Source organism: Eumetopias jubatus, unplaced genomic scaffold (genome assembly GCF_037043125.1).
Source record: "Eumetopias jubatus isolate StellerSeaLion01/CBP00866 unplaced genomic scaffold, mEumJub1_p1.0 scaffold_12, whole genome shotgun sequence".
NCBI classification, from domain to species: Eukaryota; Metazoa; Chordata; class Mammalia; order Carnivora; family Otariidae; genus Eumetopias; species Eumetopias jubatus.
Genome location: NW_028274818.1, coordinates 101520749 through 101657674, shown reverse-complemented (window position 1 = coordinate 101657674; position 136926 = coordinate 101520749). Strand labels below are relative to the sequence as shown.

Sequence of the window (136926 nt, the reverse complement as noted above, 5' to 3'; positions counted from 1 at the left end):
GAAAACCTAAATGCATCAATCACCGTTAAAGCTACCATGATGACAGTTAACACCCCTCCACCAAAGGCCCAGAAAGTACTAAAGGTGACTTCTACCAAACTTTCTCATTTTATACCAGTTGTTCTAGAAATCAAAAGAGGGGAAAGTGCCTAATTTGTTTTAGGAGGCGAATGCAATCTTAATACCATAACAAGGTAAAGACAGCATAATAAAAGAAAATTGTAGACCAATTTCACTTATGAATCAGATGCAAATATCTTAAATGAAATATCTGTGAATTAAACACCACATTCTATGGGGGGGAAAGAAAGCATATCCAAGTAGGATTTCTCTTAGGCCTACAAGAATGTAAAAGTTTCAACATCAGACGCTTTATTAATATAATTCACCATACTAATACATTACAGATTAGAGGAGGAAATCTGCATGCTGGATAAAGCCCAACATCTATTCATAATTTTTTTTTAAGATTTTATTTATTTATTTGACAGAGAGAGACACAGTGAGAAAGGGAACACAAGCAGGGGGAGTGGGAGAGGGAGAAGCAGGCTTCCCATGCAGCAGGGAGCCCGATGCGGGGCTCCATGAGGGCCTTGATGCAGGGCTCAATCCCAGGACCCTGGGATCATGACCTGAGCCGAACGCAAACACTTAACAACTGAGCCACCCAGGCGCCCATCTATTCATAATTTTTAATGAATCTTAGAAAACTAAAAAGAGGGGGCGCCTGGGTGGCTCAGTTGGTTAAGCGACTGCCTTCAGCTCAGGTCATGATCCTGGAGTCCCGGGATCGAATCCCACAGCGGGCTCCCTGCTCAGCAGGGGGTCTGCTTCTCCCTCTGACCCTCTTCCGTCTCGTGCTCTCTGTCTCTCATTCTCTCTCTCTCAAATAAATAAAATCTTTAAAAAAAAAAAAGAAAACTAAAAAGAGAAGGGAATTTTTATTTTGATAAAGGCTAATCTTCCCAAAAACCTACAGCAAGACAGAAAATTCATCCTACTTAATATTAATAAATTTATAATTTAGTATAAATTATATATAAATTAATATAATTTAGTATAATTTAATATAATATTATAAATAAAAGTCACACTAGCCCAGGAGGAAATAAACAACAACAAAATAGAATGCAGAACTCAAAAACATCTAGATATGACTATGGCACACAACAGAGCTGACATCACAAATCAAGAGAGAAAGGATAGGTTATTTAGTAATAGTATTAGGGCAAATAGCTCTCTGTATGATGGAAAATTAAAATTAGATTCATATCTCCATCATTAAACAATATATCCAAAACATAACAGATGGAGACGTTCTTTATGACCATGCAGTGGAGAATAATTTTGAAACAAGACTCAAAAAGCAAAAACCTTAAGAAGAAGTTGATTAGGGCGCCTGGGTGGCTCAGTTGGTTAAGCGACTGCCTTCAGCTCGGGTCATGATCCTGGAGTTCCTGGATCGAGTCCCGCATCGGGCTCCCTGCTCAGCGGGGAGTCTGCTTCTCCCTCTGACCCTCCCCCCTCTCATGCTCTCTCTCTCTCTCTTTCTCAAATAAATAAATAAACAAAATCTTAAAAAAAAAAAGAAACCATATTTAAAAAAAAGAAAAGAAGAAGTTGATTAATTCGACACAAAAAAATTAAAGGCCTGTTACTGACAAAGTTATCAGACAGGCAACATGTCAGAGATATCTGCAAGGTACAAATCTGACAGGAGTTTTCTGTGTCTAGGATATCAACGAATCCATGCAAATCAGAAAGGTAAAGACAGGAAACCCAAAACAAAAATACGCAAAAAAAGAAAAAACAGAGAAGAGGATATTCAAATGAATTCAAAAAGGAAATCTGAACGGAAACCTGAAGAGATGAAATCATCCATCTCATGAGTAATCAGGGAAATGTAAAATAAACAAAAAGATCTAGCAGCCTGGCAGGACTGACAGTATCAAATGCTGGTGAAGTTGTAGAAATGGGAAGCCCCTGGCATTCCTGGGGAAGTGTACTAACTACACTGGTGCAGCCCTTCTGGGGAAAGATTGGGCAGTTGTTTTTTGTTTGTTTGTTTTAAGATTTTATTTATTTCACAGAGCGAGCGCACAAATAGGGGAGCAGCAGAGGGAGAGGGAGAAGCAGGCTCCCCACTGAGCAGGGAGCCCGACATGGGGCTTGATCCCAGGACTCCAGGATCATGACCCACATGGAAGGCAGACGCTTAATGACTAAGCCACCCAGGCGTCTCTCAGGCAGCAGTTATTAAAAACAATTGGTGGGGCGCCTGGGTGGCTCAGTCGTTAAGCGTCTGCCTTCGGCTCAGGTCGTGATCCCGGGGTCCTGGGATCGAGCGCCGCATCGGGCTCCCTGCTCCGCGGGAAGCCTGCTTCTCCCTCTCCCACTACCCCTGCTTGTGTTCCCTCTCTCGCTGTGTCTCTCTCTGTCAAATAAATAAATAAAATCTTAAAAAAAAAGATATTTAAAAGTACTAACTATAAAGCAAAAGATTATTTTGTCTACATTAAAATTAACAACTGTGGGGCGCCTGGGTGGCTCAGATGGTTGAGCATCTGCCTTTGGCTCGGGTCGTGATCCCAGAGTCCTGGGATCGAGCCCCACGTCCCACTCCTGGCTCAGCAGGGAGCCTGCTTCTCCCTCTGCCTCTACCCCTGCTCATGCTCTCTCGCTCTCTCTGTATCTCTGTGTCTCGAATGAATAAATACAATCTTTAAAATAATAATAATAATAATAAAATTAACAACTGTGACTGAAGGCAGCCTACAGAAAGTGCAAAGGCAAGCCGTGGAATGGAAAAAGATTTGGATAGTATATAATCAATAAAGGATTTGTATCTAGAACACAGAGAATTCCTACTAAGTCATAAGGAAAAAACAATCAAATGGATTAAAGAGGCATTTTCTGAAACAGGAAATCCCAAAGGTTCAATCCTAAACATTGAAAAGGTACTCAAACTTGTTGGTAATTACATACTTAGCAAATTAAAATCACAAGATATTTTTACATATAAGTAACAATACCAACATTGATGATGATTCGGAGCTATGAGAACTCTCCTATTTCTCTGGTGGGAATACAGATTGGTACAATCACTCTGAGAAACAATTTAGCATTAGCTACCATAGGTCAACATATGCATACTCTAAGACCCAGCAATTCCACTCCTAAGAATATATCCTAGGAAAACCCACGCATTTGCTGACCCATATACCAAATAAGAACGTTCACAGGAACACTGTTCCTACTACCCTAAATTGGGAATAATCCAAATATCCATCTACAGGAGGATTAGAGAGGTAAATCATGGTACAGGCCTATAATAAAATTCCATACAGCAATGAAAAGGGACAAATGGCTCCAAAGAAAACATGGATGAATTTTACAAACATAATACTGAGCAAAAAAAAGCAAGACACACAAAAATAGATGATGCTGTTTACATACAGTTAAAAGTTTTTACAAATGAGTAGAGAAGTGATAAGAGAAGCAAAAGTAGGAGAGAGATTTCCTCTGGCGAGGGAGGGGAAGCTGGGAAGAGTCAAACAGAGGTCTTAGGAAGTTGGCAATGCTCCGTTTTTTGACTTGGGTGGTTTTTACAAGGGTGCCAGTTTTATGTTTCTTCATTATACCATACATTTATGTTTTTTATACTTTTCTGTATGTGTTTTATATTTGAGCTTTTTGAAAACAATTAGGGAAAAAAAGTTGGAGACAATCTGGGCATTTATCGCTCAGGGAAGGTGTAGATAAATGTGGCCACTGCATATAAGAGAATGAAATGCAAGATTCAAAGGTAGTAACTCACAGAAGCGTGGACAGTTCTCAAAAACAAGGTTGAACAAAAGGAAAGAAACAGAAGTTTTTAGCACAATGCTCTATAAATTTTAAAATACAAACATGATACAATGCTATGTATTTTTCTTCTCTTCTCTTTTTTAAAGATTTCTTTATTTATTTTAGAGAGCGAGCGAGAGCGTGCAAGCACGAGCACGAGCAGCAGAGGGAAAGGGAGGAAGAATCTGAAGCAGGCCGCACACGAGTGCAAAGCCCGATGTGGGGCTCGATCTCACAACCCTGAGACCACAACCCAAGCCGAAACCAAGAGGTGGACGCTCAACTGACTGCACCCTCCGTGTGCCCCAATGCTATGTATTTTTCAAGAATACACAGCTATCCACATAAACCCATGGAAGAAGAATTGGGAAAGTATATATACATATAAAACACATAGAATACACTATAGTGGATAGCTAATCAGGGAAGAGCAGGAGTTAGCAAGCTTCTTCTTACAGGGCCAGATAAGAAATATTTTAGGCTTTGCATGCGAGTAGGTCTTAGGGCAACTACTCAACTCTGCCATTACAACTCAAAAGCAGACACAGACAATAAGGAAACCAATGGGCATAGCTGTGTTCCAATAAAACCATATTGACAATCACAAGGCTGTGGTTCACCAAGCCTTAGAAAAAAAGAATGGGTTAAGAAAAGGGAATAAAGGGGAGAAATAATAAAGTAAGAGAGGCTTTGCATGGATCAACCACACAGGGTGCCTTGAAGTACTTTCGACTCAATTTTGGGAAATAAATTCCTTTATTACTAAGAGAAAATCAAGGAAAGAACAAAAGGAAGTAAACAGTACCTTTTTGTTGTTTTGATTTTCTTCCACACTTACCTCCTTGCTATCTGTCACAGGAACCCATTTAAATATCCTAAGGGACGTGTCACCAACGGTCACCCACTTTTTCTCCCTGAAAGAAAGACATTTCTTAAAACCGATAATAATGAAACAGATTTTTTGTTCATAATGTGATTTTCTACTTCTCAGCAGATCATTCCTTCAATCTTTTAAAAAATTTTTAAATTTAAGTTTATTTAATTTCAGTCATCTCTACACCCAACGTGGGGCTCAAACATACAACCCCGACTTCAAGAGTCACATGCTCTTCCAACTGAGCCAGCCACGTGTCCCAAGCTCCTTCAATTTTAAATGCCTTCTAAACTTACTTCCCATCCAATTATACCTTTACCTTACTTTGCAAAATCATCCCTTCCAGAAAGACTTCTCTATCAAATTCCCTTGGCTCTGAGACTTGCCTTTTCTCAGTGTACCAAAGCTCTTTTTACCTCCCAGACTACACCCATATTGAGTATCCGCACATTTTCACACTCAGGTATCTACCTGGCATTACTTCTCTTTGAAAAATTAATTCAATTCCACTGATATTTATAAAGCCCTGTTATACAAGGCCCTACAGGAGATAAAGAATGTATAAGATACGGTCCCACATAGCACATAGGAATAAAAAACTAAGTAAGGACATCATTGTGATACACGAAGGTGATAAGGAAGTTGAGAAGGCTGAAAGACGGTAAAACTGGGCTATGGCATAGAAGGAGAATTCTTAGGACTCCTGTGTAACTCTATGTTGAAACATGATTCCATTTAGAAATAATCGCAGGTGCAGCATAAGATGCTTCTAAGTCTTACATTGGTTTCTGAAGGAGGTGAAGACGGGGCCACGAAAAGAGTGCTTTAAGGTTTTATCTTACAGAGAAAATTACTTTTGAGATAAGCCTTAAAAAAAATAAGCCTAAAAAAAATTTCCCCCATTTGGGGAACTGCAAGTGACATTTTTGAATAAGGACCAGATTATGGACAAGCAGAGTTGGGGAGTCTGAAGTATGACTTCTGAACTTGTCAATTCCAAATGTGAGGTTACAAAAAAGCAAAAAAAAATAACTGTTGTGACTGCTGATATTGATGATGCTGTTTAGCAAACAGAAAGAAGAATGAACACAGACTTAGGAAATTGAAATTAATTCCTGGACAGACCACTCCACTTCCTCACTGATTCAACAAATACTATACATGACCCTGTGATAGACCCTGGGCACGCAGGCAGCAAGATGTACAGCTCCTAGCTTCACAGAGCCTCATTCCAGTTGGAAACTGACATCAAACAACTCATTTCACAGTCACTTAATCATTAGGTTTAACCACATCAAACTGCCACTTCTGTTAAGTTAAAAAGTCAAATATAGGAAATGTCTTATGATTCAGTCTAATACAACTGTGGAAAGTTCTATGAAGGGGACCTGGTTTAGATTAGGGATCTTGAAAGGTGTCCCTCGAGAAAGCATTTTTATCCAGAGCTAGGAGTTAACTAGGCAAGGAGGAGGAGAGGGTAGAGGATGTCAGGCAGCATGTCAGCCAGCAACCCCCCGGAAAGAGGGCAATTTGAGCCAGTCTGGTGAGGCAGCAAGCACCATCTTTAGTCTTTAACCTAAGAGCAAGAAGAGGTCACTGAAGCATTGCTTCTATAGCAGGGGAGTACTACGATAGTATTTACACTTGAGAAAAGTGAAATCACTGACTGCAATGTGACAAATGGACTGGGTAATGAAGCAAGAGTTGAAGCAAGCTAAGAGTTCCAGGTGAGAGAGGATGGTCATCTGGCCTAGGCTGCTGGAGTTGGGCCGGGGGGGCGGTGGGCAGAGGGCCAGAAGAGAAAGGTGTGGTGATTCTTAGGTTTCACCTAAAAACTCTAAGAGGATTAGATTTGGAGGGGGTAAAAATCATTAATTATGTAACTAACATGTAGGAGTCCCAACTACATATAAAACCCTTATGTACAAAGAGATAAAGAACTTGTGGGGAATTGAACACATAAACACGCAAAAAAAAAAAAAAAAAAATCCAAGGTAATGATGCCCCTATAGGGGGTGGAGGTCTTGGGAAGGAAGGCTTCCTGGAGGGAGCTAATCCCTTCCTGGGCTTTAAAACTATTACTAGTTGCCAGAGAAAAGGACTCAAGAAGTTGGAGCAAACAGTTGGCTGTTAATAATGCATCGGAATTCCTGATACAAAATAGGCGGTCAACCGGCCCGCCGTTTCCAAATGAGGGTAGGTCTCGACTCCTTCACCAACAACTCGTAGCACCAAGAAAAAGAAAGCCACACGGTTCCGTGTGGGCCAGTATTGGGGGAAAGAGAGGGGTTTTGATTCCGATGACCACACCTGCTCTCGTCACAAGAGCTCTCACCAAACTTAAAACGAGTTAATACATAGAGCGCTCGGCCTGGCCGGCGGGAACCCCCCCAGAGATTGTTAGCTGTATACTGGGCAGCTCAGAACGCGAAAGGCTTCTCAGACCCGCGGCCGAAGGGAGGAAGCCGCGAGATCCTGCGTGCGACCGAAGCCCCAAAGCCCCAGCGATGCCGGAAGCCGACAGCCCCTCCGGGAGATTCGCGGCCCTCCGGCAGGTGGGCGGACCCGCGAGCCGGGCGACCCCCTGATTGGTGGCAGTCGGCGCGCCCTCTGACCTCACGCCGACGCGAGCTGCACCCTCCTCCCGTCTTCCCCCGCTTCCCCCCTCCCCCCAAGCGTCTGCGGGTCGGCTCCCACCCCGCCAGCCAGTCCCGCGCGCCTCTGGGCCTGGGCCGGCGACTGCGCCGGCACCCTCGGGCCCGGCCCCTCACCATTTCCGCACTTTCTCGATGGCCGCCATCACCTTCTTGATGTCGTCCTTGGCCCGACTGCGGGTCTCGGCCCGGACCGACCGGCCCGACATGGCGGCAGCGGGAGCGGCGGGGGCCGGGACACTGCTCCCAAGACACGGGGAATCGCGCGCCTCACGCGCCGCCGCCCGCCCGCCGCAGCAGCGTCACCGCGGCCGTCGCCACTTCTGTGCGCGCGTGCGCGAGGAAGTGCGCGCACACGCCCGCCTCTTGGGGCTCGAAGCCTCAGCGCGCCTGCGCGCCCCGCCCCGGGCGGCCCTCCCTGGGCGCCCCGGGAGTCCCCTCGGCCACCAAGGAAGCCGGGGTACGCGGCGGGCGGGCGGCACGTGCTGCGGGAAAGGCGAGGTGTGAGGCGCTTCCAGTGGGGTCCCTGGCTCTCAGGGGGTTTGGAGGTTGGCACCTTTGTCCTCTGGCCATGGTTGCTGCCTTTACCTATGTTTTAGGCACTTGACCCTAACAGGTGCGTGGTTCTGTTGCCTCTCATCTCCAGCGCCCTTGCTTTCCAGATAATACTGCTGCGCTCTAACCACAGAATTTGACACCTTTCTTCCGAACTTTGCGGACACCTGTTCCCTAGCTGGAATTCTCTCATCGCTTTACCTGGTGAACTGACCACTTACTCTTCTAACATCCAGATCCAGCTCAGAGAAGCCTTCCCCTGATATTCTCGGGTTACACTTAGCACTCTACAGCACTGTCTGACTTAATTCAGCAGTCGTTAACCGAGTGGTGCCTGCATTGTACAAGGCTATGTGGTCAATGCTGAGGACAAAATCTGGGTTTTTGCCTTCAAAGAGCTTCCAGTTTAGAAGAACATGCAGACCAGAAAACAGGTGTTTAAAGTGCCATTTTATGGGGCACTTGGGTAGCTCTGTCGTTAAGTGTCTGCCTTCGGCTCAGGTCATGATCCCAGAGTCCCCAGAGTCCTGGAATCGAGCCCCATATCGGGCTCCCTGTTCAGCAGGAAGCCTGCTTCTCCCTCTCCCGCTCCCCCTGCTTGTGTTCCCTCTCTCGCTTCTCTCTCTCTCTCAAATAAATAAATAAAATGTTTAAAATAAAATAAAATGCCATTTTATAAATGATAGGCTGAAGTAAGTTCAAGGTGCTATGACAGCCTTAATCCAAATGAGGGGTGTCCAGAGGCTTCTGGGAAAATATAGCCTTGAAGCTGACCTCTGAAAATAGGGTACATGCAGGGCCTGTGTCCACACATTGTAGAACATGCTCAATAAATGTTTGGGTGAATGTTTAATTTTGAGTGCAGCTCCCTTGCTTCCCCCCCGCCCCGCCCCACCACCACAGGCATTTACTGATACCTTGCAGTATTTAGGGAGGGCTATATAGTAACTGCCTCAGGAGACATAAAGGAGGCAGGTGACAGTTTGAATTGATTAGGTAGTGGCTACTTCTCTCGCCTCTAGAGAAACTTCCTTCTGTGTGTCCCAGAGAAATGCCTAGCTAACTCTGAACTTGACACAGCCTCTGACTATGTTCAGGCTTTCATGACTGACTAACATCATGATTTGATAAGCATATGCTGTCTTGCTAATGAGAGGCCTGGGAATAGCATCTGCCTGAGGACTGGAAGAGCTGAACCAGCATGTGGAGGGAAGGGATGATTCTAGAACTAATGTGATAAAGGTGGCACATCTGTTTCTCAAGCCCAACTGATCCAAAATAACTCGATGTAAGTACTGCCTGAGCACCCTACAGCCTATGGACACTGTGTGATGCCAAGATGAGTAAGACACACTCCCTGCCCTTGAGGTGAGGGTAAGGAAAGCAGGAGGAAAAGAAAACACAAGGCAGAACATGGTAAGTGTCGTGAAAGAGGCCAGCTCTCTAGGATTCTAATGCTGTTCACAGCTCCCCTCCTGTAAGCACACAGCTCAACAACCTCTGGCAGTTCGATCTAACTTCTGTCTCTCCCTTGTCCAAGCCCTGGCCAGCCTCCTCGCTGAGGTTCCTTGCCTACGGTTTCTCCCTACCCCAAGGCCCACTGCTCCTTCCAGCAGTACCTATGTTTTAGGTCCTACACCCGTTTCTCCTCCAGCCCACCCTGCTAGTCAGCCACTGTCCTCGGGCCATCCCCTGCCCTGAACACCCAATGAGCTCCCTGTTTTCTGCCCACCTTTGTCCACCTAGCCGTATTCCCCACCTCATCTCTATCTCTACATAAGAGAATGATCAAAGTGGGTACCTACCAACTACTCCCTACGGGCCACAGAAATGCCCTCGGTTGACATCCTTTTCCTTAAAAAACATTGCACCTTGGAGTGCCTGGGTGGCTCATTTGGTTAGGTGTCTGACTCTTGATTTCGGCTCAGGTCATGGTCTTGGGGTCCTAGGATCAAGCCCCGTGTCGGGCTCCGTGCTCAGCAGGGAGTCTGCTTGAGGATTCTCTCCCTCTCCCTCTGCCCCCCCCCCCCCACCGCTCATGCTCTCTCATTCTAAAATAAATAAAATCTTTTTAAAATTTTTAAAAATTGCATCTTGATATTTTTTTAGGTGAAAGCCCTGTGCTAGATGCTGAGGAGGATACAGAGATGAGCCAGCCCAGACCTTACCTTGGGCAACTTGCCCTCATGGCAGTGACTTCCCCTCTCAGAGTAAAAGCTACAGTGGTCTACAATGCCCCACCTGTCCCCACACCTCCTTGCCTCCTATAACTCTACCTTTTGTTGTCTCTGCTCCAACCATACTGGCCTTCTTTGCTCATCTGAAAACATCCAGTAAAGTTTCTGCCTCAGGGCCTTTGCACTGCAGGCCCCTTTATCTGAAACACCCATCCCCTATATATTTCATGGCTCACTCTCTCACATCTTTCAGATCTTTAGCCAAATGTGATCTTTTCAATGCAGCCTTTCCTAGCCACCTATCAAAGAATGTGGTATCCATCCCTCCACTCACTATCCCCCTTCCACAATTTGTTTTTCTCCAGAGCATTCATCACCCCCTGAAATACTATTTTTCTTGTCTCCCTTGCTTATTACCTATCCTCTTTTCAGTAGTTCTGAGACGGTACAACATGGTCTGTTTCATTTTGTTCAATGATTATCCCTAGTAGCATCTAAAACAGAGCCTGGGGGGTGCCTGGCTGGCTCAGTTGGTACAGCATGCGACTCTTGATCTCAGGGTTGTGAGTTCAAGCCCTATGTTGGGTATAGAGATTACTTAAAAATAAAATCTTAAAAATAATAATAACAAAATAAAACAGAGCCTGGTATTCAGTAGGTGCTCATTACATATTTGTTGAGTGAATGCCCAACCTCAATGCATCCTCTTCCATGAAGCCTTCCCCAGGTCACTCTGAGCAGGAGGAAGGATGCCTCCCTTCCCTGAACCCCCACAGAACCCTGAACACAGTCTGCATTACACTCAGGGGCAGGGATTTCCAGGGCGAGCAAGAGAAGCCACCCTGAAGACCACAGGACACTGGGTGACACGTGCTCATGGTCAGGAAGATCCTATGTTTAGCCACAATTGGAAGTTCTTGTACTTGTTCATTTGCTCCTTATGATCCACTGTCCCCTGAAGTGTTAATCCTGTGAGGGTCGGAGCCCTGTGGTCAAGTTCACCATTACATCCCCAATGTCTAGCATGACACTCAGCACAAGGAAGGCACTTACTAAAGAGAGATTGGAAGAATGAATGAATGAATGAATGAACACCATTCTTCCCCACAGGGCCCACATCAGCTATGCTCTCCCTCCCTGCCCTGTCCATGTGACCTGTAGAGCACCCCACTTTCTCTGTCAGAGCGACGTAGCCCCACTGCAGCGCTCAGTCTCCCTTAACCAGCACACGTGCCCAAGGCCCAGCACGCCTATGATAATCACAGCTCTTTTTTTTTTAAGGATTTATTTATTTTAGAGAGAGAGCGTCAGGGGGGAGGGCAGAGGGAGAGAGAGAATCCTAAGTAGACTCTCCACTGAGCATGGAGCCCAACTCAGGGCTCAATCCCACAACCCTGAGACCATGACCCAAGTGAAACCAAGAGTCAGACGTTCAACCACCACCAGGCACCCCAACTACAGCTCTTCTAAAATTCTTTCTGTGGCTCCCCATTGTTTCAGTTCAAACTCACACTGTAGCAATACTCAGGTCCCCCAGTATGACCCTGGTCACAGGGAAAAGAATGCCAAGAGACAGAAGGCGGGGTCGGAGTCCCAGCTTGGCCACATACTTGTGCCATGGCTTTGCATAGGTCACCTGACCACTCTGAATCCCAGTCTTGTTTTGCTTTTTGTTTTTTTTGGGTTGTTTTTTTTAAGATTTCATTTATTTATTTGAGAGAGAGAATGAGAGAGAGCTCATGAGAAAGGGGAGGGTCAGAGGGAGAAGCAGACTCCCCGTTGAGCAGGGAGCCCTGCGGAACTCGATCCTGGAACTCCAGAATCATGACCTGAGCTGAAGGCAGTTGCTTAACCAACTGAACCACCCAGGCACCCCTCATTTTGCTTTTTGTTTTTTTTTTTTCTGGGAAACGAGTTCACCAACAATGGCCTCACACCTCACAGGGCTGCACTTAGGACCTGGTGAGGTGGGGAGTGGGTGAATTTTGTAAACTACAAAGTGCCTTGCAGGCAGAAATACTTTTTGGTTTCCAGTGCCCACTGCTCCTGCCTGTATTCAGTTCCAGCTAAACAAGACCTGCTCCCTGTTCCCCGCTCACCATCCTCCTTTTGAAATACCCATCTTTCTTTCTTTTTTTTAAATTTTATTTATTTATTTGACAGAGAGAGAGAGAACACAAGCATGGGGAGAGGGAGAAGCAGACTCCCTGCTGAGCAGGGAGCCAGATGTAGGACTCGATCCCAGGACCCTGGGATCATGACCTGAGCCGACAGCAGATGCTTCACCGACTGAGCCACCCAGATGCCCCAAAATACCCATCTTTAAAGACTCAGCCTCCTCCACGGTTGTTCCCAATGCATGTAATCAGACCCTTAATCAGACCCCCAGAGCACTGAGTTCACCCCTGTCAACGCTCTCCTTTTATTTTACCTCCTGAAAAGCTGAGATCCTCACTGGGCTGCTTCAGTGGAGGACCGGGCCCAAGGAACCTGATTATGCTCGCTGGTTCCAGCCTAGAACCCTGGGTGTTCATCTCCCACACTGGTATCTGCGAAAACCTGTTTGAAGACAAGCCTCGAGGCGGAAGTGCCTGAACTATGCTGGAGTTCCTCTCTTTTCCCTCCTTCTTGGGTTGTGTCAAAAGCCCTGTTGAGAGAGAAGACAGAGGACCAGGATCAGGGTCATCTTTCCATCAAAGGCACTTTGGAGCTGTGCTCCTTTGTAAAGCCATAGAGGCCCAAGAACCAGTCCTAAGGAGTAAGGGAAACCTATAGGGGGTTGTGAAGGACTCCCTGTGCCTTTGCAAGCAGGGACAGTGAACCTTCTGGAATTCTTTGAGAGCTCCAAAAATGGAAGGTGCAATGAGGGCTTCAAAACATCTCCCCTGGTCATCTCTCCACTGCTCTTGGCGGTGGCCCTCCCCGGCCTAAGGCACGAAGGTCGCAACCGAAAAGAAGATGAAAAAGTCGCTGCAGTCGATCAACTCCAGGCTCCAACTCACTATGGAAAGTGGAACGTACACGCTGGGGTGCGAGCCGACTCTGAAAATGATCTTACATGGCAAAACAGAACTAGTCACCCTCGCCAACAACTGCCCAGTCTTGAGGAAATCTGAAATTGACTAGTACGCCACGTTGGCCAAAACTGGTGTCCATCACAACAGTGGCAATAACATTGAATTGGGCACAGCTCGTGGGAAATACTACAGAGTATGCACACTGGCCACCACTGACCCAGGCGATTCTGATATCATTAGAATCCTGCCAGAACAGACTGGTGAAAAGCAAGTCACAAAATATTTCTCTTTAGGGCGCCTGGGTGGCTCAGTTGGTTAAGCGACTGCCTTCAGCTCAGGTCATGATCCTGGAGTCCCGGGATCATTTCCGGCATGGGGCTCCCTGCTCAGCGGGGAGTCTGCTTCTCCGTCTGACCCTTCCCCCTCTCATGTGCTCTCTCTCTCTCTCATTCTCGCTCTCTCAAATAAATAAATAAAATCTAAAAAAAAATATTTCTTTAATAAAACTGGCCAGAGCTTATTTTAAAAAAAGAAGAAGAAGAATACGGTCTGGGAGGGCTAGTCAGAGGCAGAGAGAGCCCAGTGTGGCCCCCAACTACGAGGAACCACCCCCCACACCAAGAAGCTTGTTAAAATGCAGATTCCTGGGCCATGTCCCTAAGGGTTTTTTTTCTTGTTTTGTTTTGTTTTTATGTCCCTAAGGTTTTATCTCCATAGTTTGGCAGTCCAGCTTGGGCACACGTATTTTATTTTCATTATATTTATCTTTTTTTTAATAATTTTTAAGATTTTATTTATTTATTTGAGAGAGAGAGAGAGAGAGAAACAGTATGAGAGGGGAAAGGGTAAGAGGGAGAAGCAGGCTCCCTGCTGAGCCGGCAGCCCGATGTGGGACTCGATCCCCGGACTCTGGGATCATGACCCGAGCCGAAGGCAGATGCTCAACGAGCCTCACCTTCCAGAGTTAAGTGTAACGTTAGGTTGTTTATTTGAGATTTTTCTTGCTTCTGATAAGAAGCAATCTGAAAAGATTCATGGAATGACTTTGTTGATATTTTAGAATTCGTTGAGACTTGTTTTTATTTATTTATTTGCGAGAGCGAGAATGAGAGAGAGAGAGAGCACATGAGAGGGGGGAGGGTCGGAGGGAGAAGCAGACTCCCCGCTGAGCGGGGATCCTGATGCAGGACTCGATCCCGGGACTCCAGGATCATGACCTGAGCCGGAGGCAGTCGCTTAACCAACTGAGCCACCCAGACGCCCTCATTATATTTATCTTAATATACAATACTTCCACGTGCTGGAAAATTAAAAGGATGCGATGATGTTAGTACTTCTGAAGCTGGGCAATGGGTACACAGAGGCTCATGATACTGTTCTCCCTACTTTCATTATACTCTGAAACTTTCTATAATAGAATATTTTTTCAAAGGTATGCAGTGGGGGCGCCTGGGTGGCTCAGTCGTTTAGCGTCTGCCTTCGGCTCAGGTCATGATTCCAGGGTCCTGGGATCGAGCCCCGTGTCAGGCTCCCCGTGTCAGGCTCCCCGTGTCAGGCTCCCCGTGTCAGGCTCCCTGCTCGGTGGAGAGCCGGCTTCTCCCTCCCCCACTCCCCTTGCTTGTGTTCCCTCTCTCGCTGTCTCTCTCTGTCAAATAAATAAAATCTTTAAAAAAAAAAATAAAGGTATGCAGTGAAGTTCAAAGGTTAAAACAATAAAACAAGCCCTTCCCTTTTTCCCTCCCTAGTCCTTCAGTCACCCTGTGCCTCACTGCCTCACCTTCCAGAGTTAAGTGTAACGTTAGGTTGTTTATTTGAGATTTTTCTTGCTTCTGATAGTAGGCCTGTATTGCTATAAACTTCCCTCTTAGGGCGTCTGGGTGGCTCAGTTGGTTAGGCGACTGCCTTCGGCTCAGGTCATGATCCTGGAGTCCTGGGATCGAGTCCCGCATCGGGCTCCCCGCTCGGCGGGGAGTCTGCTTCTCCCTCTGACCCTCTTCCCTCTCATGCTCTCTATCTCTCATTCTCTCTCTCAAATAAATAAATAAAATCTTTAAAAAAAAAATAAAAAACTTCCCTCTTAGAACCACTTTTGTTGCATCCCAAAGATTTTGGACCGTTGTGTTTTCATTTTCATTTGTCTCCATGTATTTTTTTTTTTCAGATTTTATTTATTTGACAGAGAGAGACACAGCGAGAGAGGGAACACAAGCAGGGGAGTGGGAGAGGGAGAAGCAGGCTTCCCACGGAGCAGGGAGCCCGATGTGGGGCTCGATCCCAGGACCCTGGGACCATGACCTGAGCCGAAGGCAGACAGCTAATGACTGAGCCACCCAGGCGCCCCTCCATGTATTTTTTTTTATTTCCTCTTCGATTTCTTGGTTGACCCATTCACTGTTTTGTAGCATATTATTTAAACTCCATGTATTTATGCTCTTCCCATAAGATTCTTATGATTGATGTCTGGTTTCCTAGCATTGTGGTCAGAAAAGATTCATGGAATGACTTTGTTGATATTTTAGAATTCGTTGAGACTTGTTTTGTGGCCTCATATGTGATCTCTTCTGGAGAATGTTTCATGTGCACTAGAAAAGAAGATATATTCTGCTGTTTTAAGGTGGAATGTTCTGAATATATGTGTTAAATCCAACTGGTCCAGTGTGTCATTCAAAGCCACTGTTTCCTTGTTGATTTTCTGTTTGAATGATCTGTCCATTGAGGTAAGTGGGGTGTTAATGTCCCACAAGAGTACTGTCTTATAGATCAGGAGTCTGACAACTGGGCTAAGATCAAAGTACATTCCTTCCTAGAGGCTCTAAAGGAGAATCTGTTTCCTTTCTTTTTCCAGCTTCTGGAGGCTGCCCCCTTTCCTTGGCTCATGGCTCCTTCCTCCATCTGCAAACCCAGCAACATCAGGTTGAGTCCTCTTCACGCCGGCACCTCTGATTCCTTCTTCTGCCTCATTCTTCCACTTTTAAGGAGGTTATATCCCTGTGATTACATTGAGCCCACCCAGATAATCCAGGATAATCTCCCTATTTTAAAGCCAGTTTAATGCCATCTACTACTTTAAATCCCCTTTGGCATGTGTCCCTGCAAAATTCTTATGTTGAAATCCTCCACCTCTTCACCACCTACACCATGGGGTTGGAAGGCGGGGTCTTTGGGAGGTGCTTAGGTCATGAGGGTGGAGCCCTCCTGAATGGTATTTGTGCTTTTTTTTTTTTTAAGATTTTATTTATTTATTTGAGAGAGAGAGAGCTGACAGAGAACACAAGCAGGGGGAGTGGCAGAGGGTGAGGGAGAAGCATGCCCTCCCACTGAGCCAGGAGCCCAATGAGGGGCTCTATCTCAGGACCCTGAGATCAAGCCGCTTAACCGACTGAGCCACCCAGGTGCCCCTTTGTTTTTTGCTGAGGGGGTGGGGGATGTATTTTTTAAAAGATGATCTTATGTGTAGCCCAGTTTGGCAGTCAGATTGGGTCCCGGCTCAGAAAGAATATCCAAGTTTGAGTAGGGGGCTCTGACCTGGTTTCATTATTTATTTAAATATTCTCCTTACATAAAAAAAACAGCAAACAAAAATATCTTTTGAGATTTGTAACCTAAGCATGTTCAGCCGGGCCTGCCTTCTCCCCACAGCCACAGGAAGGAAACATCTCCTATACTCCACACACAGTCCATAGAGGGCTCAGCAACTATGTATGGAAGAAATGAGAGAAGAAGAAGAAGGAAGGGAGGGAGCTCTCCTTACCATCTTCTTGACACTGGGTCTGCCCAGTTTTCCATCTGCCTCCCCGAGTGAGCCTGTTCTCTCTTCTTCTCCAGCTTCTGTGGCTACTTCCACTCACCTGTAGAAATAGGACACTTCCTCAGGCAGGGCAGTGGCATAAGGAATAATGGAGCTATTTCTGGAGCCCGCAAACAAACCCCAAATAGTATAGCAAAAGTTGTCCCTTGTGCTCTAAACACTTAGAAAATGACAATGCCAGGGGCACCTGGGTGGCTCAGTCATTAGGCGTCTGCCTTCGGCTCAGGTCATGATCCCAGGGTCCTGGGATGGAGCCCCACATCGGGCTCCCTGTTCAGTGGGAAGCCTGTTTTTTCCCTCTCCCACTCCCCCTGCTTGTGTTCCCTCTCTTGCTGTGTCTCACTCTGTCAAATAAATAAATAAAATCTTTAAAAAATAAAAAGAAGGGGCGCCTGGGTGGCTCAGTTGGTTAAGCGACTGCCTTCGGCTCAGGTCATGATCCTGGAGTCCCGGGATCGAGTCCCGCATCGGGCTCCCTGCTCAGCAGGGAGTCTGCTTCTCCCTCTGACCCTCTTCCTTCTCGTGCTTTCTATCTCTCATTCTCTCTCTCTCTCAAATAAATAAATAAAATCTTTAAAAAAGTAAAATAAAATAAAATAAAATAAAAAAATAAAAAATAAAAAGAAAATGACGAGGGTTATGGGAGCTGTGAGCCAGGGCCATGATTGAAGACCAAACTATGTTATGTCTTATTATAAATCACAACACAGGGGTAACTGAAGAGAGATGCTGGCAGCTGTCTTTATAATAAAGCAGTGTGAAAATAAATAAAGGCAACATCATTAAAAATGGAGTTGGAAAGCCCTCAGTGCACAGCCACTCAGCCCCCAAACAGCAGGAAGCTTACTTCACAGAGCCACCAGGAAGTCTCCTTGCCCAGCCCAGCAGCGAATGTACTCAGCCACTGAAAACCTGTCACCACTCTAAACTCTTGTCAACAGCCCCTCCCAACTTCTTTCTTTCCTCCATAAAAGGAAGACCCTTTTCATTCTGTCCTAAGTGTATTAATCAGGATAGGCTAGCTGCTGTAACAAACAACCCCACTCATTCCATGCCTTTTAAAACAACATGAATTTATTTCTTGTTCATGGTCACAATACAATGCTGGGGTCAGGGAGGACCCACTCCACAGAGTCGTTCAGGGGCCCAGGTTCCCTTCATCTGCTGACTCATCCATCTACAGCCTCAGCGGTCTCCAGTGAATCCTCTGCTCACATTTAGCAGGAAAGAGAAGAGAGAACACGGAGAACCACAGGACGGTTTCTAGAGGTAGTCCCAGACTCAACAGATGGCTTCTGCACACATTCCAGGACTCATCACATGACGTCACCTAGTTGCAAGAGAGCCTGGTAATTGTCTAACCTTGTAGGAGAAAGAGGAGAAGCATGGATGTTGGTGAGCAACAGTGACCTCTGCCACAGTGGACAAATTTGGGGTGTGGCACACCAAGAAATTCAAGTTTGCCCTGGGCTCCAGATCACAAAAGGCTTAGAGGTAGGGAGGGCAGAGGCCACCTTGTTAGGGTGACATACCCACCCGGGGACCAGAGACCAGTCATCATCACCAACAACATCATCAATTTCTCTTTCACTTTGGGTTTGTTGTGATGGTTGCTATTTCTCCTGCCTCTGGGCTCCCCAAACCACTGAAACTTGTCCAGGCCATCAAACCCACTGGCTGTATGGGGATGGTCTGTGTATACGACCCTGTCCCACCCTGACCATCATTTTACAACCTGTAAATACCAAGGCACCAGAGGACTTAGCACTCATTTAAGATCTGATCAATCACTGGATCTGAAAGACGCGATAGCAAACGGGAAGAGGGACCTTTTAGTGGACAAGGGAAAAGTGATGCTGCTGTCCAGCAAGCACCGGGGGGTGGGTTGCTGAATCTTGCCACATCACCCTGGCCCCTGGATGTTTTGTCGCCAATGAGGAATGGGCCCCCCACCCTTGCTCCCATCAGCTGATTCAGAATCAATACAGGAGGAGACAATGGTTGTGGGTTCCAGGGATCCTAAAAGTCTTTTTTTTTTTTTAAAGATTTTATTTATTTATTTGAGAGAGAGAGAATGAGAGATAGAGAGTACGAGAGGGAAGAGGGTCAGAGGGAGAAGCAGACTCCCTGCTGAGCAGGGAGCCCGATGTGGGACTCGATCCCAGGACTCCAGGAGCATGACCTGAACCGAAGGCAGCCGCCCAACCAACTGAACCACCCAGGCGCCCTAGGGATCCTAAAAGTCTTAGAGAGACCAGCAAAGCAAGCATGTCTGAGGGGTCTGGTGGATTGCAGCTACCCCCACCCCACCCTTACTTCATGGACATGAAGTCTTTTTGGTAGCTAGTGCTTTGAATTCAAATTGTCTGGATGTGATGGAGGTGAACTGAAATCCTGGAAAGTGCTCAGGGTGGCTACAGCCTCTGAACCCCAGGGTTTGGCCTTCTGGTGCTGGAGCTTTAATGATCTCCTCAGCCCGGGAGCAATTAGCCTCTGGGAGAATCACCCTCGGGTGTGAACTTACAAGGTGTTGTCATCCCAGAAAGTAATGGAATGATTTCTATTGGCAGCATGGTTGCACGGTGGAGGGGGTAAGTGGAGGCCATAGTGGGCTCATTAACTGTTGAGCACTAAGTATATGTGTTCAACATCATGTTAGCCAACAAATATGAAATGCCAACTGTGTGCTCACTTGCATGGGTATGCTAAGAATAGGAGGCGCAAATTAGGCTCCTGAGACTACAAAGTCCCTGCCCTCAAGGAACTTGCCTCTGGATGGCAAGGTCGGAGGCAGTCGGGGGTGACACCAAGAACAAGCTTGAACTCTGGACTCTGTCCCAGGGCTGAATTCTTACTTGCTTAACCTCAACAGACCTGTTTATCCATCTGCAATATGGAGAATCATTGTTACCTCACAAGAGCTGCTGTGAAATGAATGAGAAAATTATGTGATAAGAGGTTATTGTGAATACTTGCAACGTATCATGTGATAGTCTTAATGGTTTCATAAAAGTGCACATTCATTGTGGAAAATAGACAACAGAGGACTAAAACTTTATGCACCTTTTCCCAAGATATTAGCCTCTGAAACATGCCTTTACTGGAGTAGCTATAATTGGGAAAACATATCCATGCACAAGACACTACCCTGGGCTTCAAGTATCACAGAAAGATGGCAGACGAAGGAGCTGGTTTCCTGGATGCTCCTGAGAGGCTGGGTGCAGGCAGTGGGAAGAGCCCACTGCCCCTGGGAAAGTGGTCAGAATGAGTGTGGGGCTGAGGTGAAGAGAAGGAAGGGAGAAGTCCCTGGGATGTACCAGCAAGCCATTAGGATGAGAACTCCGTCTGAATCTCTCCATGTATTGTGTGGTTTAAAAACCTACAAGCCAAGCTCTATTCCTGACCCTCCTCTTAAAGCAGCCTCAGGTTCTGGGAGTTTGACGGATGTGGTGCCCCAAACCACAGGCTGGTTAAAGACTCCCCGATCCCTGGGTCAGGTGTGGGAAAGGCCCCTTCTGAAGGGAGGTGTCCAGAACTTGCTCAGGGATCCTGAGGCCCTGGGGGCAATGGGGGAAGGTTCCAGGGAGGTGGAAGTTCTTTTATTCAGCTGACTGGCTCTCTGTTAGGCTGTTAAAATGTCGAAATCAAGCAGAAATGACCTCCTGTCCTCCAGATAATCCGAGCACACGGCAACACACTGTGGGGCAGAGACAGAGGAACATCAAGGCTTGTGAAAACAATGAGGGGCCATTAAGTTAATCTGAGGTAATGCGAGGAAAGCAGTCTCCAAAGAGGAACTCCTGAGGGAGTTGAGGTCACGCCCTTGTGGCCAAGGACACGAGCTGGAGGATTTCTGGGGCCAAGCAGGGAATGGGATAGCCTGAGAGGGCCCCCGGCTGGTGAACTGCAGCTTTTCCTCCGCTGAGCACAAGGAAACACTCCCCTGTAGGAACAGGACACGCCCTCAGGCAAGGCAGTAGCGTATGAATATTCCAAATCAAGGCAGAAGAGCACAGTGCAGTGCCTCCCATGCTTTGGTATCTGAATCCCGAGAGCTAATAAAGAACACAGAGGCCCGGGCCTGCCGAAGCAGGAGGACCTGGGACTTGGTATTTGTACCCAGGTCCTGGGTGATTCTGACACCTGCCACAGGCTGGGAACCAAGAACACAAGCTCTGGACACAGACTCCCTGGATTTGAATCCCAGCTCAGCCACATGCCTCCTCGGCGACTTTGGCAATGCTTGTGATAGTTCTAAGAGTATGTATCTCAGAGCTGCCGGGAGGGTGGGCTGAGCTGTTACCTGCACAGCACGGAGAACGGTGTCTGGACTAGAAGTTGTACTCTGGGAGTGGTACCCATTATTCTCAGACCTGTTTCAGCTGTGGCAGAAAGGTGCCACCAGAGGAAGACAAAAAATTTAAAGGGAAGGGACTTGAGGTTAAAACAGGATATTTGATATTTAACTGAGATTTTTACAAAAGCAAACAGAAAATCCTACTCGATTAGCTAGCCTACACTGCCAGTCGGTGAGCAGTGTGAGACGTTTGAGCCAGAAGCTGAGTGCCCGTGTTGCAAAGAGAGCATCCACAACAAGAGGGAAAGCTCTATCAGTTTATTAGAGAAAGCTGGGGTGCTCAGCCCCCCACCCCCACCCCATGGCTTCCTTCCTAACCTGTCAACTTGATCCTGGGGCGTGATGGAGGAATGATCAAGGTGTGAATGGCTTCCATACGGGTGCCCTGGCTGCAGCTATTCTGTGGGATACTTGGAAGAACTTAAAGGTGAGACTAGAGAGGCAGTAATCAGGCTCCAGAAATCGGTTAATATGCAGGGCTGTTTCCACATATCCAGAACTTCTAGAAGAACTCTGACATACCTGGCTGAACCCTGCGAACTCACAATACTCACTGTATTTCATTTCTGATTAAGGACAGCTTGGCTTAGGTTAGTGAACTTGAAGCTGCAGGCAAAAAATCAAGTGTGGTTAACAAGGTAAATGTTAGATGTGGGCCAAGAGGACTCCTTCTGGGGGAACTGTCCTGGCCTCCTCTGGCTACGTCCCTCTCCATGAGGCACTGGATTTGCAGGACCAGGGAAATGGGGACACCCAGCGCTTGTGTCCCCCCTCTCACCCACAAGTTCAGGTACCCATCTTAGACCTTAGAATCCCAGTCCAAAATGACCCAAGCCTGCCTCTGAGGCCTACAGGAGGAGCCTTTCCCCTGAGGCCATTTTTACAAAGACGGTGCTGCCCCATGGTGCACACCCTAAGGCCCAAGTGCTGGGTGGCCAAGAAGTGGTGGTTTGCAGTATGATGACACTTGGGAGGTGTGTGCTGGTGTTTCCCTTGTAATATGGGAAAGAAGCAGGTGGGAAGAGAAGAGGCCTAGACCACAGGATGGCCAGCTATGACACCACATTGTGGCACAGACCTGACTCTGAGAATTCTCAATTCAAACTTGGTCTTCCAGAATGTTATGTCGCGGTTAGGAGGATGGAACGTATGTGGGCTCGGCTTGATTTTTTTAAATTTTGAAATATTAAGACATGGCGCATGGGTCTCCATTTGCATTCCTGCCTCTGGCTTTTACAAATGTTGGGGATGTGCCTGATGGCTAAAGGTATGTACCAGATAGGCCTCAACTGAAATATTGGAGTGTGCTGTTTATTATGTGCCTTGGGCAATTTACTTGAACTCTCTAATAATACTGATGTTAAGGCCTTTCAGTTGCAAGTTCAGAATATCCCAACTCAAACAGACTTCATCATAAATAGGAATTTATTGGCTCTTATAACTGACAAGTCCAGTGGCAAACACCTCAGGTGTGTCTGGATCCGGCAGCCTCACCAGCATCCTCAGCACGTGGTCTCTGCTTCCCTGTGTTAGCTTCCTTCTTGAGCAGGACTACCCGTTGTAATAAGCCTACATCCTACTTACTAAGCAATCCCCACAGAAAATTAGAGCTATCACTTTTCTAAAGATCTGGCAAAGTCCAGGGACCTGATGATTGGTTATATGCCCACCATGAAGGGTCTCAGTCTCTCTCCTTGAAGTCATGTGGATTGTGGATTAAGAGTCAGGCAAGTGTAGTTCACCAAATAAAAATTAAGATGCAGTTGCTAGAACAGCTGAGGCAAAAACAATAGTGGGTTGGTGGGGATTAAATGCTTAGCACTCAAGTTAGCTGCTACTAATGTGATCGAGAAAACACAGATGGACTCAAATCGGGTGTGCATGTGGAAAATGGAAACCACGCTCATTTTCCAAGCGCCCTGAAATGGAGACTTGGAAATGCCCTGACAAGCTCAGAAGACACACTGGAATTGCGTGTAGGAATCATGCCTTTGGTTGCTATCACCAATCCTGCAGTGCCAACCCGTGCCCCTCAGCACACTTCTGCCTGAAGAGCTGGGTGTGAAACCACGCCATGCTCGCCAAGAAGACGCCTCTGGAATTGTGTAGAGAAGTACATGAACCCCCAAATTATTACGTTTCCAGATCTGTGGCCAATCTGGGGCAATGTTCAGTCCATCTAACACTGAGATAACCTACTATCACTGATGACTCATCACGACAGTATGTGTTTCCTACTCACCACCTGTCATCTCCAATTACAGGACAATCTTGAATAGGAGGTTACTTTGATGGAAATTGACCAAGACTATCAATAGGGCTTTAAATGTGCACTTTTGTGGTTTAATTATTGTGTTCTATTTTTGATGACTGATGAAAATAGGCTATATACCACCATTGAAAATATATTCCCGGCTTTTTATTTTGGAAAACTGCAAACTCACAGAAGTTGAGATAGCAATACTAAAATGTTAATGCTGCCTTCACAACCCACAGAGTTTTAATCAAAAACACGCGGCGGCCTCTGCGCTAGGTTAATATCCAGATACCTTCTCCATGCTGACAAGTGAAGCAGCCTCGACATCAGTGAGAGGAGCGAGCGGTGTCCTCAGGAAGTCTGTGACGACTTTTTTGTAGGGCTTCACTCGTCTCATTAGACACTCACGGCCCTATAAGGCCCCCAGAACAGGATTTATTCCCATTTTACAGAGGAGGAAACAAACTCAGACGCCCAGTGATCTATCTGCTCAAGGTCTCAAGTCAGTTAAGTGACCCAGCCAAACCTGAAGCCAAAGACTTCTGACTTCAGTAACTCAACATACTACGGTCACTTGCCTCCCAGATACACAGTGAGAGGAAAGCCAGAGCCAAACAAATATGCAAAGTGTTTTAGCCTCATTCTTCTGACAACCTGAAAGCAACTGTTCACCGGGACCCACGTGCATAGCGTTATTAACCAGAAGTCTGTTATCAAGAGCATAAAACCACAATGGAAATTGAGTGGGACGATGCACACAGAGGGTACCAAAATGTCTGCTAACTGCCCCCCCGATTTGACTTCAGTATTTATTGAGTGCTTACTCTGTCCCTGGTATTGTGCTTGGGAATACAGAGCAAATAAGACAAAGATTCTGCCCTTGTGGAACTCACATTTCTGTAGCTTAATGAACAATCCAGAAGCTGCCAATGAGAGATTGGTGAGCGGCATCTGGCCCACGTTAGTGTTCTGTTTGGTCCACCCAGTGTTTAATTTCTGTTTTTATAATAAATCACCACCTTCTAGCTTCTCTCAAACAAGCAACTTCTGCTGGATTCCTGAATAACAAGTAGCAGCCACCCCTACCCCTCACCCCGGACACCTGCCCTCTAGAGATCACTTCAGTTTCCCATTTTCCACCGTCTTACACCCAGGCCACTGTGGCCCCATGCACGCATTTGCATTTTCCCCTTGACATCCATAAGCGTTTCAGCCGAAACCCCTGGAGCAAACATGTATCCAAACAAGATGATTTCAGATAGCATTAGGTAACTACAAAATAAATAAAGTAAGCTAATGTAACAAGTGTGGTATGATTGGTGGAAAGGGCTACTTCAGACTGGGTGGTCAGGGAGGGTCTCTTTGAAGTGTAATTGAAAGGGAGACCTGAATAAACGACAAGCACAAGTCGGCCAACAGAAAAGAAAACGGCTTCCAAGCAGAGGGAAAGGCACAGCACAGCTTCTGCCTGAGGCGGGACAGAACTTGGCTTGGTCAAATCTGTAACAGCAAGGCTGGGGTGGTTGGGAGAGTGGTAACGAGATCACAGAGGAAGGAAGAAGCCAGATTACACAGGACCTTGTGGGCCATGATGAGAATTTTGGATTTTATTCCAAGTGCGATGGGAAGCCTCTGGAAGGTTTTTGCTTGGGAACAATGTGATCTGGTTTACATTTTCAAAAATCCCTCTGCTATGTGGAGAGCGACTTAACAAGGCGAGAGAGGAAGCAGGGGGATCAGCGAGGAAGCTACCTTTATCACAGTCCAGTAGGTGACAGTGGCTCGGACCAGGATGGTAACAGAAAAGATGGAGAGAAGCAGATTCAGGATATAATCTGGAGTCTAACCAAATGAATTTTCTGATGGAGTGGATGGCAGGAGTAGGAGCAGGCCGGAGGGATTAATGAAAAAGGGAATCATTAGGGGTAACTTCAAGGTTGTGCCTTGTTCAAACACTTAGGAGTTGGGGATGTTTAGGGGAGGCCCCGATTTTAGGGAGAGAGACAGCAAGAATGTGATTTCAGAGGAATACATTTTGCCAAGATTCAAGTCTCCCTGGATCCTCACTTCCCTTCTCCCACATCAAAGCAGTCTCAAATCCAAAACATTTGAACTTCGAAATGCCATCTCTTACCAACTCCACCCCTTCAACTTCATATCCATTGCCCACGTCCTGATTCAATCCTCTCTCTTGCCTTGACTTTTACAGCAGCCGTCTATGGCTATGAATTACCTAGCAAAAAGCACTTAACAGCCACATGTCCCTCTCGCCCACTACCCATCTTTGATTGGCAGCGATCATGTCTTGTTCATATTTATCTCCAGTGCCTAGTGCTGCGCTGGGCACAGAGCAGGCACTGAAATATCTGACCAACTGAAAAGAGATCGCCTCAAAGAGGATATAACCTTGAGGACAGGAGTCCAATCTTGGAATGCTATGACTCCTCTACCCAACTGAAAGCAGAGCCAGATACAACATGTATGATCAAGTTCCAGAAACTTCGCCTTCCCAAGGGACGTGTTTCTTTCCTTTTCATTTAGTTTCAAACTACACTGAGTCCCACTTTTACCCGGTAGTTAGTTAATAAGTGAGATTGGCTGACAGACAACATATATTACTACTCTTTTCCACTTTTCTTCCAAATCTAGGGACTTTATACGTGCATACCTTCACAATACCTTTGTAATAAATAGATCAAGAGAAAATCATTCTCCATTTTACAAATAAAAAAACTGAGGCACAGAATGGAATCCCTTAATTCCTTTTCGATGGAGTTAGGAGCTTCACCTGGATTAAGACTAGCCCTTCCCTGACACCCCACCACAGTTCTGTCACCGGATGGTATCCCAGGCTCCCAACCCTGCCAAGACTGCTGGTTAGTACTCAGGTGTCCCCTAGGTTTTGCCTCCACAATTACAAACTCCGTTGGGTACAGGGTGTGTTGCCACAAGGTCAAGGCCATGTCCTCTCTCTCTTCAATTTACTCTTTCCCTCCGTGCCTGGTGAAGACAGATTCCATCCCTTGGGCCCAGGAGAAAGAGAAGCACCTTGGTTATTAGACTGGGAGGTCAAGTAAGGCCAGGAGTCACAACCGGCAAGAAGAGAGAGAGAGAGATCAAAGTAGGCAAGAACAGTTTCAATGGGGAAAAGGGAAAGAGGAGTCACCACTGAGAAAATCAGAATACTCCTTTCAAAAGGATTCCAGCTGGGGAGTACCTAGGAAGAAAAGTGGCAGCCGTGGTGGCAGCAGCATGCCAGACCCTTCCTGCCAGACCCTCCCAGAGTCATTTCTTCAAGGCACCCAGGCTTCTCAGCGCCTCCTGGGCCTGGGTCAGCTGCTGCTGCAGCCTCTGCCGGGTGCTCTCGTTGGAGGCCCGCTTCAGGAGGCCCTGCATTTCCTCCACCACTGCCCGGTGGCCAGGGGTGTTGTGGAAAAGCCGCACTGCCCGGTCCCCACAGGAGGCCAGAAGCCGACCGGTGATGTCAAAGGACAAGTCAGCGATACACTCCCCATGGACCTGCTCAAAGCACTCTTCCTTCTCACCCCGCCGGGTGTTGTAGAGATGAATACTGCTGCCACTGGCCAAGGCCAAGGCCTGGGCGTCAGGGGAGAGCGCCAGGCGGCACGGCATGGTGCTCGCCTCTTCAAAGCAGCCTGTCCTCAGCACGTAGGGATCCTGCTGCTTCTTGTATTCCACATCTGTGTCCCACAGTTTCCACGTACCATCCTTGGAGACCGAGGCCATCCTGCAGCATGGAAAATCACGGCTCTAGCCTCAACACACCCTGGGCGGGGAGGGCACTGGGACGGCGTGAGGGGCTCCAGCTAGGAAGCCAACTGCACTGCCGGGCCTACTTCCTGCCGAAGGCCAGGCACTCTACCCACTTCAGAGCTGCTACAGAGATAGGCAAAAGGGCCTTGGTTGCCAAGAGGGGCTGAGAGCCACCATAAGCCATCAGAGAGGATGCACTCACCTGCGGGAGTCATTGGAGAAAGCGAAGAAGTGAACGGCTGCAGAGTGCCCCTTCAGTTCGAAGGCTCGCACAACCTCCTGGAAGTCGCTTTTTTTCCCAAAGCAGACTTCCCAAACTTTTACATCTGGGGTGAAGCCACACGAGGCCACAAACCTGCCACACAACCAGGTTCCTTTTCAGCTTAATTTTAAGGGCATCTCATTTCCGCCAACCCACTAAACCTCATTCCTGAGAAAGTTAATAATCGTACGTGTAAATAACGCTGTGCCTTTTAAAACCACTCTTATACAGAGGACCTCAGTTCATCCTCATGACAATACTATGAGATACATAATACGCCCACCCCAGCCGTTTAAAAACTATAGATGAAGAGAGACTAAGGACTTGGATCTAGGCGTCCTGATTCCACATTGTATGCTCTTTCCACTATTTGAAGCTGGCTCTCTGCTCTGTCCCTGGTCACAACTTCTGCCCATCCCAGATGCCAAGCCCCTCCTTCCTCACCTGCTACAGGGGGAGATAGCAGCATGGGTATTGTTCATCTGGTTGGTGTTGATGGTAGACAGCACACGACCTTTCAGATTCCAGATGAGGATAGTCGTGTCACTGGAAGCAGTCATGATGAACTTCCCTGAGAGGGGAGGGGAGGGTGACATGAACTGAGGTCAATAATCTGACCAAGTGTCATTCTCTAAGGAGACACTTACAATGGCCTCTGCTGCCTCAAATATCCATGCTCCCCTCCTAAGCCGAGGGTCCCCACAGATAAGGATTTTGCTCAAGACTGCGGCTCTTACCTGCCTCCCTTGGGGACCTGCTGTGGCTCTGGGACTCCAGGGGAGCCCAGAGCCAGAGCCCCTTTGTCACACTAGGGCTAGCATAACTCTCAGGCAGCATTAACTCATTCAGCAAATAACTGGTGCTACTTCTTCTAGTCTTAGGGTAAGCTCCACCCTCTGAATGCCTCTTACCTGTGTCCGCAATGCCAATGTTGATGATGGGTGCCTTATGCTTTTTAGGAAAGTCCTCTGGGTTGGCTGTGAAGGTATAGCCCCCATCCTCTCGCTTGGTCATCTTGAAGACACGAAGGGTGTCTCCATTGGCCAGCCAGACGATGAAGGCTCTAGAGACAGGTAGCAGACAAGGCACTCGTTCGTTTGAAAGCCTATGCGTGCCAGTTCCTATGCTAGGCTCTGAGGAAAATCATGGTCTTCCTTCATGCCCCAGTCCAGCCCTGCAACTTAACCCCTTGGTTCAAAACCTCTTAATACACTTCAGAAGATGTGACTCTCATAGCTTTGGCTCCTCCTCTGTCTCTATAGAGTTTAGAAAACCATTATAATAGCTTCCAAGATGAATCTGGAGCCAGACTTTGTTTGGTACTTCCCAAGTAGGAACACATCTTCCCCTCTCTGCTTCCCTGCTGTGCAAAATGCAGAGACCTCCAGGGAGCCCCCAGGCAGTGCTCAAGCTGTCCAGATAGTCTTTCTGCCACCCCCACGGAGATCCAGGGACCCCCCCCCCCTCGCTATTCCAAGTCAGGTATGGGAAGGACATAAGCCTGGGGCTGGGCTTCTGCAGGCAAAGCTGAGTCCCACCTGCAGTCAGGGCTGAAGCGCACCAGGGTGGCATGGTCCAGCTCCACATTGGCTCTCATGCTGCGATGTTCCCGCTGCAGGAAGTCCTTGGTACTCCAGATGCGGACGGTGCGATCATCTGCACAGGTGGCCAGGTACTTGCCATTGCTGCTAAAGTCCATGCAAGATATGTTCCCACTGTGGCTCTAAGGGAAGGGTTGCAGGAAGTGTGAACAGGGACCCCTTGGGCAGATGGGGTCTGTTGCCTGGATTAACGGCAAGCTGCTGATGGGGTGTGATGAGGAGGGTTAGGAAGAGGCATCCCCACTGATTCTGGTCAGAGGCAGAAGAGTCTGTCATGTGCACAGAATACTAAAAAGGAAAGTCTGCGGGGGGCTGGGGGGTGAGTCTCTGTATATGTGTGCTGAGTATGGGTACCCATGTACCTTCAGTGCCCCAGCCAGGAGGCGGTGAGTGAAGTTGTGCTGTTGAGGCTTCTCCTTGCGATTTCGTTGATGCTGTTTCTGCTTCTTGGATCTCAAGGACTTGTCAAGTGGCAATCCATTTGCTTTTTGGCCTATGAGGAGGGGCCGTGTCATCTACCCATTCACTCACTAAGCATTTCTGACCATCTATGATTGGCCAGGCATTGAGCAGAGCAGCAAGAGAGGACCAGATAGGGTCCCAAGCTCGAGAAGAGACAGTGATGTGGGCAAAAACAGGGGCTTTGGAATCAGACTGGGTTTGGATTGTGTCTCTCTACCACTGAGTGATCTTGAGGAGACTGCTTGCTGTTAGTCCATACAGCACCTCAATGCAAACTAGAAAAGGCGTCGGCGCAGCTCAGTGGGTACACAGCACAGCCAGCCAAGTGCAGGGTGTTGGCCAGACATCCCTAGGTAGGGAAGAACGTGCACAACCAATTCTGGTGGCCCTGGCCTTGGGCAAGTTACTTCATTGCTCTGGGCCTTGGTTTCCTTAAAGAGAAGCTATGATTACCCAACACAAGCATTAAAGGCTCAGAAGACTCCCAGAGAGAACTCAGGGATGAGAGGTATGTAGTCAACACCTGTTGAGCACCAACCCTGTGCCGGGAATGGTGCCAGTCACTTTTGCATAAAATAGCTGTTTTCATTGAGAATCAGGCCAGGTGCAAAGCTGGCATGTGTTAGATTACTGCAGATGCCCCTCAATTCCTACAGGAAATAAACTCCTGAGGCCCATGTACAGAGACCACCACAATCTGCCCTCTCCAACCTTGTCCCGACAGCGCTCTCCAACCCCTCACATCAGAGTCCCATCAAATGCCCTTTGAGAACTGCCTGCTTTCATGCACGTTGCCTTTGCCAGCGGAGCTTCTTCCTCCCTCCTTGGCCAAACTGACACATCCATCCTTCAAGACCCCACGCCACGTGTTTCCTGCTCAGTGAAGATTTCCTTGACCCCCCCCAAAATAAAGCAGGGCTGACCACTCCCGGCCTTGGGTTTCCGGTTGCTAGTACCGGCCTCCTCCCTGAAACCCATTACACTCTATTTTTCACTTACGTTTTCGGATGTTCTTCTCCCTTACGCGACAGCGTGCTCCCTAAAGGAAAAATCCACCCCACCCCCCACCTATTGAGAACTAGGGGGAGTGCTTACAAATGCGTGTCCGTCTCCCCTCACCCCTCCCCGCTTTCCTAAAATAACGAGCAAGTAGCGCGCTCGAGAGTTTGCAAGCGCTCTCGCAGCAACCCCGGGGAGACGCGGAGGCTGAGCGGGACAGCTCCTTGGCCTCGGCCACCGAGAAAGCGGCAGCGCGGGACCCAGCTTGTAACTACGGGCGCGACCAGCACGGCGAGCCGGAACCTCGTCTCCGGAAGCGAAGTTCATTTCACAGAAGGAGAAACTGAGGCCCCGGGGGTCCGCGGCACCCCTGCCGGCCCAAACCGCACGTCGGACCACGGGGAGGCCGGGAGCGAGGTCCCCGCGGGTCGTCCCTACCCTCCCCGTGCCCGCTCCACTAACCGGCGGACCGGCTGCACGTCTCCTCCTCCGCGCGCAGCCACCCCCGCGCTACCGCCGCCGTCGCCATCAGGGCCAGCAGCCCGAGCAACAGCGACAGGCCCATCAGCTCCGGCATCTGCGGCAGCTCCATGTCGGCAGGGCGCTGCCACCTCAGCCTCCGACTACGCGGGCGCCGGCACGCCTCCGCGGGGCCGCGCACGCACGCGGGGCGGGGTCTGGCCGTTGGCGCGCCCCAAGGGGCGGGATCTGGCCGTTGGGCACCCTGGGGGCGGGGCCTGACCGTTGGGGCGTCCTGAGGGGCGGGGCTTGGCCGTTGGCGCGTCTCGCGGGGCGGGGCCTGATCGTTGGAGCGTTCCGAGGGGCGGAGCTCGGCTCTTCCTGTGTTTGGCTGCGAAGCTCGAGGACAAGGTCTGCAGCCTCTGCCGAGTTCTCCTCTTGAGTAATTTACTGATGATCGTTTATTAAAGGCGCTGTTCCAGCCAACTCCACAGTGGATCCTTTCGAGGAGGCAAGGCGGGGATGAGACCGTCTGGATGGACCAGTGTGTGCCAAGACCAAAGACAGAAGGAAAATCAGGAGGCGGTTGCTAGGATCCAAGAGGGAGGTGATAAGGGCTTAGACTTAGGGGTGGCCTGGAGAGTGGAGAGGAACTTGAAAAGATTTTTAACGAGATATTTTTATTTTGAAATTATAGATTCACAAGGGGTTTGGGAAAACCAACAGGAAGGTTCCCCGTACCTTCACCCGGTTTCCTCCAGTGGTAACATCTCACGTAGCAATAGTGCGATATCAAAACCGGGAAATTGGCATTGATACGGTCTACGGAGATAATTGATAGGGTTTGAAATAGACCTGCTTGGCTGGAAAGGGAATGTGCTCGGAAGAGGGAGCAGTGCCCCGTGGGCCTCCCAGCCCTGCAACACAGAGTGAATTGAAATACCAGGGTCAAGGGATTCCAGATTCAAAGGTTTCCATGCTCACCAGGAAACCTCTCCTGAGAGTGCAGGCTCTCGGGCCTTTAGAATGACCCTCTAAAGAGAAGGGCCGCTGCAGAGACCAGGTGAGACAGATCACCCATAAGCTCGGTTGAGGACATAGATCCAGTCAGGGAGCAGATAGAGTGTGGCCTCATTTCCTTCCCTTTTGTTCTTGGGGGGAGGGGGGTTGGCATTGACTCAGCTGTGGGCAGTGGGGTAGGGACGGCTGGGAGGGGGTGTCCAGAACATCCTGGGTCTTTTCCTCCTTAATTTGCTATTTAGAACTGTAGGACCAGCCATGAACCACTATATCACCTAGAGACAAAGCTATACTTTTTTTTTTTTTTTTTAGTTTATTTAAGCAATCTCTACACCCAACGTGGGGCTCAAACTCACGACCCTAAGATCAAGAGTCAAATGCTCCTCTGACTGAGCCAGCCAGGTGTCCCGACAAAGCTGTACTTTTAAGAACTTCATTCACTGAGCATTTTGCATGTGACATTTATGGATCCGGGAGCTTTGTATTTAATTTAATCTCCCATTCCCATCCCACAGATTAGGAAACTGATGCTCTAGGAGGTGCTCATTAATTGACTTTCCAGATCACACAGGAGAAGAGTGAACGTGGCAACACATGCAGGTCTGTCTGCGACTCCAATCTTTTGATGTGGGTGACAAGGAGAAGAAAGAGTAGGGCTCTGTGGACAGCTCAGTCAAGGCTACAGAATTCTTCCACATCAGGAGTTTAGTTGATTTTTCTACCGGCCTCTAAGGCCAGTGATGCTATGAAATTAAACAAATGAAAAAAAAATTAGGCTCAGGTCAAGTGACTCACCCAAGGTCAACAAGGAAGCAAGAGATACAACTCGTTGGGGTGGGTGGTAAACTGGGGTCCACTACACTCCAGGACCCATGCTCCTCCCACCTCCTCACTCGGTGGTGATAAGGCCTGGCTCTTACCCTCAAGTGTCACAGTTAGAAGCCAAGGTTAGCTTGTGGAAGGACAACCAATGACACAAAGCAGGATTTGGGAAAGCTGGGCAGACCAGGGAAGGAGCTCTACTGATGGGTTTTCAGGGGCAGTGAGACTTGGCTGTATGGGCCGCGGCCCAGCATCAGTAAATGTAAATTCTTAGACTCCATTCCAGACCTGTTGACTCAAAAACCTGGAGGTTGGGTCCCCCGGCAATCTGTATTTTAAAAAGTCCCGCTAGCTAAGTGATTCTGATGCATAGTACGGTTTAAGATCCACCAATTTAGGGGTGCCTGGGTGGCTCAGTCGTTAAGCGTCTGCCCTCAGTTCAGGTCACAATCCCGGGGTTCTGGGATCGAGCCCCGCATCGATCAGGGAGCCTGCTCCACGGGAAGCCTGTTTCTCCCTCTGTCTGCTGCTCCCCCTGCTTGTGCGCTCTCTCTTTCTCACTGTCAAATAAAATCTTTAAAAAAAAAAATGATGAGTTCTGTTTTGGTTCTTTCGAGGTAAAGGGAGCTGTGAAACATCCAGAAGGGAGGGGTTAGGGTGGCAGTTGGATATGTGCTTTTGTAGCTCCAGGGGCAAAGCAGGGCAGATACAGAAGAGTGGCTCCTCGGCAGAGAGGCCAAAGGGAATGCTGTTACCCGGGGCTTGCCACAAAGTGAGAAGGAAGTGGGCCAGGAAGGGCAGGCGGAAGAAGAGGCTCCCACAGCAGGCCCTGGGAAGGCACTGTCAGGGAGGAGGGAGAGCCTTGAGAGAATTCTGGATTCATGAAGAAAGGGTGGTTCTAGAATGAGGTCCAAGCTGGGGCGCCTGGGTGGCTCAGTCGGTTAGGCATCTGCCTTCGGCTCAGGTCATGATGCCAGGGTCCTGGGACTGAGCCCCTAGCCAGGCTCCCTGCTCAGTGGGGGGTGGGGGGGAGGGGTCTGCTGCTCCCTCTCCTGCTGTCCCTCTGCTCGTGCTCTCTCTCTCAGAAAAAAATCTTAAAAAAAAATGAGATCCGGGGCACCTGGGTGGCTCAGAAGGTTAAGCGTCTGCCTTCGGCTCAGGTCATGATCCCAGGGTCCTGGGATCGAGCCCCACATCGGGCTCCTGGCTCAGCAGGGAGCCTGCTTCTCCCTCTGCCTCTCTCCCTGCTCATGCTCTCTCTCTCTCTCTCTCTCTCTCTCTCTCTCTATCTCTGTGTCTCAAATGAATAAAAAAAAAAAATCTTAAAAAAAAAATGAGATCCAAGGGTCCAGGGGAAGGCAGGAAGAGCACTGCAAACTTGGATTTGGCAATGAGGGAGTCAAGTGACCTTAGTAACAGCGAATCAGTGTAGGGGTGAGGCTGGGGTGGAAGTGGGGAGGAGGAGACCAAAGACGGGGTGAGTGGGAGGGGAGGAGAGAGGGAGAGCAAGTGTAGATAGCCCTCTCAAGGGAAAGTAGCATCTAGTGGGGGGACACAGGGTCAAGGGGGGTCTAGGGGATGTCTTATGGGGACTTTCCTGGGAGGGTGTGTGTGGGGAAAAACAGCACAGCACACCGTTCGGATTTTACCTCTCAGCCACTTCAAACCTTTGTCTGCAGCAACCGATAGCCCTCCAGGCCTGGGTGCACCTGTTCCCTGCACCATAGGGAGAGCTGGGTAAAAGCAGAGACTAGAGTCAGACAGTAACCAAGCAGCCCTGGTCTAGTTAACCTCTCCGTGCCTCAACTTTTCATCTGTGAAATGGGGATTATAAATAATTACGCTAACTTTTTTTTTAATGTTTTATTTATTTGATGGATAGCACAAGCAGGCAGAGAGGCAGGCAGAGGGAGACGGAGAGGCAGGCTCTCCACGGAGCAGGGAGCCCAATGTGGGGCTCGATCCCAGGACCCTGGGATCATGACCTGAGCTGAAGGCAGACACTTAACCGACTGAGCCACTCAGGTGCCCCGTGATGACACTTATATAGTGCTATAAGCCAGTCACTGTTGTAAGTACTTTATATATATTTACCCTGAAATCCTCACAACCGGCCCTTAGAGGTAGATGTTAATATATAATAAGTGAGTTCACATACATACATAAAGTGCTTAAAATAGTGCTTGGCACAGAGTAAACATTAGATGAGTGTGTAGTTAGTATTGTTATCTGCGTTGTGATTCCACACAAATGAGGGGAAGTCAGTGGCCACGGAAGCATCTGCAGAAGTCCTGAGATGTGAGAGGCTTGACTCAGCCCAATGAGGAGAGGGATCCAGCAGCGAACAGAATCCCCAGCACCAAGACCATCGCCTGGTCCCCGGCGGGCCCTCAGAAAAGATTTGTTCAATGGCTCAATAAAAGAATCAATGAAATACTGGGGCCACTCACCCCAATTCCCCATCTGAAGTAATAGTTCCTTCTAAGACATCCCGACCAAGTGGCCACCCCCCTCCCACTTGCACATCTCGCCTAATGGGGAGGTCACCACCCCCAGTGGCAGCCTGTTCTCCTTCTGGATGGTTCCAATGGAGGGCCCTGTCCCTTCTACTCCTTGGCTCGGCTCTGCCCTCTTCCAGCTTGGAAGATGGTAAGCCTTTCTGAACCTTTTCCTGGCCATGGAGAGAGAAATTCCAGGACGAGTGTCTGTCCTCTCTGACCAGGATGATAGCAACAGCTTAAAACTTGCTTCTATCCTTGCCCTCCTGTGGCCTATTCTCGGCTCGGCACCCGGAGGGATCCTGTTAAGAACTTAACATCTGACCTTGTCCCACCACTACTCAAAACCTTCCAGTGGCTTCCAGCTCAGAGGAAAAGCTAAGGTCCTTTCAAGGCCACCTCCCACGGCCAACTGGCTCTCTTTCCATCCCAGAGTGAGACACACTGACAGTCCCCAACAGTTTTTGGTTTTATTGGCAAGAATTCTTTACAAAATCCACACACACGCATCCACACGCACACAAGATGCCTGCCCCTGGTTTGGCCACCCCTCTGCCCTGCTCTCTCCTGGGATCAGACCTTCCTGGCCTCACCCAGGGATGCCATCCTGCAGCACCCCACCCCACACTGGACGACCAGCGAAGGAGCAGAGAGTGGGAACCTCCTTTTCTGCCTGTGTCCTACCCGGGGGAGGCAGGAAGCAGGTGGGGGAGGCAAGAAAACAGGATCATCCCCCTTCCTCCTCCAAGCTCCCTGAGTTGCCAGCTTCAGCTCCAAGTGTCACAGCTGCTAAGTTAGCCTTGGGATCATCATCTGGTTGAAGCTTCTCCAGCCCCATTTTGCAGACTGGAAAATGGAGGTCCCAACAGTGAACACGAGTCCCCCAGGTCACAGTGTTCGTCACTGGTGGGGCAGCGACTAGAACGTAGCTCTTTCTGGCTTTCAGGAGGTGGAAGAGATTTGGGCCCTGCTAGACCCTCAGGCAAGGGGACAGCCAGGGCCTGGGGCAGGAAGGGAGTGCCCAGAAGTTGTCCCTGGAGCCCACGCCCAGGGAAAGCAGTCCCGGGGCCGCTGAGTGAGCTGCAGTGTCTGGCCAGCACTATAAAGGTTTGCCAAGGGTGCCCTCTGTGACCGCCCGTGTGGCCTGCTCAGGTATACAGCCTGGATCTGTCAGGATACTGGTAGATGTGCTCAGCTGGCGGAGAGAGTTCAAGACAGCTGGGGAAAGAGAATGAGAGAATGAGAATGAGAGAGAGAGAGAGAGAGAGAGAGAGGCAGAGATACCTCCTGGGGTCTAGGCCCTTCCTCCGGCTGCTGAAGATGAAGGGATGAGGGAGAGACACTAGCTGGCAGGACCGTCAGCCCTTCTCAGGACTCTGTCTGCAGGTGTCCTGGAGGCCCGAGGACCATCCAAGGTGCGTGGTGGGATGGACAAAACTTTAGGCTATTCTGAAGGCAGGCTGGACCTGCGGTCTGAGCAGAGTGGACCTTCCTGGACGTTCCTGGACATTCTGGCGGGCAGGGGGGTGGCTCACGTACTTGGCCGGAGAGCGGGCAGGGAGCAGTACTGGTCCAGCCAAGCCAGGGAGGTCTGGCGGAGGCTCTGCAAGCTTGCAGTGGACACCATCCCGTTGAAGGACTCGAACAGAGGCCGAATGAGGACGCTGAACTGGGCCCAGGTCAAGGAGCAGGACTGTTGATCAGCCAGTACCCTCACCCAGCTCATGTGTAGCCCCGATATCTGGCCTAAACCCGGGGAAGGTCCTGGCCACGGTGGCACCTTGGACTTGGAGGTCTCCCACTGCAGCCACCCTCCCATCCTGCCACGGCCTGTCCGGCTCCTCTATGCCATCTTCTGGGCTGCGCTATCCCCTGTCCAGCTCAGCCAAGAGCTTGACCAGGTAAGGGAGTGAGAGACTCCACATCTTCTTCAGGAGCCACCCGGCTCACGCCACTCAGACGTGAGGTTCTCCCAAACTCCCCTTGGGACATTCTGTGGGCAGGGCTGTGGTCCCCTCACTCAGGGGCTCCTCCCTCAGTTTCCCTCTGCTCCCAGCGAATCACTGGGCACTCCTGCTGGCCTGGAAGGAGGGGGCAGAACCTATGTCCCTTCCCCTGGGCACAGCTCAGAGCCCCTGCCTGGCCTGTCGGGCACAGCGGGGTCTGGCCGCCGCGCTCCCCCCACCCCCACCCGCCACCGGCCGAGGGAGGATACCACCCAGAACTTCCAGTTGTGCAGCGTCCGGGTACGGACATAGTTGTCAAACATGTCTCGCATCTGGTCGAAACGCTGGTGTGTGATGGGCACCCCAGTAGCGGGCAGCTGTTGCTGGCACAGGCTGGGGGCAGGGGGCCGGTCAGGGCTGGGGAGTCGCGCGGCATGCCCCCTGGCCCCAGCGCCCGCAAGCCCCCCGCCTACTTAATGGCAGCGTTGAGCTCCTCGATCTGGTCCCGTAGCTGCTGGGCCTCCTCCTGCAAGGCCGCACGCTCCTGCTGCAGCATGGCGATGTACTCGGCTGTCTTCTGCAGCGTGGTTGCTTTGCTCACCTGCAGGCACCACCAGGGTGGGCTCAGGTGCTGGAGGTGGCCCCACTCTGGGGCCCACTGAGGCACTGGGTGGGAGGAGGAAACTGGGTGTCCAGAGGGTCCTGGGATTTGGTCTTGGGCGGAGTGGGGGGGGGTGCAGGTGGGTCGACGAAGGAGCCCTGCGGTTCTGGGGGTGCCGGCCTGGGCTGGGGGCTCACCTTGAGGCTGGGCTGGGCACTGAGTGTGCTCACCAGCCCGTGCAGGGTGTCAAACCCCAGCTTGATGTTGAAGCGCCGCTTCTGCTCTGCAGAGATGTGGGTGATGCGCCGGTTCTCAGTCTTGGGGGGCAGACAGTGGGGTGAGCCTAGGAAGGAGCATGGAAGGGCCTAGGGGTAGCAAACAGATCTCGGGGTGAGGGAAACGTGCCACCTTGTTGTTGTCTGGACGGCCCCGGCTTAGGATGGGTTGAGGGGGAGAGACGCAGACACTCAGAATCCCCGGGCCCCACATGGAGCTGAGCTCCCCAGACAGCCGCCGCTCACCACCTGTGGCAGGGACAGACAGACCCACAGACAGACCGACACAGGGGAGAGGGCCCCATTGCCCTATCCCTCTCATCCTGGCCTCAGATGTAGTCCCCCCTTCTTCCTTCCCCTCTACCCCCTGGAGTCTCCCAAGCCCTGCAAGCCTCTTTACCGCTGTGCGCTGGGGGCGAGAGCCGCTCCACTTTGGGGACAATCAGGGGCCTGGGAGGGGCCAGTGTGGCCGGGCCTGGAGGTGGCCGGGGCGGTGTGGGGGCCGGGGTCGGGGGTAGAAAGGTGCAGGGGAATTCAGGGGCCGTCTCCTGCTGGGGTGGAGAAGGGCGGAGAGTTGGGGTGAAGCCCTGGGTCCTCCCCTCACCTCCCAGTGCCCGCCATCTTACCGGGGACCCTGAGGGCCGGAGGAGGGTGCTGGACACAAGTGCTGGTTCCAGGGTCTGCTCGGGCTTCGCTGTGCACGGGCAGAAGTGTGAGGGCCACCGGGGCCAGCCTCAACCCCGTCATCTCCAAAGACCCCCTCCCTCCCCTCCAAAAAAAGCCCACTCCCCTTTTGGGTTCAGGGCCCTTGTCCCTAATTCCTCCCCACTTCTCCATCCCCCCCCCAGCTGAGCCTGAGCCCGCCCCTTAAACCTTCACCCTCTGCTCCCATAGGCTCCCCACTTCCATATTTGGTCCCCAACTTCCCCTCGGGGGACCCGGTTCTCCCCATCTCACCTGCTGTGAGCAGCTGTGTGAGGCAGGGGTTGCTGCCCCCAGCAGTGACAGTGGGGTTGGCAGTGGCAGGGGCCAAGGTCGGGGGGCTGGGCTTCCGCCCTCTAGGGGATGGGGTGGGGGGCCTGCCTCTGGGCCGCATGCCTTGGGGCACTGTGAAGTGGGGCCCAAATGAGGGCTCCAGATACCCTGAGGGCAGAAGGTCTATGGGGAAGGGGCCAGGGGCTGGGCCTGGACCCGGCTGTGGGGTGGGTGGGAAGGCAGTAGGAGCAGGCAGTGGGGATACTCCTGGGCCCAGGGGGACAGTGGAGAAGGGGAATCTGGGAGAGAAGAGAGGCTCTTCCTGCAGCAAAGCAGGGGGAGGAGCCATGGGGGGGTAGGTGGGTGGGGGACAGGGCTCTAGGCCAGGCCCCTTGGCAAGGGCCGGGTATTGGAGGAGGGGTGGGGGCACTGGCGGAGGTGGGAGCTTGGGCTTGGGGTCTTCAGGAAGGAGGAAATCAGAGTTCAGGAAGGCACTGGAGTCCAGGGGGCCAGGGCAGCTGCTCCGGGCCTGGTTGGGGGACAGACAGAGCAGGGGAGAAAGCTGGTCTTGGCAGCCACCCCGGCAGCCTCTTGCCCTGGCTGAGCTCTGGACTGGGCACTGGGAGAGATAGGAGAAATGATCCCTGCTGTCCCTACCCGCCCCCCCCACACACACACCAAGGGAAACTGCAGTCTAATGAGGGGAGGGATTGGAACACATGTATGCACAAATTAGGAGTGAGAAAGAGTATCAATCTTCCTGCCCGTCTTTTCATTTGCCAGATAATTATTCCATCCAGCCATCAATCCACCCACTAACCCATCCGTCCATTTGTCCTCTCACCTGTGAGCTAACTCATCTACCCATCTCTCCACCAGCCCACCAGTTATTAGCCCGTTCACCAATCTGTCTGACTGTCTCTACTTCATTCATCCATCAACCCATCCATAGTCCTCTACCTATCCACCATCTGTTCACTGACCAGCCACTTCTTCAGCCACCGGCCTATTCATTGACCCACCGAACTATCCATCTACAAATCCATCTACAGCCCATCCATCCAACCGACCACTCACCTACCCATATGGACACCAACCCATGTAAGCATCCACCTTCAACTACAACCCATCTATCCATTCAACAACACACCCATCCATCTACACACTCACTCACTGGCTCACTAGCTCAGTCACTGGGCAACCATTTACCCAGTGCTGCTCATGTGCTTGAACTGTGCTAGGTAAGCCTGAGCAAGGCTTAGTTAGCTCTTTCAGCGAGGAGCTCGCTGTCTAGTTGAAGAGACCTCTCAACAATGAACTACAAGAGTGCCTGAACAGTCTGACGACAGAAGGAAAAGGCGTCTGACAGAGCAGCAGGGAGGCGACCTCCGAATTGAGCCTGCGGGTTCCTGATCCAAAATGGAAGCTTCACCGTGTCCGAAACACTCGCACTGAGCTTTCTGTCTCTGTGTGCTCCTTTGTGCTTCTCCCATCTGGCTTGCCCTCTACCAGTCTCTTCTTCTGTCCAAACCCAACCCATTCACTAAGCCCAGAACCTCCCCTCTTCCAGGAAGCCTTCCATAAGCAACCCAGTCCTCGGTGGTGTCCTGCTTCCATGCCCTCCTCTCTCCGCTGCCCCCCCGCCGCGCCCCCCCCCCCCCCCCGCCGCTGCCCTCAGCTTCCCCTCTATAACTGCCTGGTCCTGGTTCTGCTTCACGGGGGTTCTGCTTCATGGGGTCCTTCCTCCTGAGCTGAACTGCTCCCTCTCAGAGGGCAGAGATGGGGTCTCTCTCCCCCTTCAGTCCCTCTCATTCGACCAAGCACAGGACTGGGCACTCGGGAAGTACCCTAGCTCGTGGACAGGGGCAGGTGAGCTAGGCATGGCTGAGTGGGGTGGGGGTGGGAGCTCACCTGCAGGCGGTTATGCCCTGAGAGGTGGGTCACGCCCGACGAGGCAGGGGGCACCTCTGAGCCCAAGATCCCACTGCTGAAGAAAGGGTCAGCCATGGGGCCAAAGCTGGGGGGCTCCGGGAAGTGTGAGGGCGTGGGCGTCGGTGGGGGGCGGTAGCTGGTGAAGAAATCTGTAATTCAGACATATAAGGCGGTGGCAGTTAGGGATAAGGCCAGGCGTGGCTGGAAGCAGGGGGAGGAGAGTGGGCCTCGTGCCCTGGCCCCAGGCTGGGCTGGCCTGGCTGGCAATGAGATCGGGGGGAGGCGGGGCGGGGGGGCTTCTACAGGAGATTGTGAAATTGGGAGAGTTTCTGTCTCACTCAGGGGAAGCAGCAACAGAGGTTCGGGTGGGATGGGCCTGCACGCTGGACAGCAGAGGCTGGGTCGGGGTGTGAGTAGAACCCCGGGAAAGAGTCCTCCCACGAGCCTCACACTGGGCTCACGGGGTCCCCTTCCCCATCCCAGGCCCAGGCCCTCCCCGCTCCCCCTCCCGTTACCAACTCTGCTGGGGCCACAGAAAGGGGCAGGGTAATAGAGAGTGCCAGCCAGGGAAAGGGGTGGGGTGCATGGGGCCGAGGTCTGGGATAGGGAAGAGCCCCAGGGAGATGGGAGTTTAAGGGATGAGCTAGAGGTGAGATGGGTCAGGAGGTCAGTGGGTCTGGGACAAGTTGGTTTGTTGGAAGGTCAAGTGGGGCCTCAAAAGCAGAGCCCGGGAGTGGGGTGAAGGACTAAGGGGGTCATAGCAGGGGTCAGAGGGTGGGCTCAGAGTGGGGACAGGAGCAGAGGCAGGGCTGGAAAGCCTCGAAGAACTGGCCGGGAGGGGGCAGCCAGATTGTCTGAGGTGCGGGTTGTGTAAGCCCCAGGCTATTCTGGTTTTGGGAAGCAGCTGCCTGTGCCCTAACCACATCCCGGGCCTGGGCGCCACCCGCCCACCCGCTCCCTTCCGGGCACCTTTCTCTGACCCTGACCAGCCTTTGCTCTGAACCAGCTCCCAGGGCCTCCTGGTCTGGCCCGACCCAGCCCCACAAGGCCCATCCAAGGCCCTGGCTCCCCAGCCAGGGGAGCTGGTCAGGCCTCTCTCCCAAAGGCCACCTTGAAGGAGGCCCCGGGAGTGGGACAGATAAGCCCACACCCAACCCGGAGCCTGATGGGGTTAAACTTTGTATGTGCATCTTATGTGAGTCTGGCGCCCATGTGTCGCTGGAAGGCTGTCGCTCTGTGGGTGTCAGCGTGGGGTCTCATGCAGGATCCATCTCTGCTGTGTGTGTCCCCATGTCTGTAGCTCTGTCTGAGTCCGTGTGTGCCTGCCTTGATGTGAGGCCCTCTGCAGGCGCATGTCGGCTCTGTGCCCGGGTGTGTGCGCGTGCGTGTGCGTGTGCGTGTGCATGCGTGTGCGTGTGTGTGAGCTTGCATGCGTGTGTGAGCTTGCATGCGCTCATGTGGTTAAAGTCCCTTTAACCGAGGGACTGGGTGGCAGAGGGTGAGTAGTCACTGATCCTCTATCCCCCCAGCCCCCAGAGACCGTGGGCCTCATCACCAGGCCCCTTGAGGCCTAGGCTCTAGAACCATCCACGTAGGGGGCCTGTTCCCCGCTCACTGCTGCTGCCTCCTCCCCAGCGCTCTGCAGGGCTCATGTGGCACCGAGCCCAGTCACCACCATCCCCCTGCCATAGTTTGCCCTCAACTGTCCCTTCCCCCTTGAGAGAAGTTGCTTTGTAGCCCTAGCCGGCCACCCACGGAGCCCAAGTCCCCCCCAGCTTCTGTCCCCCCATTGATCTATATCCCCTCCCTGAGACCCTCTCCTACTCCAAGCCCCCTCCCCTTCCTTGAACACTCCTCCCCAAGCCCCGGCCTCCTCACTGGGTTTCCTCTCAAGTGAGGAGCTCTGGGGGACAATCGAGGCAGTAGCCGTGGTGGCCTTGGTGCTCCTGGCCCTCCCTGTGTGTGCAGCGCCAAGGGGGCCACACTAGCCAACTTCTCTGCATCACCCACATCCCCTACCTTTGGTTGCCCATGCTCACCGCCCCCCAGCAGCCACCCCGGATTGAGAGAAGTGGCTTCCTAGCCCCAGTTTGGCCGAGTCCGGGCAAGAGGCGGTTTCCTACCTGTGGCGGGAGTACGTGTGCCCAGACAGGACCGCTGCCCTCCCAGACTGGTCTGCTCCCTGGGCTCTGCCATCACCACTTCTGCCCCCACGGCCCCCACCCTGCCCAGGGCTGAGGCAGGGGTGGGGGTGGTTCCTCATTCCCTAGTGCCCGCCCCACCTCTTGACTGACAGGCCCAGGACCCTGTGCAGAAGAAGTGGAGGGGTCATGGGAACTAAGCCTTTATCCCAGAAACCCCCTTCCTACCCCCTGGGCCTGGGCTGAGACAGGCCAAGCCTCTATGGCTACCTGACCCCTAGCAGGGCTCCAGAGTCCCCTGTTTGTATGATTGTCGGGGACAGTTTCCAGGATCTAAGATAAGTAAAGGAAGCAATGTCGGGCAGAGTCTATTGTGAAAACAAAAAGACATTTGCCCACAGGTGCTCATGCAGACATGGGTATCTCCGAGAGGACACAAGAAACCAGTGACCTAGCAGCCCTGGGGTCAGGGAGAGGGAGGCACAGAAACACATTCCAAAAAAAAAAAAAAAAAAAAAAGCTTTACAAGATATAATTCCTGGGATTTTCTTAAAAACAACTAAGGAAGGAGAAGTGGGGGAGGCCTCCATGAAACCAGACCGGTCAAGGGTTGATACATACTGAAGTCGGTGATGGTTACAGGAGGGTTCAGTGAACCACTCTCTCTCTGTGTATGTTTGGAATGTTCTTTTTTATTTATTTGAAGATTTTATTTTATTTATTTGAGAGAGAGAGAGAGAGAGAGCACGCGCACAAGTGGGGGGAGGGGCAGAGGGAGAGGGAGAAGCAGACTCTCTGCGCTGAGCAGGGAGCCCCATGCGGGGCTCCATCCAGGACCCCGGGATCATGACCTGAGCCCAACGCAGATGCTTAACCGACTGAGCCACCCAGGCAACCCTGGACTGTTCTTTACTAGTTTTTTAAAGGAAATTATGTAAATAATAAACGAGCCCAGACAAATCAAAGTCCCTTTCTCTCCTGAGATTCCCAACATCCCCTACTTTCCTGGGAGCTGGCAGAGCCTGTAGCATCCATGCCCCTGGGCCCCGGCGCCTGCCCAGGTGCCCAGTCTGGCCCTGCTCTCACCTGAGGCCACGTCAACTGCATCCCAAGTCCGGACAAAGGGAGACCAGGAAGGGCCCTCAGAAATCACTTAGACCATCCGTCCTCCCGGAGGGGCCTGGAACCGGCCTGAGGGCCGGTGGTCATCCGGGGACTTTCCTCATACTGGCCTGGCCCACAACCCCACCCAGCAAGGGGCGCTGCCTCACCTGAGATCTCCATGAAGTCGTCCAGGCTGGGCTGCAGGGGCGTCAGGTCCGGCTGGATCATGTCAGCATTGCCCACGTAGGCTGGAGGGGGCAGGGGTGCCGTCAGGAGCGGCAGGCGGGGTGGAGTGGGGGCCGCCCATCCCCTGGCCACCCTCCCTTGGCCGCCCGGATTCTCGCAGGCCTCCCTTTCCAGGTGCAGGCGCTTACCGTCCTCAGGGGGCAGCTGCAGGGGCGCGGAGCTGGGCTGCGTCATGGTGAAGAGCGTGTCGGAGATGTCGGACAAAAAGCAGTCGAGGTCCAGCAGCTGCCGCCCGCCGGGCTCCTCCTCCGGGCCCCCGAGCAGCACGGGCACCACGCTCGAGAAGAGCTGCTCGCACCATCGCTCTGGTGGGTGCCAACCCCCTTCCGCCTAGGGAGACAGAGCCTTCAGCAGCCACGAGAGGGACACAGGGGCCCCCCACTGCCCCTTGCCCTTCCGTATGGCCCGCGCCTGGGGGATGAGGTGGTCAGCAGGTCGGGAGCCTCCGTGTGCACGGCCCTCCTCACCTCTCTCTGGAGGACCCAGTTTGCTGCCTGGAAGGCCTATGGCCGCCCCAATTGGCCTCTGACAACTGCCCCCAGCAGAGAGAGCTGGATGGCCTGCTGAACAGATAAGGGTCCCCTTCCTGCCCCCTATACTTTTTTCTTGCCCGGAACCCCAGTTCTTGGGGACTTCTGTTTCCCCCATGCCTCCCACCACTTGCTGGGCTAACCAGAAGGCTTGGGGTCTTCCCACCACTGCGCTCAAAGGCTCCCCCTCCTCCGGGGAGACGGGCTCGATCAACTAGAGGACGGCGGCCACACCCACTGCCTTCGTGACCCACCGTCGCCGGGCCACCGCCTTACCCACCTAGAGGGAAGCTGTCAGTTCTCTGGGACCTGGGAGCACCCACCTGCTTTGGGGTCAGGAGGTCCCCTTCCCTGCTGGATTTACGGAGCTGCAGGAACACACAGAGGTGGACACTGGATCGCTTGTCCCTCTTCCGTCAGTGCCCGCCAAGGCCTCCCTTACTCACAAGCTCCCCCGGACGAAAGGGCTCCCCATTTCCCCTCAGGAGCTCCTCCGCGCTGGGAGGTAAGGAGGCGGCGAGGAGACTCTGGGCCACACGGTGGCGCTGTCAGCCTGGATCTTAATAGGAGGCGGGGTCGGGGCGGGGGTTCTAGGGGAGTCCCGCCCGGGCTCTTCCAAGAGAGGCAGTGGTCCGCAGCCCCCCGGAGCCCCCTCCCTCCCACCACTGACCCGTTTCTTGTAGTAGATGCGCCACTTGTGGTACTCGCGCATCACCACCTCAATGCGCCGCTTCCAGTAATTGCCCTCCAGGACCACGGCCTGGGGAGGGCCAGGAGGGGGCTCAGTGAGAGAGCTGGCACTGACCCCCACCCCTCACCCAATCCGCACCTGGGCCAGCCCCTCCTGCCCCGCGCCGGGAGAGAGACCCGACGGAGGGGCCGGGCTCGGCAGGGAGGCAGGCAGGCCAGGAGGTCCCGCGGCTCAGCTACCTCTGGTCTCCGGTGCTCATCAGCCTCAGGCCCCTGCAGGGGGGTCACGAAGCCACACACGGGGCTCTTCCTCCGCTCCACATCTGAGAGAAGGGGGCCAGGTCAGGGGGGTACCCGGCATCTTCACCTCCCACCCCAAGGGGCCCGGGACTCAAGCGCCACACTATGAAATCCTGTCTGGCTTCTGATGCTTAGATAAGTGCCACCTCCTCCAGGAAGGCTTCCTGCCTGCTCTAGCACCCCCAGAGCCCCCTCTTTTATGGGACCCTGTGAAAGGAACCTCCCACACCTCCTCTGCCTCCCTTGGGAGCCCAGTAGGTGTTCAGGCAACACTCGCTGAATGGGATTGTGGGACCACAGGAAGTGAGCTGCTCCAAGAAGGTCAGACTGGCAGGCCAGGGCCTGGAGCCCTTGGTCTCCTGCCTCAGGCTCCTCCGCACTGCCCAATCTGATGCCAGAGAACCACCCCTTGTCCTCTCAGGCCACCTAGCTGAGCTCTTTCTCCACCTCCTCCACTCCCTTCCCTATCTCCAATCCAATCTCTCTCTCCCCGGGCTCCTTCTTCGGGGCCCATAAACACATTTCAGGCTCCCCTTTACCTCCCAAACTTTCCCTTCCTTTGCTACCCCAACAAGCTAATCTCTTCCCTTTCACCCCTTTGCTTAGCCCCCAGTTCTAGAATAGTTGTCATCAGCACCTCCACTCCGTGCCTCCTGGTCTCCTCTTCACTTCCTGTGACCCAGCACCTGCCCCCACTGCCCAGCCAAGGCTCTTACCCTCCCTGGACCCAACCTCCTGGACCTCAACGCAGAGCACCCCCTCCTCCCTCGGCCAGGGAACCTTCCCTTACTTCTCCTGCCTCCTTGACTATTTTCACTGGCCCTTCTGCGAGGCGTGCCCCCAAACCCCTCTCATCTTGCCCCTTTCCAGCTGCAGACATTTTTCAGCTGCCCATAGAATCTCTGTCAGGATGTCCCAAAACTTGACACTCTCAGATGTTTGGAAACGTCCTTCCCAAGCCTGTGCCTCCTCTGGACAGCCAACACTTGCCCCACAGAAACTGCCCATCGACCCCCAGCATTCCTATCTAACCGTGAGCTAATCATCTCACTCCTGTCTCTCTCCCGAGGATATGTGGCATTTCTGCCACTGTCCCCTCCCCAGCCAAACAGCTACAAAGGGGATGAGCCAGGCAGCCCTCCAGCTGTCCCCACCCCTCTCCCTTTCCCGAAGCCCACCTTCAAACCCTCAGTGCTCGGGGAGAAGGGGCGTGCCATGTGCTGTCGCTATTATCACGATAATATTATCACTTTCGGGGAGCCCTAGTGTGTGTCAGGCCCTGTGCTGAGATATGAATAATCTCACTGAAAACTCACAGCAAGCCTGTGAGTTTATTTTATTCTCTCTATACTGTTATTCTCTCTCTACAGATGAGTGATCCTTATTAGGGAGGCTAGGGACTTTCCCAAGGTCACACAGCTTGGTGGGAAGGGGCATCATCCTAGAACTTGACCCAACCCCCCTCTCTGTCTGACACAGAACCCAGGTGCTTCCAGCAACTCGGGCAATAGCCGGAGACCAGGGTCTGCCTGTCTGGGTGAGGACCCTGGGTGGCATCAGCAATTTCTTCTGCAGAGAAGGGTTTGCATCCCATCCCGCTGTGTGGGGGAAGGGTAGGGAGTGCAGGGCGGTGGGGAAAGTGGTAGTGACTCCCTCTGGCCTATCAGCTTCCTGGTTAGGATAGGGCCTGGTCCTGCGTGTTCTCAGTTGAGCCATCCTGCGTGTTCTCAGGTGAGGACTGGAAGCCAGCCCTGCTGGGAGCAGCGAAAGGAGCTCTGGGCTCAGAGTAGGAAAGCCCTGGACTTCCAGCCAGTCACAGCTCTGTTCCTTTTATGCTCCATGACCCTGAACAAGTTACTGGCCTTTTGGGCCTTCCTTGCTCATCCGTAAAATGCGGGTTAATAATACCTATCTGCCAGGGTTGCCGGGAAGCCTCGATTAAGATGGCTTATGAAGTACTGGGTGCCAGAGATAAATGGAAACCAGAAAACCCTCCCTCTCTCTGCTTGGATGGAATCCAGGGAAACCAGGACAGAGAACACTGAATATGTTCCCTCCTGGGCTGTGTGTTCCCAGCTCAGGGTAGCTTTTGATCCTGTAGCAGGACTTGGCTGCACTGGACAAGGTCCCAACCCAGGGTGGACTGGTCTGAGGCTGCTCAGCCTCAGCTGCTTTGCCACGGAGGGTGGGTGGGTCTCGAATCCCAAAATGAATGACCGTGACCTTCTCAAGGGCATATCAGATTCACCCATCATGGGGGCTCCTGGGTGGCTCAGATGGTTAAGCGTCTGCCTTCGGCTCAGGTCATGATCCCAGGGTCCTGGGATCGAGTCCCGCATCGGGCTCCCTGCTCGGCGGGGAGCCTGCTTCTCCCTCTGCCTCTGCCTCTCTCTCTCTCTGTCTTTCATGCCTCTTTCTCTCTCTCTCTCTTTCTCTCTCTGTCTCTCATGAATAAATAAAAATCTTAAAAAAAAAAAAAGATTCACCCATCATTTATTCAGCACCAACTTTGTGCCAGGCCCATTCATACTTGTTATGCCCAGGCCAACCAGGAAAAGTAGGACTGTTGGCCTTATTAGGAAACAGAATCAGAGAGGTTAGTCACACAGCCTGCAGTTACACAGCCAGCAAGGGCAAAGACTGAGCAGATAAGCAGCTCTGGGCAACTCCCAAGTCTGCAGCCCCCTCCACTCTACCGCATGGCCTCTCTGGGTGCCGCACCCCCCACCCCCCAGGCTCCATGCGGTCACCTGCTGGTGGTTCACTAAGGACTTCAGAAAGGCTTGGGGAGACCCAGGCAAGATCCTTATTTTCTCCCCTTTGCGATGTGATGCCACTGGCCCGGACAGCATCTAGCACCTCTTTCCACCCTACCATTTGAGGCACTGACTAGGCTGATGGAATGCAGAAAGGGTCTTGAACTGCCCTCCAAACCTCTGCCCACCTTAGGACTTCCAAGGGCTGACCCCTGCTGTGCCTAGCAGTCCCATTGGAGAGCACCATTTGGAACACGTTCCCCAAAACCCTTGGGGGTCAGATGCTGGTCCTGGCCCCTAAGGGCCATGGGGGTTTCCTGGGCGCCCCCCACTTACAGCCCCCCTGCTGGTGAGGCCCATGGTGCCCACTCACACTGGATGTACCAGGCCCTCCAGATGGCGTTGTTAAGGCGGATCTTGTCTCGGCAAAGCAGCTTGAGGCCTTTGAAATTCTTCCACTTGGGAGACACCAGCTTGCCACTGTCAGAGGGAGAGGGCTGGGTCAGGGGGGGTGGGCAAGGGGAAGCTGGCGGGGGAGTTGCTCCTGCAGGGCTGGCTCCCCACTCTTGCCATGCACTGGGTGTTCATCCATGCTGGGCCATCTGAGGGTCTCCTCCCCAACCCCGAAAATCCTGCTCCTCGCTCTGACCTGCCTGAAATTCCTACCCTGAGAGTCAGACCTTCAGAATAGGTCCTTGCTAGGGTCCCCTGCGTTCTCTGGCTGGAGCTGCTCATTCACACTGCCAGAACTAAAGCCAGGGCTGAAACCTGTTTGTCAGCTCCATCCTAAAGACAATAATGCTGGTGGCCCCACAGACATCTGTCTGTAGGCCCGCTAGGGCTGGTTCTCCGACGCATTTCTTACAGAAGGAAACTGAGCGTCGGGAAGGTAAAAACATTCCCAAGGCCACATGGTGGAGATTCATTCAGGCCCTATGGCTTTCTCTCCACCAGTCTCACTGGCCCCCTTTGACCCCTAGGGGATGGGGAAGGTGTGCCTGGGTGGGGAGAAGTGGCCTCCAAGCAACCAGCCTCTGTCTTTTTACTGCCCTTCTGGGAGCAGCCCACTCCAGAATCCCAGGATGGCGATCTGGGCTGAGCTGGAGAGGTGTGCCCCTTCTCAGGGGTGTGTGCAAGACAATAGCCATCGGGCTCCAAAGGAAGGCAGCTGGGGTGGTGGAGTGGTGGGCAGTGGGGAAGCAGCACCCTGATCCCGACCCCTAACCCCGACCCTAATCCTAGCCGTCAATCAAATCCACGAGATGGAAGGCCCTTACACAGGTGAGGGGCTCGACTCTCAAGGTCAAGATGTGCCAAGTCAGTGAGGACTTCAGAAAGGCTGCGGGAGACCCAGGCAAGATCCTTATTTTCTCCCCTTTGCGATGTGATGCCACTGGCCCGGACAGCATCTAGCACCTCTTACAGGCCAAGTCAGCCACCCCTAAGGAGCTGACCCATGAGGTCAAGATGCTCAGGGTCTAGACCCCCACTGGTTCCCCCCTTCTCCCTCCATCCTCATGGTCCACAAGCCAGGGCTGTATACCAGCCCCTTCCGGCCCACCTTCTCCAACCCTTGCTCACATGGGAAGCTGAGGCCCCAAGGCTTAGTTTTTCAGAACCCCAGCCCCACTATCTTCCAAGGCTTCTCCCTCATCTTGGGGGTAAGAGGTGGGTGGGTGGCAATCTGACTACTACAGCCCCTTGGGTGCATGGGTCACTGGCTCCCCTCTCTTCTCTGGTCTCCAAGCTCCTGTGTTTGTTTTGGGATAGGGAGTGGGGAGGACAGCCCCCCCCCCAGAGTACCATAGGCCTCATTACCCAAATAGAGTACATAGCCCAGGCTTGCTGGCTAGGCCCCTCCCTCCTAAGTTAGATAAACACCATCTGTCCAGTAGGGAGACAGGGATGAGGTACACTGATACGTCCCGGGCCAGCTTCTTCTGTGGCACCTGGGGGGGACTCCTGAGTTTGTTGCCCCTGCCGGTATCCCAGCAACCTCCCAGCCCGCTCTGGTCGCCCAGGGCCCCATGCCCAGCCCACCTGCCCTCCCTCCGTTTCCCAGCTGAGGCTATGATGTGTGTGGCCGAGGCGGTGCTCAGGGAGATGAGACAGTGACAACATCCAAGCCTAGGAGGAAAGCATTTTGTCTGTGTCGGGCTTATTGGCTGGGAGGGGAGGCGAGGGGCCCAGCCTGGAGGAAAAAGCCTGGCACTAGGGTTCAAGGGCTTCTTATGACCAATAGAAAGTCTGGGAATCTTGGGGATGGGTTGGAGAAAACCTAGGACTCTTGGTTCAGCCTGACCGACCCCCCACCCCCTCTCCAGTCCCCAATCTACCTTGTAGGAATTCCGAGAGTCTCTCTGACAGAGTCCCCCTTGCTGTCTCCCGGAGGCCATGCTTTCCATAGCTAGCCAGCTCTGACCTTGAACGAGTGTTTTCTTGGAACCTTCAGCACCTGTCTCCCTGGGGCTTCCACCTACAGAAGCGTGGACTGTGGGTCTCCTCCTAGAAGGGAAGTCCTCCCTCTTTCCACACTGCCCTGCTGAGGATGAAACCCAGCCAGGCAGCCACAGGCTGTCCTCCCGGTCAAGCACCTCTGGACACCTTACCTTGCTGTCCTTTCCCATCCAGTCACTCTCTCGGGTCAGCCTGGCTTCCCCAATACTCTCCCTTCCAGGGGACCCCTATAATCAGGGGTATTCAAGGGCTAAAACACTGTTCCAGTCTGAACCTCAGATTTTTCCTCTACTGAAGAGGGGGAAGCCAAAGTCTCTAGTACTGAGCCACCTCCATCCCTGGCACTTGGGCCCCCACAGAGACGGAATATTCTGGGTATTTAGGGAGAAAGCACAGCCCAGCTCGCCTGGGTCACATCAGATTCTAGTCAGCCTCTTTGTGGGCGCAGTTCTTGGGGTGTGCTCTAGCCCCAACCTTGCCCCTTCCCCCGAACCCCTCCCTTTGGCCACCCATGGTTTGAGGTTGGATGGGATGTGGTATAGAGCAGGAAGCTAAAGTTGGGAGCAGGTGAGAAATGGGGTGCCCTGGGAGAGTCTGGGGAGGAGGGGTGCCCACATCCGGTGTACCAAGACCTTAAATGCCCTCTCCCAGTCGGTCCCATGATGTCCCAGGAGGGGGAGGGGCGGGGAGGGAAGAAAGGGACGGGAATTTGAACTTTCCACATCGGTCCAGCGCCCTGGACGATCAGGTTGCAACATGACCTGGGCCCGGGGCCAGAGCATGTGGGCCAAGGTTACATCGCCTCCAGCCAATAGGGTCTCGGCTAGGCTGCCGCGGTTGGGGGTGGGCAACACCCCCGCAATCCCCACCCCAGCTCCGGCTCCTGGTCCTCAAGGGCCTTTCTGTATCCAGCGGTTCTCAGAAGGGGAGGAGGCGCCGCAGAGGAAGAGGAATATTTGCACAGAGAAAAGATCAAGGCCGGCCGATCCCCCTTTCACCTCTACGGTTTTCGGTTGTTACTTTATCCTGGCCCTTCCGCTCCTGGGAACTTTGCTCCAGGGCACTGGGCCAGAACCCGGGTTCGCGCCCTCCCTTAGGACACAGGCGTGGAGCTAGGGCCGGGCGCTGTCCGTGCGCTCTGCAACGCGCCGAGCAGGGGTCCCAGGCAGCGTTGGGCGCTCAGCCTCGGGTGGCGACCGGGGTAGGCGAACCCAGGCCTCCCGGGCACCAACCCCCACGCGGCGTGCTGCACCCCCTGCCCGGCGACCGCTGGAAAACTCTGCCAGCTCCCCACCCCCCGTCCGCCCGGGGCACCCTTCTCTCGCCACCCTCGATCTAGCAGGTCAAGAACAGGTGTCCCGGCAATTGGGGAGTGCAGGGTGGAGGAGAGACTGGGTTTCGAACGACGTTGGCTATGAGTCCGGACAATCATGGGAGTGAGGAGTGTCGCCAGGGTGCAGGAATGGCGTGGGTCTGGGCCGGGGATGCTGGGGAGGGAGCGGAGGGCTAAAGTGGTCTGGTGGATTGGCCCCCAGAGTGGAGGATGGGAATAGTTTAGGGTCCTGGGAGCGCTAAGGATGCCCTGGCATTTCTCTGGGGGCAGAGGAGTCGGGACGGGGAGAGGGGCCCGCGGTGGGCCTATGGCGGTCAAGGTGGAGGGCAGGCGGTCCGCGCCCCAAGGAGGGAGTGAAGGTGGCGAGCAACGGGAACCTGGAGGTGTGCACTCCAGGCGGAGGCCGGTGGGCTGGCCCCGGGCCGGAGGACGCTCGGGGCCGGGGCAGAGGGGTGTCCAGGATGTGGTCGGAGTCTCCGAGAGCAGCCGGGGACCAAAGTTTGGGGCCGGGTCGGGTGTCCGGGGCCCCAGCGCGTGGGCCCGCCAGGGAGGGCCTAGGCTGTCGGGCCCCGGAGCCGCCCTCACCTGTAGGCCAGGCTCATGCACTCGAAGAGGCGGGTGAGGGTGGGGTCGATGCTGCGAGGCCCGAAGTCTGCGGGCCCCATGGGCCCCTCCTGGTCGCGCCGCCGGGTCAGCGAGTCGCTGTGCGGCGACGACACCATGAAGTGACCGCTGTGGATGACCTGCGAGCGGAGCAGCCCGCCCGCGCTGCGCCGGGTACTCGGGTCCTCCGAGTCTGTGTCTGAGTCCGAGTCTTGGCTGGGGACGACCCGCGGGCCGTGCAAGCCCGCGGCCAGACCCTCCAACGCCCCGGCCATGGCTTTAGTCGCCGCCGCCTCGCCCCGGCTCGGTGGAGCAGCCAGCACGCCTCGCTAGGCTCGACTGGTCTCATTAGCATGACCCCGCCCCTCCGCCGTAATAGGCCGTTCGAGGGGCGGGGCCTCTGGGGGCGGGGCGGTCTTAAATTAGCATAATCAAGGAGCTAAGTGTGAGCGTCGGCGTCCGCGAGCTACTTGCGGGTCTGGAGTTTGGAAGAGGAAGGGGTTCTTATCTGCCCTCCCGCCTTTCCTTTTGTGGTGTCCCTACTTCGCCCGAAAGGGGTCTCAAGAAGAGTTGACTATCAGTCGTTCACACCTGAGCCTGAAAGCGCCTCAGTGCCTGGGATTCCTTGCTTCGAGGGACGCCCTCCTGTGAAGCCCCTCACCTAACTACACCCCTCCCTCCCCGCCCTCTTTGATCTCTCGGCTCACATTCACTCCCTCTCAGTCCTGCACACAGCTGGAAGCACCCACCTCTCAGAAGTCTTGTGTGGCCTGGCCCACAGGTAAGTCTCAGCACCCCCAGTTGCCATAATGGTCATCACTACACCTGCACAGAGGCCCCAGAGGGTTAATGAGTGTGAATCCAGTGGTGATGGCTGACAGCTGGCAAGGTGGAGCCTTGGTCACCCTCCCCTGGACATCCCCCAGGCAGGCCATCTGCTCAGGAGCTCTGGGCACCCCCTCTTCCCCGCCCTGAGGTCCAGCTCCTGTTCCTGATTCCCCTCTTCTCACCCTGAGAACATGAACCAGGATGTTTGGTCTGAGGCACTCACAGGGTCACCTCGCTGGCACCTGTAACAATCCTCCGAGGTGGGATTCTTGCCCCACGTCCGGCGGTGTCACCAGAGTCCACAGGAGTGGAAACACGCTTGAGTATCTACAGAGGGCCAGCCACGGAACCTGGTCTGGAATTCCAGACTTCCCATCCAGGGCCGTCTCTGGTGGGGGAGGGGAGGGCTAGAGGCCAATGGTGGAGGGTGTGGCCTAGGTGTGGTCACAGGAGGGAAAGGGGGGGTAGTCAGCTGGGGGCAGGAAGCTGGGGAAAGTTTCCCTCAGAGTGCTTTCCTCCTGCCCAGGATCCCGAAATCAAATGGCAGTGCTTCCAGGGTCCCTGTGACCATCTGAGAAGCTGTAATGATGAGCCCAGGCAGCTCACAGGCTCACTTTTCCACCCACCCAACCACCCACGTCCCTTGTCCAGGTACCCTCTGTCCCTGGCAAACAGTCACCTCTCAATGCCCGGAGCCTTGGGTGCTCTCCTCCCTTGTCCCCTGCTGTTCTCTGCAGGAGGTGCATTCTCTCTGCTCATCTCAGCCAAACTGGGGGGCCTCAGGGTCCCACCTCAGCCTGCCTCCTCTGGAGAGAGAGCCATTCCTAAGTGGCTCTTTTGGGATCCTTGGCACAGAGACCGACCAAAACAGTCGTTACTTATCCCTGATGTGCCTGACTGGCTTTGCCCCTGGCCTGTGGCAGGACTGTTCCTCTGGTGTCTGAACCCCCAAGCTGAGCATGCAGGGACTTGGGGGAACCCATGACACTTAACAGAGCTGGTGGCCACTGTGGGGGACGGTGGGAAGCAGGGCCTCCTCTCCCTTGGAGACTTCTAGCTTTAGGGACCCAGGCACCCCAACAAATCTCTGTCTTATTGGGGTTCTGTCTCTCTACCTGTAAAACGAGGCAGTTGAATTCAGTGATTTCTTAGGAATCTGTAACTGTTAACACCCTTGGTTCTGAGTCTGCTCTCAGTGTCCCACCTCAGCCCACCATGCTCCCCTTGGCCTCCTGTCCCCAGGATAAAAATCTTAGAATTGTCTCCTGTGGTTCAAGAGACTTTCCTGAGAGTTGGGTCTCAGGGTGGATTATATGTGTCACCCCATTTCCCTTCCTTTCCCCAGACATCAGTTGGCTCTCTCTCAACAAGCATCTGCACCCTGTTCTTGCTCTCCTCAGGGCCTGATAATACCCTTGGAGGACTAGTCCTGAAAAGATGATCCCTCTGTGTGTAATTCAAAACAAAACACTGCGACACTGTATAATAAATGCAAGGAAGTTCACAAATTCTGATCCTCCATGACAACACCTTCAATTAGAATATCTATTACCAAATTTTTTTTCAAAAAAGAAAAGTTTAAATGCTCCAAGCTTGGGGCGCCTGGGTGGCTCAGTGGGTTAAGCATCTACCTTTGGCTCAGGTCATGATCTCAGGGTCCTGGAATCAAGCCCCAGGATCAGGGTCATCATCAGGCTTCCTGTTCAGCAGGGAGTCTGCTTCTCCCTCTCCTTCTCCCCCCACCCCCCCCCCCAGCTCGCACATGTGTGCACGCGCGCTTGCTCTCTCTCAAATAAATAAAATATTTTATAAATAAATAAATACTCCAAGCCTGCTGGCACCTTGAATACATGCTTCATCCGCCTTGTCCAGCCTCCCCCAATCATCGTTCCTTAACCATACTGAAGTAAGTAATATTACCGCCATTTTACAGTTGAAGAAACGGGCTCAGGGAGGTGAGGCACTTGCTCAAGTTCCCACGGTGAGAAAGGGCAGAGCCAGGTCTGACTCTGAAGTCCAGGCTCCTTCACTTATGAGGCTGCCACTCTCCCTTTTAAATACGATTCTAGCCACAGCCAACTGGAGAAGTCAAACCAGCTGGCAGCATGGGGGCCCTGCCTGGCATGCCCGGACATGGGCACAGCCTGTTCAGGGTGCCCTTGCCCAGATGACAGTGCAGGCTTGTGTGAGCTGGCCTTGCTCACCCTCGTGCCCCCTTTCGCCTCTGGCCTCTGTCACCCACTGCCCAGCGTTCACAGCCTCTCTCTACAGCCAAGTCTTGTTCACAACCCACAGAGACCCCAGTACCAGGTCCGGATTGGTGTGGGAAGCCCTGACTGGCCAGCAATCCTGCTTGACATCACACCTGCCCTGTGTCCCGGCCTTAGTTCTCGGGATCCCTCCCCTGGGCTGCCCCTCCTCATCGGGAAAGTTCGCCCAAACTAGAAGTGCCGCCTTCACATCCAGCATCTTCCCGGAGTTCCCACAACCCTATTCCAACACAACTTTTAATTGCATCTGGCTCTGCCTTCTCAGGGAGGGGTGCACATTCCTCCCTGTCCCACTAGATGGCGAATGGCCTGAACGGGAGAATCATAGTTTATTTCTCTCTATAGACCATTTTCCTCCAAGTGCAAATGTGCAAATGGGTTTTTGTCGAATGAATGAGTTTATATCTGTCTACCATGTGTGCTCGCTCTATCCATCCATCCATCCGTCCATCCATCCGCGCGCGCGCGCGCACGCGCACACGCACACACACACACACACACACACACACACACACACACACACACAGATGACATTTACTAAGTGTATACTATGTGCCTGTTCCAGTGCTAGGTATTTCACTTTTGCAAGAGTTCAAAAATACAGAAAAGCAAAGATTTGGCACTTGTAATACCCAAAGAGATGGAAAGTAGCTTAGCAGCTGCCAGGGGCTGGAAATGGGAGGATGATTGCCAATGGGTATGGGGTTTCTCTTTGGGGTGTTGAAAATGTTCTAGAATGAGATAGTGGTGATATTTGCATAATTCTGTGACTATACTAAAAGCCACCGAAAAAGGGTGAACTGTATAATAACTGTATTATATCTCAGTAAAATTAGGCACTTTTATTTTTTTTTTAAGATTTTATTTATTTATTCAGGAGAGACAGAGAGAGAGAGAGAGAGAGGCAGAGGGAGAAGCAGGCTCCCAAGGAGCAGGGATCCCGATGTGGGACTCGATCCCAGGACTCTGGGATCATGACCTGAGCCGAAGGCAGACACTTAACCATCTGAGCCACCCAGGCGCCCTAAAATTAGGCACTTTTAGACATCATTCCATTTCCTGGTTGTGCCCTCAATTGTGTGCGTATGTGGATGTGTTAGGATGGTCATGGCCATTTTACAGAAGGGGAGACTGAGGATCTGCGGGCGATTCAGAGTGCTATTGTGATACCTGACTCTAAATGGCTAATGTTGGGGGAACCTAACCTAACCCATCCATGGAATCTTTGTAACAGCTCCGTGAGCTGTTTCAACTCATTTCAACTCATCTTGTAGACAAGGAAACAGCCTTTGCCGAAGGTCACAAGGGGAGGAAGAGACTGAGATTCACACACAGTCGATCCGATGCCAGCCTGCCCACAAGAACCTACGTTCTCAAATTAGAAGGACTAGCGATCATGCGGGAGGACATGGTGTCAGCAGAATCTCATCCAGGCTGTTGCTAGAGTAACTTGGCACAATCACCTTGGAAAACTATTTGTCAGTACCTGCTAGAGCCGAACATCTGCATCCCTTATAACCCAGCAGGTGTTTATGTGCACCAAAGGACGTGCACACAACTATTCATACAGCATTATTCTTATCAGCTCAGTACTGGAAACAACCCAAATGTCTATCACCGGCGAATGGTTACATGCATGGTGGGACAGCCACGCTACGGAATATTAACGCAGCAGTGGGAATGAACCCCCTACAACCGAATGCAAGCATATGGATGCATCTCACTGATCATACGTTGGCCAAAGAAACCTGACATGGAAGTGTATGCACTGTAAGGCTTCATTTTTTTTTATTTTTTATTTTTAAAAGATTTGTATTTTATTTATTTGTCAGAGAGAGAGAGAGCGCAGGCACAAGCAGGGGGAGTGGTAGGCAGAGGGAGAAGCAGACTCCCTGCTGACCAAGGAGCCTGATGCAGAACTCCATCCCAGGACCCCGGGATCATGACCTGAGCTGAAGGCAGACACTTAACCGACTGAACCACCCAGGTGCCCCTGTAAAGCTTCATTTATATAAAGCTCCAAAACAAGCTAATCTGTGGTTTATGAATCAGGGGAGTGTTTAGCTTAGAGGTGACAGGAGGGATCAAGAAGGGGCTTCCTGGGGTGCTGCTAACATTTTCTTTCTGTATCTGTGTCCAGGTTACATGGGTGCGTTTTTGGTGAATATTCATCAAGCTGGATACTTATGATGTGTGCACTTTTTATTTTTATTTTTTAAAAAGATTTTATTTATTGGGCGCCTGGGTGGCTCAGTTGGTTAAGCGACTGCCTTCGGCTCAGGTCATGATCCTGGAGTCCTGGGATCGAGTCCCACATCGGGCTCCCTGCTCGGCAGGGAGTCTGCTTCTCCCTCTGACCCTCTTCCCTCTCGTGCTCTCTATCTCTCATTCTCTCTCTCTCAAATAAATAAATAAAATCTTTAAAAAAAAGATTTTATTTATTTATTTGAGGAGAGAGTGAGGGAGAAAGAGAGAGAGCATGAGCTGGGGAGGGGCAGAGGGAGAGGGAAAAGCAGACTTCCCGCTGAGCAGGGAGCCTGACTTGGGGCTCGATCCTAGGACCCCAGGATCATGACCTGAGCCAAAAGCAGATACTTAACCAACTGAGCCACCCAGGCGCCCCTGATGTGTGCACATTTTTTAGGTATGTTAGATTTAAAAGTTTTTGAAAAGAGAAACCAAGTTTGCATGCGTACACACCATACACACACACACACACACAGTATCAGCCACTTCGCCTCCTGAGTCACCCCCAACGCTATTACCTGAAGCCTGCCCCAGCTGGGGGTAAATTGGGCATCCAGGTGTAGGGAGGAGCAAGGTGGGGCATCAGGTCCAGAAGAGGATGAGGCAGGGGATCACTGAGTGAGCTGAAGAAGTAGGGGATGGAGGGATGGACAAGAATGAGAAAGAGGAGTAGAAACGTTTTTGGTGTAACAGATTTTACCAAATGGTCATCCAAAAATATAATCCCCAACCTTAACTGTTTACCAACAGAGTAGGGAAAAGATGGGTTGCCCCGCCCATATCATTTTGGCCTTTTCCTGGCCTGCGATGGGGTTTCAAGACTGCCTGGAAACAGCCAAAGTGCTGGAGAAGGGGGAGTTTCCAGACAGACACCCCCACTGGTCACATCACTGATTTCTTCCTTCCCAGCTCTCCCTGCACATCACCCACTCCAACCCCCAGCCCCGCCATCCGCTGCACCCCAGGGCCCTATGGAAATAGCTTCCCTTTCCGGTCCACTACTCAACTGTACTAGTCAAAAAGTATAGCGTCAGGAATTAGAGCCTACCCCCTCCCCCCCACCCCCAGCTGCCCTGCCGGCCATCTGTGAGAACCTTAGCCGGTCATGCCATAAAAGGGAGACGAAAGTTCTTGCCCTGCCCCACTCTCAGGGAAATGAGAAAATGACCATGAAGCCATGCTGCAAGTCAGCCCTCCCTCCACTGAACTTCCATGGTCCTGGGCACTATTTCTGCCCTTCTCTGAGTCTCTGCTGGGCATGCCTCAGTCTCCGATGCTGAGTTGCTTGGAGGCAGGAATCATGGTACAAGTGTCTGAGCATCACCCCACTCCTGCACCCCTGGTTTAACTGAGGGTGTGAAAACAGCAGGCAGTTAATATGCATGCTGGATGGGCAGCTGAGGGGGCCTTTGGGTGGGAAACAGATGAAGAGATGGAAGTTTAGGTAGATGTGTGGGTGGAAGGAAGGATGGACAGATGGACAGATGGTAAATGGTAGCTATTGTTATCATGGTAAGTGTAGAAATAGTAAAAGGTAGCTAGGAAGCAATGCTGACAACTAGTAATAGTGAGCACTCACTATATGGAAAGAGAAGAAAAGCCGGGGCATATAAGCACCAAACTATGACATTGGTGGTCTCTATGGGAGGCGGGAAACAGACATTGCTTGTAAATTTCCATAAATGTTAAGGTTGCATAAGCCCTGTGTATTACTTTTGGAAACGAGAAAAAAAAATTCTCCAAAAAAGTAAAGAAAATAAGAGAGAGCATAGTAGATGATGGCATGGGAACCCTCTCCTTTCTTCTTGAAGACCCCAAAGTCCACAGATCAAAGCTGTCTAAACAAAAGAAAATGGGTTCCTGACTGGCTGACTAAGCACTGGGGAAAAGGGGAAGGTGCAGCCTCCCGCCCCAGCAACTCTGAACACTCTTTCTCATCTATGGAGCCCAAAGACGCCATGGGGGACATTTTCTCTTTAGGGCACGAGGCGGGTTCAGCAGGTACCTGTGGGTCATCTCAGGCAAACCATTCACCCTCTCTGGGCTTTAGCTGCCCCACCCCCACCCCCCCGTAACACGGGCAGAAGCACTCTAGCCCCCTAGGTATGTTGTGAACAGCCAGGGTGGAGAATCTGGTACACGGCAGTGGAGGAACGGGAGGCAGCCAGGAGATGAGGTTTTGCCAAGAAGGATGTCATGCCAAGAGTCTGTCAGCCTACAAAAACGTCACTGGCCAGGGCGCCTGGGTGGCGCAGTCGGTTAAGCGTTAAGCGACTGCCTTCGGCTCAGGTCATGATCTCAGGCTCCTTGCTGAGCGGGGAGTATGCTTCTCCCTCTCCCTCTGCCTGCCACTTCCCCTGCTTGTGCTCTCGATTTCTATCTGTCAAATAAATAAATAAAATCTTTTTTGTTTTTAAAGATTTTATTTATTTGACAGAGAGAGACACAGCGAGAGAGGGAACACAAGCAGGGGGAGTGGGAGAGGGAGAAGCAGGCCTCCCGCGGAGCAGGGAGCCCGATGCGGGGCTCGATCCCAGGACCCTGGGATCACGACCTGAGCTCAAGGCAGACGCTTAACGCCTGAGCCACCCAGGCGCCCCTAAATAAAATCTTTTTTAAAAAGTGTCACTGGCCACCATTTTTACCCCCATAGAACACTATGTTTCAATTCCATTCTGACGCTATCTACCGGGAGTTAGCATCCAATCCCATAAGTCAAGGGCTCAGTCCCACAAAACTGGCTCCATTTCAGACACCAACCACAACTCCAGGTTATTATGTGTACTTCTAGCCAACCGCCTATAAATTAGGGGATCCCAGCACCCCTTCTTCAGGTACTCCAATTTGCTAGAGAGGCTCACAGAACTCAAGAAAGCATTTTGCTTACGTTTGCCATTTTATCGTAAAGGATAGAACCCGGAAAAGCCAAATGGAAGGGAGGCACAGGGAAAGGTATGGAGGGTGGGGTGGGGGTGCATGGAGCTTCCGTGCCCCCACCAGGTACCCCACCCTCCCAGCACCCACCCAGAAGCTGTCCGAACGCCTTCATTTAGGAGTTTTTCTGGAGGTTTCATTAGGTAGGCATGATTAAGTCATTGGTTATTGGTGATTGAATTCAATCTCCAGCCCCATTCCCCTCTGGAGAGATGGAGGGTGGGGCTGAAGGTTGTGACCTTCTAATCCCACCCTGATCCCCTGGGTGACCAACTTCCACCCTGAAACTATCAGGGGCTGTCAGCCACCAACCATCTCATTAGCATACAAAAGAAACTCAGGGCTCTGGAATTTCCGAGGTTTTTCGGAGCCGGGTGCCAGAAGCTAAGAAGGATGGAACCATACACTGTTCAGGATTCACACGCGCTACTTGGAAGTCTGGCGCGTCAGAACTGGACTAAGCTGTGGAAGTCAGCAAGGGCAACAGGCTCATGTTATTTGGCGGGGCTCAGTTTGGAGCAGCGGCTCACATCAGGCTACCTGGCGTGTCACATCAGTGACCAAGCTAGGTCTCCTGCCTCCGAGCTCTGGCCCCTCCACGCTGCACTGTTGGAGCCTCACGAGAGAAACCCAGAAGTAGAACAGGTTATCACTGCGTTAGTCTACCCATTCTACAGATGAGAATACAGAGGGCTGGAGAGCAGGTGTGCCTTGCAGTACAGTCTCCTTTGTACCTGGGTGGCATTTCTGGCCCCCTCAGTGTGCCAGGGTGGGTCTGTGCCTGGTTGTTCAGAGTCAGCCCTGGGACAGTGGACTGGGGAGTGCCTTGGAGAGTGCGGAATGATCGTCAAGGCTATCGTCAAGGCCCCCTGGCCCCCCTAGACCACTGCTTGCTTGGGGAGCATCTGAGTCAGACGATGCCCCTGCCATCCAGAGCTCCGTGGCACCGAGGCATGGGGACAGGGTGTGGACTGTGGTGCTCAAACCTGTCCCTGTGTGTGACCTTGGGCTCCTCTCTGAGTGTGTGACTCCTACACATGGGAAGATCGGTACCGTGGGCTTTGAGCACTGGTTTCTCACCTTTAACATGGGTGTGGGGATACGGTGTTAAATTTACCTTATGCGGTTGTTGGCAGAATCAGCTGAAATGTGTGAGAGCCAGTGGTAGGCCCATGAGTATGGATTTCCTTTCTCCTTCCCTCCTTCCTCTGCCACCCCTGCCCTTTCTCTTTTTTCCTTCCTGCCTAGCCAACACTTCGGAGCACGGTGTTAGAGAAAGAACCAGGTGCTGTGGGACAGATGATGTGGGACCACCTCCCCCAGGGGACTTGGGGATGGAAAGAGGCCTTTCAAACCCAGCTGTGGGTAGCTGTGGGAATCACACCAGGCCCATCAGGGCTTCGGGTCCCTGGACTGACACGGAAAGGGGTCCCAGGGAGGCATATCTCTCATCCAGAGTCACATGGCTGATGGGGCTGTGTGGGCCAAGGGCTGGTATGACTGCCAGGGCTACCCAGCATTAGGGAGGCCTGGGGGTTCTGGGCAAGACCTAGCTGGCTATCACAGACCCACTCCCATGCTGGCCAGCCTGCCCCATATCTCAGGGCCTGTCAGAGGGATGCATCACCTACAGAGCTATCAGAGCCTGGCCCTGCCCCGTTGGGGGCCCCCTACCCAAGGTCAGCTTGGCCTCCCTCAAAGCGGAGAGGCAAATGTGAGCAGTCTTGCTCCCAAAGCTCAAAGCTCAGGAGCAGGGAAGGCCAGTGGGGAGGTGGTTGAGGGGGAGACGGGGACAGACCCTGTGGATACCCATGGGCATCCATGAGTACACCCCCTCTTGTGTGCTGCTCCCGGATGCAGAGCGCACACTTTCCCACAGCTGCTGCCCACAGCCCCGACAAGCCCATTTAGCCCCAAGTGACAGATGAGCAGAGTGAGGCCCGGAAGGCAAGAGGGGACGCCTCAGAGGCAGCAGTGAGAGCAGAAATCGGAGCTTTGGAATCAGGGTGCCTTGTTCTGAATCGCAGCCCTGTCATTTCCAGGCTGTGTGACCTTGAGCCTGTGCCTTGACTTCTCTGAGTCTCTGTTTCCTCTGTCTCCTCATCTATAAAGTGGAGACAATATCCCTTCTCTCTCAGGTTATCAGGAAGAAGGAAACAGTGACAGCAAATCACAGTGGCCGGCACACAGTAGGTGCCCAGCAAATTCCAGTCCCTCCTCCCCCCTTGCCAGCTACCCTGGGCCTCAGGGAGCCTCTTTCCTTCCTCCCCTGCCTCACATCTGAGCCCCAACCCCTTCGTCAGTACCAATCAGGGCGTGAGAATCGGGCTGATGAGGGCCTCTCCCACCTGCCTTTGACCCCCACAGAGCCGGCAGCAGGGCCAAGGGCGGCCTCAGAGGGAGGCCCCAGGCAGGGCTTCTGCCCAAAGGGAAGAAGTGGGCTTTTGGGCAGGTGTGGTCAACGGGAGCCTCGAAAGCACGGCCTCTCCTGCCTCCATTCTACTCTGCGGTTTGTCAAAGTTCATTGCGCCCTCCACCTCCATTTACCAGTGTCGTCTCCCCTGGTGCCACGTACACACAGGCCAGGGGATGTCGTTGACAGCATTCCAAGACCCCAGGTGGGTCCCTGACCCTGGCCCCCTCACCTGGGCCCAGGTCGAGTCCTGATCCCCCAGTCTGAGCCCTGGGCGTGATCCCAAACTGAGTCCTGACCTGGGGTAGATCATGTCCTTAGTGGGGAATAGTGGTGCAGCCAGAAGGATCCCCCCTCTCAAGAGAGGGGAAATCTTGGTTGCCACAGTACAGAGCTCCTTAGTGGGAATCCCCCCCACCCCCCGCCCCGGCCTCCAGGAGCTGCCTCTGCCCTGAGGCTGAGGTGCTGAGCCTCCCTGGGGTGAGCATGAGCCCACTGCTCAGGTTCCTGGGCTTGAGATCCCCAGGCCCCAGATCTCCTCCCCCTCGATCTGGGGGGGGTGGTGGGTGGGGGGGGGAGTGTCTGGGCAGAAGATGGGCAGGCCGGATACAGAGAACAGAAGGAGACACACCTGGACAAGATGGAGGCCTGGGCCACACCCCCGGCCCCATCCAATACCTGATTGGGCTGATCCTGGGGTATCATCCCCCTTTCGACTACGGACCACAGGGCCCTTGCTTGGGGTGGGCTGCCTTGTCCTCCAAAGCATCCCGGTGTCCCATTCAATCCTGTCCCTATCTCCACTCCAAGTGGCCCGGAAACGAGTTTCCCCATGTCACAGAGGGAGAGCCGGGCCCAGAGGAAGGAAGTAATGTGCCCAAGGTCACACAGCCAAAGACAAGAACTCAAAGCTCCTAAACCCAGGGCAGACCTGACCACAGCTTCTTTGGCCAGCAGGGTGACCTCAGGAGACACTGAGGTGGGGGTAGGGGGGCTGGGAGGCAGAAGGAAGGCCTGGCCTTCCTGGGCCAGACCAGAGGGAGTACCCTTTGCCACTTCTCTAGCCCCTACCTGCTGGCTGGACGTCTGGTGGCCATGAATCCACAAAGCTTCCCTGCCAGGCGGTAACACCTGGCTTCCCCGTGCCCAGTTGGGGGGAGCTCTGAGGCCTTGCTCCTGATCCCGGGGCCCACCTGGAACCACCTTCTCTGCTGGCACCCACACCTGTCCAGGGCAGAGGGTGCAACCGGGAGGAAGGCCCTCCCTCCTGCCTCCCTCAGCCCATTCTCAGCTCCATGGAGAGTCCCCAGACCACCATTCAATCCTTGCCCAGCCCATGGGACCCCACGAGGCAGTGGGAACCTGTGTGCACCTCACCCTCTGCTCCTGGAAGAGATGAACTGCTGGATTCTCAATCCTGAGCCCTCCATGCGGAATGAGCTAGCTTCCTTCTCCTCTCAGCTGAGCCAGGACAGGTACCCACCAGAGCCTTAACCCCGGCAGCCGCGCAGAGCCCGCCAAGTGTCCCTCCCCGTTTGACAAGTGCAGAGACTGAGGTCCAGCCTAGGGGAGGATCTGACTCCCCTTGGGCCGGGAACTTGCACCCACCTGATGCCCTCCACGCCCCTCACCTGGATTCCGCGCGATCCGCGGGCGGGGTGGGTCCCAGGCAGCGCCACAGGGTCCCCGGGGGGAGGGGCGGAGGGGGGGCCCGGGCCGCGGGGCGCAAGCGGGATGCTCCCGGGGCGGCGGCCGACAGCGGCCGCGTCTTCCCTGCGCCGGCGGCAGAGGGCTCTGTGTGTGGCGCCCTGGGCCCGGCTTTTAGCAGCGGGTGTGGACGTGGGCACTGCCCGGCCCCCGCCCGCTCGAGATGTCCTTTGCCCCTTGATCCGGTGCCTCTTTCTCTCCTTAGCACGTGGGTGGCAGCCGCTCACCCGTCTGGCGGCCTGTGGCACAGCCATGGCTCGGGCCGCGGGCCCCCGGCGCCTGCCAATCCCCGTCGGGGACCGGCTCGTGCCGGCTCACATTTAACCCCCCTCTCCCCGGGGGCTCGGTGCCCGGCTCCCAAACCGCGGGCTGGGTTTGAGAAGGGAGGAGCCACAGGAATGGGGCCCTGGCCCAGGTGGGCAGGGGCAGAGGCTGGGGTGCTGCGGCCAGCTAGCTCCCTGAGCCCCAGCCTCTCTGGGAACGTCTGGTGCCCGGGTTCCCTCTCCGTCTGAGCTCCCAACCGACTCACTGAACCCCATTCATCGCCCTGGCGCCAGCTCCATCCCGGGCCCCATCCGGAGCCCACTGGGCCTCTAAGCCCCCTCCCTCTCCGTGATTTCGCAGGGCTCTCAAGAGCACCCCTTCCCCTCCCTGGGCTCTCTGCCCCTCCCTGAGCAGCCCGCCACCCTCTCCCATGCGAGCACACACACACCCTTCTCCACCCTTAGGAGCCCTCCCCCTCCACAACCCTCTGCCCTTCCAGAGTTCCCATTCCCTCCTGACCTCCTTCTTCTTAAGCCTCCTCCCTGTGCCTGTTTCCTCAAGTGTAAGATGGAAAGCAGGGTGGAGGGGATGGCAGTGGTCTTGGGCCTTCACATCAGAGAAAGGCAGAAGAAAGAAGTTCCTCAAAGGAATCCAATCTGGGAAGGCTTCCTGGAGGAGGAAGATATTCATGGTTCCTTTGATGCTAAGAAAGAAAGGAGATGGCTTTGATGGCTTCTGGTGACTGGCTCCCCTCCCTTGATGGAAGCTGGGGAGGCATGGGGGGGGGGTCTCCTCATTTAAGAAAGTCTCCTGGGCTCCTGGGTGGCTCAGATGGTTAAGCGTCTGCCTTCGGCTCAGGTCATGATCCCAGGGTCCTGGGATCGAGTCCCGCATCGGGCTCCCTGCTCCTTGGGAGCGTGCTTCTCCCTCTGCTTCTCTCTCTCTCTGTCTCTCTCTCTCTGTCTCTCATGAATAAATAAATAAAATCTTAAAAAAAAAAAAAAGAAAGTCTCCTGAAGATCAACAGAACATATCTCCCCCTTCATATGAAGATTCTCTAAAGCGAGGGCAGGGTCTCATTTTAACTCGATAAATCATTACCACTTCCAGCTAATGTTTGCCAAGCATTGACTACTTGCCAGGGTCCTGCCTACACCTCTTAAGCCCTTTATGTGGGTTAATTCATTGACTCCCTTCAGGGACCAGATGGGCTGGGTTCTCCCCATTTTACAGATGAGGAAACAGAGGCACAGGGAGGTTCATATAGGTGGTAGGTGGCCGAGCTGGAGTTTGAGCCCGGGTGTCCTGGCTTTGCACCTGCTGTGTAATAGATCCTTTGCTGGGGACTAGGGACTGGAAAGACGACATAAATGCTGTCCCTGCTCTCAGGGGACCTCTAGTTTAACAAGGAGGAATGGATGAGACTTTAATGACTCTGGTACGGGTCCGGTTGCCATCAGGGCTGCGACAGAGAGTGCCAGAAAGGAAGGACTGATTCTGCCTTTGGAGGAGTAGGTATGTGCCAGGCCAAGCAGGCTGGGTCAGTTTTTCAAGAGCTTTAGGACAAGGCATGGGGAGGAAGGGCATTTGAGGTGGAGGGACATCTTGGGCAAAAGCAGGGGAGGTGTGGAAATGCAGCATAAGGTTGAGGGATAGTCAGGCATCTGGCTTGACTGGGAAAGGGTCTCTGGGTCGAATACAAGACCAGGGAAAAGAAAGGGAGAGAATCATGGAGGAACATAGATGCAGACAAAGAAATGACCAGCTGAGAGAGGACAGGGAGCCATGGAAGAATGTTGAGCAAAGGCAGACCCGGTGGCTTTGCTGAGGTTGCAGCAAGAGGGAAGCAGGGCCTACATGGGGGTGGGTGCCTCAGCCCAGGAGTGGCAGGGCTGCCTGAGCTGGGTCTGAACATGTGACTGACGGGGCAGGGGGTGGGGGGGTGGGGTGGTGGTGGTGGTGAACGGAGGACTTGCAGAGCTGAAGGGACAGTTTGTCACCGTGATTTCTGTGGGTGCTTCACCAAAGGGCTTGGGTCTCCTTCAACTCTGGATGCAGCCCCAGAGCAGGACCTGAAGCAAAATAGCATGCTTGTAAATGTCATCAGAATGGCGCAAAGAAGATTTGGGGATAGACGGAAGATTCGGGACTCAGAAAGTCTTTCCTGGTTTGAGCCTAACTCCCCGCAGGATGCTGACCCCGCCCCCTAAACCAAATAAGGGGGTGCCCTAGAGACCGACTGGGCAGAGTTGGAAGATACCCCACGGGGTGATGACCATCAGGCTGTTGTCTTCAGGATGGCAGGTAATAATCTGTTCCTTCAAGGACAAGGCAGGTGGGGAGCTTGGAGGCAGCTGCCTGTTTCTTCCGCCTGCCCTCGCTTCCTCCTGCATGCCTTACCCCGTGCACGTGGGAACATGATCCTAATGCAGGACGGTGTCCCTCTCCACAGTAAGACGAGATGGCTGAAGTCAGGGCCTTCACTTTCAAAACACCTACCAATAGCATATTGTTTAGATGCACGGGTCTATACCATAAGTATCCTTTTTTTGGTAAGACAAAGGAACGACACACTTGTTAGAATGGCTAAAATGAAAAAGACTGACCATATAAAGCATTGGTAAGCATGTGGAGTGATTGGAACTCATTCCCTGCGCTGGTGGGGGTGGGGGGGAAGGAATGTTAACACAGTTTGGAAAATTGGAGTTTTCTTAAAATGTTAAACACACGCACCTACCATCTGACCCCATCATTTCACTCCTACGTATTCAACCAAGAGAAATAAAGGAATATGTCCATACAGAGACTTGTACACAAACGTTCAGAGCAGCTTTACTTGTAAAAGCCTCAAACTGGAAACAACCCAAATGCCCATCAGCGGAAGAATAGATAAACAAATTGTGGTATGTCCACACAGGGAAACCCCGAACTGCAATAAAAAGAAACAAAACTGTTGATAAAGGCAACAGAATCTATTAGTATGAAAATAACTATTATGAGTGGAAGAAGCCACACACACACAAAATAGTGTACGCCATACGATTCCATTTATATAAGATTCTGGAAAACACAGACTAATCTGTAGTGTCAGAGAGTAGATTAGGGGTTATCTGGGGATGGGGCTGAGGGAAGGGAGAAATCACAAAAGAGCATAAATGAACTTTTGGGGGTGTTGGATATGTTCATTGCCTCGATTTTGATAATGTTTTTGCAAACCCAAACTCATCAAATTGTACACTTTAAATTTTTCTAAATTTATAGATTTATTTGAGAGAGAGAGCACAAGCAGGAGGGGCAGAGGGAGTGGGAGAGAGAATCCGAAGCAGACACCCCGCTGAGCGTGGCGCCTGACTCAGGGTTCAATCTCATGACCCTGAGATCATGACCTGAGCCGAAACCAAGAGTTGGACGCTTAACCAACTGCGCCACCCAGGCACCCCCAAATTGTACACTTGAAATATGTACAGCTTACTGGGGTGCCAGGGTGGCTCAGTCGTTGGGCGTCTGTCTTCGGCTCGGGTCATGGTCCCGGGGTCCTGGGATCGAGCCCGACATCCGGCTCCTTGCTCAACGGAGGAGGCCTGCTTCTCCCTCTCCCACTCCCTCTGCTTGTGTTCCCTCTCTCGCTGTGTCTTTCTCTGTCAAATGAATAAATAAAATCTAAAAAAAAAAAAATACGTACAGCTTATTGTGCAGGAGTTACACCTCAATAAAGTTATTTTCTAAAAAAGCGAGGGAGTGAGAAATCCCAAATTCAGCAGTGAGGTTCCTTTGGGTACGGGCAGGCAAGGTAGGAGCACCCAGATGTAGAATATTGGTGAGGTCCTAGTTCTGGGGTTGGGTGGTAGATTCACTGGTGTTCACATTAATAAATCCACAAATGAAATAAAAGCAGGCCACATATGGATCAAAGATGAGAGTGTGTATATGTGTAAAGAATTAGAGTTAGTCTATTTCTGTTTCCCTGAGATCCGGATTTTAAAAGTGGGGTGTATGTATGTGCTGGGACAACTGGATATCCTCATGCAAAAGCATGGTGATGGATCCCTACCTCACACCATGTACAAAAATTAACTCAAAATGGATCATTACCTAAATGGAAGATCTAAAATTATAAAACTCTTAGAAGAAAACATAAGGGTAAATCTTCATGGGGCACCTGGGTGGCTCATTCGGTTAAGCATCTGCCTCTGGCTCAGGTCATGATCTCAAGGTCCTGGGATAAAGCCCCATGTCCAGCTCCCTGTTCAGTTGGGAATCTGCTCCCTCTCCCTACACCCCTCCGCCTTGCTCGTGCTCTCTCTCTCAAATAAATAAATAAAATCTTTTTTTAAAAAAGGGTAAATCTTGGGCGCCTGGGTGGCTCAGTTGGTTCAGCGACTGCCTTCGGCTCAGGTCATGATCCCAGAGTCCGGGGATCGAATCCCACATCGAGCTCCCTGCTCAGCAGGGAGTCTACTTCTCCCTCTGACCCTCCCCCTCTCATGCTCTCTCTCTCTCTCTCTCAAATAAATAAATAAATAAATAAAATCTTAAAAAAAAAGAAACCATATTAAAAAAAAGGGTAAATCTTCATGATCTTGAATTAGGAAATGGTTTCTTAAATATGATGCCAAAGCATACGCAACAAAAGAAAAAACAGATACGCTGGATGTCATCAAAATAACAACTTTTGTGCTCCAAAGGACATCATCAAAAGTGGGAAAAGACAACCTACAGAATGGGAGAAAAGTACAACTGTATATCTGATAAAAGACCAGTTTCCAGAATGTATAAAGAACTCTTGCAACTCAACAATAAAAAGGCAAATACCCAATTAAAAAATGGGCAAAGGATTTGAATAGACATTTCTCCAAAGAAGATATAAAAATGACCAAATTTTTGGTCATTTTTGCCCCAATAGTGGGGCACCAGGCTGGCTTTGTTGGTGGAAAATGTGACTCTTGATCTTGGGGTCATAAGTTCGAGCCCCATGATGGGTGTAGAGATTACTTAAATAAACTTTAAAAAAATGACCAACAGTACATGAAAAGATGTTCAACATCATTAGTCATCAGACAAATGCAAATCAAAATCACGAGATCCCACTTCATATCCACTAGGATAGATATACTAAGAAAGATAGACAATACAGTGTTGGTGAAGAAGTTGGAATCCTCATCCATTGTTGGTGTAAGTGTAGGATGGTGAGGCTGCTTTGGCAAATGGTCTGGCCTTTCCTCAACAAGGTAAAACATGAAGTTATCATATACTCACTCATTGGTATATAACCAAGAGAAAAAACACAGGTCACCTAAAAACTTGTGTGTGAATGTTCGTAGCAGCATTATTCATAATAGCCAAAAAGTGCAAACAGCCCCCGTGTTCATCAACGATGGATGGATAAATAAATCGTGGTATACACAGACAACGGAAAATTATTTTAGCCTTAAGAAGGATGAAAATCCTGTCACCTGCTACAACATGGATGAATCTTGAAGATATTATGCTCAGTGAAATAAACTAGTCACAAAAGGACAAATACTGCATGATTCCACTTATACAAGGTCCCTAGAGGAGTCAGATTCACGGAGACAGAGGGTAGAATGGTGGATGTCAAGGGCTAGGCGGAGGGGGAAATGGGGAGTTAGTATTTAATGGATATAGAGTTTCTGTTTGGGAAGATTAACAAATTCTGGAGATGGATGGTTGTGATGGTCAATGAGCAATGTGAATGTGCTTAGTGTCACAAGGTGTATACTTAAAAATGATTAAAATGGTAAATTTTATGTTATGTATATTTTACCCTCCCCACAAAATCAGAAGGACTCGTGTAGTAATAAATGCTACAATGTGAATGAATTTTTTTAAAAAGGTTTTATTTATTCATTTGAGAGAGAGAGAGAGTGTGTAAGTGTGAGAGAGAGCACAAACGAGGGTTAGAGAGAGAAGCAGACCCCCACTGATGAGCCGGGAGCCAGAAGTGGGGCTCGATCCCAGAACCCCGGGATCATGCCTTGAGCTGAAGGCAGAGGCTTAACTGAGCCACCCAGGCGTCCTCAGTGTGAATGAATCTTGAAAACATTATGTTAAATGAAAGAAGCCAGGGGCGCCTGGGTGGCTCAGTTGGTTGAGCGACTGACTCTTGCTTTTAGCTTGGGTTGTGATCTCGATTGGGGCAGGAATGGGGAGTGATTGCTAATGGGTACAGAGTTTCTTTCTGGGGTGATGGAAATGTACTAAAATTGACTGTGCTGATGTACCCCAAATCACCGAATCATACAATTTAAATTGTTGAATTGTATGGCATGTGAATTATATCTCAATAGAGCTGTTTTTTATTTTGTTTTGTTGTTTTGTGTTGTTGTTTTTTAAAGAGGGTAGCAAGTGGGTTTTTGGAGAAGAATGAATTTAAACACTGAACCAGGGAGCAGAACCATGAAGATGAAGTGTCCCCTTAGTATGGTCAGCCCCTGGAAGTCCCTGACAGATAGTAGGTACTCCATAAATTAAAACCGAGGGAGCGTTTCCAGAGAGAGAAACACATCACAGCTGTCGTTTTTGGAGCACCGAGTAGATGTCAGGCATCATGCAAGACACATATCAGCTCACATCCTTCAACTACTCAATTTACAGATAATATAATTGAGGCTCAAGGAATTAAGGAATTTACTCTTGGTCACACAAGGAGTGGCGGAGCTCAGAAAGGGATCCAGTTCTGTCTGACTCCAAGTCTAAAATAGACCCTAAAAATTATTAATTTTATATGAAAGTTTTCAGACTTTACTAAAAATATAAAGAATAATACTGTGTACCCCCACTGGCTTAAGAAATCAAACTGTCACTCAATGCTATTGAACTTCCTTTGGTCTCCTCCCTGATTCCATCCTCCCTCCTTTTTCCTTTTTTTTTTTTAGGATTTTTTTTTTATTTACTTAAGAGAGAGAGAGCATGAGCGGGCATGAGCGGGCATGAGCGGGCGTGAGTTGGGGGAAGGGCAGAGGGAGAAGCAGGCTTCCCCCGGAGCAGGGAGCCCGATGCGGAGCTCGATCCCAGGACCCTGGGATCACGACCTGAGTTGAAGGCAGATGTTCAACTGACTGAGCCACCCAGGCGCCTCCCCTCCATCCTCTTTTTGCCAGACAGCCATGCTCCTGAATTTGGTATTTCTTGTCCCCACTTTTACTTTGTACATATCTCCAAGCAATAGGAACTATAGTTTTGCATGTTTCTAAACTTTGTATAAACAGCACTACACTGAGGCTGCCTCTTCTCGTTCAGTGTTGTTTGTGAGATTCATCCAAATAGACATGTGTAGCTATAATTTGCTCATGTCTGTTGGTGTTTAGTACAAAGGACTGACTGTGTGTGTGAAGGTTCCTCGGCTCCTTTGCCACTCTCCGGGGGTTGGACATTTGGGTTGTTTCCAGTTTTCTATTATTACAAGTAGAGCCACTATGAACACTCCCGTTCTTGGCTCCTAGTCTAAGAGACCAAAAATTCCTGCGAGTTTGTATTAGTTTCCTATCGCTGCTATAACAAATGACCAAATCCGTGCCTTGAAACCCTGCAAATTTGTTACCTTACAGGTCTGGACGTCACAAGTTCAAGATGGGTTTCCCTGGGCTGAAGTCAAGGTGTCGGCAGGGTCACACTCCCTCCAGAGTCTTGAGGGGAGGGTGCATTTCCTTCCCTTTTCTGGCTTCTAGAGGCTGCCTCTGTTCTTTATCTTGAGGCTCCTTTCTTCCTCTTCAAAACCACCAACACAGTGTCTTCAAGCTTCTCTCTGACTCTAGCCCTCTACTTCACTGCCACAACTCTTTTGATTCTGACCCTGCTGCCTCCCTTTAATCAGGACCTTTGTGATTACATTGGCTCACCCGGATGATCCAGGACAACCCCCCCACCCCCATCTCAAGACCCTTAATTTAATCACGTCTGCAAAGTTCCTTTTGCCTTGTAAGGTAACATAGTCACAATTTTCTAGGGTTTAGGCTGTGGACAGAGGGGAAGAGCTGGGTGATGTGGGGGGGGGGGTCTTTGAATGGCGAGCTTGTCAAATCACTCTCTGGAGTGAAGAATCGCTTCTCTCTCCCACCTTCAGGGCATAAGCATTCCTGTTGCTTCCCATCCTCACCAATATTTGATGTTATCTGACTTTTTAATTTTCACCAACCTGATGGCAATGAAATGTCTGGGCTCTGACCGCAGTGTGATCAAGAACAAGATGGTGGTCAGTGGCGGGGAATATGAAAAAGAGCAGCCCTGGCAGTCAGGAGGTGGCCAATGACCTTGGCTTTGAGCAGTGCCCTCGAAGTGGTGAGAGAGGGGGTGAAGTCAGACTGAGCCAAGGAGTAAGGAGGGTGAGGAAATGGGCAGGGCAGGGTACAGGGGATGTCTTCATCCGCCCGGGCCGCCGAAACAAAATACCACAGACCGAGTGGCTTAAACAAGAGACTTTTCTTTCTCATAATTCTGGAGGCTGGGAAGTCCAAGAGCAAAGTCCCAGCAGATGGGGCTTCTGGTGAGAGCCCTCTTCCTGGTTTGCAGAGAGCCACCCTCTCATTGTGTCCTCACACGATGGAGAGAGAAAGAACTCTCGTCTCTCCTCCCCTCCTTGTTAAGGACACTAATCCCATCATGGGGCCCCAGTCTCATGACCTTATCGAAAACCACTCACCTCCTAAAGGCCCACCTCTAAATAACCATCACACTGGGGGTTAGGACCTTGACATAGGAATTGGTGGGGGGAGGGGGGGACACAAGTATTCAGTCCATCACAAGTTACTTGAAAATATTGGGGGTGGTGATGAAAGGAAGGTGCCAGTCTAAAGGTAGAGATTAAAGGCAAAAGAGCCAGAGAAAGAGAGACATAACTACTAGATTGGGTCAAGGCATCTCGGGGGAGGCAGGTGAGGGTGAGACCCATAGCAAAGGTACCTGGGTTGGCTCTGGAACGAGGGGCACAGGGGGGAAGGAAGGGCACCAGGGCAGATGCAGAAAAAAACCCAAAGAGGTGAGGCAGAAAGTTGGCAGAAGCTTCTCCATGGGATGGGCAGCAGAGTTCTCTCTTGAGAGGGGCAGGAGTGGGTGCGAGGGTCTGGCGTGGGAAGGTTTACGGGATGCGTTGTTGTGCGGCATTCAACAGAGGGTCCACTGAACAAGGGGGGGGGCGGCAAGACAGAGGGGATGAGCTGAGACAGGCCTCTCCCATCAGATCTAACCGGCGCCTTCCCAGAGTGAAGAAGTCCTGAAGCCCAGAGTAGGAAGGGGCCAAAGGAGGGCCAGGTAGCAGGGAGTGTCTAGGAGAACTCTGGAAGCTTAGTGGAAATGGTGGGTCCTGAGGAGGCAGAGCAGAACCAGGGAGATCGTAGCCAGGAAATTGGGAAGTGCAGAGGTACTCTTGATAATGGTCAGGACCAGGGTGGAGGGACAGCAGGCACTGTAGGAACCCAGAAGAGACGGGCACACAACCCAGCCTGGGGAGGGAGAGAGGGCTTCCTGGAGGTGGTGGTCTTCCAGCTGAGTCTTGAAGGGGAAAACCAAATTTCAGTTATCATAAAAATGTGGAAGGAAAATTGTCGTCACTGTCTGTCAATAAGCCTGTCCTGCTCGACTCCATCGGGCAACTCTCCAACGGACAGCCCGTTTCGTTTCTCCTTCTCACATATCTCTACCATGCCCGGTGTGATCTGGCTGGATTGGGAGAATCCTTGGCTGATGAACTTCTCTCTGGGTTCATTATTTTTCTCTACAGCTTCAGAACTCCTATTCATCCCTCAAAACCCAGCTCAAATATCACCTCTTCTGGGGTCTCCTCCCCAGCCCCACCCCCATGAGGCTTTCTGATTGTCCTGGTCCCACCCCTGTGCTTTCTCAGTGCAGTGAGGTGGAGCAAGCTGTCACCACCGCTTGATTTTAGACAAGGGACTTATCTCTCAGTGTCTTTCCTGACAAGGGCACTGGCCAAGCCTATTCTTGAAGATAAGGTACACGACATCCTCTGGCATCACGTGGGAATCACAAAGGAAGACACCATGTGGTGACACCTGCCGTTCTCTCTCGTACTAAAGGAAGCTGAGAATGTGACTCGGCCTCAATCCCCGAGCTCTCTGAGGGCAGAGACCATGCCCTCACAGAGCCTAGCCCAGGGCCCGGCACAGAGAGGCACCACGTGCTCTGTGCACACTGCACAGACAGGAAGAGCTGAGACTGTCTCTCATTCACCTGTAATGTGACTTTGGGGAGATGACATCATCTGTGTGCATCTGTTTCCCCATCTCTAATACGACAATCACTCACATTAGGTATTCACTTGCTACAGGTAAGACACTCCGCATTCACCAGCTCGAAACCTCAGCTGGTGCGTCATCGCCCCATTTTACAGAAGAGAACACTGAGTCTTGGGGAGGTAAATGACTTGCCCGAGTTAGCAACAGGGCAGAAGCTCCTGGCGCCCAGCCAAACTCGGGAAATTGTTGTGCGAATCCAAGGGAGGAATGTGAAATAGCCCTGCAAACTGTAAACGCCTGGGGTGGGAGCTTCCGCGCCTGGGGGTGGGGGGCGTGGTGAATGACGGCCGGAGAAGGGGTGCGGAGAGAGACCGCCTCCGGTACCCGCCTGGCGGCAGGAGGATGGCTTTGCCGCGAGCTCGCGGGTGCGGGAGGCGCGGCTCCGCCGGGGCGGCCACGGGTGCGGCCCGCCCCCTCCCGCCCCACCCCCAGCCCCAGCGCCGCGGCCCCTTTAAGAGCGGGCGGGGCGCCCTCTGGCGGCGGAGCGCCGCGCGCGGCGGGAGCCAGAGCCGGATCCCGGAGCCGGAGCGGAGCGGAGCGGAGCCGGGGCGGAGCGGGCCGAGCGGGCCGAGCCAGCAGCCGAGCTGGGGGCGCGGGCGGGCGGCATGTACCGGGCCCGGGCGGCGCGGGCGGGGCCGGAGCCCGGCAGCCCGGGGCGCTTTGGGATCCTCAGCACCGGGCAGCTCCGGGACCTGCTTCAGGACGAGCCCAAGCTGGACCGGATCGTGCGGCTCAGCAGGAAGGTAGCGCGGGGGGCGCGGGCGGGGGGCGCGGGGGACGGGCCGCGGCCTGCCGGACCTGCTGACCGACCGAAGGGCCGCGCGGGCCGGGCCGCGGGGCCGCGGGAACCTGGCACGTCCGAGTGGGCCTCGCGGAGCCGCCCCCGGGGGAGGGGGCGCCCGGAGCCGGCCTGGGGCGGGTGGGGCGCCGGAGACCCAGGGAGGCGCCCGTGCACCCCCGGGATGGCCGCGAGGCGTGTCCTCCAGCGGATGCTCCGGGGAGGTGTGTTCCGGGGACAGGGGGTGGCTGTGTTGTGGGGGGCCCTGTCTCGCACACCCACGTTCTGTAGGGCCAGAAAGGGGAGGCGCCTTCCATAGGGGAGAGCTAGGGGCCTGTTTGACACCTGGGGGGGGACCTCTGGGGGGACGACCGCATTCTAGGGGTGCCGGAGGGGGCTTTGGGGCTTCCGTTGGGGAGGCGTACTGGAAGCTGAGGCGGGTTTTCCGTAGGCCACCATAAGAGAAAGTTGTATATTTCACCGGAGATAGGCCCGGGCTGCTTGTCTGTGGGGGGCAGAAAGGGAAAGTGTCTGTTGGAGGGAGGCAGACAGGAGGGGCATGTGCATCCTATAGGGGACAGATGGAGGGTAGTGCGTTCTCCAGGGGCAGGGAGGGGGGCTTGGCCCTCCGACAAACAGAAGGAAGAAGCATTCTCCGGGAGCTGGGAGAGAAAGGGGGTCTGCTTTCTGCAAGAGAAGGAAAAGCTGGGAGCAGGTGCTGGGGATCAGGGAGGAGAAGGGGGTGTGTATTCCCTGGGGTGTGGGGATTCCACTGGAGGGCAGGAGGAGGGGTGCAAAAGGAAAAGAGGGTGTCTTGAGGGGGGTACCACGCGGGGACAGGGTGAAGACATCACTCTGGAGAGTAAGAGCAGGGGGGAGTGTTTTCGGCACACACACCTGAAGAGGAAGCAGACAAAGGCCTGGAATGAGAGGGAAGCTGCCCATGCATGGAAAATGGGACAGAGGAGGGCGGGGGACTCCTTAGGGACCTGAGCAGACATATTAATTGAAAAATTAAAAATTAACTAACATTTGTGGAGGCGGTCATCGTTTTCCTCACTTGGGCTCACAACAACCCCATAAGGTAGATGTTTTCCGCTCACTTTGTATAAAAGGAAACTGAGGCCCAGAGAGGGAGCTCAAGGCAAAGCCCCGACTAGGCCTCTTGCAGTCCCTCCACCTGTTAGCCCGACATCCTGAAGACAGAGGTGCCTAGGGCTTGGCCCTTGGGCCCTGTTGCCCTGGGCGGGGGTGGGGCAGTAGGGGGACCTGGGCAGATGCGCTGAGTGGGCCTCTGGGCTCTTCTGTCTGTTCTGGCAGTTCCAGGGTCTGCAGCTGGAGCGCGAGGCATGCCTGGCCTCCAACTACGCGCTAGCCAAGGAGAACCTGGCACTGCGGCCCCGCCTGGAGATGGGCCGGGCTGCCCTGGCCATCAAGTACCAGGAGCTTCGAGAGGTGGCCGAGAGCTGTGCGGACAAGCTACAGCGACTGGGTGAGGGACACCTGGGAGAAGTGCCTGCGGTGGGCGCAGTCGGCCTTCTGGCCGGCTGGCCTTGGGAAGGGCGAGGCTCTGAAGGGCAGGACTGGGGCAGACCTCTTCCCTGGGCAAGTCTTCGGGGTGCTGCTCCTGGAAAACTGAGTTGGGGAAGTGAGCAGTCCCTGAGTAGAACTGGGTTGGAAAGGCCAGAAGGGGGCTCTGAGTAGGGGAAGAAAAGTGGCCCCGGGTGCTCTAGGGGGCAAAGCCTCTGTTTCCTCTTTTGCACTAGGACTGGGGCAGAACCCCGGGGTGGGGGGGGGGCGCGGTTCACAAACTGACCCCATGGGCGGGACCCTGAGGCTCCAAAGAGAAGCAGAGAGTCACACAAGGGGTCTGTGCAGGATCGGGCCCTGGGGCTCTGGCCTGTCTGTCCGGGGCGATGGGCCCTGAAGGCAGGAGCTATTTACTCTGTCCCTCTGTGGCCTTCAGAGGAGAGCATGCATCGCTGGAGCCCCCACTGTGCGCTGGGCTGGCTGCAGGCTGAGCTGGAAGAGGCTGAGCAGGAGGCTGAGGTGAGGGGAGGGGCAGCGGGGCCCGGGGACAGCAGGGAAGGAGACCCATCCTATCATCATCCCCCCCCCCATTCTTAGACTGCGGGGTTGAGAGCCCCTCCTCCAGGAAGCCCACCCTGAGTGCCTGGCCCCAGGAGAGCCAGCTACGCAGGTGTCCAGCTGTCCTCATTGGACAGCAAGGCTCTTCCTCCCCACCTGTGAATGTCTCAGCGTAGGACAGTGGAGACCGGGTGGGCAGAGGAGCTGGGACTAACTTCTCAGGGCTGGGTTGGGAGCACCGTGCTCCCTGGGTCCAAGGAGGCAGCGGAGGAGGGGCCTTGATGAGAGACACCTAAGTTTACTCCAAACGTGTCCCCATCTCTGGTTCTGCTTCATCTTCCACCCAGCAGAGGACATGTGTTCCTAATCACTCGGCAAGCCCCAGGCGGGGCCCAGGCTAGAACTCGGGGCCCCATCTCCCAGCATGGGGTGGTCACCCCTGGAAGAGATTCAGGGGTGGGAGGGGGAGAGGTATGGGGGGAGGGGCTCTTCTCAAACCGTCCCCACCCCCCCTCCCCCCCATCCCAGGAGCAGATGGAGCAGCTGCTGCTGGGGGAGCAGAGCCTGGAGGCCTTCCTGCCGGCCTTCCAGCGCGGCCGCGCCCTGGCCCACCTGAGGCGGACCCAGGCGGAGAAGCTGCAGGAGCTGCTGCGGCGCCGGGAGCGGTCTGCCCAGCCGGCCCCCACTGCTGCTGCAGAGCCCCCCAAACCCTTCCCCGCCGCAGCCGTCCTGCCCACCGGGGCCACCCGGGGGCCGCCGGCAGTGCCCCGGAGCCTGCCTCCCTTGGACTCCCGCCCAGTGCCCCCTCTGAAGGGCTCCCCCGGGTGCCCCCTTGGCCCGGCCCCGCTGCTGAGCCCTCGGCCCTCGCAGCCAGAGCCTCCCCACCGGTAGGATCCAGGGAATGGCCCCCCAGTGGGGGGGCCCAGACAAACTTGATCTGTGGCTCCTCCTCCTCCTCCCCCCCACTGTCCGGGTGGGGGGAGGGGCAGGCCCCTCCCCCTGGCCTCACGCACGCCCTGGCCCTGGAGGCAGAGCTGGGGAGGAGGGCCACCTGGACGATGCCCAGAGAGAGGGCCGGAGGTGGGGTGGGCAGGGTGCCTCTGGCGCTGGGGAAACTCTGCCTTTTTTGTTTTTCCTTCCCGGCTGGGGCCTCCCCAATGAAAGAACTTTCCTCCTGGGGGCCCGGGAAGGGGGCCTGCTGGCACCCTACCACTCCACTGGGCTGGCCCGACGCCAAGGCCGACAGCAGCGCTTTCCATCAGGTCCTGCTCCGACCTTTCCCCAGTTCTGGGGCCTACCGCCTAGGAGCCGGGTGGTCAGGCCCCAGCCGCGGGGCCGGGGACACCATGGCCCTGGGGCTACTCTGTGCCCCACTCGCGCTCCGGACCCTGGGGCGAGGTAGGCCAGGGGCTCCTGACCTGCGCAGATGCGAGTGGGCCATCCCCAGGAAAGACCATTCTGTATTTTTCTGTCCCCGTCTCCTTAGAATGGAAGCTTTTTGAGGGCAGGTCCTTGTCTTTGTATGTTCTGTCCCCAGCCCCACCTCCCAGGGGCCGTCAATAAATGTGATGATGAGGAAGAGGATGCTCCCCGACTCGTCTCTCCGCTCCCTCAGCCAGCCACTCTGCTGTTGCAGCCTCCACACCCGAGCTCCTGCGCGTCCTCCTCTGGAGACGCCCTCTCTTCCTCTCCGCCCACCCAAAGCCCAGCTGTCCTTCAGGTCCTGCAGTGCTGCTGCCTCTTCCATGAAGCCTCCTCTGATTACCAACCCGTGGGAGTCTTTCCTAAGTCTTAACTTGTGGCCAGAAGCACACTCTGCTCCATCACTGTTCTCCAGCTGCCTCACCTGTATGCACCTTCTCCTCCTCCTGCGTTGCCCGTAAGCCCAGTCGGGATGGTACCTGCTCCTGCTCTGGCCTGCCAAATTACCACCTCCCCTGAGGGCTGGGGGGGCTTCTATGAGGCTGAAGGTCATGTTTTCAACTACGGTGAATACTAGATAGCCAGCTTGGCCGATGAGGGTGGGACAAGAAGTTGGGAGAGCAGGAACAGGCCCTTGGGTCAGCTTAGGTCAAGTCTAACGAGATGCAGTTTGGCCGGGAGGCCTGGAAGGTCCTGCAAACAGGAGGGGGCAGGCAGGGTGCCATAGAAGCGAATGTGATCTTGGTCCATGTTAATAGGAACAGAACCATCTAGAAAGAGGAAAGTATTGGGTTGGCTCTACTCTTCACTGAAGTTTTAAACTGTAAGAGTGACCCCCCACCCCCCGCCACCACCACCTTTGGTCTCCTTCGCATGTCCCTAATGTGCACGATGAGAAAGCGGACTGGGACTAAACCCCACAATGAATAGTTGAGGGATCTGTCTGAGATACCTGTGATGGTTAGCCTCTGAACCGGCAAGGGCTAGAGATGTCGAGCCAGAGGTCAGAGTCAAGACCACTGGATGGAAACCATAGGAAGGATGGGGGTCTCTCCATAAATATGTGTGCGCAGGGCCCGAGTGACTGCTTGATGGGAGCTGTCGAGGTTTCAGCAGTGGTTGGAGGGACTGGCCCATTTGAGCTTTCCAGAGCCCTTCAAGTCCAGACAGTCAGACTGCACCCTGCCAGGGGTGCAATCAAAGCATGCGTGGACAGTGCCCACTTGAGCAGCTCTACCCCACACTGGCCTTGGTTCTCCCACTGTCCTCACGCTAGCGCTTGAGCTGCTGGAGGCTGAGGGACACCAGAACCACAGGGTACCTGCCTAAGATGAGAGAAGACTGCACAGCTTTGGAAGACCCCCCACATTCTCAGCACAGCCTCGGGCAGGCTGGGCCCCTCTTGCCCTGGCTTTCCATTCCTGCTCCCGGCTTCCAGGGCCGGGGGTTTGTAACCAGAAGGAGAAAAGGGAGTTGAGATTGGGCATGTCTGAACCCTCCTCCGCTATCGTGAGTTGGGGAGCAGGCTCTGGAAGGCAAGAGGCTAATGTCCATAGCCTAGTAATTCAGCACGCCCTCCCCAGGGCAGGTAAGAAGAAAAAGGAGTGACAGACCCCAAGGGCAGGGGCTGGGAGGGGAGAAAAGTGTTATCAAGGGAACCAGATGATATCCTTCCACGGGTCTGACACACCACTCACCTTCCTTTAAGAGCTCAAACTCAGTTTTACAAGGGGTAGGGAACAAGGCCCTTTATTGTTCAGCGCTGGCGTAAAAAAGACTTGAGGCAGGTAGGTAGAGATACCGACAGAGGAGCGGGCTCAGTTCGGGCCATGGAAAAGCCTTTGAGTTGGATGGTTAATAAACTTCATTAACCCTCATGCTTGAAGGTACACGGAAAGTTCTGAAAGGCTCTGGAAGGTTCCAGGCAGTCTGGGCTCTCTGCCGCCTGACAACTTCTGGAATTTTTCTGTTTCCAGGTTCCAGGACCCCAGGGAATGTCCCTGACTGCAATCCTCTGTGAGAGAGAACAAACTTGAGAGTCTACATCAAGGGGCCCCCTGAGAAAGGTCCCATCTATTATAGACCACCAGGGCTTTTACAGACCAAACCAAAAAGTTGTCCAAATAACAAAACTTCTATCCCTTCCTGATAAAAACAAAGAGTTCCTGCCCTTTAAGAAAGTCTGTTATGTACACATCCTTGTTCAGGAATCACTATCTTGAGTATTTTCCTAAGCTTATTTCCCTTATTTCTCAAATATAAAACATAATTTTGGGGGGGGGGGCAATTAAGGCTTACTGAACCAAGCAGGCCTGAACCAGCGTGGGCTCAAATCTTTACTACTGAATTGTGGTGTGGTCACTGCAAAGCTAGGGCTAACAACTTGCCCCTGACTTCCAAGGCTAGAGAGAATCAAATGGTGTAAGAGACCGAGCTGGACTAGCTGTTGGTTTCTCCCAATATATACAAGGATTTTACACAAAAGATTGAGTGCAGGAATTGAGATTACTGTATGTACTAAAGGACCTCTTGCTTTGTCCAGTAGACCTTGCCACTGCTGTAGACTTCTCAAAAGATCTTTCTTGTCCCACAACGAAAATAAGGTTTACACTCTGCCTCCCTGCTTAAAGTGTGAGCTCTTGTAACAACATACGACGTAGCCTAGGGGGGTCTGCAAACTCAAATGTCTGCTGGGGCTAGGAAGGTCACAGAGGTGCAAAGCAGTCCATTTCCACAAAGAAATACACCCTCTCCCATTTTCTGGAAAATGCATGGTCCCTTTTTTTCCCTTCTTGGTAGACACGGAGCATAGGAGACATTTCTCTATTATGAGCAAAACGGCCAAGTGTGTAGATCAAGGCCTTTTACACTTCCCTGCTGTCGGTGGGAATGCAGCAAAAGGGGGAGCCATGTCCTCTCTAAAAGGCAGATGTTACAGCTTTTCCCAAGTGCTAGTACGAGTGTGTGAGTGAGCACAATGGCAGCACGTTTTCTCTCTCTCTCTCTCTTTTAAATATTTTATTTATTTGACAGAGAGTTAGCAAGAGCAGGAACACAAGCAGGGGGAGTGGGAGAGGGAGAAGCAGGCCTCCCGCGGAGCAGGGAGCCCGACGTGGGGCTCGATCCCAGGACCCTGGGATCATGACCTGAGCCGAAGGCAGACGCTTAACGACTGAGCCACCCAGGTGCCCGTGTTTTCTCATTTTTTGAGAGAAGTCAGAAATCTCGATTTTTATGCAGTCTCCCAAGTTTTGAAAGTTGGCTAAAGCTTTTGAAGCCGCTGGGCCAGCCACAGCCAGACACGGTGTGCAGGTTGGCTGTGTGGCCTGTGGGACCAGATCTCAGCCCATTCTTGGTCCTCCTGAAACAGGCCTCTTGTGTACCAGCAGCCCCCTCCCAGAACTGAGGGTGTGAACGCCGAAGGGGCACAAAGCAGGATGGGAGGACGAACGCACTTGAAGTCTAGTTAGAGGACCCCAGCCTTAAGAGAGAGATTGAGAGGGACACCATGACCTCATAGCAAGTGAAGAGGAGCTCTCTGCACCTGCTTCTTGGGGATGATGGCACTGAGCGTTCTCAGTACATGCAAGTTCACCACGAGGACCTAGATTCAGGTCTCGTGGTCACGCTCACAAAGTAACAGGACCCTCAACTGCTTTGCACAAACCCTATGGCCACCAGGCCCACAAGCTGAGCCTGAGAACCAAGGTACTGAAGGTAGGCAAGGCAGGCCTCCTCCTATGATCCTGATCATTGGCAGGGGGCAGTGTGTGATCTTGTCACAAGGCTGAGGAATTAAGAGGAGGCAAAGACCAGGATAGAGCCCACTTTTCCAGGGCACTGAATCCAAGACGGTAGATTGAAGGAACGCTACCACTTCCCAGCCTCTCTTCCTGGGATCTGGTGACCTTCCCACGAACGTCTGAGGTACGCCACCTACACCCCGCTGCCATTTCCCCAAAAAGGAGTACGGTGGCAACTTACTTGGGCTCCATCCTTGGGGTCTAGGCTTGTGACCATAAGGACTCTGTGTGTGTGTGCGTGTGTGCGCGTGTGCACGTGCGTTATATATATAATGACCAAATGGACAACTCATTGGTCTAAGGTAGGCTATTCTTATTCATCTTGGCTCATGCGAGGATCACTATGGAAGGTGAGGTGCACCGAGTGAACAAAATGCCAGAACCTCAGAAGGGAAGCAAGAAATCCTACTCCCTCAGCGCTGGGATCTGCAAAGGATCACTGCACCCAGCAATAAACAAAAGGCAACAAAGGGCAAAGTTTGGCTCAGGAGAAATAAAGTCCTGATCAAGTCCAAAAACAGTATCAGGATTGCCTATACAAGTACACCTCTGACCACTGTCTTGTCCGTGTCTCCCCGCTCAGGACTTGTGTGTGCTGCTCATTCAGCCTCACGCTGTACTTGCAACCCCATTGCCACCCCAGTGAAGAGTCTGAGGCAGGCTGGGCTGCTGTTATCTTCTCCTGTCCTAGGCCCAACTTTCAGGGAGTTTTGTTTTAGTTTGTGATCAAAAGGAGAACAGGGACTAAAACTGAACATGTCTGAGCCTTCCTCCACTATCAGGAATTGGGAAGCAGCCCCTAGAAGGCAGGGTATAATGTTCATGGCCTGGTTCAGCCTCTCCTCCTCAGGGCAGGTAAGAAACTGAGAAAGGAACGACTTAGGGCAATCTTACGGGATAAGGGATAGGTGGGAAGGGGGAAATATGATGGGAACCAGTCTGGGTATCCTTCAAAAAGCCTCCCACACGTCTCCCCTTCCATAAAGGGCCCCGACTCCGTTTTAGGGAGAGTATTGAGGGGGACCTTCGAGTTCAGCTCTGGGCTAAAAAACAACAAAACAACCCACAAACCTGAGGCAGGCAGGATGGCACTGTAATAGCGTGAGCCTGGTTCTAGGGCCTAAGGAGAGGTTTACAGTTGGGATGATTAATGAACTTTATCGACTATCCTGCTTGGAGTTGCATGGAATGTTACAGAAGTTTCACAGGGTCTGCCCCCCTCCCCCAACCTTCTGGAACCTTCTATATACCTCTGCGTTCTGGGCCCCCAGGGAATGTTCTTGGCTTTGATATTTACTGACAGAAAACAAACTCGGGGGGGTCTATATCAAGGAGCCCATGAGAAAGGTCCCAGCTATCACAGACCACTAGTGCTTTTACCCCCCAAAAGAACCCCAATCCTTTTTGACAGAAACTCTGATAGAATCTTGCCCCAAGGACACGCGGTTATGCGTCCAGCTGCTTGGTTGAGAACCACTAGTTCCTGGCACATTTTAGTGAGCCGAACACTTCCTGTTGTTTGTATTTCAAAAAGGACTTGTTTTCCAAATATGAAACATAATAACATTAAATGTTCTTTCTAAAAGTACATGTGCCCCTCCCCCCCAAAACCAAGGCTAGCAGAGCCTACCGAGTTTGAATCCAAAGCAGGCTCAAATCTTTACCACTGAATCGTGTGCTCACTGCAAAGTCCTAAGAGCTTGCCCCTGACTTCCAAGGCTAGAATCAAAATCGTTTCCGAGATACCAATTTGAACTAGCTGTGGCCTTATCCTAATTACAAGGATTTCCCAAGAGCAGTTCTTATTAATTTACCAATGCGCCTCTGGCTCTGTTTAGAACCTACACTTCTGTCCTCACTCTTGTGGTAGATCTCTTGCAAAGGTTTTCCTATCCCACAGTTTTACACTTAACCCCAGTGCATAAATACCTGAGCAGCTGAAATCTCACAGCCCACACACATACACCATGTGCAGGGACACATAATCGAGAGCCTGACTACTACAGCTCCAGCCAAGTGATGACCAACTGCTTAGCTCGACTTAGAAACCCAGAGAGAAAAAAGCCTCAGCCAGCTCTGAATGAAGACCCAAGTTTCCACCACATGCCTCCTCTCCCTTAGAAGTACCGTCTACTCCACACTCAAGCAGCCAAGTTTCAAGGACTTGTCTTGTGGGGTTAAACAAGAGGACAGGCCACATTCCCAGTTTGCTGGACTCAAAACTCCCAGTCACTCTACTTCAGGGAGGGGATGGGGCTGCACAGTTAGTAATGGGGTGGCTGGCCAAGGAATGACCAGGAGACAGGCACACCGTCCCAAGGATAAATCTGACTCTACTAACATCATGTTTTAATCACTGAGCCCATTAGAACTGTGGATAATAAAGTGTGACAGAGCTCAAGAGAGCAAATGATTTGTTCCTCTGCTGTCATGTCACAGAGTAATTTCTCTGAGGTCATACATTAGATAAGTACGGGTACAGGAACACTCGATTCCTTATGCTCCACGACCTTGCTTTCCCACTCCCACATGCCACGGACAGAAGGGGGAGCGGGGCCTGGGGCTGATCATACAAAAACGGCAAAGTTTCCAAAGATCCCATTCTTACCCTACATCGGGTCTCACCTTGTGGCTGGGGAACTCACAGAAAGACAAGGTTTGGACAACCCCAGAATTTTTCTTTTGGCAGCCAACAACTGGTCACATGGCACGGTTCAAGGTTACACAGGACCCCCACGGTACAAACGTGGGGCAGGAGCAGACAACGCTTGCTTAGAGCTTTACAATAAAGCCAGAGCAAGTGTTCCAGAAGTTGACAACATCAGGAAGGCAACCTCTGGAATTGGCACCCAAGGGACTCCAGAAAACCCTTCACTCTCGGGCTTTCGGGATTCTTCTCACTGGGCATCGAAAGCCGTCTTGTCTGGACCGTAGGGGAGGGACGTGCAGGTGAATGGCTAAGCTGGGCGGGCGGGGAAGAGGAGGGGGAGGGCAGTTCCTTCGGACCCCAGCAGAGGTAGACTAGGGAAGGCAAGGGTTCAAGAAGACAGGAAAGGCCGTTTTCTTGGGGCTGGCTGGGGGGCTGCTCCCCTTTCCTCCTCTCTCCGATTAAAAACGAAAGCCCACGATGACGAAGGCTATGAAGAGAAGGAACACAAAAGTCGTGTCTCGGGTCTCGTCCCAGCGGAAGCCCTTCTTGGCCCGGTCCTCCTGCTGCTTGCGCAGGGCCTCTCGCCGGGCCCTCTGGCGCCGTTCGCGCTCCAGCTGTTCTCCGTAGTGCGCTTGGTAGAAGGCGTCGAAGTCGAACATGGTGCGGTTGGCGCCCGCCGCGGCCTGAGCACGACTGTGGGCCCGAGAGGCCGGTGGCGGGGCGTGGGGCGAGCCGGCACTGCCGGCGGGCCCCTTGGAGGGCCGGACACCAGGCCCGCGCAGGTCCTCGTCGCTGAGCAGGCCGCGGTCATACTTGCGACGCAAAGTGGCACTGCCCAGCACCAAGTAGGCCTGGGAGATGCGCGTGAAGCGCTCGGCAGCCTCCGCGCTCCCCGAGTTGCGGTCTGGGTGGTAGAGAAAGCTCTGCCGGTAGTAGGCCGCCTTGATTTGCGCCTGCGTGGCCGTGCTGGGGACGCCGAGCAGCTCATAGAGCGCGGTGCGCGAGTATGGGCCGTCGCCCTGGGAATAAGTCCTCGCTCCTAGGCCCAGGCCGGATCCCGGGTTCTGTGGAGCGTTCGGGACCAGCCACAACCTCCACAGTAACCGCCGCGACCCCCTCAGATCGCGCTTGGCTGCCATCTTGGATGGACCGTGCGGGCGGTGCAAGATGAACTGGCCAATGGGAGGCGTGCGTTGTTCGCAGCGCGTCGGCACTGTAGCCAATCGAGTAAAACAGGAGGCGGGGAGAGGGGCGGAGCATGCGTATTAAGAGGCGGGCGTGGGGCCGATGACATAAAAGCCGGGTTTCCTGACCGTCAGTACCAGTCTCGAGGCTGAGGCGGGGAGATGGCGTTCCGCAGCAAGAGACCGGAGCACGGCGGGCCTCCCGAGCTGGTGAGAGTTTTGCCCCGCGCGCGCCCCTTTCCCTGCCTGTGCGGATTCCTCATCTTGATTCCTCCTCTACTGCTCTTTTCTTTTTTTTTTCTCCGCAGTTTTACGATAAGAATGAAGCCCGGAAATACGTGCGCAAGTAAGGGGAGCCTGCATATTGCCCGGCGTCGGGGGTCGGGAACCACCGGCAGGTTGACCCAACAGCGGGCATTGCTGGGAAAGCACGCGGAATTGGGGGGGGGGGCGGGGGAGGAAAGGAAGAGACAAGGACTGATTCCGGTTCTTAGAGTGGGAAAGTCAGCGATGAGGAAACCTCGGAACCCTCCGGGCCTCCGTAAACTAGCGTTAAAATGGGGGTGGATCATACCTATTCTCTCCAGGTGGTTTTCGAAGTTTTAAATGACAACTTGTTTGAAACATGTCGTAAATTCGGCGGGGGGCCGTGGATCCCTGTTAAGGGGTCGGTGCTGTTGAGGGGAAGGAAAGCGTGTTCGCGGAATGCTGTATGTTTTAAGTTCTCATGAGAATTGCTGGTGTAGGATCTGCATTTTGGAGGGTGGTTGTGTAACTCTAAAGCTACTCAACAGTTGAAAGTTAGAACAGGGACTTCAAACCTTCTCTTTCTGATACGCTAGTCTATAGATAACTGTTCTCTTTCTTTCCATTCAAATTAGAGTCCAAGACCAAGAAAGTCAGCAGAAATCTCTGGTCCAATTGTCATTATGTAGCAATATAAACTCGCCAGCTGCAGAGCTCTGTGGGATTCTTTCTCTTGGTCCTGGGATAGATCTACTATAGACCTGTTTTTATTAGCTGTAGTCATCGATTGAAATAATAATAATAGATAAATAATAGTTTGATTCACTTAATAGGAAAATGTTAACATTTTTTAAGCTTTTTTATGTTGGTGATGTGTTGAAATGATTAAATTTAGAGCATATCGGGTTAAGTAAGATATGTTCTCAGGTATATTGGGTTGAGTAAACTATTACAGTTAATTTTATGTGTTTCATTTTAATCGTGGTACTAAGAAAGTCTTACGTGGCTCGCGTTATATTTCTTACGGACAATACTGCTATGGATTTTATTGTGCGTTGTTGAGCTTTATACGTGAGAGTAACTATGGTGGGTAATTCTTCCAGAAAATGTGTTTTTAAGTAATAACATGAGAGCCTTACTGAGTTGAAAATCCCCAATGATTAGTTATTTCGGTAAGTGGTTTGTTCCCCTCACGTTAGCATTGCAACTGGTAGAGTTGTAATTTGTGTCCCAAAGTAACTTGTTGCTGTATTACATGGGGTCACTTTTAAGTAGTTGAGTATGGTGACTAGGAGAGTACCTCAGGGTGATTGTTCCTTTTCCTCTCTTTTTTTTTTCTTTTTTCCTCTGGGTGATGTTTTAGCTCAGAATTCTTTTATCACTTGCTTGTGTTTTCTGCCTTCCCAGCTCACGGATTATTGACATCCAGACCAAGATGGCTGGGCGAGCTTTGGAGCTTCTCTGTCTGCCTGAGGGTCAGCCCTGTTACCTTTTGGATATTGGGTGAGATCCTGGGGCCCAGTTCAGGTTGTCCAGGTGGTGGGGGAGTGTCTTTGCTGCTCACACTGTTGAGTTCCTGTTGGTGTCTTCCAGCTGTGGTTCTGGGCTGAGTGGAGATTATCTCTCGGATGAAGGGCACTATTGGGTGGGCATCGACATCAGCCCCGCCATGCTGGGTATGTATGTTCTACTTAGCATGGGAGCAGACTACTCTTTTTGAGTGTGGAGCAGTATGGGTTGTCTCTTTCCCTGATGTACTCTTCTCCAATGTAGATGCGGCCTTGGACCGGGAAACCGAGGGAGACCTGCTTCTGGGGGACATGGGCCAGGGCATCCCCTTCAAACCAGGCTCCTTTGATGGTTGTATCAGGTGAGAAGAGTCTTCGCTTCCTGCTTGTAGTCCTGCAGGTCAGTGCTTCCCAAACTGGCCGTGCAGCAGAGTTACACAGGGTACTTAAAAATACACATCCCCAGGTTAGAGCAATGCCCCCAGTTATGTGTTTTTTCTACTTTGAAACGGTCTACTCCTTTGATTATCTTGTGTTGCCAGGTTCAGGTACTGCTGGCATAGATTCTGTCTCTGGAGGGGAGGGGGAAGGGGTGGTCTTCTCACAACTCCAGGAGCCATTTTGTGGGTGCCAGCAGCCATCTTGTTGGCCCCAGCAGCCATCTTGTTGGCCCCAGCAGCCATCTTGTTGGCTCCTTTTTGAATAGCTCTGCAGTGGAGAGTGGCCCAGAATTTTCCAGTCTCTTCAGTGGTGCTGCCCATTCTGGGTCGTCAAGGTCAACTTTTGGGCATTTACATAGTACTTTGGTAACAGATCTTAGAACGTTGAAATGACCGTTGAAGCGTGAAGTTGTTTTCTGTGGTAAAGTTCTGTTGAATGTTTGGTGTAGTGTGTTGTTGTTGGGGTGGAAGGTAGGGGATAGGGAGGAAGTCATAACTTTAATCCTTACCTGGGGTGGGGGGGGGGTACCTCCTCCTGTGATTGCGGCCTGAGCAGTGGGGATCTGGGTGAGCAGTAAAATTTGGATTTGAAGATTTTCTTCTAGGGTAAGGGATTAGTTTATACCTGGGAACAAGATTAGGGGGAAACCGCATTTCACGGATAGCAATTGCTTTTTAGTAATGATTGGGTGAGATGTTCTAAGCCGCAGAAAACTGAAGGCCAGCGATATGGTTTGTATATTTTAGGAGTAAGTCGTCAATTTTTTTGTTTTTTAAGAGAGAGAGTACGGCAAGCTTATTATTTTATTTATTTGAGCGTTCCTTATGTGTAGGACGGGGTACCAGGTGTGGTGGAGTTTGTGGAAATACAACACAATCCCTGCTTTAAGACTCTCCATGGTGTATTAGGTGCTATAAACACGGGCCATACAATTAAACACGAAGTTGAGTGTGGAGTGTGACTGGGGAGTCACGGAGCCCACCACAGCGGTGAAGAGAAGCCAGAGAGCACAGGAAAGCCTTGAAGAGAAGGAGGGGCTGGGGTTGGGCCTTGAAGGCTCCAAGGAGTTTGGATAGTCACGGGGAGGGTTTCTGAGTGAAGGAACAGTGGGAACAAAGGCACAGAAGTAGCCAGGGGAAGGAGCTGAGAAGTTTGGGCTTTATTGAGTAGTCAGTGGGAAGCTAGGGAGCGACAAGATCGGAGCTGTATTTTGGGAAGATTATTTAAAAGAAAAGCAAGATGAAGCAATGGAGGCGGTGAGTAGTGCTGACCCAGGAGAAGTGGTAGAGAGAAATAAAAGCTGGGAGAGGCATTTGGACAGACCGTCACGGTTTGGGGTTCTGTGGTTAACGTGTGCACAGCAGTGAACGGGGACATACCTGAGAGGAGTATATAATAGCTGCTTGAGGTTTTTAAATCTGGGGTTGAAGACATTGAAAATAAGTACAGTTAAAGGAACTGATTTGAGGGTGCCTGGGAGGCTCAGTTGGTTAAGCGACTGCCTTCGGCTCTGGTTATGATCCTGGAGTCCCCGGATCGAGTCCCACATCGGGCTCCCTGCTCAGCAGGGAGTCGGCTTCTCCCTCTGACCCTCTTCCCTCTCGTGCTCTTTATCTCTCATTCTTTCTCTCAAATAAATAAATAAAATCTTTAAAAAAAAAAAAGGAACTGATTTGAGGAGGACAGTGAATGGTTTGTGTTTACTATAAAGGGGTTTTCCCTTGATTAGAGGAAGGGAATGAAGGGGGGGGTAGGTGGCAGAGAGCCTTGACATGCTGTGTAATTTTAAATCTGAGACGCAGAAACAAGGTTGAGAAAATACTTGTTTGGACTGGCTGCAAGGAAGTTAATGCTGACCTTCTATTTACCCTTTTCTGTCCAGTTGTAGGATGGTAAGCTGGAGTGGGTCTGCACGTGCCCAGAAAGAGAATTATGAGCAGGAGGGTTTTACCTGGGGCTCAAGGATGTGCATGGTGTTCAAGTCTCAAAGAGGCTGGGGGGAGCAGTGTGTGTTGCTCTCTCTCCTGACCGGGTCCCTTCCTTTCTCAGCATTTCTGCTGTACAGTGGCTCTGTAACGCAAACAAGAAGTCTGACATCCCTGCCAAGCGCCTGTACTGCTTCTTTTCTTCTCTCTACTCTGTGCTGGTGAGTATGAGATCTCCCAGTCTGGGCTGGCTGCTTATCCCTCCTGCAGGTAGTGACGGAGTAGGAAGCGGCCCATGAGAAGGCCATTCAAATGGGACCTCAGGACCCAAAAGGGAGGGGGGGTGGCAGGACCTTATTGCGGTTACTTCTGTCTTGGTGTTCAGTCTAAAGAGAAAGCTCGGTGGTCTGACATCCCTAACGAGATGCAGAAGATGTTGATGAGACCGATCACAATTCCTGTGTCCCCACTGCACTGAATTTTAATTGGAAGTTAGTTTGGGGGCATGGACTCCACAGAGCGAGGACAGAGACATCATGTCCAGGGCTCACAGAGTGCCCACATCCTCTTGACTCCCACCCCTCTCTCCCCCCTTCTGCTGACGCTCTGATGGGGAGCAGGGTGGTTATTTATCACAGAACCTTTATTAAGCTCTATCTTGTTTCCATAACTGATGGTGTTGATTTCGGTTGTGTTACAGGATTAGAGGATTTGAGATTTTAAGTCCCAAAAATGAGCTCTTTTACTTTTTTGAGTGGATCCAGGTATTTCTTGGTTTTCTTAATCTCCCCACCTCATCCCCGGTTTTCCTAGGATGGGTGGTTTTTGCATATGGCTGGCTGGTCTCGCGCGTCATGTGGTTTCTGTCACACATGCACTTGAGTTAATCCGAGGTTCTGATGGCCTGTGTTTGCCTTTCTCTCAGCTGAAGTGGTTTTCTCTATGTTTAGCCATCTCCCCATTACATTTGGGACTCTGCTCAAGTGTCCCTCAGAGAGAGGCCTTCCTTGAACCAAAAGTAAAGCCAACGGTCTTCTTGTCACTCACCATTCTTTTGTCCTAATATATTTTTCTTTTCGGCACTAAATCGATACTGTAAGTTAGCAGTCTTTCTCACTAAAACATGTGCTCCAAAAGTTCTGGGGCTCTCTCTGCTCACAGCTGTATCCCAAGCCCTGTGAACAGTGTCATGTAGCTAGTGGGGTTTCAGATACTGAGTGAACAAGGAATGGAGAAGTGTTGGGCCCTGAGCGCAGGGTATATTTGTAGGAGAGTGATGTTTCTGTTGCTTGCAGGTCCGTGGAGCCCGTGCCATCCTGCAGCTGTACCCTGAGAACTCAGAGCAGGTGAGCCCCTCAGGCTCCTCGAGGTGCAGGGAAGCGGGGGAGGGACCCAGAACAGGTAAGCTGTCCTGCTCCTCACTCATCTGCCCTCCCGCTGTTGGGAGGTGACAGAATGAGGAACTTGTTGCTGACTGGTGGGAAAAGTAGGGAGCGAGCCTCCGAGAGAGGTTCCTGTGGCCACTGATGGCAGGTGTTGTGACCTGTCCATTCTAGGGAAGGGTAGTGGTATCTGCGGGGGTTAGGATAAAGACGTTCAGTCTTCTAATGACAGACGTGTGGTATTAAAATTAATAGGATAATTCTGGTTTCCATAGTCAAATGAATAGAAGTTGGGGAGGATTTGAGAGAACAGCAGACTCGTCTGCCCTGTGGAGGGTCAACCATGGGGATGAGGAACAGAGGTACAGATTCTGAAAGTGGGGAGCTGTCTCCAGCCCCTCATGTAACAAATTTGCCTCCTGATTGGTGGCCGTTCATTCCTGAGATGGGTCCCTGGGCTATAAAGAGAATTGGCGGGAATTGTTGGTTCCAGCTTGCATTTTCCTCTGTGTGGCTTTTGGGGACTCAGAATGGGGAACGGTCTGATGAACACCTTCAGTTCCCCCTGGGCAGGGTGCATCCTAGGGGCAGACTGGCTCCTGGAAGGGAGTGGAGAGGAAGCTCTCTGCTCTCCCAGCCTCCCTGCCTGACTTGCCGCCGTTCTCTCCTCAGTTGGAGCTGATCACAGCCCAGGCCACCAAGGCTGGCTTCACGGGTGGCGTGGTGGTGGACTTCCCCAACAGCGCCAAGGCCAAGAAGTGAGTGCCGGGGGCTAGCATGCTGCCCGCACTGAGCAGAGAGGGTGTTGGGGTGATGAGCCGGCCAGAGGCGTGCGGGGCTGGGTCCCCGGGGCCCTCAAGGTTCTGCACCTGTGTGTGGGAGGGAGTGTGCGTGAGGACTCATCCCCCCCCCCCGCCCCTACAAGGCTTTATGAGCTCAACCGTCACTCTGCTTTCTGGTTTCAGGTTCTACCTCTGCTTGTTTTCTGGGCCGTCAACCTTTCTGCCTAGGGTAAGGATCCCAGAGTTTGCAGGCTTGTGGCCTTTGGATTCCCTGCTTGTGGGGCTGAGCCTAGTACCTGTTGGAAGGGCTCAGGCCTAGGTGGCCTGGCCTCCTGGGGTGGGGCAGGCGGCTGGGGAGACCGCCGGGACGATCTAAGAGCACTCTGGTCCCCGCAGGCCCTGAACGAGAGTAAGGACGACGAGGAGGTCCAGGAGTCCGAGTTCACGAGCGAGAGGTAAAGCTGTTGCTTGGGCTGCTTCGGGTTTGGGGGCTCGCTGCTGCCAGGGCTGGCAGACAGGGTGGCTCTCCACTTTCACGAGGTCTCTCGGGTCCAGGTGTGGCAGTAGCACCACGGTGGTGACAGCGGGAGCTCTCGGGGCCTGTCCCTGCCTCAGGCTGGGCAGCTGGGACCCTTCTGGATGTGTCCGGGCAGCCATGCGGCCTTCTGTCTTTCCTCTGTCTGCCGTCCCTCCCCACCTGTGTTGTGGACCCCCGCAACCCCCTCCGTCTCCCCGTCCACTCCCCTGCGTGCTCTTGTCCTCTCCGGGCTCCTTCCCTCCCGCTCGCAGATGCGCTGCACAGCCTCCCCCGTCCTCTCCAGTAGCCCCCAATGCCAGCTGGCCAGCGCCGCGCCTGGATCCCCTCTGGATCAGATCCACACCTGCCTCTTGCTCTGCCGCCCCATTCCCTTACCCCTGCTCCTGCTTCCATCTCCTCACCAGTCACTCTTGCCAAGGCCACAGCAGCCTCGATCCTGCCAAATCTGGCCACTTCTCAGTCTTCTCTGCTGTCCTCTCAACCTGCCTGCTCCGTCGGCGCCAAAGCGGCCGATTGCTCCCTTTGGTGCTTTCCTTGCCCGGCCTCCCACCCGCTGTCCCGGTTTGCTCCTTGCCTCGCTGGCTGTTCCTTCTCCGAGCACCCTGGGGCCCAGACCTGGACCCCTTCTCCCTCTGCTGCCTTAGCCACCAACCCTAGGTGCACTGCTCCGGATTTATGCCCGTGGCCTCAACCCCACCTCCAGCTTGTGAACCCCCGTAGAAATCCGTACCAGACTTCCCGCAGGTATTTGGGACCAAGCCAAGCTTTTGCTGTTCACCCCGAGGCTCCCTTCCTCTGCTCTTTCCCCTCCTCATTCCTGTCTTTCTGATCTCCTCTCCAGCCAGTCCTTCACGTTCTGCCCGTGTCTGTCCACACAGCAGCCCCCTCCCCTGCCCAGCCTGAGCCCCCACTGCTCCCCTTGCTTGATGCCGACACTGCTGGGCTGGCCTCCCTCTGCACTCTGGGTCTTTGACCCTTTGAATTTCTCTTCCACGTGGCAGCAGGACGAGTCCTTTTCCTTTTCCCTTAATTTCTTAAAAAGGGAGGTTCTGTCTTCCAGTGTCCTTGGTTGAGTTCTCCTTACCCTTGTTTCCCTCTACCTTCCACCGCTCTGAAACCCGCACGTGTGGTTCCTGGGTGGTCTGGTGTCTCCCCGGCCGGAAGGAGAACTTGGGGACCGCTGACGTATCCCTGATGTCAGAGTAGGGTCCTGTTGGTGAATGGTATCCAGTGTTCGCTGACTGGATAATTGATGGTAAGGCAGCAGAGGTTACTTTTTCATTCTGGTTGATGGGAGTGCAAAAGCCCCAAGGTTTTTAAGACATTGAAGAGGAAAAACGGGCAGAGCGTGAATGAGTTTGGAAGGCCACAAGTGGTGAAGATGACGAGTGTGGTCCTGATGTCCACCGCAGATTGGAGCCCCCTGAAGCCCCCCCCCCCACCCTCTGTGGTCATCTGCCTTAGTTCCTCAGCCCATTCCCCATGGGGATTTGTGGGGGGGGGGGCTCTTCAAGATGTGTTCTCCTCTAAGGTGCCCACCACTTGCTCCCAGCGAGTGGCGCCCTCTCCTCTCCCACCTCACAGAGGATCCACACGTGGTTCAGCCCCCTCCACCCACAGTACAGTCCCTCTTGTGCTCACACTGGTGTCTACAGACGACACACGCTAGCTGTAAACTTAGGTAAGCAGCCGTTTCTCATCTACTTGAGGGGTCAAAGCCCACACTCGGGCAGTGTGTCGAGGAATAGAGCACATCTGTGCTTGGGCTCGGCAGTGTCCGGCCCGGGCCTATCTGCCCAGCTCTGCAGGCCCTCAGCTGGGGGCAGGGGGCAGGGGGCAGAAGGCTGTTGTCCGTTGGAAGGATAATCGGGGCTTCTCTCGTTCTTGTCATTTCTAATCATTCTGTCTCTCTGACTCTCTCTGAGGACTCCGTCCACCTGTGGCGTTTGCAGCTTCTGACCAACTTCCCTCTTGGCACCTCTGGTCTGGGGCACTCACTGCCTCCCCCTGCTCCCTTCATCTGCCCTGATGGCTCTCCCCCATCATTCCTTCTTCTGTGGCTCAACAGCTGGCCGCCCAGCTCGTCCCTCCTGCTGATTGGTCCTGCACTTCCAGTCCCCGGTTGGCAGCTCCCTCCTGTTTTGCACTTGGTGCCTCAGACTCCTGCCCCTCTGGTTGTGGGCATTCTCCATTTCTTTCGTGCAACTCTGCCTGTACACGCCGAAGGGTCTAGATCACATGTCATTGTCTCTGACTGATCCCTGCTTACTGAAGGGACAGCATGCTCACTCCTTGCCTGTAAGCCAAGTGAGATTCTGAAATTTTTTTTTTTAAAAAATAGATTATTATTTATTTAGAGTTGGGGGGGAGGTGCAGAGAGAGAGAGAGAATCCCTAGCAGACTCTACACTGAGTGTGGAGCTTGAAGTGGGGCTCAGTGTCAGGGCCCTAAGATCATGACCTGAGCCAAAATGGAGTTAGATGCTCAACTGAGCCATCCAGGCACCCCTGAGTTGTTTTGTTTTGAACAGTTCTGACTTTTGTTACTACGTCAGAACAGGTGAGTAGTAGTAGCCAGGGTCTGTGATGAACTGGCCCTCAGGCAAGGAGGGAACGTGTGTTTCCAACCCTCAAGATCCCACTGCCCTTCTCGTCCCAGGCACACAGAACTCTTCTGTCCCCAAACCTTCTGCTTGGTCCTTTCAGTGCCTCCGCCCTGTGGTGCTCTGGTCTTGGTGCTGCCTCACCTTCTGCCTGCAGAATTACCCGTTTGTCTCAGCAGCCCTCTAGTTTTTCCCAGACTCTGCTTTTCCTTTCTGCGTCAGTCGCTTAGCAGCTGCTGGGCCTCTGTGCACTTGCTTTGCCTGGCGTGGCTGGTCCCTGCCATGGCCCGGTCGCGGGCTCTTCAGGGGCAAGTCTGGTTCCTATCCACCGTAGGACATCCTTGGGTCGTGCACTCAGGTGCTCAGGAAATGGCTGTTACTCAAATGGTGAGCAGCCCTCCATGGCCGGAATTATGCTGGAAGCTGTTTGATCCCAGGTGGGGATGTGGTTTGCGGGGGCAGAGGCTCTCCCTGTTCTCAGGGCCTCTCTCCCACGGGGCTGTGTGAGGGGGTCCCTCTCCTCAGCCAGGGCCGGAGGCCAAGATCAGCCCTTGAGGATCATTGTCGGGGCTGCCATGAGCTGGCAGCCTTGTTTTCCTGCCTCAGACATGTGGAGTTGCTGGGAGCCCCCACGTGGTCTAGCCCAGGCCTGCCAACCCCACAGTCAGACGAGGGGCTAACGTGGCAGCACTGGGCACGGGGCCTCCAGCTCTCCTCGGATGGTGCCAGGCTCTCATGAGCTGATCCTGCCTGTGTTGCCCCAAAAGTAGCGTGGCTCTTCTTGCCTGCCCCGCGGGCAGCACCTAACGAAGACACCGAAACGATGTATGTGGGGGGCGAGTAGGGGACCTCTCCCCTCCTGCTCTCCTCCTACGCAACAGCTTTGGCCCGGGGGGAGGTGTGTGTGGGGGGGGATCACTGAGGGGAGGGGAGGAGAGGGTGTCTAAAGGCGGGGACACTTCGGTGGCCACAGGGGCATGGGAGGATCGCTGTTGTGCCCCGTGCGTGTGAGCTGGGCTGCCGGCCGGGCCGCGCCCTCCGCCCCTTCAGAGCAGTGTCTCCCGCGCAGGATCCTGTACGGGATGGCGAAGCGCAGGATCATGAGGAAGAGTCGCGAGTGGGTGCTAGCAAAGAAGGCGCGCTACAGGCGGCAGGGCGAGTGAGTGCTGGGGCCGGGCTGCCGGGGAGGGCGGGCTCTGGGGTCCCGGGGGGTTCTCGGTTCTTTTCTCTGAGACTGGCCCCTGACTTCTTGGCCACAGGGCGGTCAGACCGGACACCCGCTACACCGGCCGCAAGCGCAGACCCCGCTTCTGAGCGGCGAGCCGGACGTGTTTGGAGGCCCAGCGATGCGCCGCGCCTCGCCACCCACCTTGTCGCCTGCCGGGGTTCTCTCTGTTGAAGTGCCTACTTCCATTAGCTGACAAGATACTGTTTCAGAAAAGTTCTCAAGTTCTAACCATTTCTCTTCACTAACAAAAGTTCTTGTTCTAAAAGCAATAAACCACTTGTTGTGGAACTGGGGCTCTGGCATTTTTCAGCTCTGATCCTGAACACATTTCTTGGGTTTCTCTACTCGTGGGGGCCGCTGCCTGGTTCCCCAGGTCCAGATGAGTGAGGCTCGCAGAACTTAAATGTGTGAAAAGTACCCTTTTAACATACAAGGAACATAGATAGGTTTGATTTCAGGCTGCTTATCTATTCCAGCACGAGGCCGATTTAAGAAGGATGGGCAGGATGAAATTATCTGTGGGACCCACTGACCCGAGACCATCACCCAGCCTCCTCTGGTTGCCCTCCCGCTAAAGGTGTCACCCAGCCTGTGGCCTGGGCTGACCTTTGGCCGTGAGCTGCACCACTTGATCAGCCCAGCACTTGCTTGCCTGTCTTTGGAGACATGTCTCTTGTCTGACTTCTAGCGGTCAGAGGGGCAGGTTAAGTCCTGCCCTTGGGGTGTGGAGGGGATCTGGGGGTTGCTTGTGACTCCTGCAAAAGCAGGAGAGGGGGTAGCTATGGGCCCACAGTACAGAACGGGCATCAGGCTTCAAGCAGGAGTGGAGACGTTCGGGCTGCGGTGGAGAGGCTGTAGGCCGGAGGCTGTGGGAGAGTCTGACCCCCAAGTTCTAAGGCTGTGACACTGTGACCGTAAAAAATCCAGATACAAATGTTTATTCTACATAAAAATCTCACAAAATGGGCAGCTGGTTGTACCAAGACCTTTGGTGAAGGGGTGAAGGAGGGGAGGGAAGTCGCTGTTGAAGAAGGCAACACGGACAGTGGTCACAGTCACTGGGCAGGAGCAGAGCTGAGGGAAGGCGGGGCACAGACGTGGCCCCATCCCCTACTGCATGCACTCGCATGCACACTCCTAGCCTATCGATGAAGAGGGGTCTCGGGTGGGGGCGTGTTTCTGACTTGAGAAGCCCCGAGATGGGGAGGAGGGAGGTACTCCTTCCTGGCTGGCTGCTGAATACTGCATCCCAGACACCAGACACCCCCGTGGCACGTCAGTGGGAGACAGCACGGGCAGGACGTGATTGCAGGCCCGAAGTGATGCCTGACTTCCCAGAGCACAAGAGAGCAGGGACCGCTGTCCCAAACATGCAACACACGATGGCTTGAGAACCGGACTGAGGCCCGCCGGGGAGGGGGGCTGGCCCAGGGTGTGGGCTTCGGCTATGGCAGAGGCCCGCCAAGCCCGGTCTGCCTCCCTAGCTCGAAGGGTGGCTGGAAACCAGGCACCAGACAGCCTCTCGTAGAATGTTACCTGGGGTCAGGCCTAGCCCAGAGGGGTTGCTCCTGGGGCTGCAGGAATGTGGGAAGGGGATATGAGGCAGCCAAGACCTGCTGGACTCTGCCCCTACACGGGGAGGGAGCCTGGTCTTGACAAAGCCAGAAGCCACCTGGCCACGGCACCCTGAGCCTCCCTGGCAGTGATCAGCTGTTAGAGGCTTAGAGCTGGGCTGTCTCTCAGGGCCACCCCTTCCTTAACCTGAAAAGCAGCACCATGTGGCCAGCTGGTCCCCACCCCTTAGGGGGCGTGGCTTTGGGGCACAGCTGGAGAGGCCAAAGGTCAGAGCAGACCCCAGGCTGGAGTGGAATTAACGGGAGGGGAGGCGGGGGAAGGGGAGCATGGCTGCCCCAGGCAGCGCTCCCTGGAGGGGTGAGGCGGCCTGGGCCAGGGCCTGAGTCTGTCCCTTGCTGCGGACCTGCCCCACCCCGCTGGCTCCCCGGTACAGACACACACTGTCACAGAGATCATGCACACGACGGCTCAGGGCACGGTGGGTATGGAGGGCCCTACGGCAGAGAAAGGGGCGGTATGGGGTGGGAAGGAAGGGGCTCCGAGCCAAAAGGCGGCAGCAGCCAGGGGGCCTCCTGAGGGCAGACCGTCCCGAGTGGGGTGGCGGGTGGGGTGCTTTCTAGCCGAAGATGCCTCCAAACGTGGAGGCGATGACAATGCCCAGGACCACACAGCAGATGATGATCATGATCTTCTTCTGCACCGGGGAGGCAGGAAGGAGCGGCCTCAGACCCGGGAGGGAGGCTGAGGGCTGGGTCAGAGCTTAGAGGGGCGGGGCACGCAAGGAGAGTGGTCCCTGAGCTGGGCTGGGGGTTGGGGGTCTGGGGGATGGAACCAGAGTTGGAACTGGGGAAGGTGCTGCCTGGAATGTACGGGTGTGTGTGTGTGTGTGTGTGTGTGTGTGTGAATGTACGGGTGTGTGTGTGTGTGTGTGTGTGTGTGTGTGTGTGTGTGTGAATGTACGGGTGTGTGTGTGTGTGTGTGTGTGTGTGTGAATGTACGGGTGTGTGTGTGTGTGTGTGTGTGTGTGAATGTACGGGTGTGTGTGTGTGTGAATGTACGGGTGTGTGTGTGTGTGTGTGTGAATGTACGGGTGTGTGTGTGTGTGTGTGTGAATGTACGGGTGTGTGTGTGTGTGAATGTACGGGTGTGTGTGTGTGTGTGTGTGTGTGTGTGAATGTACGGGTGTGTGTGTGTGTGTGTGAATGTACGGGTGTGTGTGTGTGTGTGTGTGTGTGAATGTACGTGTGTGTGTGTGAATGTGTGTGTGTGTGTGTGAATGTACGGGTGTGTGTGTGTGTGAATGTACGGGTGTGTGTGTGTGTGTGAATGTACGTGTGTGTGTGTGTGAATGTACGGGTGTGTGTGTGAATGTACGGGTGTGTGTGTGTGTGTGAATGTACGTGTGTGTGTGTGAATGTACGTGTGTGTGTGTGAATGTACGGGTGTGTGTGTGTGTGTGTGTGAATGTGTGTGTGTGTGTGTGTGAATGTACGGGTGTGTGTGTGGGGGGTGTGGGTGTGAGAGAGAGAGAGACAGCTGGGAGCTGAAGGCCTCGGGGTGAGGGCTTGGGTCAGAGCCCAGAGATGGAGTCAAGGCCGAGTGGGGAGGGATCTGTGGTGGTCCCCGGGAGCTCTAATGGGCAGAGGGGGGCTACTGACCCGGCGTGCCTTGCTCTGGTACTTGACGGCCTTCTTGGTGTCAGACACGGCCCTCTCCACATAGTCCACCGAATGTTCCACGTTGTACTCAATCCTGTCAATCATCTCCCCCTGCAGGGCCGGTGCCCATCAGCTCCAGTGGGCCCCCCTCAGGGCAGGACTCTGGGGAAGCACCCTGAGGGCAGAGAAAGAAAAGTGGGGGTGTGAGGATGGGGGGGGTACAGCCTCTCCCTGTGCCCCCTCAGGCCAGGCCCCCAGGGCAGCACCCTCTCTCCCCTGCAGAGCAGCCATCCTGGGAGGGGACCTGGCCGTGCAGTCTCAGCCAAGGGGGTGGAGACCATGCAGGGGGCGCTCAGCCGGGCCGGGTGCGAGGCAGAGGGAGGCAGGGGCAGCAGAGGGTGCTCTGGACAGGGTCCCACTCCTTCCTCGCTGGCGTGGTGGTTCCACCCAGCTCCGACTGTCTTCGGTCTTCAACACTTAAGACCCCCTGCCTACTCCCGTAGCCCTCCTGGGCCCCATAATGTGGCCCCAGCAGCCCCCGGAGGCCGCTCCCACCATGACACTGCCCGAGACCCGTGGTGACAGATGACTACTCTCTCCAAGTTCGCTGCTCCCGCTGGTGTCCAGGCGTCCGCAGTCTTTCAGCCACAGCGGCAGCAGCCTCCTCGTGGCCACCTGGCTTCCTAACTCGGCTCACACCACACCCACACTTCAGACCCTCTGGTCTAGGAGAGAATCCAGAAGCCCAGCACCACCGCCTGCCTCATCTTCACTACCCACCCCCGCCCCCCGCCCCGGCCCGCCGAGCTCCAGTTGCAGGAGCTCCTCAGTGAGCCGGGCTCTTGCCAGTCTCAGGACCAGGCTCTGCTGCTCCTGCTCTTCACTCACCCTGGGACCCTGGGAAGCTTTCTGAGCTCACATGCCACCTCCTAGAGAGGCCTTCCCTGACCAACCCCGTCCAAGGTGGCCACCGCAGGGACGCTATTACGGTGTTACCCCAAGTGTGGCCCTGGGACTAGCAGCATCAGCGTCCCCCTCGAACCTGTTAGAAATGCAGATTCACGGGCCCCCACTCTGACCTACCCATCTCTGGGACCAGGGACCAGGAAACATCCAAGCCCCCCACCCCCCCGCCCCGTGATTCCTGGGTCTTTTAGAGCTGGAGAACCACGGCTCTATCTCACTGCCTCCTGCTAACGTCTCCTGAGCACCCGGCACAACTGGAGAACATTCCATTTGTCATTTCCTTATGCTGCCCTTCCACCCCACAGACATGAGCTCCAGGAAGCAGGCCCTCTGCTTCCAGCTCCTCGAAGAGCGGCTGTCCACAGTGCCCCCGTGACAGACGGCTGGTGAATAAGACAGGCCAAGGCTGGGTGGAGGGCCATGCAGGGCCTGGGGTCCTGGTAGGCCAAGCAGAGCCATGCAGCACCTGGAGCCCGGGAGCAGAGCCATGCAGAGGATGGGGTCCTCCAGGTGGGCCTGGCCCTGGAGGCGGTGTTGACAGCGGGTGGTTAGTTACCTGGAGACTTGGTCCCTCCCGGGCAGGGCAGCGTGTCAGGCAAAAAGGGGAGGGGTTAGTGCAGCCCTGGGTGCTGCTGCGGGCTGGGTGGGCAGAGGGCAGTGGGGCCCTAGGCTCTCACCTGGCTCTCCACGAGCATGGCCATGTCCATGAACATGTCGTGCAGTTCACGGATGCTGTTCTCCAGCTTGATGATCTCACTGTGCCGCGTCTCAATCTCACTCAGAGCCTGCTTGGAGATGCTGGAGTCCATGATGATCTAGGGAGCGGGAGCAGTGCGCTGGGACCCTGGAGCCTGCCGCAGGGGGCAGGGAGGGCCGGCCAAGGGCAAAGGCAGCTGGGATGGGCAGTGGCTCCCTCCTCAGCCACAGCGCTCCTCCACTTCCTGCCTGGTTCTTACTAGCTGTTACCTGCTTTCTCGGGGACGGACTTCTCGGTGTTGAAGTGGGGCCACCTGTGCCCACCACATGGTCACTGCTCACCAGCCTTGTATAGAGGCCAAGTTGACTAACCCTCAAGGACCCAGGCCTTGAACCGCCTTTCTCCCTTTCCCCCTGCCCCTCCTGTCAGTCTCCCGGAGAGGGTAACTACCCCTTCCCTTCTCTCCTGGAACCCACAGCCCCTACCTGCCTTCCACCCTGTGGGCCGCCTCCTTCAGGAAGCCCCCCTGCTCAAGTGTCACCTGAATGTAGAGGCGGCCAATGGCACCGTGTCTCCCAGGAGAGGAACAAGGCCCTGAGGATGGCGGAAGGAGCCCCTGGCCGGTGGCAAATGGACAGGAGAAGCAAGGAAGTGGACCCAATTGAGAGGAACCAGGAGACGGGGGTCTTAATTCTACCTGGGCCACTAGTATTTAAGTGGCCTCAGTCCCTTTTCCTCTGGGACTCAGCCTTCTCTGAAACCAGCCTCGCAAGGTGGTTATATCCAAAGACTGCCCGCAGCCTCAGCACTTGGCACATACACCAAGGGTCCGTGCCAGGGGTGAGGGTGGGGTGGGGTGGTTCACACTCACCCCAGAAGCAAAGATGGCAGGGTTTCCACTCTCCAGCATGTCCTCCAGCTCCTCACTGGTCGTGGTCCGGCCAGCTGTGAGCAGGGGTTGCACTGAGCCCTGCCCCGGCCCCGCCCCGGCCCCGCCCCTCACTCTTCCTCCCCCAGCCCCCCAAAGCTTACTGATCTCCAGTTGCCTCTGGATGCGGCCCTTGCAGCGCTCACGGTAGTCAGACTGCGTGGCATTGTACTCGGACATGACCTCCACAAACTTGCGGGACAGCGTGGAGTGCTGGGGGTGCAAGATGGGGGTGCAAGTGTCAGGCCCAGCTCCACAGAGCCCCAGGGCCTCGAGCGCCTGCCAGCCCACCCTGGAGGCCCGCCGGCGGCACCTGTGTCTTTCGGATCCTCAGGTCCGCAGATGAGCGGTTGAGGCCTTCCTCCTGCTCGATGCTCTGCTCGATGCCTGTGGGAGAGGGGGGCTGCTGAGCCATAACCTGTCCCCCTCACCACTGTCCCCTCCCTCTTGGACCCACACACCCAGGATCTGGCTCCGGACCTCTTCTGGGGAGGGTCTAGTGTGGACTATGGCTGGGGGGGGGGGGGGAAGGGAAGCAGAGGAGGAAGGCGCGCCAGGCACTGCGGGAGGGGCCACCAGGGGCCCATCTGGGCACGATGCGGGTTTCGGGGGGTGCACATATGCACACCCATCTGCGAGGCCTCGGGCACACACCAAGCTCTGTGTGTGTGAGTGCCTACTGTGTACTAGGCCCGGCGGCTTGGGCCCACCCGGCCTTCTGCTCAGGAAGCCTGTGCGCCCAACAAGGGGCCATGGCCAGAGCGGAGAGGGCCGCCAGGGGCGGCCCCTGGGCCTGTGCACCTCTGCGCTCCCACAAGCGCATGGGGCTTGTGTGTGGGACCAGGCGGTGCTGGCCACCCCTTGAGCCCTCTTTAGCTGAAGTGGGGGACAATTCCCAGAGCAGAGCACTCCCTCACTGAAGCCTCAAGCATCTGTCGTGAGGCCCGGCCCCAAGCCTGGCCCAAACAAGCCTTGCCAAGTAGCAGCTGAGAGAATGGGCATGTGATGGCACCCTCATAAAGGAAAGCAAGACCCAGTGTACCCCTCCAAGTTCGTGAGACCCATGGAACACAGAGGAAGCGGGCCCAGAGTGCCCCCTCCCGGCCCCCAAGACAAGGCCTGGATGGAGCCCAGACTCACTCTTTAACTTGGAGCGAACTTTGTTTGCGGTCTTCTTTATGTCAGACATGAGCTCCTCCAGCTCCTCCTTCGTCTCTGGGGAGGTAGAAGGGGGAGAGCGTAGACGCCCAGGGTTCCCCCACTGCCTGACGTTCAGGCTTAGCCCCTGGCGCAGGGGGCCCAGTCGCGGGGCTCCGGGCAGAGCCTGGGTCCCGGGTCTGCCCGATTCCGCTGGCTAAGGCTCCGCCTGCCCCTCCAACCCTGGGCCAGGACCACACCAGCTGCAGCCTCACCCCCTCTTGTGCTGCCTTCCAAGGAGCCTCCCTTCCTCCTTCGCTGGCTCTCCCACCCCCTGCACGTAACAGATGGGTCTAAATTTAAGGCAGAAATAATTGTGGAGCAGCTAGTGATGCTGGAGTCGGCACTGGGGAACACTGACTTGATGCTTCCTGAGTCGAAGGTGGGGGTGCGGGCTCACCTAGAGTTACCTGGTAGCTGGGGGGGGAGGGGGGCGGACAGACATCCAGCCAATAGGGTGACAGCTGAGGCCAGGGAGGCTGAAGCAAGACCCCCTCCACTGAGCACCTTGGGCGGGGGAGACCCTGTTCTACTGAGCTCTGCTTCCCAGGTGCTGAGCTCAGTGGGGGCCAACCGCTGAGTGCCCAGTGGGTGCATGGGGGCATGAGGCACCTGGCCTGGATGGGAGCTGATGGAGAAGAGGCTCAGACAGGTGCGCTCCCTGGCACACAGTTGGCCCTGGAGCACCAGCTGGCTGGTCCTGTGACGGCGAAGTGGGGGGAATCTGGCCCTTGTTCCAACTGGAACCATCTCTCTAAAGCTGGCAGAGGCCATGGGGGTACCCAGCTTGCCCCACCCCCGGTGGGGGGGGGTGGCTGGCCAAGTTGGGCAGGGTGACTGCTTCCTTCTGGGGTGCTGGCTGGAGCAATGGCTCATGACAGCGCCCCAGCCACAGGGCAACCCCAGGACTCTATTTCCTGGAGAAACCAGGACAGAGCTCCTGGCTGAGCCCTTCCTATCCAGTCTGCTTTCCTCTGGGGCTGGGTCTCTCCTAGAAGGGGTTGGGAGGGGGGCATTTACAGCAGTTGATGGGGGGGGCACCTACTAAGTGGATCGTGAGGTGGGGGCTTTGAGGAGCGGAGGAGGGTGCCTCATTCGTACAAACAAAGGAAACTTGGTTACCAGCTGCTTTGCTGTCTCTGCCTCTCTTGCTCAGACCCAAAATAGCCCAGCCCGGATGGCGGCCCTCAGGGGAGGCAGGGCAGCCCTTGGCCCAGGAAAGCGCCTCCCCCCGCACCCCAACTCGCCGCTGTCCTTCCCGGTGCCTCCTCAGTAACTGCTCCCTCCGCTCTAGAACCCTCACCGGGGAGCCCCCTCCCCACATCAGTGACACCAGGGCTGTCCTGACTGCTTGGCTCGAGGTGGCAATTCTGAACGGGTCGCTACTGACTCTATGACGCAGGGAGACCTGGTGCAAAAGGTGGGACAAGGGAGCCGAGATAAAGGAACTGGCGTCTCCGTCACCCCACGCTCGCCCCATCTGCCAGCAGATTAAAGTACCCAGCTCTTAAAGTACCCTGTTCCCACAGCTGGCCCCCTCTGACCCTCAGCAGGAGGGACCCATGGGGACACACGCGGACTCAGACGCACATGCGCAGGAAGACGTATGACGTCACATGCTGCTACCCGAGACAAATCGCTGGGGAGAGGGGTGATGTATGGTGGCCACACTGAACGTGGGCCCTGACTTGGGTGGCCCTTCTCTCCTTCCCACCCATTCCTGGCACGGGCTCCTGGCAGACTCATTTTGCTTTCCAAGGGCCCGGCACTGGGCCCGCTCGGCTTGGCCCTGGCCTCGGGTTCCAGCGCCCTTTGGGGGCTGTGGAGAGATTTCTCCCGGGGGCTTGAGGATGGCCGGCGGACCAGGGGCCGAGGGGCCAGGGACAGGGAGACACAGCTGCAGGCCACACGCAAACCCAGCCCTGAGTGCTTCACCCAGCCTGTGCAGCACCAGAACCCTTCGCCTTGCATTCTTGGGGCCCCCCGGGGCTCGTGCTTGAGGCGAGCCAGCAGGAGCAGTGTGCGCGTGCCCAGGTCCCAGGCCTGGGCCCAGCGCTGTCACTGCCTCGCCGGGGGCCAAGGGGAAGGAATCTTGGGCCTGTGTGCAGTCTGTCTGGCACAGGGCAGGGCAGTCATCAACACCTCGCCAGGAGCTGTGACAGGAGGGTCAGGGGGGCCTGTCTGGGGTCAGGGTGGAATGCAGACACACAGAGGCTCCCTGTGCATAGGGAGAAAGGTGACTTTCTGGAGCCCTGAGAAGGCCCGGCTCTGGGGTACTGGTGGCCAGGTGCCGGGGCCGCTAGCTCTTTCAGGAAGCTCCTCCTGCTTGGCCGGCTTGCCCTCCCACGGCGCTGAGCCATCTGCTGCCCGGGGAGGCTTGGGAAAGGGAGGGGCTGGGCAGACAGGCCTCCTTTTGCGCCTTCCCACCCAGCTTACCTGGAGGGGGCGGGGCTGGCCGGAGGCCCCCCACCCCAGGCCTGGGCCAGCCGTGTTCCCTGAAGCTTTCCACGGGGCCCTCCCCACCCTGGCCAGGCCCAGGTACCCCTCAGCCGCCCAACAGTGAGGCTGCTGAGGATCCAGGAGCCCCTCCCCAGCAGCAGCGCCTTCCAGGAGGCCTGGAAGCCGCCCCTCAGTCTCCTCCACACTCACTCTCATCAGGGTTGGGGGAGGCCAGGATGGCGCTGTGCTTCCGTTTCACCTCCTCCACGTTCTCTGAGATCTTGTCAATGAAGCCACGGATCTCCTCCACCTGCACACCAAGGCCTCCGGTCAGGAGGAGACCTGGGGAGGGCGCTCGTGGGCACTGGGGCTGGACCAGACTGGGGCTGGTGGCCAGGCTCAGAGAGAGGCTGGACCAGGCTTCGGGTGGGGGTGTGACGTGGGCCCCCCGCCTCCAAGGTCTGCCAGTGTATTCGCGGACGCGGGGTGTGCTGGCTCCCACCTGTTCAAAGAACTCATCCATGAAGCCGTCCCGGTCCACGGTGACAGTGACATCATCATCATCATCGCTGTCCTTGGCCTGCACAGGGGTGTGTACACGTGAGCGGACCTGTGGTAGGCCCACTGGGACCCACTGGACCCGGGACCGCGAACTGCCCAGCGTCCATATACAGCAGGCTCACAGGCTCAGCTCCGCGGCCCCAACCACTGCCCTCTGTCCTCTTAGCAGGGACAAGGTCTGGCTGCGTCCTCAGCTCCCAGCCACAGCGAGACGTGGAGGGCCCCTGGGGCCCCAGCATAGGGAAAGAGGCCTTGCTTGTCAAGATGGTGAGAGGGCCAAGTCTCTACCTCTAGGCCAAGGACTCCTCCCCTTGCCCAGCTGCCTGCCCCTTCCCCACAGGACCGCGGTCCTCCTGGCACACCCCTTACCCTAGAGGGCAGCTGGAAAGGCTTGGCCCCCTGGCCAGCGGCCCCCAACTCACAGGCCTTGCCTGGGACAGGCTGCCTGGAAACCAACCTTCTCTACTTTCCAGTACCGATGGTTTTAATTAGGATGGGGCCCAAAGTTCCCAAGCTCCTTTTCCGGGCGGGGGGTAGTGGGAGGCCTGGGCGCCACCCACACCTGTCTCCGAGAAGGCAGGCTGGCTCAGACACAGGGCTGTCCCATAGCGCCTCAAGCAGGCCTGAGAGATACTGGCTGAACGCAGCCCTGCAAGCTCAGCTGACCCCTTGTCATTCTCGACATCAAACCTCGATTCTCTTCCCCTCCAGGCCCAGAGCTGGGCCCGACCAGCCTGAGAGGCCAGTCATGTCACTTGGCTCGGGGCCTGCCCTAGGCCCCACCCCGCCACCCGAGGAGCAGGCGGACAAAAGCCACCCCCATCACGGGGCGGAGTAATTACGCCTCTGACTTCCCAGTGTGCGGGGCCTGCTCATTACTGTCCGCCTTACACGCTTCGAGTCGCCAGGGGCCGCCCACTCCGCTGGCAAGGGCAAGCCCCTCTCCACGGCCAAGGCCAGGATACGGAGGGTGGGACCGGCCCCCTCAGACTGGGGTTATCAGGCTTGGCCACACCCCTTCAGGTCTCAGCACCCCACAGGAGGAGGGGTGAGCAGGCTCGGCACTGGCCTTCACCTTGATCTCTCTTAACCGAGGACAGGGGCAGGTGGCCGTCGCGGGATGGTGAAGCTGGAGGACCCAGGAGGCTGGGCCCAGCTAGCCTGCTGGGGGAGGGACCCAGGTTCCGTGCCCAGCACAGACAGTGGCTGGCTGAGGGACGTGCCCTCTGGGTCTGTTTGCTCCTGTGTGCAGTGGGGACAGGGACGCCTGGCTGCAGGGACAGAAGGCTGAGAAAGGGTGGGAGGCACAGCATGTTCTGAAAGGGCTGTGCCCCTGGGGCTCTCGGGGTCCCACTGCCCCACCAGAGTGGGACCAGACAGCAGAGGGGGTTGGTTGGGAACTTTATGGAGGCGGCTCTGACAGGCCCCTCTCATCAAGAGATCACACCTCCTCCCCCAGCAGCTAAAATAAATCCTCGCTCCCACAAGTGCCTGTGGCTGCTACCAGGTGGCCCCCTCCCCCCAACCAAGCCCACCTATTGACAATGAGAATCTAGGAGCCATTTCCACACTTCTGAACCTTCCCGGGCACAGGAGCTAAGCTAGAGGAGCACTCCTTAGGGAAACTGAGGCAGAGTGCAGTCTGGAGGAGCCCAGCTCCCGCTCCGGGGCAGCCTGCCAGGTTGGGAGGTGGTCCCAGGAGCTCCTGCCCTTCAGCGGCCTGCCCTCTCTGTCTTTTTGGCATCTAGACAAAGAGGAGGATGGACAGGAAAGGACACGAGAATTTTCCAGCTCCCCTCCCGGGAAGAGTAATGAGCAGCTAGGGCCAAAGCAAGGGCGTCAGGGTTTCCAGAGACCAGAGCCGTTGCCAGAGGCCCCTGGGGTCTGGGCTGCTGCTCTCCCCGGGCCTCGGCTTGCCTGCCTATAAAACAAGGACGGACCTTCTCGAGCACCCAGCAGCTCCGACCTGCTTCCTCCACAGCCTCCCCAGGACACTGACAGCTAGAGTCAGGGAGTTTCTCCAACACAGGGTTGGCAGGAAGGATGTCCACGCTCTCCTCCCGGCCCGCCGGCCATGAGCGCAGAGCTGAGGAAGGGGACACCTGGGGCCAGGGCCTGACTGGGGCTCCCAGGCGGGGGTCCACCCCAAAGGTGGCATTCAGCTTGGCCCCAAAGCCAATCGGAGGGTTGAGGGCCTGACTTCAGAGCCTTGGTCACACCAGTGGTGACTCCAAGCAAAACCTTGAGGGGTCTCTCCGTGGGGACCCCTTCCTTACCACGTCCTGGCTCTTCTTCCTCCTCAGGACTTTTCACCCACTGCCCCTCATTACCCCACTGCCGTAGCCTGAAACTGGACCCCGGCATACCCCACCTAAACCATCTCCCTGCCTCCACAGCCCACCCGCTGTCTTCCCTTGCCCCATGCAATCCCCTCTGCCTGGAATGCTGATTCCATGAAGCTGACATTCCCCTCATCCTGAGATGCCACCTCCTTTCAGAAGCCTTCCCCAGGTATCTTGCTCCTCGGGTCCCCCACACACTACTCACATCTCTGCTGGAACCACAGCCACACGCTCTCAGGCCCTAAGGGACCTGAAAAGTCACCTTGGCCTCAGCTGCTGGCCTCAGCTGCCGGCCTCAGCTTGCACACCTCCTGTGATGGCGAGCTCACTAGCTTTCCTAGGCAGCTCTGCCTACCTTGGGCTGCCCCAGTGCCTTTCCTGAGGCCCTAAGCCATAAAAAACCTGTTGGTGCCCTCTCCCTGGGCTGGCCTTGCCAGAGACCTAAAGGCAGCGTCCACACCTCCCCTGGGTTTTCCCCTCAAGCTGACCATTCCCTTCCCCTCATATCCGCCCCCCCCGCCCCCGGGCCCTAAATTGCAACCCCTGCCCCAGACTTCTTTGGTCCAGTCTCTGTCTTCTTCTGCAGTACATGATACAAACTGAATCTGCTGTTGATTGTTGTCTAAGTGGTACCAAAGAGCTGATCCATCCCTCCCTCTTTTTACATGGTCTATCTTTGTTAATACAACCAGAGATCAGTATAAGTGATCATATAGCACTTCCTGCCCAGAAAAGCCCCAAGCCCTTCCCCACCACTGTCTACTTGGTTGGATTTTAGGCTCAAGTGAAGGACTTTTGCTTAATTTCTTCATTTGTTCTGATCCTTGTTCCACTTTGTGAGAATCTAATGGCTCATGACTCTGGGGCCCCCAGCAACCTCATCCACATCTAGGCCGGAGCCCTGTGGCACCTTTCTAGAGACATCCTCCAGGTTAACTAAGACCCCAATCAGGTTTCACTGGCACTAAATAAATGACAAGCCTCAAACCTAGACACACTCCTGACCCAAAAGGAAGTAAGAACTAGGCTGGCGTCTCCTGGTGTCCTGGAATGGTCAAGGTGGGCATCACCAACATGCACAAAGGGAGCACCCAGATGGTTTAGAATCCTGAGGGCCCCTTGGACATCTGCCAGCCCTCTGTGAGTGACAGTCACAGCTCCAGAAAGAGGGCTGGACTGGACTGGGGACTTGAGGTGGCGGCTGGAGCCTGGGGGCGGTCGCAAGCTCGGAGCTGCAAACATCTTCAGGATAAACCCACCCAGGCATCATGTGAGCACCCTACCTGCCACCTGGCCCAAACTACGTTCTGCCTTGTTCTCCTGAGCCCCTCCTCTGAAACCCCCCATTCCCAAGGGTCCCCCCAAATCAGAAAGCGGGGTACATCTACTTTCTTCCTCTTCCTCTCACATCCATCCAATATTTGACTTGTCACGATGTTTTTTTCAGTGGTTCTTAATCCTGTTCCAGCACCATGATCCCTTGAAAGGCTTAAAAAAAAAAAACAAAAACAAACCCCAAAACCAGCTTCCAGGGTTCTACCCCAGAGACACCAAATCAGAATTTAGGGGTTTGGGGCTGGTAAGGCCAAGTTTTTAAAAAGTCCCCCCACCCCGGGGTTGAGAACCAGTGGTCTGATCTTACTCCCTCTGACAGACTCTGGCCTCATGAGGCCTCTGGGCCAAGCCATCCGGAACGAAGGCCACCCTGGCCAGAAGCCCTAAACTTCCAGAGGAGGCCAGACAGCCCTGGTGGTCTCTCCTGGCAGAGGCTCCAGGATGCCAGGATACCTTCCTGGAAACAAAGGTGTGATTCCTCCAAGAGGCTCGGAGTCCGGGCAGCCTCCAGGCCCGTCCCTGGAGACAGATGGCGGGAGGCCAGCCAGCAGGGTTGATTCATTCCTCCTGAGCAGGAGTTGGCTGTTGTCTGCCTTGAGCGCTATTTTTTTTCCCCCTTCTTGTTTTTAATGACGAATCAAAGTCAATATGACTAGAGCAGAGAGACCCAGAGCTGAATCAGGGGTATGTGAGGCCAAGCTGGGTCTCCAGGAAAGAGGGGCTCCCCACCTTCCCTTGTCTGACCCCTTCACCCTCTCCCCATCTGGTGTACGCCCTTCACCTCCAGATCCCTGTCCCTGACCAGGGCCCCAGGGCGGCTCCAGAAGGCAGCCTCAGCCCACGGAGAGGAGGTGGCTTCAGCCCCGCACTCCCCCCGCCCCCCGCAACCGCCCCTGTCCCAATAAAGCATGTGACCTTAGATAAACCCCTGGCCCTTTCCAGACCTTAGTTTTCCAATTTGTGAAAGAGGGGGTTGGACCAGATCGTCCCTGAAGGTCATTCCGGCGGCACCCCAGGGCACAATGTGTCCAAACCCGCTGTTTCTTCTGGGAAACCCCAAGGAGGTAAGGGGCGGGAAGGAGGCCTACTATTACGTCCCCAATCTTCCACTCTGCAAGGTGGGCCCGGCCGGCTGCACTGTACGGATGAAAGGGGCACAGAGAGGTTAAGGCAAGAACCTGCCTGGTGTTGTCCAGGACCCCCAGTCTCTTCCCAGCAATGAGAGGGAAAGGGGGAATGGGTGGGCAAAGGGGCGCACGGGCTTCCCCAGCCAGGCATCAGACCACCCACCATTCTCTCCTGCTTGGGCATTGCAACCTCTCTGCCTTTACTACCGCAGGCCCCTCCTTTTGGACCACCTTCCCTCCTCCCATGCCTACCCGACCCCTCCTGGGTCACCCCAGCTTCCCTTCTTCCAGGAGCTGGCAGCCCCAACGCTCCCTCTTCTCTTGTCTTCTGGCTCCCGCAGCAGGCCCCATATTCTGCATGTGGCTCAGCACAGAGATAAACACCCTCCTGGGCCCAGGGAAGGGTGGGTCAGCTCCAAGAAGATCTCAGAAAGAAAACCAGGGAGGCCTCCGAATGGGGGTGGGGGGGAAGGAGGCAGTGGTATGCCAGGTGGGGCTGCCCAGGGGCACCTTGCCCTAAGTCTCTCCGGTTCTGTGACCCTGGGCTTGTCTTTGACCCTCTTAGGCCCCTGGGCTGCCCTTCCGACCTCTGAGGGCCCCCGATGATCCCTTCACTCAGTCTATACAACTGCAGGATCAGCTGCCTAAGAAGTGGGAGCCGGGGAAGGCTGGAGGGCTGGGCCTGGCCTGCAGAGCGCTGAGGAAATGCACCAGCTCCTTCCCCAAGTGTGACTTTTATAAATAAGCTCCCCTTGCCTTCCTTCCAAATGTGGTGGCGTTGGGTGGGGAAGGAGGGGGGAGGAGGGAGGGAGGGCTGGCTACGGTGCAAGTCACTGGCCCAAGCGCCACCTCTGTCCAGCCCAGCCAGTACTGGCCTCTTGGTTCCTGGGGACTCTGATCTGAGAATTCTGACTCCTGGGGCTCAAGGTCTCCCCTAAATATGGAGTCGGACTCAGGTGACCACCCCCTGCCCTGAGAAACTGGGCTCTAGGTTTTCTTATCTCTACTTTTATAGGTGGGAACCCAAGGCCCAGAGGGAGACTTGTGGGAATGACAGCCCCCCAGACAAACTGTCCCACCCCACCCAGTGTGGGCTCCTGCAGCCTGCAAGAAAGCCCCAGTGGGCAGGGCTCCCCGGCAATGAGTACAGCAGCCTCCATGGGTTCTGAATGCCTGCAGGGTGGGGTCTTAGAGAGGAAGCCTCAGTGAATCCACAGAGAAGCCAGGCCTCACCATCTAAGGGACCACTATGGCTAGTGTTTATGTACGTATGTTGGGGGTGGGCGTGAGGGGTCACAGAGACACACACCAGAGCAAAAGACCTGGGTTCAAGCTCCCTGCAACCCAAGCCTTCTGCGTGGTCCCCCAGTCCCAGCGAGGCCTCAGTCTGACTGTCTATGGGACAAAGCCCCTTTCTACCATCCCTTTTGAGCTACCAGGCATGCCATTTGCTCTCTTGTGCCTCAGTTTCCCCTTTAGCAGAGAGGATGAAGGCTGATGCGTCAGAGACCCTGTCACATGTAAAGGACTGTGTTCCCCTGACCACTTGGTTCCCACATACACTCTCACCTGACCCACCGGGCGCCCAAACATCAGCAAATGCACCACGCGGCCGTTCATCGCCAAGATAACATTCTTTCTGACTCAACATAGCACAGGAAGCTTGAGGGCAACCGCAAGGGCTGGCAGGGGAAGTGTTTAGACATCATATATGACATGAGGGACCATCTTCTTCCTTTGAAACCTCCTGAGGTTTACCCTGGGGGCTGGGCATTTGGCCAGGAATAAAAGGTCTGTCGGAAGGGTGGGGGCTGGTAGCCAGAGCCAGGGGGGAAACGGAGGCAGGAGAGTACAGGACCAGCTCCAGACTACCCAGGATATAAGACTGGTATAATGGGGGAGACAGGGCACAGATGCAGGGAGCCTCTGGACAGACAGGTCAAGCCAGGGGGTCAAAAGCCCAAAGGACACCTAAAACTTTTCATATAAGAGAACCTCGGTCTCTGGCTCCAAAAGGGATAGCAGGGGGAGGGCTCAGAGGAGCCAGTGAGCTAGCTGCGCCTCCACCCCAGATCAGCACTGCGGGCAGGGCACCTGCCAGACAGCAAGGTGGTCAGCTAGGAGATCAGACAAGAGTCAGCCTGGTCTAGATGCCCCCCTGATGCCCCCTCCCCACAGGCAGGCTTCATTTCCTTCACTGCCCCCATACGCCCCCAGGCTTGCCACCTCTAAGGGCAGAGGTGAGAATGCCCTGGGAAATGTCTGAGTGCAGGGGAGATGAGGGCGAGGGGGTAGGGGTGAATGAGGAGCAAGCGGCAGGGGTCTCAGTCAGGGCTAGGAGAGGGTGGGCTCTGGTCAGAGCCTTTGTGCATCCTCCTACTTCCCCCAAACCCCGCCCCAGGAGCCACACCCCGGGGGCCTCCGAGACACACAGGTGGAGAAATAGGTTCAGGCTGGAATCAGACCAGGAACCCCGGAAGGGTCTGAAAAACGCCGCCGGCCGGCCGCGGCTGCCCGGAAGCCAGGAAGGTGGACCGGGGGCGAATATCTGACCCCTCTGGGACCGGGGCGGGCAGCAAACCCCGAGCGCGACGGGGGTGGGGAGCCACAGGTGATGGGAGCTACAGGTGACGGAGGCGGCGGGGCGCCCCGCGGGACAGCGCCCGCCCGAGGAGCCCGGCCCCACCCGGCGGCCCGGTTTCCGCAGCGCGCCCTGCAGCTGGGCTCTGGGCAGGGGACCGCCCCCGGCCCCTTCCCACTGCGGTCCCGCCGTCTGTCCTCACCCGTGCTGGGGGACAGGAGGCTCGGTGATGAGGCACAGTGAGGGGACAGAGACAGGACCTGCTCCGCGGGCCGCGGGAGAGGTCAGCCTTCCGTCCCGCCACCGGTATCTGGTAATAGCCCTCCGACCCCCCAAACAAGGGGGCGCCGAAAAGTTTATCCAGGACCCCGGGCTCCGGCCGCCAGCCCGCGGGCCCACGGCGCCGAGCTCACGCGAGCCCGTGACCCCGAGTGGGTCCGAGGGGCGGGACCCGGAGGGGCGTCGGGGTCCCGGGCTCCGCACCGCTCCCTCCTGCCCGGCCGGGGACGCAGGGGCTGTCGTCGGGTGGCCGCCGAGGCCGGGAAGGGAGTGGCCGGCGCGCAGGGCGCGGGGCGCGGGCGACGAGCGGCGGCGCGCGGGGGCCGGACTCACCGTGCGGAGCTCCTGGGTTCGGTCCTTCATGCTCCCGGGAGTGGCAGCGGCGCCGGCTGCAGCCGTGTGAGCCCCGCATGCGCGGCGGCCGCCCCGCGGCTGCGCAGCGCCAGCCCGGCCCCGCCCCGGCCCCCGGGACCCCGGCCCAGCCCCCAGCCCGGCCCCGCCCCGCCCGGCCCCGCCCAGCCGCCGGCCCCGCCCCCGCCCCACCGGCCCCGGGCGGGCTCAGTGGGGTCGGAGCCGTGGGACCCCGTGCCCCCGCGTGCCCCACGCCGCGTGATCCCTGCCTGGGGTGGGGCCCCAGAGCCCCCGCTCCCTCTCCCAGCGGTTCCGCCCTCGTTCTGGACCTTGGATTTTCAACCCCAGAGCTCCTCACATCCCTGGGGATTTGCTGGAGGTCGGAAACCCCTCGATTTTATGGCCTTGGAACATCTGGCACTCCCCTCCAAAAACCTCCTCCAGAGTAACAGCCGCTGAGCCCCTACCTTCCCACTTTCCCCCAACACCTCATCCAGACTCAGGCTCTCACCCCTCCTTCCCAGGGATTTCTCAGTTCACTGGTCTGATGCTGGGTGACCACCCCTTTTCCTTTAGTTTCCACTCCCAGCGGGATGCAGGAACCCTTCTATCTCTGGAAGGGAGATTTAAGCTAAAGCCTGCTCTCCTGCCCCTTTGCCTACAATCCCAACCCTGAGCCCCAGCCCCAGGCCCGAGATCCTATTTCTCTATATGGCTGGGGGCAGCTAAGCCTGGAGCCCCGCTCACTGTGGCACTAATGGAAAGATCTTAGCAGCGTGTAGAGGGGTGGTGGGTGGGGGCTAGTCAGTAGCAGATGCTCTTTTCTGATCCCTGCCAGCGTCTTGTTGAGACAGTAGCCATATAACCCACCCCTCACCCCCCCAGCTCCCCCTCTGTGCCCTGGCCTAGACCCTCTTGACCTCAAGCCAAACACTCCCTCTTCCCTTGCCCAGGGCTGCCAAGGTGTTGTTCTGGAGCTGGGCCAGCCCCCTGCTGCCCAGTGTGTCTGAGCTTGGCGCTTCTCCCAGACTGTGGGCACAGGTTTGCTGGCTGGCAGACGGGCTAGAGACACTGTTCCAGCCATCTCTCCTTCCCTGGAAATCCGGCCAGAGACTGACTAGCTTAGAACATCCCACAGAGCAAGCACTGGTGGTGCAAAAGCAGGACTCACCTGCAGGAGGGACTTGCTCAGGGTTACAGGGAGCAAGTGGTAGCAAGGTGCTGCCTGACTCGTGGTCCAGAGTGCTTTCCTGTGTGCAGGGTGAATGGTGGGGTGGGTCATGGGTGCACCCCCAGAGCCCAGTGTCTGGCCTTGAGGAAAGAGGGCAGGAGGGGGAGACACAGCTCATGCGCTCAGAGGGCCCCAGAGTCACACCAAGCATCACTTATTAATGTACATATTAAATGGTAGCGTGAAGAATGAATAAAGACTCTGCTTTTCTGTTAGAGGTCTTACCTTCATTCGATTACTCGTTCATTTATCAAACATTACTTAGGAAACCATGCTCAAGCCGCTGTTTTGCACTCAAGATGTGTGATGTAATGGGAGAGACAGACATGGTTTCAGTAGGTGAAGGGATCCTGGGTGGCTTCCCAGAGGCCGGGATTGCAGCAGGGAGTGGTGGAGGTGTTCGGGACAGAAGGAGGGTGCCCAGACCCTGGGGTGAGGCTGGGAGTGTTTGGAGAACCTCAGAGCTTGGGTAAGAGATGAAGCCAGTGAGGGAAGCCTTCCTGGAATGTTGAGCTTTATTGTGCAGACAAGGAGGAGGGAATCAAGGATCGACTTTCATTCCATGACTCAAAAATTAACTGAGCTGGGATGCCTGGGTGGCTCGGTCGGTTAAGCGTCCAACTCTTGGTCTCAGCTCAGGTCTTAATCTCAGGGTGGTGAGTTTAAGCCTGAGTGGGGCTCCATGCTGAGCATGGAGCCTACTTAGAAAAAAAAAAAAAAAACAACAGTTAACTGAGCATCTACTGTGCACTGACTATTCTAGATCTTGGAGACATGGCAGAAAACAAGAGAGACAAAAGTCCTTGCCCCCATGGAGTCTATGTCTAGGAGAGGAAAGAGATGATAAATGAATAATATCCATGTTGGTGATAATATGCTATGGAAAAGACAAAGTAGGGAAGTAGGGGTAGGGGGTGCTGGGTTCGAGGTGGGTTTCCATTTTTATTTTATTTTATTTTTAAAGATTTATTTATTTATTTGAGAGAGACAGGGTGAGCTTGCGTGAGCTGGGGGTGGGACAGAGAGAGAGGGAGAGAGAGAATCCTCAAGCAGTCTGCCCACTGAGCAGGGAGCCCGACCCGGGGCTCCATCCCAGGACCCTGAGATCATGACCTGAGCCGAAATCAAGAGTTGGCACTCAAATGCCTGAGCCACCCAGGCACCCATGGGTTTCCAATTTTATTTTATTTTTTTTAAGGATTTTGTTTATTTATTTGAGAGAGAGAATGAGAGATAGAGAGCACGAGAGGGAAGAGGGTCAGAGGGAGAAGCAGACTCCCTGCTGAGCAGGGAGCCCGATGCGGGACTCGATCCCGGGACTCCAGGATCATGACCTGAGCCGAAGGCAGTCACCTAACCAACTGAGCCAGCCAGGCTCCCTGGGTTTCCAATTTTAAATTTGATGGTCAAGGATGGCCTTGCTGAGAAGGTGGCATTCTTTTTAAGGGTTTTTGTTTGTTTGTTTTAGTAATCTCTATACCCAACGTGGGGCTCAAATTCACAACCTGGAGATCAAGAGCCGCACACCCCACTGACTGGGCCAGCCAGGCACCACAAGAAGGTGGCATTTGAACAAGTATCTGAAGGAGGGGAGAGAGCGAGTCATGTAGGTCTCTGGGGGGAGAGCATTCTGGGAAGAGGGAACATCATGTGCAAGACCATGAGCAGGGAGCGTGCCTAGCCTGTCGGAGAAACAGCAAGGAGGCGTGGATGCCTGGAGCCTAGTGGGTAATGGAAGACCTTAAAGGAGGTGAAGTCAGAGAAGTCGAGGGGCAGAGCCTTGTAAGTGACCAATTCCTTTGGCTTTTACTCTGACTGGGATGCAGGCCACAGAAGAAAGGGACTCAAGGAGAGCCAAGATCCATCTTGGGCTCTAACAGAATTGCTCTGTTTGCTGGGTGGAGAATACAGATCTTCCTCAGCTTGCAGTGGGGGTAACGTCCCGATAAACCCATTGTAAATTGAAAATCTCCTAAGTGGAAAATGCATGTCATACACCTAACCTACTGGACGTCATAGCTTAGCCTAGCTGTCCGTAAATGTGCTCAGAACGCTTATATTAGCCTGCAGTTGGGCAAAATCATCTAACATGGAGCCTATGTTATAATAAAGTGTTGACTCATGTGATGTACTGAATGCTAGCCAGAAAGTGAGACGCAGAATGGCTGTCTGGGCACAGGAGGGTTGTCGGCGCAGGGGTCCCTCACTCTCGTGATTGCTGCTGGTGCCATGAGCCAGCATCACGAGAGAGGATCACGCTTCACATCACTAGCCTGGGAAGAGATCCAAATTCAGAATTCAGAGTATAGTTTCTACTGAATGAATATCACTTTCACACCGTTGAAATGTCAAAAAATCATCAATTGGGGGCGCCTGGGTGGCTCAGTCGTTAAGCATCTGCCTTCGGCTCAAGTCATGGTCCCAGGGTCCTGGGATCGAGCCCCGCATCGGGCTCCCTGCTCGGCGGGAAGCCTGCTTCTCCCTCTCCCACTCCCCCACTTGTGTTCCCTCTCTCGCTGTGTCTCTCTCTGCCAAATAAATAAATAAAATCTTAAAAAAAAAAATCATCAATTGAACCATCCCAAGTCTGTGTCTGGAGACTGTGAGGGCTTTGGGGGAGGAAGCAGGGATGCCATTTAAGAAGTGATCGCAATCGTGCCCGTGGCTGGGACAAAGGTGACGGCAGTGATGTGGTAACAAGTGGTCATATTCTGCATACATTTTTTTTTAAGATTTTATTTTTTTGACAGAGAAAGACATAGCAAGAGAGGGAACACAAGCAGGGGGAGTGGAAGAGGGAGAAGCAGGCTTCCCGCGGAGCAGGGAGCCCAACGTGGGGCTCCACCCCAGGACCCTGGGATCATGACCTGAGCTGAGGGCAGACGCTTAATGACTGAGCCACCCAGGCGCCCCTCTGCATACCTTTTAAAGGTAGAGCCAACTGAAGGAAAGAGAGAAATCCAGGGTGAGTGGAGTCAAGGTAGGGGAAGAACTGGAGGAGGGGTAGGCTGGGGGTGGGAGTAGATTAGGATTTGGGGTTTGGATCTATTTGATTTTGAGTTGCCCATTAGACACCCCAATGCTGAGGGACAGTAGGCCATTGCCCATGTGATCTGGATCTCATGGGAACAGCCCGGGCCAAAAGCGGCCAGCGCAGGTAGTTCTTGGAACATGGGAAGAGCTCGTAGCGGCGTGGAGGACAGCAGGAAGTGGTGTCTAGGAGAGAGACCTTGACCGTCTGAACAACAGCAGGACCTGGCAGCCTGGAGAGAAGGGTCAAAGGCATTCAAGAGACTTATTTAATATTACTATACTGTATTTCAATTATGAAAAGAATGTTTGTTGTAAAACATTAAAACAATTAGGGGAGCCTGGCTGGCTGAGTCGATAGAGCATGTGACTTTTTTTTTTTTAGGATTTATTTATTTATTTGAAGAGAGAAAAAGGGCTGGGGGAGGAGCAGAGAAAGGGGGGAGAGAATCCTCAAAGCAGACACCCCGCTAAGTCCAGAGCCCAACGTGGGGCTTGATCTCATGATCCCGAGATCATGACCTGAGCCGAAATGAAGAGTTGGATGCTTAAAGGACTGAGCCACCCAGGCACCCCGAGCATTTGATTCTTGATCATGACCTCGGGGTTGTGAGTTTGAGCCCCATGTTGGAAGTCAAGAGTACTTAAAAAAAAATTTAAAAAGACATTAAAACAATGAGAGCTATTATGAACTAGACCAGACACCTGAGAGCATTTAAAGTGCCTGCCCGGATATCCGGGGAGACATGCAGATGGTCAATGAGGAGTTCATGTGCAACACCAGCTGGAGACTAAGGAGGCAGCAGTAGTCTGGCTTGGGGTGGAGATGGAGTTGTGGGCCACATCGCGGGAGTGTGTGTGTGTGTGTGTGTGTGTGTGTGTGTGTGTGTGTGTGTGTGTGTAATAAGAAACAAGGGCTGAGTTTGGAATGGAATACTCCATGGCAGGGGCTAAAAGAGAAACTGCTGCACAAGATGCCATGGGTCCCCAGAGCGGCCAACTCCCTGGGTTCAGGGACCACTTCCCAGAGGCGGGGCATTTGAATTGGGACTTAAGGGATGTGTAGGAGGTAGCCAGGTGGAGAATGGGGGAAAGGCATTCTGGGCCAAGGGTGTGAACAAGGACAGGGATAGTGAGAGAGCAGGTCTTATTCCCCGTGGGAACAAGGCAGTCCCCATAACACACATCATTCCTAGCCCATTTTTTTTTTTTTTTAAGTAGGCTCTACTACCAGCGTGGAGCCCAGTGCAGGGCTTGACCTCACAACGCTGAGATCACTGAGATCAAGAGTAGGACGCTTAACCGACTGAGCCCCCCAGGTGCCCCACCCCATTCTTTAATGTTAATAATTGACGGATATTCTGTCCAGACCAATGCCCTGTAAAGCCCTGTCCCCACTTTAGTCAAAGGAGCATCTCTGTGGTATCCTGTACTCTGCTTGTTCTGGGCAGTGAGGTTTCCCTACTGCCCCAGGGGGAGAATCCTGATACCCTAATAGAGATTTCTGTTTCCTTTGTGGTCCAGCCCTGTGTCACCTCCTGGAGGCCACCTTCCCTTGACGCAGCCACGATGCCCGATGCCCACTGGGCACCCTCCTCTGAGGATTCTGCACTTGCTTAGTTCCCCAGGCCGGGGACATTCTCCTCCCCTGTATCATTCCTCCTCCCTAGGGACCTGGCCCTTGACTTTCACTCCTTCCCTAGTGGACATCACCTCCTCCCAGAATTCATCCCTGACCGCCCAACCATGAGGGCTGGGCTCCTGTGTGGTCCCACAAAGACCTGTATTTATCCAGATTGTAGCACTTATTCGTCCTGTGTGGCTACGGTCTGCGTTAAGTGTCTGTCCCCTCACTGGATGGGGACATCTGAAGGGAAGGAACCAGGTCACGTTCTTGTGTCTTTCCCAAGGCTGGCACAGAAAGCAGAGCAGGTTTGTGGAATGAGTGATAAATCATTGCACATTTGAATGAGCACGGTTCCTATAAGGGAGCACTGAGGGAAACGCTGGGCATTTGGGGGCTCCCAAAGCCCCTGGGGACAGTTTGGGGTTTCCATCCCGCAGGCTGGGAGGGCGGGGCCGCAGGCTGGGAGGGCGGGGCGTGGGCCCCTGGCCCACCGGATCCTTGAGGTTAGGAACTGCTGCCACCTGCTGGTCATGGCCGGTGCTGCTTCGCTGGCACCATTACCGCTGAGCACCTGCGTGCCCAGGTTGGGATGATGAGTCACCACCTGTCCTCCAGAAGCCCTCAGGCTGGTGGGAGAGACACCTGGACAGTGACAAGACAATGACGGGGAAGTGCAGAGGCTTGTAGGGGTCTGCAGGAGGATGAGGAGGCAGCTTGTGTAGAATTTAGGAACAGAAGTGTCCCTGGGGCGGAGTCCATGGGGGTTGCAGAGCAGGAAGGGGCTGCTGACATAAAGGGAGTGTGTGTGTGTGTGTGTGTGTGTGTGTGTGTGTGTGTGTGTATGTTGTTGTTGTTGTTGTTGTTGTTGTTGACGACGTTCTCCCGTTTTTCTTTTCTGTTGCTTTCTAGCAGGCTTTCTCTCCTTTCCTGGCATGTCTGGCCCTGGTCCATTATTATGCAAAGCACTGGTCATTGTGTGATGTACCTTACTTAACTTTCCTGTGACCCTACTGGGGAGATGCCCCATTAGTTCCATTTAACAGATGAGGACAATAAGGTTCAGGGAGGTAAGCACAAACAAGATCACATAGTTAGAAGTCCCCAGCCCTGCACATCCCAGCTCTTTTGACCACAAAACCCTGCCCCCTGCCCAGCCGGCAGCTCTCTTTCCCACTTCCAGCCTCACCACCCCAGCACACCACCAACTTTGTCCATCTTCCAGCTCAGCCCTGAGGCCTGAGCTCAGCCATCCTGGGGAAGCAGGGGAGGAGCGAGATTGGACGGTGGGCAGCTGGGGCATGAGCCCCACTGCTCAGTGTCTGATGTTTGAGGTAGGGCTTTGATGGAATTGGCTGTACACCTGAATCTAAGGTGATTCCCTCCTTTTCCCAATGAGAAAATTTAAAAGAAATTTGGCCCAATATTCCAGTTTAAACATTTAGGGATGCAGGTGAAATTAGTGACTTCCTGGTTATACTGAGTTAAAATATTTAACAGTTAAGTATCTTAAATCACGTGTTTTTAAGAATAAGTTTATTTCAAAACAATTATTTTCTACTCTCGGGGTTTGTGAGCATTCATTCAAACCCTTCACTTGCATCCCTGCCTTTGTCATGCCGCGTGACACCCGGAGCATCTCCTTTGAGTTCCCTACCATGGTTTTCTCGAACACATCTTCGCTTGTGCTGGGACTTACAGAACTTGTCGAATGCATGAATGATGCAGTCACTGAAAACGTTATTCCAAGTCATGAGAGAGTGGGTGTTTTTCATCTAAGTGGTAGGTTAACATTTGGGATCTCCGTAAGGTAGTGCAGAATAATATAAAATAGCAATCTCCCGGTCCCCCTTGTCTTTCCCCGCTTTCTTTTTCTCCACAGCATTTCTTACTGCCTGGTATACTCACTCCTTTGTTTATGGTCTATCCGCTTTCACTAGAATGTGAGCTCAGTGAGGTCAGGGAATTTTGTCTTCCTGTTTTATGTCCACCACCTGGAAACATGCCTAGAACATAGGAGGTGCTCAGTAAATATTTGTGGAATGAATGAATCACTTAATGACTGTAAAGCTCTTAGACATTTGACAGCCCAGTGGCAGCCAGGGCCACGCATGAGGATAGTATTGGAGTTGAGGGTGTGGGGAGACGGTCCCCACAGGAGCCAAGCCCCCATAAGGGCATCTGCGTCAGGGGGAGCCCCATTGTTTTAGGGGGTTAGCTACACACAGGAAGACTGAACTAACTACGAAATGCACTGAAGACAATTGGAAAAAGGGAGTAAAATATGCAACGGGGAAAAGCTAGGATGAGCCTGTGCTGGTGGATAGGAATTCAGGTCTAATAGTGAACTTTTTCTTAATATATGTAAATTCTATTAGTTAGGGTTCCCTAGAGAACCACAACCACTAGGATGAACACTGGGAAAGAGGCTTTTATTTTTTTCTCAAGATTTATTTTGAGAGAGAGAGCATGGAGTGTGGCGGGGGGGTGGGAAGGGCAGAGGGAGAGTCTTTCAAGCAGATTCCCTGCTGAGCACAGAGCCTGACAACGTGGGACTCAATCCCAAAACCCATGAAATCAGGACCTGAGCCAAAAGCAAGAGAGGTGGCTTAACAGACTAAGCCACCCAGGCACCCCCTGGGAAAGAGGTTCCCATGATCTCCTGTCTCCAAGCTGGAGGGTCAGAAAGCTGGTGTAGCTAGGAGCACCGACGGTGTCAGTAGGGCAGAAGACCCATATTCCAGCCCGAGCAGTCAGGAAGAGAGAGAGGATTCAACCTTTCTTCTGCCTTTTGTTTTATTCAAGCCCTCCACGGATTGGATGATGCCCACCCACATCCGGGGGCACTATCTGCTTTACTCTCTGCACCGAGTCAAATGCTAACCTCTTCCAGAGACGATACTGAGAAATAATGTTTAACCAGATAGCTGAGCATCCCATGGCCCAGTTGACACAAATTTAATGATCACACAAAGAAATAAACATAATATAAATATATGTTAACCTAATTGCAATGAACATGCCTAACACACAGGTCTTTTTATTTTACAGGATTTTTATTTTATTTGGTTTTTTGAGAGTGAACGAGCGAGAATGGGGTGGGGGAGGAGGGGGAGAGGGAGAGATAATTTTTTTTTTTTAAGATTTTATTTATTTGACAGAGAGAGAGATCATGAGCAGGGGGGAAGGGCAGAGGGAGAAGCAGGCTTCCTGCTGAACAGGGAGCCCGACGTGGGACTCGATCCCAGGACTCTGGGATCATGACCTGGGCCGAAGGCAGACGTTTAACCAACTGAGCCACCCTGGTGCCCAGGAGAGAGAGAATCTTAAGCAGGCTCCGTACTCAGCCCAAGCCCAACACGGTGCTCGATCCCAGGACCCTGAGATCATGAACTGAGCTGAAATCAAGAGTCAGACGCTTAACCGACTGAGCCACCCAGGCGCCCCCATTTGCGAATCATTGTAGTAGTAATTAATTTGGGCAAGAAACATCGATGGATGCTGAACCCTATGGGTGAAAGTGGGGTAAAGGAAAGGATGTGTCATAGTCTCAAAATACTTCCCTTCCCCGGTGCTTATTAATCATGGTCAGGTGATCAGCACTGATCCCACCAGTCATGGTTCCAAATATCAGATAGGAGAACATAACATCCTTTCTGTGATGTCTCTGCCCAAAATGGGTAACAGTGGTCTAATCACAAAGGAAGGCGTGGACAAGCCCAAATTGGAGGATGGTCTACAAAATAACTTCCCCGTAATCTTCAAAATGTCAAGGCCATGAAATCCAAAGAAAGGCTGCAAATTCTTCCAGACCGAGGGGGACCAGGGAGATGTGACGACTGGGTACGTTTGATACCATATTCGATTTTTTTTTTTACCCTAAAAGGATATTTTTTTGGACACTGAAGAGCAGTTTTGAAATTGTTTCGAAATAAAAAGCTAAAAGAAATGACTTTCTCCTGACTCCTGCTGGCCTGCAGGGTTCATTTTGGACATGGTCCTAGGGAACTTCCTATGACAGACGGGGTGTGACCTCCTGTGACTTCCTTTGTGCTCCCGCTGTTCCTGGACCCCCCGCCACTCTTTTCTGATTAGATCTATGCTTCATTCCTCCTGGCCTCAGAGGTCCCTGAGACCACGTCCCTGGGCCCTGTCAGGATCATGGCACAGATCAGCCTCTCAAAACACAATCAATCTCCTCGACAAAAGGGTGTATTTGGGGGTACGGTTCAACTCCACCTCTTCACCGGGGGCTCAACCAAAGAAATTGTTGGTCTGGCTCTTGGAGGTACCCGTGCCTCAGAGGTACCCGTGCCTCAGTGGCACCCATGGGCAAACAGGAGGCATGTCTGCCAGGGTTTCCTGGGAGAAATATTTACGGTTTAGGGCAGAGTTGAAGATCTAATCCCCCAGACATGACCTTGCCAAAGAGGCTTCTCAATGGGGAAAATTCTCTTTTATACCTTTGATGTCACTGGTGTGCTCAATGAACGCACTGGGGGGGGGGCGGGGAGGAGGCGTGAGCTACCTAGACTACCTGTCCAGCATTGACGATGGTCCTGGCTCTGTCCCTCCCTTCTCATCTCTTGACGTGGTTAGAGCGCCCCCTTGGGGTGAGGGACAGGTGTGACGGTGCAGGAATGGGGCTGAGGAAGCTCTGGGCGCGGCAGGAGGGTTCCAGGATCCAGGAGGGGAGGCAGGGGCCTGGCCAGCCAGTCAGGGGCGGAGCCTGACAGGGAGTGCCTAGTCCGGAAGGGAGGGCAAAGGGCTATGCTGTCTGCCTGCCCCACCCCACGGACAAGAGTCCCAGTCACCAGGCCACCCTCTCTGTCTGGGGCCCTAGAGGGGTAAGTGTCCTTGTGAAACCCACCTTGTCTCTTTCCTGTGGCTTAGCTGAGAACTTCTTTCCTCCTTGAGGGTCCACACGCCCTGTCCCCTCTGTTTACCCTTGTCCCAGGCAGAGGCCACACCTGCCAACCCCTCAGCATGGCACAGTGCCCCTGCTCTACTTTCAGAGGTCCAGGAGATGGGTACTGGGGGGCGGGAACAGAACTTTCCAGACCCCTCCCCTGCTGACATTAGCATCAGAGCCAAAAGGGAAGAGCAGAAGGGCCCAGAAGAGGGACACCTCATCTAGACAAGCTCTAATCCCTGCTCCCTTCTCTGTCACCCTACAACAGGCCCAGAATCCCAAGTGGCTGGAGCACTGGGGGACGCCCAGACAGAGCCCTCGCTGGACCAAGTCCTCCAGGAGCGGGATGAAGCCATTGCCAAGTGAGAGGCAGATGCTGGTGGGGGCTGGGAGGGCAGTGGGTGGCTCACCCTCAGGGCTCTGTCCTGCTAGAGGAGAAGAGGTGAGAAGTCAAGTATTCCTGTAGGGAAAGCAGCATAAACTCTCACCCTGTCACAAGGCGGGGGCTGTGGCCAGACAGCAGATGTGCGGGGTCCAAGCTGCTCTCCCCACCACCTGCAGGAAGCAAGCATTGGAGGCCGAGCTGGACACATGCAAAGCCAAGTTGCGTGCTGTGGAGGCCCAGTTACTGGAGGTCCTGGAGGAGAAACTGAGGCTGAGGCAGGAGGTGGAGGCCTGGGAGGTAGCGTGGGAATGCCAGCTGGGCCGGGGAGGCATGGGGAGAAGGAGAAGGGCACAGGGTTGGCCCTGAACCTGCTCTCCTGCCCCCAGGAGGACATGCAGCAGCTGGTGAGGCAGCGGGTCGAGAGGCAGCTGCAGAGAGAGGCCAGGGGCTCTCTGGGCGCCCCCGTGGACCCCCGAACAGCCAGGGCCCCCTGGGTCCGATTCCCCCTGGGTCGGTGGGGACGCTGGTGGTGACAGAGCTCAGCCCAGGACCTTGGGAGCAGTGTCTTTATTCATTAAAGCTTGAGGTCTGACCATCTCTGCACCCTCATGCTCTCTCATGCCCGCCTGAGTCCTTTTGTGCAGAAACATGGAGTGGGCTGCAGGGCCTGGAGGCCTGGGGTTTCCTGCCCCCTCTTGCCAGCAACTCTTAGGCCAGGAAGCCTCGGATGGCAGCCACAAAGTCCTGGGGGCAGTCGGCGTGGATCCAGTGGCCAGCATTGGGCACGGTCTGCATCTGGGCTTGAGGGAAGAGCCGCCTAATCTCCGTGTGGTGGCTGGGGCTGTCCGTCGAAGAGAAGACCGCGCAGAAGGGGTCCGCAGAGGGGGTCAGTGTGGGAGGATGGGGAGAGAGAGAGAAGTGGAAGCAGAGCAGGGAGAAGAGAGCTACATGAGCCCACATGTGCCCCGTGGTGTTTCTGCATTCTCAGGCAAAACCCGCCCATACCCAAGCCCTCCCCAAAGTGGGATCCCCAGGCTGGGGCCCCTCCCACCACCACCAGTAAAACTGGCTTACCGCACATATTGAGAGTTTCCACCTAGGAGGAAGAGGGTTGGCCCAGGGTAAGATTCTTGTCGTGGTGGGAAAGCCAAGATCTTGTCCATGTGCTGGGCCAGTGCTTCCAAGTTCACCCTCCACACGAAGCGCCCATCCACCTCTACCAGGTTAGTGAGCAAGAACTGACGCTCGGCCACGTCCTGTGGGGGGGTGCAGTAGTTGGGGGAGGGAAGCCTCTGTGTGAGGTCTGGGGCTGCCGCTCTTCCCCTGACAGGTTCCAGCCCACAACACCATCTGAGCATGGGTATGTTACTTGGATAATGGTGCTGAGCTGCTCGTCGGCCAGTTTTCGGGCAGAGGAGCGGGGCATCTCATCTGGGATGTCTACAGCCCTCATGGCCGCCATGTAGGATGGGAAGTTCGAGCCTGGGGTGGTCTCCACTGGGCTGATGTCCACAGCAATCAGGCGTTCTACCATCTCTGGCTGTGTGAGAGAACCAGGCTTGGGACCGGGCCTTACGACAGGCATACTGGGTCTCAGGCAGAGTTCCCAGATCCTGAATTTGGCCATCCAAGGCTTGACTGAGTCCAAGGTCGACTGCTGGGTACTCAGGGTCCACACTGGATGGGAGGAAGCCCCGTATAGGGAAGGCTCACCCTCTGGAGCGCCAGCAGCATGGCTGTCTTGCCTCCCATGCTGTGGCCAATGAGGACGCAGGGCATGAGGCCCAGCTGGGGCAGGAGGTCCTGCAGGTCCTGGCTCATGGCCTCGTAGCTCATGTCTGGGCTGTGGGGGCTGTCACCATGGTTCCGAGCATCCACCGTAAGCACCTGCAGAGTGGAGAGAGGGCCGGCAGAGCTGGCATCCACATTCAGGGCATAGACAGCCTAAGGCATGGCATTCCTGCAGGCTGAAGGGGGGTAGAGAGCCTGGGGAAAGATCCTGAAGTGGAAAAAGGGCCCCGATGGTGACAGGGCCCAGTTCTCAGACCTTAACGGGGAAAGGGTGTTGGCGCTTAGGCCTTGGACAGCCGAGCCTAAGTTCAGTGTGGAGCACGCACATGGGCATCTGCAACACGAATGAAGGACTGGATGGATGCAAGCACGAGAGAATGAATGGGGTCCACCGAGGGCCACGGTGTGCCACGTGGCCTCCATCCTTAGAGGGTCAACCTCTTCCTCATTTCCGCTTAGAGAGACCGGCCACTCCCCGGCAGGTGTCGTGTCGTGAGGGCCGAGAAAGCGGGCCCCGCCTCGGCCTCCTCCTAGTCCCGCCCAGCTAGGCCCCACCTCCGGCCGGACCCCGCCTCTCCCGGAAGCTCACCCTTCGGCCAGTCTGCTGGGCCAGGGCCTTGGCGATGGAGTTAAAGTTGGTTTTGGAGCCGAAGAGCCCGTGCAGGAACACTAGGGCCGGGCGGGTCGCCTCTCCGTCCAGAAGCTTGTAGGAAAGCAGTACCGACCTGGAGGGAGGCGCAAGGATGGAGGAGGGGTCTAAGCCGGCTTGGGGAGGGGTTCAGGGGAGCGGCCTGGGCGGGGGCGGGCGCAAGCGGAGGAGGCGGGGCCATCGCGGCCCGACTGAACGGGGAGGAGCGCTGGACGGCCTCCCACATGGCGCCCTTGACTGACCTCGGCTCGGCGCCGCTTCGGCCACTGCTGCTGGGTGCGACGGGCACTCTGGAGGAGCTGAGACAGCAGGGGCCGAGTCCCCTAAAGGGGAGCCTCCAGGCGCGGGTCCAGCGGAGCATGCCCGGGAACAGCTACCCGGCGCGCACCACGTCCTGTCCCTTCGCTCCGCCCCCGCGCCTTCTCTCAGTACCCTGCCCAGTTCCGATTGCAGCTCCGCCCTCTGCCCCGCCCACTAGCGCGGACTTCCCCGCCCTCGCCTTCGTTTCCTTACGTAATCCCAGAGTGCGGTCTGTTCCCCCCCCCGTTCCGCCCCTTGCGTCATTACGCAACCCCCTCAGCCTCCGCGCCGTGAGGCGGGAGAGCCACCCCTGGCCACGCCCCAGGCGGAGCCGCGGAATGTCCCTGGTTACGCCCCTCGCGAAGCTCCGCCCAGCCCCTTCCGGCGTCGAATCCTCGTGGAGAGTCAGGGTCTTGTGGCTTGGGAGTCCTCGCGGCTCGGAACGTCCTGGATGTGAGGCGCTAGCTTTGGGCGGCCCGCGGGACACGTCCTTGGCAAAGCGAGGAGGCCCTGCCTTGATCAGCGCCCGCCCCGCACCTGGCCTGCCCCTCTGCCCCCACGCACCGCCTTGGGTGGGTGCCATACTTTCAGTGCCGCGGGCGGGCGCGGAGAGACGCCAGGAGTGGCTCCCGTCGTCGGGGCGCCAGCATGGAGGCGCCGTGCTCCACAGCCGGGGGCCCAGGCAGGCAGGGTGGTGCCCCTCTTGCCCGTCCTGAAGTCCTCGACTCTAGAGAGCTCATCTCCAGCCACCCTCCACGCCCGCCCTTTACAGATGGGGAAACTGAGGCAAATGGCTTGTACAAGAAGCAGAACCAGAATCGCTGTCTGATCTGACCTTTTTTTTTTTTTTTGGTTGCCATTCTTGATTCGAGTCAAGATGGGAGGCCAGATGTTTGTCCGGGAAGGTGTTTGCTGCTTTGAGCTGAAATGGATCAGATGTGCTCACTCTTCTTTATCAGCAGAGAAATAAAGGATCCTCCCACCCTCAGAACTCAGCACATCCTGCTGAGAAATAGCCTCCGTCTGGAAGCCTGACCGGCTGCCAGTTTCTGTCCCCAGCCTGGGTTAGTGGTGGCAGTGGCATTGTCTCAGGTCTCAGCCGGCTTCCACTACAGTCCATCCTTCAGCAGTTACAAGAGTAGCTGCTCCTTTTACAGCATTTAGCTCAGAGCCCTTAAGGGATTCCCCATTTCTAAAGCTGGGAGTTGCCTCCGTGGTCGGTACCCACCTCCCCACCTTACCTGCTTTCCACCCATGCTACCCATTCTCTTACTTCCCAACCAGAGAACTACCTTTGCACACCTCCCTTTTGGTTTTTACCCCCAGGACTCCCTCTGCTGGCGCCTTCCATATAGCCCGTGGCCCAACGCCTGTGCAACTTTAAAGGTCCAGGAGAACTGCCACCTCCTCAAAAGCCTTCCCGGATTTCCCCAGGTGAAACTAATCTCTTCTACCCCATGTTCTCAAAGCATTTGTCAGGAGCCTACTGTCTAGTATTAATAGAGCTGGCTTTCTCTGTGTCCACCATAGTCTGGGAGCTCCTGGCGGACTGGAGACATGTTTTATTTATCTGGTGCAAAGGGCAATAATAATCATTTTACTGAATGATTGTGAAGAGATTCAGGGCACTAGCTGAGGCTTAGGTGAAGGTTCACCTAGTGGCTGGGTCAGTGCCCCTTCCAGGAGATGACATCTGGACCAGCCAGGCCTCTCCCCCTTCAGGGCAAGCCTGATGGAGTCAAGACCAGTAGGATGCATCTGAGCTTCAAGGTGTAATAAATACCTTGCCCAATAAAATGGCTCCCACCTTGAGTCAGCCTGGGGAATGGCAGTTGTTTTGTTCTAATTCGAGGGCTTTGAAGTCACTGGGGACGCTAAGCACACCAGGTGGTGTGATGATTTGTTGCCAGCATAGTCATTTGGGGAGTGATGAGAACATCTGAGTCCTGGATGGGGGCTGGTCCAAGGCATGGGAGGGGTCCTTGGAGGAGACATCAAGCAGGGTGTTTTTCTAGAATTGGTGGATGGAGGGGCAGGGGGTTGACATAATGTTGGTGATTCAGAAGGGTAGTATTTCAAATGTGGTTTCAAACCACCCCCCCACATCCGCCCCAGCCTCCTGTCTAGCCAGGGAACCTGAGCCTGGCCCACGACCCTGGACCATGTGCTCAGAGCCCTGGGTCTGTGGCAGAAGCAGTCTGGAGACATTCCTGAGACCTGGGCCAAAGCCCCATCACGTGGCTGGTTATGGGAGCAAGCGGAAAAACCAGTTGGCTTGAGGTTTCCACTTGAGCACCCCGGAGCAAGCGGTGGGGCCATGGGGCCACAAGAGGGGTTGTTGCCACCTGGGAAGGACTCTGGTGATGGTGTGTTGGGAGTGGGTCAACCTGGGGGCTGCCCACCCTTCTCCAGCTTGTTAGGAACTGGCCAACTCCTAACTGGTTGGTCGGTGAGGGTCTCTCTCCTGGGGGGTTATCCAGCCGTTGGCGGGGAGGCCTTCTGGAGCCCCTGATATGCTGAGGTCATGTGGCGGGGGAGCAAAGGGGTGCAGAATGAGACCGCACTGGGAGTCTGTTCCCAGCATCCCTGTTCCCAGCAGTCCCCAAGGCCCGGTGAAGTGGGAGGGTGTTATCCTCATTTTACTGCTGAGAAAATGGAGACTCGGGAGGGGAATAACCCAGCTCCAATCACTCAGCACGTGCATGGCCCAACCCAAATTCCTTCCTGGGAATGTTGACTCCTAGGGTAGTGCTCTTGGTAATCACCACCCTTCTGGCTGGGAACCCGGGGCCCCGAAGGGGTGTGGCCCTCGACAGCAGGGACACTGCGCCCTGGGGGCGGGAGCACGAAGGGGTTAAGGCAGGGAGGCGGCGGGTGGCCCATCAGTGCACCTGGCTCAGTATCGATCACGTGGCCAGGGTTTCACCTGCCCCGCTGAGCAGGGACAATCGGGCCGCTTATTTCCAGGTTGGTCGCCATGGTGACAGGAGTGTGCCAGGGGAGGTCAGCAGGGCAAATTCCTGCCTGCTGGCCGGGTGGGGCCAGGGTGTCAGTCGTGCTGGGGCGGGGCTCCCAGGAGACCCCTGGAGGTTTCCCGAGGGGGGCGCTGCTAGGTGATTCCCCGCCCAGCCTCCTCCTGTCTGGCTACTCAGTCTTCTCAGATTTGGATCCTATGTTTTTTAAGCTGCTGAGACTTCTATATGCATTATCTTGTTTAATCCTCACTGCAGCCTTTCCCACAGGGGCATGGTAATCCCCGTGCCTCCCCCAGACTCCCCGAGCACTTCCAGAACATTCCCTCCTTCCTTCATTCCTTCAAAAATAACAGATACTTTGGAGCCTCTACTATGGACCTTTCTAGACACAGACGCCTTCTAGACACAGCCGTGAACAAAACGAGAAACTCAGGAACCACGTAGCCGTGGACTGTGTGGAGTATTTATTTTCTTTCTGAGCAGTTCGGGGAGGTCCCTGGGGCCATCGATAGAAGGTGGGGAGTGCACAGGGTTATCTTGTAGCTCTGGTGTCCAGAACATCGCTGGGGCCCCTCTCTGCCACCTCCAGGGCCCCTCCCCACATTCTCTCCCCTCTGAACTTCCCACCAGGCCACACACATTCATGTCCTGCTTTGCTCCACTCCTCTGCTCCAGAAACGCCCACAGGTCCTGCTAACTGCAGCCTGGTCAACATTTTTCCTACCTCCAGACCCACGTGCACACTGTACCCCCAGTCACAGCCTCCTCACAAGCACAGATCTTAAAGTAGGGGAGGGGAAGGAGTCGAGATGGCGGAGGGGGTCTATGTATTTTGAAACCCAGCCAGCTCCAGTCCCCGGGAAAAAACCACCAGCCTGCGGATTACACTCCAGCCTCCCCTGCCTGCATTTTGAAGCCTTTATTTATTGAGCACCTACTATGTGCTAGGCACTGGGGGTGCAAGGATGAGCCCAGATCCACACACAGACCTGACAGTCTGGTGGGGAGGATACTAATGGATGTGTAATTGCACACCCAGTAAACATGCAAAGGAAGGTGGGCAGAGAAAGGAAGAATCCAGCTGGCCCTGGGGTCAGGTAAGGTGGCTACGCAGAAGTGATGCTTGAATGGAGGTCGAAAAGGTGAGTAGGAGTGGGAGCAAGCGAAGGGCTTACAGTGGAGGAGGGCGTTCCAGAAGTGGGAACCCCATGTGCAATGGCAGAGCCATTCCCTCTCCCAAGGCAGAATCTTAGGAATCCTTCTAGATGCGTCTCCCTTTCCTCCCCCGCCCCCACCCAATCCCTCACCTAGTTGCTACTGATTTTTATCTTCCAAATAACTCTGATATCCATTCTCTCCTGTCCAAATCCACGACCCTGTCCCTCCCTGCAGTGGCCACCTCTCAGTGGACTTGTCCATTTTGGCCCTTCTAGTCACTTCCCCACATGGTGGTCCATGACCTTTTCCAAACATGTAATGTATTTCTAGGTTAATCTAGTTGGTTCCTTCCTATGTTTCCCTACTTTTCTGTGCTCGTTGCCCCTGGGGATGCATATGGCTGACCCAAGAGTAGAAAAGCTGGTTTGTGTGTTTCAAGAGGTGAGGCCCTTAGGGGAAGGGAATTCCTCCAAAGAGACCAGAGCTTGGCCCAGAATGGGAGGGGCGTCTGCCACCTGGTCCTCAGCAGGCTCCCCAGAAAGGAAACAGCTCAGGGGTCTACTAGGCTGGCAGGACCATAGGCAGCTTGCAACATTTCCCCTGGTCCCAAGCCCAAAGCAGACACAGCACCAGGACCGAAGAGGCCATTGAATCAAGATGACCATGTCTCAGCAACGAGCACTGTTGCCTGAGTGCTGGATATTGTCCAACCTGTCCCTCTTTCAACCCCCCACCCCCCCATCCCAAGCAAATTTGGCCCTGCTGAATATCCTGGAATTGTGGCGCACACCCAGGGGGACTGAAGTTCAACTTGTCTCCCACTGCCAGGGCAGAACGGGGCATCACAGAAATCATGGCATTGTATGTCTAAGTTTAGAGACTGACTTTCATAATTGCGATAATACCATGCACATCCGTCCACAACTGGCTTTCTTTTTAAATCAATAATCCAATAATCTATTCAACAAATATTTATCGAGCATGTGCTTATGCCAAGTATGAATTTAAAAAAAAAAGATTTTATTTATTTATTTATTTAGAGAGAGTGAATGCAAGCAGGGGGGAAGGCAGAGCCCAACTTGGGGCTCAATCCCATGCCCCCGAGATCATAACCTGAGCAGAAAGCAAGGGTCAGACGCCGAGCCAACCAGGCGCCTTGAATTTTTTTAAATGCCAAGTATGAATTTTAAAGCTAGGGAAATGGCAATTACATGGCCCTGTTCCTCAAGCAATACAAAAACCCCAAACCCAAAATCCCCTGTTTTCTACTCTCCAGTGGGGGACACAGGCTGCAAACAAATAAAGAAATCAATATGTAAGTGTAAACTGTGGTAAATTCAGTGAGCAAGGTGCTGTGTTTACTAGTAATTGGGGTGGGCAATATTAACTAGGGTGGTAAGGAAAGGCCTCAGGTAAGGTGACATCTGAAGGATAAGAAGGAGGCAGTCATATGAAGACCGGGGGAAAGTGTCCTAGGCAGACGTAATAGTGTATGCAAAGGCCCTGAGGTGCACAGAGGAAGCAAGGGGAGCAAGGCATGAGGTAGGTAGGCTGCAGTTGGTCTAAGCAGGGGCCTGGTAGGGGACTTGGTCTTTATTCTAAGAAAAGTGAAAGCCAGGGAGGGGTTTAAGGAGGGATAGACATGCATTTTTATAGGACTGTTTGGCTACACAGGGGAAGAGGGAGGGACAGACTGAAGGGCACGTGGAGGAGAGGAAGGAAAATCAGCTTGGACACTACTGTGGTTGTCCAGTTAGGACATGATGTCCACTTCTGGCTGGGAGGTGGCCATGGAGGTAGAGAAAGGTAGATATCAGATATGTTTCGGAGTTAGAATCAGCAGCATTTGATGAAGAATTGGATGGGTAGAGAGGAAGACGGGGAGGGAAAAGAAGGAGACATGGGCTGGCAGTTGTGCTTTTACTGAGCCAGGTAAGGCTCGAGAGGAGCTTTCCCCACATCTACGAGGTACTAGTAGGAAGGGACAATCTAG

At 54.1% G+C, this 136926-nt stretch overlaps 8 protein-coding genes, 1 non-coding gene and 1 pseudogene across 18 annotated transcripts in view; 4 read left to right on the top strand and 6 right to left on the bottom strand.

The window, feature by feature from the left end:
- Positions 1-7704, bottom strand: part of BCL7B (BAF chromatin remodeling complex subunit BCL7B) — an 18637-nt gene extending 10933 nt beyond the window's left edge. Inside the window, exons 1-2 of the mRNA XM_028110265.1 lie at positions 7492-7704; positions 4685-4760 (exon numbers count right to left, since the gene is read on the bottom strand). Coding sequence (XP_027966066.1) covers positions 4685-4760; positions 7492-7583 — 168 coding nt within the window. The 5' untranslated portion in view covers positions 7584-7704. The remainder of the gene's footprint in view (positions 1-4684; positions 4761-7491) is intronic.
- Positions 7705-13052: 5348 nt separating this feature from the next.
- LOC114214397 (large ribosomal subunit protein eL30 pseudogene) lies at positions 13053-13442 on the top strand (annotated as a pseudogene).
- Positions 13443-23685: 10243 nt separating this feature from the next.
- TBL2 (transducin beta like 2) lies at positions 23686-31269 on the bottom strand. Its single transcript, XM_028110202.2, has 7 exons — positions 31106-31269; positions 29545-29675; positions 29120-29304; positions 28493-28644; positions 28026-28152; positions 27522-27674; positions 23686-27293 (listed from the first exon to the last, which is right to left on the bottom strand). Exons 1-7 carry the CDS (start codon positions 31233-31235, stop codon positions 26831-26833), a joined length of 1341 nt encoding a protein of 446 aa, XP_027966003.1. The 5' UTR covers positions 31236-31269; the 3' UTR covers positions 23686-26830.
- Positions 31270-36541: 5272 nt separating this feature from the next.
- Positions 36542-53606, bottom strand: MLXIPL (MLX interacting protein like). Of its 6 annotated transcripts, none has more exons than XM_028110203.2 (17): positions 53314-53606; positions 49312-49418; positions 46123-46205; positions 45863-45952; positions 45516-45560; positions 44791-44992; positions 44584-44664; positions 41151-41320; positions 39222-39768; positions 38891-38958; positions 38665-38815; positions 38398-38513; positions 38187-38306; positions 37862-37989; positions 37658-37781; positions 36982-37111; positions 36542-36660 (listed from the first exon to the last, which is right to left on the bottom strand). In XM_028110203.2, the coding sequence occupies exons 1-17, from the start codon at positions 53604-53606 to the stop codon at positions 36542-36544; spliced, it is 2574 nt and encodes an 857-aa protein (XP_027966004.2). The 6 variants fall into 6 exon arrangements, with proteins under 6 accessions (XP_027966004.2, XP_087873278.1, XP_087873277.1 ...); XM_088017152.1 differs by having other exon boundaries at positions 37862-37932; XM_088017151.1 differs by having other exon boundaries at positions 38187-38300.
- A 23236-nt stretch (positions 53607-76842) lies between these two features.
- VPS37D (VPS37D subunit of ESCRT-I) lies at positions 76843-80545 on the top strand. The gene is made up of 4 exons (XM_028110314.2): positions 76843-77008; positions 78364-78535; positions 79010-79092; positions 79660-80545. The coding sequence occupies exons 1-4, from the start codon at positions 76871-76873 to the stop codon at positions 80020-80022; spliced, it is 756 nt and encodes a 251-aa protein (XP_027966115.1). The 5' UTR covers positions 76843-76870; the 3' UTR covers positions 80023-80545.
- A 6139-nt stretch (positions 80546-86684) lies between these two features.
- Positions 86685-88176, bottom strand: DNAJC30 (DnaJ heat shock protein family (Hsp40) member C30). The gene has a single exon (XM_028110304.2). It carries the CDS (start codon positions 88143-88145, stop codon positions 87465-87467), a length of 681 nt encoding a protein of 226 aa, XP_027966105.1. The 5' UTR covers positions 88146-88176; the 3' UTR covers positions 86685-87464.
- A 133-nt stretch (positions 88177-88309) lies between these two features.
- Positions 88310-99130, top strand: BUD23 (BUD23 rRNA methyltransferase and ribosome maturation factor). Of its 2 annotated transcripts, XR_003610421.2 has the most exons (13): positions 88310-88400; positions 88499-88536; positions 89844-89939; positions 90030-90112; positions 90210-90306; positions 92435-92531; positions 93606-93656; positions 94365-94450; positions 94658-94703; positions 94871-94929; positions 97949-98001; positions 98684-98773; positions 98874-99130. XR_003610421.2 is itself a non-coding variant. In XM_028110098.2 (12 exons), exons 1-12 carry the CDS (start codon positions 88353-88355, stop codon positions 98926-98928), a joined length of 846 nt encoding a protein of 281 aa, XP_027965899.1. In that variant the 5' UTR covers positions 88310-88352; the 3' UTR covers positions 98929-99130. The 2 variants fall into 2 exon arrangements, 1 of the variants encoding a protein (XP_027965899.1); XM_028110098.2 differs by lacking the exon at positions 97949-98001.
- Positions 98096-98226, top strand: LOC114214584 (small Cajal body-specific RNA 20). Its single transcript, XR_003610458.1, has one exon.
- Positions 99131-99764: 634 nt separating the features above from the next.
- On the bottom strand, positions 99765-116938 carry STX1A (syntaxin 1A). 3 transcript variants are annotated; one of them, XM_028110071.2, is made up of 10 exons: positions 116861-116938; positions 108805-108882; positions 108513-108612; positions 105807-105881; positions 104980-105053; positions 104771-104879; positions 104610-104683; positions 103719-103856; positions 102076-102186; positions 99765-101111 (listed from the first exon to the last, which is right to left on the bottom strand). In XM_028110071.2, exons 1-10 carry the CDS (start codon positions 116888-116890, stop codon positions 101034-101036), a joined length of 867 nt encoding a protein of 288 aa, XP_027965872.1. In that variant the 5' UTR covers positions 116891-116938; the 3' UTR covers positions 99765-101033. The 3 variants fall into 3 exon arrangements, with proteins under 3 accessions (XP_027965872.1, XP_087872777.1, XP_087872778.1); XM_088016651.1 differs by lacking the exon at positions 99765-101111 and having other exon boundaries at positions 102105-102250; XM_088016652.1 differs by lacking the exons at positions 99765-101111; positions 116861-116938 and adding an exon at positions 115237-115283 and having other exon boundaries at positions 102105-102250.
- An 8929-nt stretch (positions 116939-125867) lies between these two features.
- ABHD11 (abhydrolase domain containing 11) lies at positions 125868-130904 on the bottom strand. Of its 2 annotated transcripts, none has more exons than XM_088016650.1 (6): positions 130743-130904; positions 130441-130576; positions 129774-129947; positions 129430-129600; positions 129135-129316; positions 125868-128855 (listed from the first exon to the last, which is right to left on the bottom strand). In XM_088016650.1, exons 1-6 carry the CDS (start codon positions 130859-130861, stop codon positions 128600-128602), a joined length of 1038 nt encoding a protein of 345 aa, XP_087872776.1. In that variant the 5' UTR covers positions 130862-130904; the 3' UTR covers positions 125868-128599. The 2 variants fall into 2 exon arrangements, with proteins under 2 accessions (XP_087872776.1, XP_027966127.2); XM_028110326.2 differs by having other exon boundaries at positions 128613-128901.
- Between the last annotated feature and the right edge of the window lie 6022 nt (positions 130905-136926).

Coding starts and splice junctions, on each gene's coding strand:
- BUD23 (XM_028110098.2), top strand. CDS start 88,353: ATGGCGTTCCGCAGCAAGAGACCGGAGCACGGCGGGCCTCCCGAGCTG. Junction 90,307..92,434: donor TCCTTTGATGGTTGTATCAG/GTGAGAAGAGTC, acceptor TTCCTTTCTCAG/CATTTCTGCTGTACAGTGGC. Junction 94,704..94,870: donor CGTCAACCTTTCTGCCTAGG/GTAAGGATCCCA, acceptor TGGTCCCCGCAG/GCCCTGAACGAGAGTAAGGA.
- VPS37D (XM_028110314.2), top strand. CDS start 76,871: ATGTACCGGGCCCGGGCGGCGCGGGCGGGGCCGGAGCCCGGCAGCCCG. Junction 77,009..78,363: donor TCGTGCGGCTCAGCAGGAAG/GTAGCGCGGGGG, acceptor CTGTTCTGGCAG/TTCCAGGGTCTGCAGCTGGA. Junction 78,536..79,009: donor GGACAAGCTACAGCGACTGG/GTGAGGGACACC, acceptor TGTGGCCTTCAG/AGGAGAGCATGCATCGCTGG.
- STX1A (XM_028110071.2), bottom strand. CDS start 116,890: ATGAAGGACCGAACCCAGGAGCTCCGCACG. Junction 104,684..104,770: donor CCAGAGGCAACTGGAGATCA/GTAAGCTTTGGG, acceptor CCCTGCTCACAG/CTGGCCGGACCACGACCAGT. Junction 102,187..103,718: donor CCATGCTCGTGGAGAGCCAG/GTGAGAGCCTAG, acceptor CCGGCCCTGCAG/GGGGAGATGATTGACAGGAT.
- MLXIPL (XM_088017149.1), bottom strand. CDS start 53,606: ATGGCCGGGGCGTTGGAGGGTCTGGCCGCGGGCTTGCACGGCCCGCGG. Junction 41,321..44,583: donor CGACTTCATGGAGATCTCAG/GTGAGGCAGCGC, acceptor TCTGAATTACAG/ATTTCTTCACCAGCTACCGC. Junction 39,859..41,150: donor CAGGGCATAACCGCCTGCAG/GTGAGCTCCCAC, acceptor TATCTCTCCCAG/TGCCCAGTCCAGAGCTCAGC.
- TBL2 (XM_028110202.2), bottom strand. CDS start 31,235: ATGGAGCTGCCGCAGATGCCGGAGCTGATGGGCCTGTCGCTGTTGCTC. Junction 28,645..29,119: donor CGCTTCAGCCCTGACTGCAG/GTGGGACTCAGC, acceptor ACCTGTCTCTAG/AGCCTTCATCGTCTGGCTGG. Junction 28,153..28,492: donor CATTGGCATTGCGGACACAG/GTAAGAGGCATT, acceptor CTCCCCTCTCAG/GGAAGTTCATCATGACTGCT.
- DNAJC30 (XM_028110304.2), bottom strand. CDS start 88,145: ATGGCAGCCAAGCGCGATCTGAGGGGGTCGCGGCGGTTACTGTGGAGG.
- ABHD11 (XM_088016650.1), bottom strand. CDS start 130,861: ATGCTCCGCTGGACCCGCGCCTGGAGGCTCCCCTTTAGGGGACTCGGC. Junction 129,601..129,773: donor TGCTGCTGGCGCTCCAGAGG/GTGAGCCTTCCC, acceptor TCTCTCACACAG/CCAGAGATGGTAGAACGCCT. Junction 129,317..129,429: donor AGCTCAGCACCATTATCCAA/GTAACATACCCA, acceptor ACCCCCCCACAG/GACGTGGCCGAGCGTCAGTT.